At 55.1% G+C, this 130,687-nt stretch overlaps 9 protein-coding genes across 27 annotated transcripts; 6 read left to right on the top strand and 3 right to left on the bottom strand.

The window, feature by feature from the left end:
* The first annotated feature begins 1,479 nt into the window (after positions 1 to 1,479).
* USP49 (ubiquitin specific peptidase 49) lies at positions 1,480 to 33,633 on the top strand. Of its 4 annotated transcripts, none has more exons than XM_052697995.1 (9): positions 1,480 to 1,550; positions 8,970 to 9,053; positions 14,898 to 14,943; positions 15,850 to 15,994; positions 16,911 to 18,321; positions 20,075 to 20,279; positions 22,100 to 22,208; positions 22,918 to 23,123; positions 25,364 to 33,633. In XM_052697995.1, the coding sequence occupies exons 5-9, from the start codon at positions 16,939 to 16,941 to the stop codon at positions 25,552 to 25,554; spliced, it is 2,094 nt and encodes a 697-aa protein (XP_052553955.1). In that variant the 5' UTR covers positions 1,480 to 1,550; positions 8,970 to 9,053; positions 14,898 to 14,943; positions 15,850 to 15,994; positions 16,911 to 16,938; the 3' UTR covers positions 25,555 to 33,633. The 4 variants fall into 4 exon arrangements, with proteins under 4 accessions (XP_052553955.1, XP_052553956.1, XP_052553958.1 ...); XM_052697996.1 differs by having other exon boundaries at positions 8,970 to 9,046; XM_052697998.1 differs by having other exon boundaries at positions 22,918 to 22,972; positions 25,364 to 25,572.
* A 5-nt stretch (positions 33,634 to 33,638) lies between these two features.
* TOMM6 (translocase of outer mitochondrial membrane 6) lies at positions 33,639 to 34,593 on the bottom strand. Of its 2 annotated transcripts, none has more exons than XM_052698014.1 (3): positions 34,426 to 34,589; positions 34,228 to 34,329; positions 33,639 to 33,843 (listed from the first exon to the last, which is right to left on the bottom strand). In XM_052698014.1, exons 1-2 carry the CDS (start codon positions 34,557 to 34,559, stop codon positions 34,233 to 34,235), a joined length of 231 nt encoding a protein of 76 aa, XP_052553974.1. In that variant the 5' UTR covers positions 34,560 to 34,589; the 3' UTR covers positions 33,639 to 33,843; positions 34,228 to 34,232. The 2 variants fall into 2 exon arrangements, with proteins under 2 accessions (XP_052553974.1, XP_052553975.1); XM_052698015.1 differs by having other exon boundaries at positions 33,793 to 33,974; positions 34,426 to 34,593.
* LOC128087960 (serine/arginine repetitive matrix protein 1-like) lies at positions 34,564 to 49,318 on the top strand. The gene is made up of 14 exons (XM_052698000.1): positions 34,564 to 34,983; positions 35,383 to 35,492; positions 35,779 to 35,892; positions 37,240 to 37,377; positions 44,581 to 44,694; positions 44,978 to 45,091; positions 45,564 to 45,643; positions 45,978 to 46,108; positions 46,227 to 46,351; positions 46,459 to 46,581; positions 46,848 to 46,961; positions 47,523 to 47,645; positions 48,254 to 48,355; positions 49,059 to 49,318. The coding sequence occupies exons 2-14, from the start codon at positions 35,454 to 35,456 to the stop codon at positions 49,239 to 49,241; spliced, it is 1,500 nt and encodes a 499-aa protein (XP_052553960.1). The 5' UTR covers positions 34,564 to 34,983; positions 35,383 to 35,453; the 3' UTR covers positions 49,242 to 49,318.
* Positions 49,319 to 49,419: 101 nt separating this feature from the next.
* On the bottom strand, positions 49,420 to 55,859 carry PRICKLE4 (prickle planar cell polarity protein 4). Its single transcript, XM_052697999.1, has 8 exons — positions 55,626 to 55,859; positions 52,668 to 52,820; positions 52,470 to 52,577; positions 52,251 to 52,388; positions 51,976 to 52,176; positions 51,571 to 51,757; positions 51,186 to 51,500; positions 49,420 to 50,913 (listed from the first exon to the last, which is right to left on the bottom strand). The coding sequence occupies exons 1-8, from the start codon at positions 55,818 to 55,820 to the stop codon at positions 50,438 to 50,440; spliced, it is 1,773 nt and encodes a 590-aa protein (XP_052553959.1). The 5' UTR covers positions 55,821 to 55,859; the 3' UTR covers positions 49,420 to 50,437.
* A 1,472-nt stretch (positions 55,860 to 57,331) lies between these two features.
* On the top strand, positions 57,332 to 70,325 carry FRS3 (fibroblast growth factor receptor substrate 3). 12 transcript variants are annotated; one of them, XM_052698002.1, is made up of 7 exons: positions 57,332 to 57,497; positions 58,062 to 59,440; positions 59,659 to 59,747; positions 60,274 to 60,460; positions 62,396 to 62,557; positions 63,100 to 63,257; positions 64,856 to 70,325. In XM_052698002.1, the coding sequence occupies exons 3-7, from the start codon at positions 59,682 to 59,684 to the stop codon at positions 65,771 to 65,773; spliced, it is 1,491 nt and encodes a 496-aa protein (XP_052553962.1). In that variant the 5' UTR covers positions 57,332 to 57,497; positions 58,062 to 59,440; positions 59,659 to 59,681; the 3' UTR covers positions 65,774 to 70,325. The 12 variants fall into 12 exon arrangements, with proteins under 12 accessions (XP_052553962.1, XP_052553972.1, XP_052553963.1 ...); XM_052698012.1 differs by having other exon boundaries at positions 59,304 to 59,440; XM_052698003.1 differs by lacking the exon at positions 57,332 to 57,497 and having other exon boundaries at positions 57,557 to 59,216; positions 59,304 to 59,440.
* A 623-nt stretch (positions 70,326 to 70,948) lies between these two features.
* On the top strand, positions 70,949 to 75,855 carry LOC128087963 (gastricsin-like). The gene is made up of 9 exons (XM_052698013.1): positions 70,949 to 72,134; positions 72,363 to 72,516; positions 72,971 to 73,088; positions 73,317 to 73,435; positions 73,744 to 73,943; positions 74,493 to 74,612; positions 74,861 to 75,008; positions 75,329 to 75,427; positions 75,548 to 75,855. Exons 1-9 carry the CDS (start codon positions 72,079 to 72,081, stop codon positions 75,701 to 75,703), a joined length of 1,170 nt encoding a protein of 389 aa, XP_052553973.1. The 5' UTR covers positions 70,949 to 72,078; the 3' UTR covers positions 75,704 to 75,855.
* A 1,858-nt stretch (positions 75,856 to 77,713) lies between these two features.
* On the top strand, positions 77,714 to 80,770 carry LOC128088146 (pepsin B-like). Of its 2 annotated transcripts, XM_052698385.1 has the most exons (9): positions 77,714 to 77,798; positions 78,127 to 78,280; positions 78,616 to 78,733; positions 78,832 to 78,950; positions 79,334 to 79,533; positions 79,613 to 79,735; positions 79,861 to 80,005; positions 80,219 to 80,317; positions 80,456 to 80,770. In XM_052698385.1, the coding sequence occupies exons 1-9, from the start codon at positions 77,725 to 77,727 to the stop codon at positions 80,606 to 80,608; spliced, it is 1,185 nt and encodes a 394-aa protein (XP_052554345.1). In that variant the 5' UTR covers positions 77,714 to 77,724; the 3' UTR covers positions 80,609 to 80,770. The 2 variants fall into 2 exon arrangements, with proteins under 2 accessions (XP_052554345.1, XP_052554344.1); XM_052698384.1 differs by lacking the exon at positions 77,714 to 77,798 and having other exon boundaries at positions 77,963 to 78,280.
* A 1,349-nt stretch (positions 80,771 to 82,119) lies between these two features.
* TFEB (transcription factor EB) lies at positions 82,120 to 96,136 on the top strand. 3 transcript variants are annotated; one of them, XM_052698382.1, is made up of 9 exons: positions 82,120 to 82,267; positions 91,279 to 91,517; positions 91,591 to 91,845; positions 91,918 to 91,998; positions 92,699 to 92,819; positions 93,024 to 93,080; positions 93,386 to 93,461; positions 93,592 to 93,739; positions 94,078 to 96,136. In XM_052698382.1, the coding sequence occupies exons 2-9, from the start codon at positions 91,323 to 91,325 to the stop codon at positions 94,498 to 94,500; spliced, it is 1,356 nt and encodes a 451-aa protein (XP_052554342.1). In that variant the 5' UTR covers positions 82,120 to 82,267; positions 91,279 to 91,322; the 3' UTR covers positions 94,501 to 96,136. The 3 variants fall into 3 exon arrangements, with proteins under 3 accessions (XP_052554342.1, XP_052554341.1, XP_052554339.1); XM_052698381.1 differs by lacking the exon at positions 82,120 to 82,267 and adding an exon at positions 85,808 to 87,572; XM_052698379.1 differs by lacking the exon at positions 82,120 to 82,267 and having other exon boundaries at positions 89,609 to 91,517.
* Positions 96,137 to 115,260: 19,124 nt separating this feature from the next.
* On the bottom strand, positions 115,261 to 128,200 carry MDFI (MyoD family inhibitor). The gene is made up of 4 exons (XM_052698406.1): positions 127,993 to 128,200; positions 119,304 to 119,444; positions 116,681 to 116,926; positions 115,261 to 116,307 (listed from the first exon to the last, which is right to left on the bottom strand). The coding sequence occupies exons 1-4, from the start codon at positions 128,039 to 128,041 to the stop codon at positions 116,051 to 116,053; spliced, it is 693 nt and encodes a 230-aa protein (XP_052554366.1). The 5' UTR covers positions 128,042 to 128,200; the 3' UTR covers positions 115,261 to 116,050.
* Between the last annotated feature and the right edge of the window lie 2,487 nt (positions 128,201 to 130,687).

Here is a 130,687-nt window from a genome sequence, read left to right on the forward strand (position 1 = left end):
TTTAAATCTTGAGGTTAAAAAAAAAAGAATTTCCTTCTAATGACCAGATTAGTCAGAGTGAACATTGCCGGTGCTTTACTAATTCCTGAAAGATGGTCTTAAAAATATAAAACGTGTGCTGGCATCTCTGGGGACTTCTGTGCTTTTATTAATATGTTGTGCTGTTCCCAGAGTAATAAAACGGGACCCCTTGAGCTACATTCTGCCTTCAATTACACCATTGCAGCCATTGACGCCAGCAGGCTTCCACATGTGTAAGTATGGGTAGGATTTGGCTCTGTATGCCTGAGCAAAAATGTCTGCTGCTGTTGCCCGGCCAGGGTTGGAAGGGACCTCAAAGATCATGAATCTCCCACGCCCCCACCAAATGCAAGGCCACCAACCTCCCCATTTCATACCAGACCAGGCTGCCCAGGGCCCCATCCAACCTGGCCTTGAACACCTCCAGGGATGGACGGGGCATCACAGCCTCTCTGGGCAGCTGTTCCAGCACCTCACCACTCTCATAGCAAAGAATTTCCCCCTGACATCCAACCCCAATCTTCCCTCCCAGTCTTTCACGTTCCCGGTGGACAAAACAACTTCTTTCCTTTCGATCCTCATCAGCTGTACTAAGCCTCGTTCTGCTCCCTGCTCCCAGCATCACTGCGGCAGGTCAGCGCGGCTCCAAACGCCGGTCTGCGTCCTAACAAGTCTTCAGGGGGCTTTCAATGGCGTTACCTTAATGGCTCGTGCCAGGGTAATCGAAAACCACCCTCATCCTCCCTGTCAAGGCACGGTCTGGAAGGTTGTTTTCCCCAGGCCTCGTTAATCATCAATTTTAATCATCAATTTTAATTCTTCTGTCCAGAACGGCGCGGTGGGGTTCCGTAAGATGAGCGGCAGGCTGTCAGAGCCGAGGAGGTGGGGGGGGGAGGGGGTCGGTGTTACCAGCCGGGTGCCCCCGCTGCGGCTCGTGCTCCTCCATGAGCTCAGCGCCCCGCCGCCCCCCGAGGGTCTCCCCGCCCCCATCGCCTCAGAGCCCCGTCAACGCCGCGCTGCCCCTTTAAGAGTCCCTTTGTCTCCGCACCATCCTTATTTACCCTCCTGCTTCTCAACCAAACTTAGCCCGGGATTCACAAAGCCCGCTACGTCACCGCCCGGGGCCGGGCCCAGCCGCTCCCCGCCCCTCAGCGCCGCCGTCCCTCTACTCAATCGTGAGCCACTCAGAAGCACCCCCTAGCGGCTGCGCAAAGCTCGTAAGCTCCGCCAGAGCTTCCTCTACCACGGCGCTAGCTACGCAAACAGCGTCCGCTTGAGCTCCGGCAGCGCCGTCACGCCCGGGACGGCGCCGCGCTCCGCTACACCCGCGCCGCTACGGAATTGGCGTAGGCGGCGGTGGTGAATGGGGAGCGAAGCGAGGGGCGGAGCGAGCACGCTGTGTGGCGCGCTCTCTGGCCAATAGCGAGGCGGGGCGGGGCGCGGCGGGCGGCCAATGGGCGGGGAGAGGGCGTGGCCGGCGGCGTTGGGGTGTCTCACGCTGGTGACAGCTCGCGCGTGCGATGATGGCGGTAAATAAAGGGAGCGGGGGGGGGGGGGGTGACCCCCTGCGGGGCGTGTGGGAGGGGTCCTCAGCCTGCATCCACCTGGGGGGTGGGGGGGATCGCGGCCGAGCGGTCCCACGTTGGGGGGTGCATCTCTGGGGGGGGATACCTGTGAGGACGGGCAGGGCGCGCGGGGGGGTCCGGGGGCTGAGGGGAGGCTCCGGGCCGGGGGGGGCCGCGCCGCCGCCTTTGTGTGCGGGCGGGAGCCGCGAGCGGCCCCAACTTTCCCTTTGTTGCGGTGCGGGGCAGCGCGGCCGTCGTGAAGGGGGGAGCGGGGGGAGCGGCGGCGCTTCTGGCGGGAGGACGAAACCCCGGGAGCACCGGGCGGGCGGCGCTGCGATCCTCTCGGCCCTTCGCGTGACGCCGAGCCGCGGGGTCGCAAGGAGCCCGGGGAGTTCGGCTCCGGCCTGAGGGAGGCACCGCGCGGGGCCGGGCGGGACGCGAGCTCGAGGAGGAGCTGGCGGCGGTCAGACGGGTCGGTGCCGTTAAGGAGCCGGCGCTGCACGGCGGCGGATTCGTCGCTCCGATGAGGGGAGATCGCGGTGTTCGGGGCGCTCAGACACGGCGCTGCCAACGCTTGTTTTCCTCTCGTCCTTTTTCCCGTGGATATCGGAGGCTTCACGTGAGAAAGGGGCTCTGAAAGTGGCGGCGATCCGGGGCTGGCACGGCCTTCGCTGTTGCGCAAGTTCTGTTTGTCCCCATGGATGCGCTTGATTCGGCGACAGCCGCACACGCGGTGCTTTACGGAGCGTTGAAATCAGGGTTGAATTCAGCTGTTGCGCATCCAGAGATCGCTGCTGAAGAGTGAAAGGTCGTTGCGGAGGTGCAGCGGCTCCGTCACGCACTGCGACGGAGAGAGCGGGCTGAGCGCCGCGTGCTGCGGGTCGGAGCGGCGCTGCTGTGAGCCAAAGCACCGCGCTGTGAGCGGCTGCTGTGCGGCTGCACCGCGCTGTCAGTGAAGGAATGCTGCTGGGGAAACCGAGTCCCGCTCGGCTCGGGCCGGCCCTGCGCTGCTCGCGGTGTGGAAGTGCGGAGCGCGGCTTCCTGCTCGCACCTCGGCGTCGTCTCTCATTTGGGGTTCACTTGCTTGTAGTTCTTCCCTGTGCACATCTGAGAGTTCACTGTTTCCTTCCTTGCTAAGATGCACTTAGCTGCTAATTGCTTTCTTTAAATGATTGCTCAGTTCTCGGCATTTAGACGAGCTGCACTTGTACACCAGTACTTTGGTGGTGGCAAAAGCAGTCTGTGTTACAGAATCCATCTTTCAAGATCTTATTTTAATCAGCCTCAGGGTTTCCTTTGGTAGTGTTGTGTCCGACCCCCTCCCTTCACCTCTCTCCTCTTCCCCCACTCTCCCCTTTGATATCCATTTCCACACTGAAATTTCTTAGCACTTCTGCTGGGACTCACAAAGTGAAGCGTAGCTGTGTGCTCACCATCAGAGGAGTTAACTGGTAGATTCAGGTGAGTTGGGAAATGGAGTTGATTGAAAATTCAGCTTCTCTCTTACAAGACACACGTGTGAGTTCTTTCACATGCGTGTTTGGTTTGAGGAAGTATGTGAAGGTTTCTGAAGCTGTCCTCAGTTCTGAGTCAAAGCAGAACTCAAGGCTTCTGCTTTCAAGTTGCTCGTTGGGAAGGAACAGAGATGCTGAGATCGGTGGTTTGAAAACCTCACCTGTTTTGCCATACAGCGATTGAGATGGAATGGGAGAAAAAGGTAATGTATGAGTTCCATAGGAACAGCCAGCTTTGAGCTGCACTGCTTTATGTGCTGTGAAGGACATAGCTGACTGCTGAGAGTTCTGTATGAGAATTCTCACTGTTGGACGAGTGTGAAACTTCTGCTGCAGCATCGCTGTGGTTCTCACCTCGAGCGTTCCATCAAGGCTTTGGGTTGGGGTTCTGTGGACTGTTGGTTTTTTTTTCCCCACTGTGGGGAGTGAAACCTCCAGAGCTGCTGTTGTGTCAGCAGCGTGTTGTTAATTGCTGTGTGTGTGAACTCTCCACCTTCCCTGAGCACTTCAGCACAACGAGCTGAGCTGTGCTGGGCAGCAGGAACCCCCACCTCTCTCTTCAGTGCAAGACCTTCCTCGTTAGCACGAAGCCCTTGATGAACAATTGTTCTGGAGCACATGAGCTGCACTAAGCAATTTCAACGTATATATATTATTTAAATCAGAAATCAGTGTATTCCTAACATTCAGTGCATAAACCAGAACGTGCTGCGTGTTTCTTCCTGCTCGTGCGCCCTGCTGCTGCTGCTCTCCACTTCTGAGATCAAAGATGGCTCTGGTGATGCTGCGGAGCTGCACGCAGCTTTGCCACCACTGAGTTATGGCCCCAGCATGCAGGCAGCAGCACAAACAGCCCCTTCACCAAGGGCTGAGGGAGAGGAGGCAGAAACCCACGCGTAGTTCTGTGAATGTCATCGAGAAGTAATTCCTCCGTGGTCTGAGCAAGTTTGTGGAGCGCCTGCAGCGAGTGATTCCTATCGCAGTACTGGGCACAATGCAGACTGAAGTGCTCTTTATTGCGCTGTTTTCCGCTGCTTTTGAAGGCTCTCCCCCTCCCCCCCCATACTGTTGCAAAGTGATTTAGTACCATAGGTAGAAACAAAGAGAACTTGGCTGCTTTGTGCTAAATGTTGTTAATTAGCTGACAGTAATGAGCTGACGTTAACTATTACACCTCCAGTGCATGACAAAGATGGGTTTGAGATCTCTGAGGAAGTGCCAGCAATCTTGTTACGGAGCACCTTGGGTGGAAGCCGTGCTTCAGAAGGAAGCTCGCAAGGCAAGGTCCAGCAGTCGGGCTGCTCAAATATCACACCGTCCTTTTCAGAACCTCCCCGAGAAAGCAGCACAACGCGGGCAGCTGGTTGTGTCTCAGTCTCTTCCTCCCGCAGCGCACGCCTGCCCTCGTCCCTCTGCTTTGCTCTGTGGTTCAGCCGTGTTCAGGTGAAGAAGAGCACTGAAATGTATGGAAGCGAGGGCTCAAAGCTGGGACGAGTGCATCTGGAATGTATCTCGTGTAACACGTTGGTCGTGACAAATGTGTGGTCACAAGAGGAGATGTGTTTTCAGTGTTTTCTAATTGAAATGCAAAAGGCCGCTTTAAGTAAGGAGAAAAAGCACATTTTCAGACACAGGAATTTCTACAGACCACTGCTAAATAACAGCCCCATCTCGGTCTTCAAAGGTTTTATTTATTACAGTACACCTCAGTGTGGAGCATATATCACAAAACCTTTGACACCCCAGCCTCTAACCAAGTGTACTGGAAAAGAAGCTTTCTTTTTTTTGCTCTGTGTGAGCCCAGTGGTGGATTTGAAAGAATCAATTTAATGGAGAAAAGCTCCAGTTCATTGATGCTCTTTTCAGTCTTTTCAGTCAAACCATAGAAGATCAAGCCAAGAGTTATGGGCCGCAGCTGCATTCTTCCATTGAGACCTTCTATAGGACATCAGCTGAGCTGATGAAGAAATGGTGACCACAGCTATGTGCCCTTATTCACTCTGAAATGCAAATCCGTCCCCTTGATTGAGAAGCATTGCCTTGTAACCATATTTTCCCACTCGCTTTCAGTGGGCGGCTTGGATTTGGTTAAGAAATACTGTCCTGTAATTACATTCTGTCTCTCTCTCATGCTATGAAAAGCCTCTGAAGAGAATTTGAGGATTTGGTGAGGAAGAGGGATCTTTGCAGCCAGTCTTGGTGGGCGTGCAGATGGAGCAGTGCGTGGCTTTTAGCTGGAAATACTGACAGGGTATCTTAAGAAGGGCAGTCAGTGCTGGTTTGTGTTTCTGCACCGCTGCTGCTTTGATCCCCCGTTTCCTGGAAGAGAGCAGTGGCTCTGAGCTGGGCTCCATTCAGATGATGCACGTTAGGTGTGCTTTCCTTTTATTCCAATTGCAAAACTGTACACTGGATGAAATCCTTTCATTCTTGTGGTGGGGCCGGCTCCTCTCCTGGTGCTGAAGCTAACTTCTCCATCTCGCTTCAGAATGTCACCTAATGTTGCACATTCAGTGCATTCCGGCTGAATAACAAGTGCCTTGTATGCAGAGAATCACGCAGATGTGTGGCTGACTTCTAACAGAAGCATTATCTGCAGAAATATTGAACTGTAGGCCATCAGAACAAGTGATTTGTTCATACATTGCACTTCAGCTTTGGTGTGAATGCTTCTTCCCCCCCTCTGTGTGCAGATCTGTGTAACTGTCACGTGAGGGCCTTGTGGCTTTTTTGGCTAATTAGGGGTTTGCTTTTATATTCACTGTGTGGTTTTTGTTGCGTGGCTCTGCAGTTGGCAGTGGGTGGTGGATTTTCTGGGTGGCAGTTCCAAGCACGGATCGGAGCAGCCCATGCGGGTGGATGCACGGCTGTGCAGGTGTGTGCTGGAGATGGGAAGCCGCAGCTCCTGATGAAGGGATGGTGGCTGGCTTGGGACGAGGGGCCTGATGATGAATAGCGAATCTTGGATGGTCTGCTCCTGAAAGAAAAAGAAAAGCTCATCACCTGGTGGGGACAGATTGGTGTCTGGCTTTGGGCAGGGAACGCAGGGCGCTCTGCTGTCTGTAAGCTCAACATCCAAGTGCAGCACTGCACTCTCGCAGGAGTGACGCCTTCAGCTTTTCCTCCCAGTGACCTTCATTAGTACTTACCGGGTCACTTCCCTTTGCTTTCTCAGGGAAACTTTTTCCCTCCTCACTGCCCCTTCCCCCGCTTGTGTCTTGGAAACACAGAAGGCAAAAGCGCCGCATGCACCGATGCGCCGAGCTGTCACCTGTGCCAATTAAATGGAAGTCATCACTAAATATCAGTCCAGGTGCACGGGAAGGCTGCTGCTGGCCTTCCGTGCTGCGTGGGGAGCGGGAGGAGGCCTGGTGGTGTGGCCCTGCACAGGTAGCACGGCTCACCACTGCTGCCCTGCTTTGTTGGTGTGCAGGGAAGCTGCTGGCTCACGGCACAGAGCTCTTGGGTGCTGCATGTGCAACGTTCTGTGTACAGATAAGCCCCACTTAACTACGTGCTCGCTGTGTTCAGCAGAGAGGAGCCGAAGCTCGTTGCTGCATGGAGCGCTTCATTTCCAGGCTCTGTAGCATCGCCGTGCCTTCTGCAGCTTGAGCAGTGTGCTGGGAACAAAAGCGCCGTGCTGAGCACAAAGAGCAGCTCGCTCTGGATAGCTGCTTCTCCCCGAGGAGAACAAAGTTTGGGGATTTTTGTGTTTTTTTTTCTTTCCGTACGCGCTCGCACACAAACATGGAAAAAATGTGTTTTAATTGGGGTGTGGGGGGGTTTATTCTAGGCTTAAAGCAGTATGAATTATTTCAGGGGAAAAAAATCCACACAGAACCCTGCTGTTCTTTTAAAAAAGAAAAACCACCCAAAGAAATCAAACCAGCCAACTGTTTGTGTGCAGGGGTTGGGAGAAAGAGCCCTCAGCCTGGGTTTAATGATGTTTAATCATTCTTTCGAAAATACAAAGGAGGTACTAAAAGCTGTTCAGCTAAGCTTTAGAGAACTAATAGCTATAACTCAGATTCAGAAGTGATTTAGTTCCAGAGGTAAGTCTATAATCCTACCAGCCATGAGTTAATCTGTCATCAGACTAAGGCTGGAAGCAAATCTATTTAACTAAGAATAGTTAATTCACCTGAATGTGCGCCACGATGAGGACCCTTCTCCAGCCACGAATTCGTTGTTGACAGGGATGACGACAGCTGCTGTTTGTCAAAGGCAGACAGAAAAATATCATTTGGATTTTGTGGTGTGGAGTCTCTGAGCATTTCTGGTTCCTTTCGGATGCTGGAGAAATGAGCGAGTCCCCGAATGTGAGGGCTGGTCTCCTGGGTATTGGAAGGTTGGAAGGTTGCAGGAGCAGCTTTTTGAGGTGGTGATGTCCAAACCAAATCCACCTCTCCCTCTTTCCTTTTCTTCTTGTCCTTTCGTTGTTTCACCTCAAAACAAATTGATATGATGACCTCTGACCTCAGAGTAAGATAATTTACAAAGGTAACAGATGCTGGCGAATTGGGCCTCAGCTGATCTTAAATTCTGTGAGAAGGCTGTCAGTCTAAGAGTTTGCAAATCAGGTTCCCTCGTTCTGCCGTGGGAGAACAGCAGTGCTGCTCCTCAGAATTGCCTCCCATAGGCAGCGCCTTCAGCCGGAGCAAGACTCGCAGCACACGGATGAGGCGCAATCCCATTAGGAAGGGGCACGAGAAGCTGGAAACCTTTCGTTATTTTGGTCTTGTTTTAACCTCTGTTCTTCAGATGTCTCCAACTGGAGCCTCGCAAAACGTGGCTGTGGAACGCTGCGCTTCTATTTAATGCTCTTTGCCTATTCATTAGGGCCGTGGAGATAATAAGCACAGCCTGCTGGGGCCGTCTTGTTCTTTATTGCTTCGGTAGATGGCACTGACATGCTCGTTTGAGTGATTGCTTTCTGTGTTGTATCAGCTGCGATGTTGTTTTAGATTAGTTAATAGTCTGTCCAAGATTTTGCCGAGATGAATATGAATTGGAATGGGGGAAGAACAGCAGAGGACTACCCATAACTTACAAGTGTTCACTGCCCGCTCTAATCCGTCTTTGTGTCCATCACAAAGAGATTCTCGCAGACTGTTAGCCTGCTTCTGAATGCCAGGGCCGCTCAGCTGAGCTCTGCTGCAGCTCTTGCTGCGGAGCCAAGAGAATTCTCTGATGTGCTGGGGCTGTGAAACTTCATCTCATACCTCTGACACAGCGCTTGGGTCTGCTTTGCTTTGTTGGAACTGGGTGTATTTTGCTACCAACAGCTGTCAGGTTTTGTGACAGACTGGGGAACGGAGCAAGATGCACAGGTCAGAATGCAGCCTGTTCTGACCTTGTTAATAAAGCTCTTCGCCAGCAGTGGGAAATTGATTTTGCTGATACTGTTGTGAAGGCAGGCAGAATGTGGGGAGAATTTTCCCTATAGAAGGTTGAATGCAGTTCTGAAGTATTTCAAAAGTATGAAGTCTGAACTATTGCTGTCAGCCTCAACTCTGAATGTATTGCTTACATCAGAGCGGGACCAGTGTGATTTACACTGAGTATGACAAACGGTGTAAGAATATGGTATGAAAAACAGTGTATTAGGATTATGGTCCAAAGAAATAATGGCTTCTGCATCCTGAAAGCAAACAAAATGAAAGAGAGCAGCTTTTTTGGCTGCATCATAGCAGGCTGTAATGAAAGGGAGTTCTGAGGTGGGGAAAGCGAGCGCGGGAGAGAATGGCTGTTCATCTGTCTCCGGTGCTCCTGCTTTGTTAGGCCATGCTGAAAGGTATCGGTGCTTGCTTTGCTTACCTTGGACTTTTCAGGCATGCAGTTGTAACATTCCTTGTCCGCCTGTGTGCAGGTCCTGCCCTGTGGATACAGAAGCACGTGCTCTGCCCGTCCGAGCAGCGTCACCGCGCGCCCGTCCTTGCTGAGCTGGTCAGTGGTAAGTGGAAGGCAGCAGGAGGTGCCAGCTCCAGGTTTGGGGTGGTGGGGTGTCAGAACTGAAGTCTGGATGGCCAAATACTGAAAATCGGCGTAGCTTTCACTTGGCATCAGTGCTGCTGATTTTACATCAGTCACAGCTCTGTTTTGTTTCTTTTCCCCAGTTTTGACTTTTACTGCTTTTTACAGGAGTGATGTTCAGGGACAAACATGTACTAAACTTTAGACTGCTCTGCCGTGCTGCTCTGATGTTGTCAGCAATTAAGGCAATGGAATTAACTGTAAATTCATGGATTCCATGGAACTGGTTGCTTGGCTCATAAAGTGAGGTTATTATTCGATGCTGGGCAGCTAGCATCTACCTTCAGAGTGTTCTAATGCAAAGCATTTTTTCACGTTTTATTCTGGAAATTCAACCTATGTGTCTTTGCTGCAGTTGCTTTGGGCTCACACAGATGTAACATGCAGTGGAACTGCTGGGCTGCCTCTTGGCCTTGTTGACTGTTTCACTAAGAGTAGAGGAAATATTGTGAATGGTTTTAATGCGGAACGCCTCTGTTATACGGTACATCCATCTCATGTTTCCCAGCTTATGAACACTTCAAAAAGCCAAACCAGAAGTAAAACCTGTGCAAAGAAAAGGGAAAGGAGGGATTTTATGTGCTTCAGTAAACAAAGAAACATAGACTTCCAGAAAGCCACAAACCAAGAAGTGTATAGCATTTTGAGAATGCTCTTTAACATCCACAGGCATTGTATAGAAAGTTCCCAGACTTTCACAGAGCTGTAGGATGTGTATTTTTTCTTCTTATTTAGTTTAAGGTGACTGTAAAAAATAAATAGCTATCTTAAACCCGAGTTCAAAAGGTGATCCTACCAAGGAAAGCAGTATGGGTGCTGGGGGCATTCCCTGAGATTTTAGTCACTTATTTTTGTTCATCTCTTGCACTTGGACATGAAGCAGTGCAAGTTTAGCTTAATAAGGACGTTTATATTTCATCTTTTCATATATTCTTTTAAATGTTCATCTTTTAAATTTTAAAAGCTTTCACACCAACTTGTCTTAGCTGGGGAATTTCAGTAGCAGTGCAGATTGGCTGGTTCATAAGGAGGACTCTAAAATGCTTTGGGAACTGAAGCAATTAGTCTTCTCTTTGCCTTCTTGTGATAATTTTCGAACTATAAATTGCCAGTTATGTTCCTAGTGAATGCTAAACTGTATTTAGTTGAAGGGAGTCTTCATTAGGAAGGAATGTAGATAGAAGGTGTGCAGCTTTAAACTCTTAGCCTGCATACAGTGTGAATTACTGCTCTTTGAGGACACAGCATGCAGTCTTTTGTTTTAGTTACAAATTTCTTCTAGGAAAAGAGAGGGAGTTTTGCTAGCTGATATTTGTCAGCCAGCCTTCCTGGTGAAGGCAGTTCATACTGCAGCAGTGCTCTGTGTGTTCAGCAGCTCACTGAGCACAGCAGAACGTGGCAGCAAAGGAGTCAGGCTCTTGTGTCTGCGCAGGGCATTGCCTTGGTCAGGAGCAGGGCCTGGGGAGCACTGTTCTTGCTTTCACTCTCGGTCAGCACAGGCGTGTTAACAGAACGCTTCAGTTTACATGAGGCTGTAGGTTGAAGAATGTTGGTCATGCTTAAAATAATCTGGGAGATGTTAAAACTTTTCCTAAATTCCTCAAAATTCCAGAGTTTTTGGGAAAAGAGAATGCTTTCTCACCGCTGCTCCTTTCCTGGGGAAGCTTTCAGTGCTGAATGGAACTCAGCCTTAACGATTTCTGTGACGAGCTTGGTGGTGAGGTGAGCAGACAGCACCTGAAGGAGTTGTGTGTATTGTGCTGCTGTTGGTGCTGGGGTGACAAGGGGCCAGCACAGATGGCTGCTGCTGCTGGGCAGGCGCTGTGTCCGGTGTGCTGTGCTGCTCCTCATGTCTGTGCCTTGGAAGCTTTGAGATATGTGCATCTGCTTGCTGGTGCAAAATGTGAAGCACGTGGGTATCTTCAGGGCCGGTTATCCCCTGTAGTGAGGTGAGGATGACTGATTCCTGCATTACGGGCACACTGGAGCCCCAAGCCTTGGAAACATTAGGAGTGGAGTCGTGCAATGCGTCATGGAGACTGTGCTCCTCGTGCGCTTAACACCAGCTGTGGACCAAGGCCCACCAACCTGGGCTTCCCAAGGCCTGCAGAAATCACATTTACTCTCACTGGGGATGCCAGGGCAGGACATAGGATATCCACACACTCTGTAGTTCTGAGTGCAATGACTGAAGATCTTTGAAAACTGATTCCTGAGATTCTGGGTTGTAGCGTGCAAAAGATGAGACTGCTCGTGTCGCAGCTGGTCTGAGCCTCCCCTTGTCTGTCTGGCTCTAAGCTGTGCTTCATTCATGTATTCTCATTGCTTATCCTTCCTGTTCAAAGAAATGCTGTATACCTGATCCACATGTTCCTCGTGCTCTAGTTTTTTGTGTGTGTTTGTGTTAATTTGCGTGTAACTAACTTTAGTCTGTCATCTCAGCTGGAGGGAAGCACCCATTTTAGGATATGAAGCTGACAACTTTAAATAAAATGTGCTGAGTAATTGGGAAGAAGTTGGTAAAGCACCCTTTATTTTCAGTGGTACAGCTCTGCTCCTGATATCAGGGCCAGCATCATAAAACAGGAAGCATTACTTTTGGAGCAGCCCTCACACATGGGTGGCTGTTGCCAGCAGAGGAATGGGGCTGTCGTGAGCAGGAAATTTTTTCATCATCCGAGCAGCTCAGATTACATGTTTTCATTAGACATCTGGTTGGATAATTGGTTCCTCACAAGTGGGTAGGTTAAAATAATCAGAGCAGTGAAGTTTTGAGTAGTTGTGTGCAATTTTTAGCTACCCATTCTCCCTGCTATCTCCTTCTTTGCATTTGTGAGCTCTTGCAGCAGGCTCCAAGTTCTGCTCTAACGCTGTGTGTAGGAAGCTGTTTGCAGGCAGGGGTGACTGGAAGCTCCTTGCTTTTTGCACCCAAGGTTTTTAAACCAATTTGACAAAGTGCAGTGTATTTGCACAGGATACCGAGGTTTGATGGAAACCAGGAGCACCTCAGGATGCTGTGCCTGAAGTGTTTTAGGACAAAACGAGATTCACATGAAGGCAAACGTGTTGTACTGAATGTGGTACTTACACCCATGGGCTGGTGAGATGCTGCTGTGCTTCACTTTTGCCCTTCCCAGGAGAGGAATGAAGGAATTTAAGAATCACTGAGCCTGAGCTTCTCACCTGTCTTTGAGAGGTGACTTCCAGATTGCAGTGAAGGATTTGGTGTCGGTGTTCCAGACTTGTATTTATTCTGGATCCATTGGACAAATGGATGATGTGTCTGCTTTCCACAGCTGAGCACCTCACACCTTTCCTGACCCAAAACCTTTTTTGTTTCATGAGGGTTGATGTAGAGAAAGAAAGTAGTGAACGTCAACAGATCTGTACAGATGTCTTGAATCAGTTTCCAAATGTGTAACAGTGGTACAAAGGAACGTAATGAAGTCATGTGTTTTATCTTAACACTCCTTCAGTGTTAAAATTGGTTTTGCTGCATTTGATTATTAAAGTTCTGATGGGATCTTGCCTTAAGTTTTCCCAGGATTGAGCCACACAGGTAAAGAAGGCAGAGGCTGACTTTGTGCTTAAGGACTGGAAGTCATTTGCAAAGTGAGAATTTTTCAGGCTATCTCTAGAACATTCCTGGGAGGCTGGGAAGAGCTGCTTGGTTGTATGCAATCAAATTGTTCCTGCTGCCCTTTTTCTCCGTCCCATATTCGGGAAAGAAAAGGTTCAAGAAGGGGAGGAAAGGTCCACTAGATAGCTTTATTTAAAATTAGATAAATTTGATGGAAGAAATTGCAAAACCAAGATATAAACCCAATGTATTGTAACTACCAGGAGAAGATTTTGTGTTTGTTGTATCCAAGACCTTAAAATGCAGGGAGCTGATTCTCCATCACAAACCTGGTTACTCGTGCCTCATGCTAGAGGCTCCCAGCAGCCTCAGGATCATAGAATCCTAAAGTCATAGAATTGCTCAGGTTGGGAAAGACCTTAAAGATCCTTGAGTCCGGCCACGACCCAGCCGTACTGCCCTGTGAAATGTCTTCAGAGCCTCCAATATTCTCAGGCTTTCCCCCCACCTTGTGCAACAGCATGCAGGTTCTAACTCATCTTCCTGCTTTCCTCTAATCATAGCTTTTTAATTTCCCCTGCCAGTGTGTTGTCTTTATTCTCTCTGGTAGGTTGTGGCATGCAGTTTGTTTACCTACATAAAGCAGAGGAACAAATGCAGCCCTTAATTTGCCCTTAATTGACTGCGTGTGCCTTTCGCTGACTTACTCAGCGATCTGTTGGCATGTTGGCAAGGCTCACCCTTCAGACTGCCTGCTGCTAGCACGTGTTGCACAGCACCACAGAGCCAACTTCATTTATTTTTTTGCTTTCGTTGGAGGGGTCAAGAAAAGGGAATCAGGTAACAGGAGGAGGAAATCCTGAGCTGAGGAGCCTGGTGGAGGCTGAGCTCACACAGCAGCCAGGTGCACTCACTGCGAGCCCTGGGTGGATGCTGGGGCAGCTTTGGTGTTAAACCCACACTGACCAGAAACCAGAGATGTTCCCTGGGGGCTGTCCTAGGAGAGGGAGTTGAAAAGACGTGTAATGTAAGTCGTCTGCGCCGAGTCACACCGTGCATTTCCAGCCTGCGGGGAAGCCCTGTGTATGTGTGCTGTTTGCTCACAGGGCCGAGGTTTGCAAGGGAAGCATCCTTAGATGCCTAAAGAGAAGGAGGTGTGGAATATCGTGTGATAGGAGAGGTGTTTTTGTCCTGAGAGAGACTGAATTGAGGCACTGCAAAGCTGCTTTGTTAACTGAACAAAGTTGTTAAAATATCTGTCCTTTTCAAACAGACCTCAGTGGCCCACACAGGAAAAGCAAAAGCTGTTGACAAAAGGCTGTAATTCATACACCACAGCCTCCTTCATTGTTAAACATGGTTCTTTAATGCACTGTATCTGGTGTGTGATTGATTTCCTTGTAGCCTGTTACCCAGCTGAAACCAGCAGCATATCTGCCTTTTTGGTGGCTTTTTTCCCTTGGAAATTGAGAATAAACGCAGCACTCTTTGAAAATACTGAGTGCTGAGACCTTGCGGAGCTGCTGAGTGTCTGTGCTGGGCAGCTGCTTCCTCAGTCTCTAGAAAACAGCATTCAGAAAGCCCATCTTTTCTTTCCTGGTAGAAAAACTGGATATGCTGGTGAGACTCAAGGGTTAAATTCCCAACACTGTCGCATATGGCAGTGAGCAGAATCACAGATGTTGATGATACAACATAATTAGTATTCTTTTATGTAAATGAAGGCTGTCAATGTTACCATAGTGTCTATACTCTTTCAAGCTGGAATCTATGCGATGCCACTTGGTCTCTCCAAGCCTAGACAGGATTATTCCACAATTTTCTATCAGGACTTGAGCGGAAAAATAAAGAAGAGGGAAAGGAGGAAAGAAGGGGAGAGAAAGGTGAGAAGGAACGCCTCCAGTTTGGAAGGAGGAGACCAAAGCTGTGCTTTTGTTTACTGTAGGATTCTCAGAAGTGTCTTTGCAGGTCCTGGAATTTGTGAGAGAATGAACGCAGTCCAAGTGAGAGCTGCAGCCAGTCTTGGAGCTGCTTTGGGGGGACATTGGAGTGGTTCGGGCACTGCAGTCACTGCGTTGGGACTGATTCTGAAGTGGCCGCTTGTGCTTTAATCTGAAGTAGAGGAGAGTTGAAGAATAAAAGGCCTTTGTGGTACATCGTTTTATTTGTCTTTTTCTTTAACAGATTTCGTCTTTAGCAGCAGCATCACTGGAAAAAGACTGCAATTGAGGTAAATGTGCATCATTTTAGGTCCGCTAAAATAAGTTGTCTTAGCCTGGTCAGACAGATTTTCTATATACGTTTGCAGGCAATTGTTAAATATTTATTCCATGGCTTTCAGAAAGTGTGCTCTTTCCTTCGTTATATTAAACCCTGTTCCTCAGAAAGTGTTCTGTTTTTCTTAAACTAAGCATTCTCTCCACCAGATCTGACACCATCTGTGACATCTGTAACCACCTTGTGTTTGTTATTGCTGTCCCTCCTCTCAGTACTGTGCATATTGCAGTTCTGTAGCCACAGGGACATAAGCAAGCTAATTTAGTCTCTCTTGGATTATTACAACACATACTTTATTTTCCCAATCTTTTTTGCAAACTGCAGGTTTTTCCAATCTTTCTTTCCCATCTTATTCTGTTGCAGTTCATTCTTGAAAACCATTCATGACTTCATTTTGGTTTTGTTTGAAAAATCATCCAGAAATGAAATTTAATTCAGGAAAGATTCCCCCCACGCTGCTCTCCTCCCCCCTACTTTCACAAAGTCACCAAAGCAGCCAAAATTGAAGCCATCGCAGGAGATGCACGTTTTTGCTCCATGTTTTTGCTCAGATTTTTCCGCTGCCATATGTTGGGTCACCCACTACAAAAGGCTGACGACGAGGAGGCTACATGTGATCGGCAGATTTGTGGATGATCAGAAACTAAAACAGAAAAACGGAATTCCTGAGGGTCTCTTCCATGTGAAATTTCTTAACGTCTGCATGCTTGGGTTCCTAAGCGCGCTCGTGCTTGGACTTCCAGATAACTCTGTTCTCTGGGATAAACGTGTTCTCTGTAGCTGAGGGGATTAATTCTGTTCAAAGCAACCTTGCTGGCTTTCATAGTTTATGTGCATCACGAGAATATTCTCTCTCTAGGGCTTTGAAGCTGCGCTTCCTTAGGATGAAGACTTAAGTAGTAATTAAATTCTCGAAGAACCGCCAAGACTCCTTTGAATGAAATGGGGATGTTCCAGGCTCTGAGCATTGCGTTGCAGAGGAAGGAATGTTTCAACGGGACTCAGTGAGTACTGCGTGTCAGCGGCTGGGGCTGGGTGCTGCTGTGGTGCTGCGATCTGTCTGGGTTGTGTTGGGACGTCGGGCTGCACAAAGTGCCGTGGTGCTGCCAGCTGTGCTTTGCTGTTCTGCCTGTGCTCCTTGCACAGCCGAATCTCTCCTATAAAACACACGGGACAAGGACTGAAAGCTTTTTCACACTACAGTTATGATTGTAATACCCAGTTTGGAATTCTCTTCTGTTACAATATATTAATTTAGAGAATCAGCTTTTTTGTTTGTGTGTTCATCACACATGTACAGGTGCAGCCATTCCGTTAGGTTTACTGTAACAAGTTGTTACATATTTCATTTCTTCCCTGTGCTTTTTTTTTTTAAACATTAGAACATTTGGGGAAGTGAGAGGAAGTTGGAGACCTCAGGTAGAATGTAGAGCTGTGGGTTGCGTATAGATTTGTTCTGGTTATGGCAATTGTCTGATATTTTCATGGCTTCTGTGGAAAGCTGGAACCCTTGTCTGGTTCCTGATGACATGCATTCAAATTCCAAATTCATTTCATACGTATCAATTTCCAGAGGGCAGCTAAAGATCAAATGTATGTGTGGACTGAATTAATCTTTTTCTCTCTGGAAAAACCCCCACAGTTTGGGTAGGGCATGCTGGCTGTCTGGGCCATCCTTAGCACACAGTTAGACAGTTTGATTCTGTACGGTTTGTCAGTCCAGTATTTTTTGCTGGTAATGAAAACTGCATTTAAAGAAATTGTGCGTGAAAATAATGTAGTTGGCCGAAGGAAAACTGTGAGTGGAATAACACAACACCTGTATTTTTGTAGGTCTTTACATCTAGTACAAAAGAGATCATTTTAGATGTGTACTGGCTCAGAGGTTTTTTTATTTTTTATCTTTTTTTGCCTTACAAGGTCAAAGCAGCGAAGACTTTTGTAAGAGATGGATAGATGCAAACATGTTGGGCGGCTACGACTCGCCCAGGACCATTCTATCCTGAACCCACAGAAGTGGCACTGCGTGGACTGCCAGACAACTGAATCAATCTGGGCTTGTCTGAAATGCTCCCATGTAGCCTGTGGGAGGTACATGGAGGAGCATGCACTAAAACACTTTGAAGAAACCAGACATCCATTGGCAATGGAAGTGAACGATCTGTATGTATTTTGTTACCTTTGTGAAGATTATGTCTTGAATGATAACCCGGAGGGTGACTTGAAATTGCTGAGAAGTTCCCTGTCAGCGATTAAAAGTCAAAAACATGATCCATCAACGAGAAGCGGGAGGACGCTGCGATCCATGACTTTGGGAGAGGACGTGTGCAGCCATCAGAGGAGCCCTCAGGGACAATCTCAGATGCTTACAGCTCTCTGGCACAGGCGCCAGTCTTTGCTTGCCAAGGCACTGCGGACCTGGTTTGGTAAGAGCTCCAGAGGCCAGCTGAAGTTACAGCAAAAGAAGCAGATGGAGGAGTTGGAGAAGAAGAAGGAGGCGGCGAGGCGGCGACGGCAGGAGATGAAGAGACAGCTTCTGGAGGAGCTGGCAAACACTCCTCCGAGGAAGAGTGCGAGGCTGCTGTCGCACGTGCACAGAGAGAACTTGATTCCAAGGAAATTCAGGGAGGTGGCGACCGCTTCCCCTACCTCAAGGCAGATGCAGAGCAGCAGATTGAATCAGTTTTATTCCATCCGGCGTAAGCATCTGATGACTCCCGGGGTGACGGGTCTGAGGAACCTGGGAAACACATGTTACATGAACTCTATTCTGCAAGTGCTGAGTCACCTCCAGAAATTTAGAGAATGTTTTTTGACACTTGATCTCTGTGAAACGGAAGAACTCTTGGCCAAAACTGTGAACGGGAAGTCTAGGTTGCCTGGCAGATTGGCAAATGGATCTGCTGCTAACGAGTCAGGGAGGACTGACAAAGTGGGATCATACGGCACGCAGAGCTTGCCAGCTGGCTTAAATGGCAGCTCCTCAATAAGCAGGAGTTTAGAACTAATCCAACCCAAGGAACCGCGTTCAAAGCACATCTCCCTCTGTCACGAATTGCACACCCTCTTCAGAGTGATGTGGTCTGGCAAGTGGGCCCTTGTGTCCCCGTTTGCCATGCTGCACTCTGTGTGGAGTCTGATCCCGGCGTTCCGAGGTTACGATCAGCAGGACGCTCAGGAATTCCTATGCGAGCTGTTGGATAAAGTGCAGCAGGAGCTGGAGTCGGAAGGAGCAAAGCGCAGGATCCTCATCCCTTTCTCGCAGAGGAAGCTCACCAAGCAGGTCCTCAAGGTGGTGAACACCATTTTTCACGGGCAGTTGCTCAGTCAGGTACGCACCTGGTTTTGCACAGAAATCAGTTGGAGTGGTTAGCACCAAGAAGCAAAGGTTTTGTTTCTTCAGAAACCACCAAATACTGAGAGGAATTGATTGGGAGTGCCTCCTGAGAATGAAAACTGCTTAATTGCTGTGCAGGTTCTCAGGGTTCTGATGCTTTTCACATCTGTTGTTAATTTAGTGCCACTTGGGGATGACATCTGCTCTGGTATGGAAGTTCTGAGCTCTTAGTTTTAAATTTATTGTGTTTTTAAAGTATCTTTGTAATTTTTATCTCTTTGCTTTTGTTTCTGTGGCTACAAAGAATATGATGAAGGACAGAGGGCAGTCATCCTATGCTCTGAAGAAGAAGCTTTTCATGACAGTTTTTCTTTGCAGGCATTTGAATGTCATCTTGAGATACTGAGTGTGCTTAACATACACTTCTGCAGCAGATGATTGCACCCGCGCTGTCAAACTGCTTGATCTCTTATTCTTGTGCCATTGCCCTGTCTGAAACACATTGTGCCCACAAGGCTGACCCTCAAGCACAGTGTGTGTGAACATCCTCAGCTACTTTTGCTTTTCAGGAGAAATGAATGTGTGCATAACTTGATGCTCCAGGGCCTGCAGGGTCGGACCGCGAGGCGCCCTGTGTAGGTGTGATCTCATTAGTATTTGTGCAGTTTTCCTAGTGCCAGTCTTACTAAGCTTACCACTCACAAGAACTCATAAGTGCACATTAAATATTAAATAGAAAAGGTGTATTTTTCAAGTTAAAGCTTTTGGTTTTTTTAGGGAAAGAATGCTTGAAGTCATGCTTCATCTGAGTCATCTTTGCATTGCATGAAATTCTTGTGTGCTTCTTAACCAATCATTCTTTATTCAGCCCTGTCTCTTGGCTGGAGTTGTGTTGTGCCCAAGGTCAGTGTTTCTAGTTAACTGTGGGAAGATGTTCACAAATCATGTAATTTATCTGTTATTACTTACAGCGCTGTAAATAACTGGACAAGCTGTTTATTCAGCGTAACTTGTATACAGAGACTGGGTTTAATTTTAACCCCTCTAAGACTTCCTTCCTTATCCACAGTGGCTTGCAGTCACTGGTGCCTTCAGTGGATGGAGTTGGCCGGAGAGCCCGGGCCAGGCTGGAAGCTGACTTCCTGGTGGATGATTTCCATAAGAATGCAAAGTCTGAATCTGCTTTCTGGTTTCGTTACCTCTTCGTTTTCTCACTTGTTGCCTCTGAGTTTAATTGAGAACGTTTCTCCTGTTCTCACTAACAGTACCCCAGGATGATGTGAGAAAACGAGTGCTTTTGAAGTTTGTCTTTTTGCGCTTCAGTCATGAATAGTTTTTGCATGGTTAGCAGATGAAATGTGCAAGGAAAATAGAGAAACAGTGGGAGGAAGTGGCACGATTAATGCTAACGTTTACTGGTTGCAATTCCAAACTGCTTACTGCCAGCTGTGAGGAAACCTCATGCCTGTGTTACACCTGTAATGTTCTTCCTCTGAACACCATGCAGGTGAATATTGTCTCCATTTTTGGAGATCTGAGGGAAGTAGTTTAACTTACTTGCTCAGGATAGGTTTAGCTTTCAAACTGGAAGCAAGCAGCATTTCTCTTGACCGACTGAGTGTTTGTGTGTCTGTGGAAACACACTGCCTGCTGGGCACGATGGTGCTGTTGAGGTGTGAGTGTTAATGCCTGTCTGCAAGTGTCCGTGTGCATAACTTCATCTGTGTGTAAACGTTTTAATTCCCAGGTCACCTGTATAACATGCAACTACAAATCCAACACCGTTGAGCCCTTTTGGGATCTTTCCCTGGAGTTTCCTGAGCGCTATCACTCCATTGAGAAGGGGATTATCCCTGTTAACCAGGCAGAGTGCATGCTGACGGAAATGTTGGCCAAGTTCACAGAAACTGAAGCTCTGGAAGGGAGGATATATGCATGTGACCAATGCAACAGTAAGTCCAGAGCTGCTGCTGGCTTTGCCAGTTAGAAGCACTGTGTTTTCCAAGTGAGAGATTTCTATTGTGTTCTCAAGACAAATCGTACATGTTGTAACCAGTACATATATTGCTGTTCATGCTGTTTTGTATCTTCCTGCTGGTGGCTTCTGCTGCTCCTTCAGGAATCAGTTTGGAACCAAAAAGTCATTCTTCTGTTGTCTCTGCTACTAAGCAGTGCGATTTACCAAGGATTTAATACAGCTCTGCTTAGAGCTGCTCTCACTCTGTGTGTTGGAAGGAAGGCAACTGCAAGAGTTTGGATGCAGAAGAGTTGGACTTAAGGACAGAAAAGGGGCCATTATACTGTATGTTTTTCACATCTGTGTGGCAGGAAAGCTGTTGTAACAAGTTTTCTGTATGTCATCTGTTCCCTCATGTCCCTTAACCAGAAATCACAACTGTGGATTTCTCACATCTGCCACCAGGTTAGTTTTTCTATCTCTCTATTGGTGTTTGGACAAAAAGCAACGAACTGACATTATTATGGAAGGTTCAGGTTATTATATTGTCTGTTATTTGAATGCATGTATTTTGCTGCGCTCAGCTGGAAGATTATTTCTGCTTTCCTGCATAGGTCTGACTGCAAGATTACGGAATCACAGAATTGTAGGGGTTGGAAGGGACCTCCAGAGCTCATCGAGTCCAACCCCCCGCCAAAGCAGTTCCCTACACCAAGATCATTATATGAAAATAGTTTTACCCCTGTGTTTAATCATGTAGCTCAGCTACTCTGATAAGCTGGATTTGAAATTTTTGTGTGTAGGTATTTATGGCAAATATTCCTCCTCTTGTGTGGAAAATCCCAGTAATTCAACTTACATGGCAACTAAGCAGCTGAAGCAGCAAGCATTCATAGAAATCTTTTTGCTATCAGTGTGTGAATCTGCTCTTGAGCGTATTCCCAAAATGTTAGGACGTAACCATTCTCTTAGCTGTTCTGAAAGCCAAATACAGCTCAGATTCACAAGTAATGTTTGCAGAGTGTCAGCACGGACGAGTGCAGCTTTTACCTTAACTCAGTTTCCTGTGGTTCTTTCTGAACACCAGAGTTAAATGGCTGCAGAAATATTAACCAGCTAAAAAAAAAAGAAAAAAAAAAGGCAGAGGCAGACAGCCTGCATCTGAGTGCCAAAAACTACTGGGGGCACTGCCTGTCAGATGAGATAGAGGAGGAGCAACCATCTGTTCCAACCTGGTGCGGTGAGATGCAGAAGTCTAATTAGCAGGTACATTTCTTATTGGAAGCACTGACAGCCACCTGTCTTCCTCATGGTGCAGTCGTATGTTTGGTGTACTGGAAAAAGTGATCACTGGGAAGAGAAACCTTTCTTCCCTCTTCTGTTTCTGTTTAGCAGTTCCTTTTCCTTTGTGAGCAGTCAGAACTCCTGGAAGTCGAACCTTGCTGGAAGCATTTTTCCTCTGACTTGGATTAATATCTTGGAGCCATCTTGTGATGGCCTGGTAAATGGATCAAAGTAGTACTTTAAAGAATACAGTGTCAAGGGCTGTGATTTGAATGCTGGTAGTTCACCTGTTGAAATTGCTGCAGCCCTGGGTGCCATTGGCCTGGCTTCCCCTAAATGCTTTGGTGCACTTCTTAGAGCAACAAGTCAGCACAAACAGCTCAGGGTTTGATATCTGATTGTGTGATTATCAGCATCACAAGAGGAAAAAAAAAAAAGAAAAAAGCTTTAGATATTTTCAAGCATGGCTTCCATTAAAAATAACAATAATGACACCTTAACAATCTTTGCTGTGATTTTTTTTTCCCATAGGCAAACGACGAAAGTCTTCTCCCAAGCCTCTTGTTCTGAGTGAAGCTAAGAAGCAGTTGATGATCTACAGACTACCTCAGGTCCTCCGGCTGCACCTTAAACGATTCAGGTGAGTGGGGCAGTGCAGGGAGCTGCCAGGCACACAGCTGCTGTCTTGTGGGAGAGAAGAGGTCAGCGTGGCCTCTTAGCTTCCCTCACCTTCTGAGCAGTGTGTGCCTATAAATGTTTTACCCAGCCCAGCTGTGTGATGCACACTGAGTAACACCAGTGTTAAAAACTGATGTTTGTCACACGCTTTCATGCGGTGCAGTGTGTTGTGAATTGTGCTCAGCAAATCTGTCTGGTCTTGCAAACAGCTTGAAGCAGTGGCTGTGAGGCAGGTGAACTGATCTGCTGAGTGAAAGATGGGATGAGTTTTACTGCCTGTATCAGCTCTTTATCTGTTGAATTAAGACTTAAACACAGTTGAAAATACGAAGTTTCTAAAATGTTAGTGTAGGTAATTATGAGATGTGAGAGTTTTATATTTGTATAATTGTGCTTGACCTTTACATTAAGTGTTCTGTTTTCTTGAAATTGGCTGTTATAAATCTAAAGCATGCCTTCAGCTAATAAGCATCAGGGACAGAAGCAGTTTTATGCCAAAGATGACTGCAGTAGATGTTAAAGTGACAGCAGATGAAAAAGTTGTGGTGCCTACTTGAAGGAAAACTCCTCAGACTGTGCTGCAGTGCTCCTGAGTTCGTCTTCCATTCCTGCAGCCCTCTGCCACTGCCAAGAAAGATTCAGAGGCTTTGATGATGCTCTTGTGTTTGCAGGTGGTCTGAACGCAATCACCGTGAGAAGATTGGGGTCCATGTCCTCTTTGACCAGGTACTAAACATGGAACCTTACTGCTGCAGGGACTCTCTCTCCTCTCTTGACAAAGAGACCTTTGTCTATGACCTCTCCGCTGTGGTGATGCATCATGGTAAAGGGTTTGGCTCAGGACACTACACAGCATATTGCTACAACACAGAGGGAGGTGCGTGTGCCTTATTACAGGGAAACAAATGCAAGAAATCTGTGTTTTATTCCATAGATGTAGTGTATTGTAAAGCTTCATATCAAGGTTGTTTAGAAACAAGTTTCCTGACACTCAGTAGTTTTTTCCCAGCATGTATTACTGGTAGCACGTTGTCTTTTTTTTTTTTAATGGTGTGTGTGTAAAGAGCACAGATTGCTGCTCTTTGCTGTGCGGCGCTTTGGGATGCCTTTTATTGCTCACTGTTAACAGCATGAATGCTTCATTTTCTCACGGGATGTAACTCTGTGAAGCTAATCCAGCTGGGTCTTTTCTCAGCATCCTTGGGATGGTGAGATAAACAGAAAGTGTTTTGAAACTGGACAGGAACTATTCATGAATGACATCCTCAGGGTTTTTGTGAATTTCCAGCAGTCTCTTTCTTCAACTGAATCAGCATTGTTTCTGCCTTTTAACTGATGGAGAAAGAGGTACAAATTGGCTTTCTCCAGGGAATTCTTATTTTCCTTATTGAGTTTTGGGGCCATCATTTGAAATTGGTTAGATTATCATTTGATATTTGTCAACCATGTTAACAGCACAGAAATGGTAAAATGTTTTCCATATTAGAAACTCTTTCTGAAAGCTTCATTAGGGGAAAAGGCAGAGGTGCCTTTTCTCCTACATAACCCTTTTTCTCTGGGATGTCTGCTATGAACAATTCCAGAATGCAATTGGAAATGATTGAGTCCTGAAGGAACTGGCTGATGCAGTCACCAAGCCACTCGTAATGATATCCAAAGTCCTGGTGATCAGGCAGAGGTCCCTGGTGACTGGAAAAAAGGCAGAATAGCACTCATTTTTTAAGAAGAGTAGAAAGGACCCAGGGAAAAAGCACCTTGTCTGACTCTCCTCAGTGCCAGAGGAGACCGTGGAGCAAATCCTCCTGGAAGCTATGCTAAGGCCCATAAAAGAGAGGGAGGTGCTATGGGATAACCAACATGGCTTCCCCAAGGGCAGGTCCAGCCTGACCAACCTTGTCGCTTTCTACAGTGGTGTAACTGCAGCAATGGACAGGGGAAGAGCCTCTGATACCCTCTGTCTGGACTTCAGAAAGGCCTTTGACATCGTCCCCCACGACATCCTTCTCTCCAAATTGGGAAGATATGATGGGTGGACCATTTAATGGAAGTGGTTATGGGATTGTACGTAGAGAGTGGTGGTCAGTGGCTCAGTGTCCAGATGGAGATCAGTGATGAGTGGTGTCAGGGGTTGGTACTGGGACCAGTACTCTTTAACATCTTCATCAGTGACATCAACAGTGGGATGGAATGCAGCCTTAGGAAGTTTGCAGATGGCATCAAACTGTGTGTGGTGAGGTCACACACCCGAGGGATGGGATACCATCAAAGAGACCCAGACAGGCTGAGCAGTGGGCCCAAGAGAACCTTACGGGTTCAGCAAAGCCAAGAGTGAGGTCTGCACCTGGATTGTGGCAGCCTGCACTCAGTACAAGCTGGAGGCATGAGGATGGAGCACAGCCCTGCCAGAAAGGACCTGGGGGTGCTGGTGGGTGGCAGCTGGACAGGAGCCAGCACTGTGCCCTCACAGCACAGAAAGCCAACCGTATCCTGGGTGCATCCAAAGCAGTGCTGCCAGCAGGGCCATGGAGGGGATCTGCCCCTCTGCTCTGCATTGAGACCTCACCTGGAGCACTGCATCCAGACGGGGAGTCCTGAGCACAGGAGGGATGTGGAGCTGTTGGAGCACATCAGAGGAGGGCCACAGAAGTGATCCCAGGGATGGGACACTGCCCTGCAAGGACAGGCTGAGAGCTGGGGCTGTGCAGCATGGAGAAAAGAAGGCTGTGGGGAGATCTGAGACCTGAGACCTTCGGTATCTAAAGTGGGGGTTAATAAGAAAGAAGGCTTTGTAGCATGGTCTGTGTGATAGGACAAGGGGAAATAGTTTCAAACTGAAAAAGGGGAGATTTATATTGGGCATAAGGAAGTAGTTTTCTACAGTAAGAGCAGCGAGGCATTGGAACAGGCTGTCCAGAGAAGTGGTGGATGCCCCATCCTTGGAGGCATCTGAAGTTAGGCCTGACCAGGCTCTGGGCGTCCTTACTGAGCAGCAGATGTTCCTGTTCATGGCAAGGCAGTTGGACTGGGTGATCTTTAATGGTCCCTTCCAACTCAGAAGATGCTATGGGTCTCTGATGCCTCCTCTAGTAATGTCTTCTTTCTCACTTTGATTCCTAGGTTTTTGGGTCCACTGCAATGACTCCAAACTGAATGTATGCAGCGTGGAGGAGGTGTGCAAAACCCAGGCCTACATTCTTTTTTACACTCAAAGAACCGTGCAGGACAAAGCAAGAATCTCAGAAAAACAACTCCAAGCTCAGGTGCTGTCCAAAAATACTGATAAAGACAGAAGACTGACATTCCCATGATGGGAAACTATGACTCAATTAATGGTCTCTTGTTTGTTTGTTTTTGTTTTTTAAACCATTAGTGTTCACATCTTTCCTCTCTGTAGGGAAAAGGGCTGGCTGCAGGAAGGGGATCAGGTTGTGGTGCTGTTTGCCCAGGTTTGGAGAAATGTATCAAGTTCTCATATGTAAGACTGTAGTCAGAAACTTGTTTTTTAAACAAGGTTGTTGAATTACTCAAAGCAAAGAGTTTGATGCTTCGTATCGTTAGTCTCATATTAAAATGGAATTGAGTAAGGCATATAAGAAATGAGCACAACCAAGAAATAGCAGCATTCAGCTGGTATCACAAAACCTTCAGATCGTCGTAGTGCTGATAAACCTCCAGAAGGAGCAGGTTTAGTACCTTCCTTTAACTGTCGTTAGGATTTCCACCCGGGTATTTCTTTTATGGCTGTTGAATAGTTGGAGCTGGCTGCCCTAAAAGCTTTTCTTGCTGGAGAAGTGTTTGACGTTCATCAGCAAGAAGAACGGTTGCCCAGCCCTCAGCTATCTGTGCTACCGATTTCTTTGCCCTCAGATAAAGGCAAACAAATGGCAGGCAATTTCTTTCAATAGGTCTTTTTCTCAGTGTTACTGGGACTTTATGCACACTTCATAGTCTGCTCTCTAGGCTGAACTGAACTGGCAGCTAAATTTGCTAGGAATGTAATTCTGGAAACAGTTCTGCTCTGGAGAATGTTTTTTGTTTTATTTTTTAAAACAAATAAAAAAAACAAACACCTTGTAATAAAACAAGAACGTACCTGTGTGATCAGAGTCACATCTGTGTGCACTGGCAGCAAAAATAAAGGCCTGCACTGCACGTTTCTGCTGGCATAACTTTGCTGATCAGGGTTAGAAAGAAGTGAAAACCCTGACTTGCACAGCTGTGACAGCAGAAGCAGTGACTGGGAGGCAACTTACACTGGCAGACGAGCACTTTGTTTTGGTTTGGTTTGTTTTCCAAGGGAGGTGACAGCAGTCGGAGCCGGAGCAAAGTGCTGCTGACTGCACCTGCAGTGGCAATACTGACAAACTGGTTGTCACACGAGGCCCTGAATGACTGAAGGCAGTGGGGTTGTGCAGGTGCAGTGGGCAGCGTTTAACCTGTGAAACTGTTATTCCTGCTGGGTCATAAAGGGAGGCAATTAAGTTAACTGTCGTATTCCTCAGTTCGAAAAGTTACAGAAATGTGTCTGTGAGTATCATGGTTGTAGAACACAGGGCTCTGATTGACTGGTTCTGGTCAGTCCTCAGCCTGCCGTTGGACCTCAGGAATTTTTGTAGTTTGGAGTCTGGCTGCTCATGTTTCTTATTGTCATCAAATCTGAATATGTGACTGCAAAGAGATGTGTTGCATTTCTTGTTGGTTCTTTTTTTCTTCTTTCCTGAAGCAGCTATGGGTTGAAGCATGCAGTTCTTCAAGCACTTGATGCAGTATTCAGGTAGGGGAGCTGGAAGCTTGTTTTTCTTCCCCTTCCTGCTTTCATCCTGGCTGGCATTGGCCATCAGCCACAAATTGACAGCTGTGCATTATTGTTGGAGTGGGCAAAGAGGAAAATCCCCCAAACACAATTGCTCTTTTTTCACTGCTGCTACTTCAACTTTTGATTTCCTGTGGGCACTTCAGCTGCTGTTAATCACTTCAGTCATGCAGAGATGAGCAGAGCAAACAAACTCCTCTTTTGTTGGAGCACAGCGCCGCTCTACGTCTCCTCTGTCCATAAAGAATCCCATTTCCTCTGCGTCTGAGCAGTGTGCCACTTTTTCAGCCTGATTTTTAGCAATTAAGAATAATTTGAGTTTGTATGCTTGCTTTATTTTGTGGAGGTTTTTTTTGTTTGTTTGTTTTTAGACAAATCAGTTTGAAACAGTCTTATGGGAACAAATTAAAAGATTTTAATTCTGTTTCTCTAAATGTTGCATGGTCTGGAAGGATTTCCTGTGAATGTCTGCATATCTACGTGTTTACTAGGTAGCTCTTTTTTTTCCCTACTAGTAATAAAAATAAATAAAAATATTATAGGCCAGACTGAGTACAGAATGACCCAGCTTAGTGCAGGGGAAGCTGGTCTGGCTTCAGCACAGGCAGAAGTTGACATTCATGAAAGAATGAAAATGAAATGCTTGTGGTGTTCAGATCTGTGCTGGAGGCTTCATTAGAGCAGAGTGCAGCTTTGTGGGGACTGCTTGTCTCACAGGGAAAATGAAAGGAAAAAAGGTGTTCGGTGCTGCCTCCTTAATCTCAGAAGTGAAGGGAAAATGGAGCAGTCATGTTTGCAGTGACTGCCACATACTGTGATTGCATCCTGCTTCCCTCGCCTTGTGGGCCGTCTGTGCGCAGATTGATGGTTGTTGCTGTAGTGAGCCAAGACTTTGCTACGAATGCTCATCTTTTGACTGAGAGTTTTGCATTAGTATTTGTATTCAGGTAGAAATAGGGTTGTCATGTGAATGGACTAGATTACAGAGGGGGGTGGGAGCAGCCCATGAGCCGTGGGTGCAGCTGGGTGCCCCGCAGGTTGTGTCGTGTTTGCTGTTGACAGTTTTGACATCAGTGACCTCTCCGCGTAGCCTGGTTGCGCTGGGACGTGGAGATACTGCGGTCAGAAAAATATTGCCCTGATAGGGAAGGAATGAATTATACTTCAAAGTAAACTTGCTTTTTCCAGCACTGTGAGGCTTCTGAGATATTCAGCTTTTATTTGGAAGCGATAGCGTATAGCATTTTTTATGCTGTTTGGTTTCTGTTGGTCTGCTGTAGGCATCTTCATATAAGCATAGCTCAATGTCCCTGCCGTGGTGACACTGTTCTATAGTGTCTTGTTTGCCAGAAATAAAATTGGAAGTTACCTCTTCATATTAATAAGACAAACATCAAGCTTGCAATGACTGAAGCCCACTGAAGTGAATGCCTGCCCGTGGGCTGCCTGTAATGCAAGCTCTGTCCCTCCTTTAATGGTGTGGCTTGAAATCCTGCTCCAATCCAGGTGTGTATTCAGAATCATTCCAAATGTAGGCTCTACTCCTGCAAGCACCTAAGCAACTGATCTAACTTAACTCAGGTGTGGAGGTGACGCTTTTGAGTCCCAAGCTCTGTCTGCAGGATCAGAACCTTTGTTCTGGTTGAACTGGGAGTGGAATTTGTTTCTGTACATGCAGGCACACCTGTGCTGGGGTTTCAGTCATGTAACAAGAAGCCAGCTGCCTTGAGAGATGCTGAGAGCAAGTGTTAGACTCCTGGCACTGTGCAGGTTGCTGTCTGAAGCAAAGCAAACCACAGGACACTTGCAGGCTGTCAGTGTTGTGAGTACGCAGCTCTTGGCACAGAACTGTTCCCAGCACAACCTTCTTCTCTTCTCTTCAACTTGTACGTAAACCAGTGTTAATTTTTTGCTTTTAAGAATGAAGAACCTTAATGTGTTCGTGGCCAGATAGGCTGCAACATTGGCTGTAGTTATTGGGAAATACTTTATTTTAGTTAACATTCTGCCTCTAGCAAGTTAGTTGCATAAATTTGCCTTTGTTACCACTTTACTACCTGCATGCCCAAGTTGAACTATGCATACTGCAAAAACAGTTTCTCTGCAAAGCAATGGGGGAAAAAAAAAAACACAACAAAAAAAAGACACTTTTTTCCCCCGCTGTTTCCAACCAGAACAGTTCTCTGGTCTGGTTTGAAGTTCTCTGTTCAAAGCTGTCAGTTCTCTCACAGCTTTGAAGCTGTCGACATGAAGCAGCAAACAGAATAATGTGCATTAAGTGTGTGACGTCAGACTCTGCTTGGTGGCTGTGTCACCCCCATTTCCTTAGGGGATTCCAGCCATTCTTTTTCAGCACAGGAATGTAATTGGAAACAGTAAAAGCACTGAGTGCATCCTGTGGACTCACTGTCAGAAGTTATTTTTGCTTCTAAAAGGCAAAAGCCATCTTCCTAATGTCCAACTTAAATCTCCTCACTGTTAGCTTGAGACCATTTCCCCTTGTCCTATCACAGCCCCTGCCAGAGTCTGCCCCCTTCTTTCTTACAGCCCCTTCAGATACTGAAATATTGTCCTGGGGGTAATTTAGACACACTTGTGCTGATTGTAACATCCCCAGGCCCGAATGTGCTTAATTGCATCCTGACAAAACTTCTGGCTGCTGCCAGACCCCAGGATAAGCTCCAGTGGAAGTAACAGTACTGCAAAATGAGAAGTATTTATGGAAGATACAATAGACAGGATTAGTTTTACCTGCCAACACAATTTAGTGAGCTAATTTTGTATGATTCCTTAGATTTGGTGCCTTGTATCCAATAACATTTTGCATGGAACAGAAACACTGGGAAATAAGTCCTGACTGAAGCAGCAGATTTGTGTTTTGTAGGTACTCTCAGCATCACTGGCATCTTCACATTTCATGTCCATATGAAGAAGTTGACCAGCAAGCTCAGAGGCTATGATTTTATCCTTACATGTTTGAAATGTCTGTATATGTCATAATTCAAGGAACGGCTTGTTCAGAGGCCAGTTGGATTTAGATTTTCTCGTGTCATCCAGCCCCTTCCAGTCAGTCACTAAGCTGAGCTCTGGCAGAGCGTGTGGTGCAGAGCGAGGAATCGAAGCTCCATGGGGAGTTTTTGGTAGAGGAGCTGTGCCTATGGAAGGGGCCTTCTGTCCCAAACCTGGGTTTGGATATAAAACCTCAATTTAGTGGTATCTCATGTCCGTTACATTAATATTGATGCCTGCTTATTGCAGATGGGAATCTGAAGCATTCCGGCAGGCTTTTGAATTTTGAAACCCACAGCATAGACTGAATGATGAAAAGCAGAATGTGTTTGTCAGCTGTACCTGTTGGTGATGATCTGTCTTAGTTGATTTAAGGGGTGTGCCTTTAGGCCACTCCTGTTGTGCTTGTTTTATTTTAAATTCTGTGATTCTCTGTGTGTGAATGGGTTCCATTTGTGTAAATGATAATTTGCATGGTGGGCCAAAACAGTTCTGAGAGATCCGATGGTCCTACTAATGCAGTTTGGAAAGTACATTTCCAGAAGGGAAGGTGGGGGGTAGAGAGAGGTGGGGGAAAAAAAAGACAAGACCAGCCCAATGGGCCCAGAATTGGCTTTAACCACTGCTATTTATTGTCCCGAAGCATGTGCATGATATGGAGGAATGCACTGCAGTTACAGAGCAGTGCTGTGCTACTGATTTTGTGCAGGCTGGGGGCCAGGAAGGAGAAAGGGAGAAACAAGGGGACAAATAAAGCCAAGCTGAGCACAGCAGCGATTTACTTCCAGGAGAAATGGGAAGCACTGGATTTGGTGACCTTATGTGTCAGAGGACCATGTATTTTGCTGGCAGGGACATTAACAAAATCCAGACGCAGTCTCATCAGCTGCAGTCTGGGTGCAAACATTTCTCCTACTGCTAATCTCGTACTGCCAAATGAATGGTGCTTCTCCATTAAGTATTCCTAAGGAACGGGACCCCAAATTCTCGAGTTTTTAGAGGGAGCTGCCTGCTTAAAGCCCCCCATGTCACTGTAAATGCTTGTGTAGCTGGAAGTGAAACAAGAGATCACGCAGTTGATGATTTGAACGCCATTTGATTTGTACTTCTGTCTCAGTAACGCGCTTTCCGTGGAGGCGGCAGGTGCTGAATGTGATTCTTTCCGTGCTGAACTGCTGGGTCTGGCCCTGACTCCTCAAACTCGGACTTTGCGGGGTAGAAAAGGGCTCCCTCTGTGTCTGCTCCTGTTTTACACTTTCCATGTGAGCACATCTTCATTGGAATGTAGGGCTTTTGAGTGCTTCTCCTCTTGAAGAGGAACAAAGAGGAACAAACGCCCCTCCAGCACGGCAGTGCTAAGTGTCGAGAACTTGGGCTGTAGCCTTCTCTCCTTAGAGAACCATATCCATGCGATGGGGATAATTGTTACACTGAGTCAGTATGAGTGAATCAGTGCAGCGTCTGTGGATTCGCGAGGCTAAAGAATGTATGATAACATGGACAAACCAGAGCTTTGCAGATGAGCAATGCCACTGCCAGCTTGTGGGGCACTGAACGGAATCTGTAGCTGAGGAATTCAGATGGCTTACCCACGTGGCTCCTCCTTTGCACAGGGAGTGCAATGTCTGTTCTGCACAACTCCGTGCCTCTGACTCATGAACGCTTCCTAGCTCATCTTCATTCTCCTCATATTTATTAAATGAAGTTACGAAGCCTGGCCCTTATGGCTGTTGCCTACTGCTATGAGATGAACTCCAAATATCCATGTGAAAACCAAGTGTACAGCTTGTTTGTCAGACGTGCTGAGTACAGGAACATGCCACTGGCAACCTTCAGCCCATTTGGAAGAGGCCCTGTTTCTCGTGTGCTTCAGCTTTGGTTAAGCAGCCACCAGCTATTTAAGGCACAGCCTTCTGTACATTTACCTAAATGAGAGTTTTACAGGAAAGGAACAAGTAGGTATGTTTGTTTCCAGTAAAACTTCAACCAATTTTCTTTTGGGTGAAAACAGCTGCAATGGTCAGGATGGTTAAAACTGTCTTCAAGAAAAGTGCAGCCCAGGCAAACTCCCTTGAGTTGAGACAGGCTTGCAAGGGATGCTGCCAGGGAAGCCCCCCTTTCTGCTGGTGCCCTGGAAGTTCCACTGCTGACCTGAGCAGGGGTAGAAGGAAAGCTAATCCTCAGGGCTTCTGAAGTTAATCCCACTCTAAGATTGCTGGAAGGGTGCTGCTGCAGGCTGGTTAGAACACGAGCATTTCTTTCAGTATGAAATCCCCTTGCAGCCACTATGAAAATGAGTAAAAAGCTACTTTGCTTTCCTGGGTGAGGATCAACACTGGAGTTTGGTGGCTTTTCTGATTTTTTTTTTTCCAGTCACTTCTGTGGGGGCTTTAAGTCAGAACAGCCTCTGGTATCTGCTCTGAGTTTCTGCTCCTTTTGTCACTAATGACTTAAGCTGCTGTGTCCCATGCTGTGCTCCAGACTGAGGCTGCCTCTGCTTCAAGGACGCTTCAAGGCAGCAGCAAGCGACGAGAGAATCCAATTAATTACTGAATGTGTTCAGGCAATCTGGCTGCCTCGCAGCTCGGTGCAAACACTCTTGAAGCACTGCTTCTGATTGCAGGTTGAGCAGCTTTTATTTCAGTTGTTTGTGAAGACAGCAGCCAGTAAGTCACCTATGGCAGCCTTATGTACTTAACTGTGAACTGCCCCCTGCTGAACCCAGGCCTCAGGAGGAGATCAGTGTGTTCTAAATCAAAACCAAGATTAACTACAAAATGACCTACTGTTCTAATTAATCCCCTTTTCCTTCACAAAACCGTTCCTGCAAAATTTGACATCCTTTTGAAGTACAGATAATCCATTTCTTTACAAGATGTTAAAATTTCTGCTTCGAAAACAGCATTTTAAAATATGTTTCAGTAGTGGAATACACTTCTCTTTTGGGGCAGTTCTCAGTCGCAAAACACAGGCAGTACAACTGCAAGAGAATGTTTTCATTTAAAACCCTGTGCATAACTGCCCAAAGAATCCAAAGCCATGTTGCAGTCAGACTGCCACAACGCTCAGGGCTGGGAAGTCATTCTGCTCTTCAGGCAGCGTATTCTGGGAGCTGCAGCGTTCTGTCTCTGATTGAATTCAAGCTACAGCTCCCACGTCAGCCTCATGTCGTGCTTTCAGTGTCCCTTGAACAGCTTCACCACCCATAGCGGGACTTGAAGTCACTAAAGGCAAGTTGTAGTTTGAGTCCAGTGCACAAACATGCTATGCAACACCGAATGGCTTCTTCCCACAGAGCCCTGATTCCTGTACAGTAAGTGCACCAGCTTCATCTCAGCCACACACGATCCATGCACCCTTCTGGTGGTTGCAGTTTACCCACGGCTTCCCACGGTTCTGTTTTCCTTTTGAACAAGGATCCGGCACACAGCCCAGGACTGGATTTGTTTGTTTGTCTTTCGGGTGTGAAATAAAAATCATGTTTTTATGATTTTTGTAAATCTTTACTCTTTTTACACCTTCTTTTTGTAAACTGAAGTTTCTTATTAAAAAAAGAAAAATTTCACTGTGTCATGTAATTATTCTACCTTTATTAAGGAACTAAATGGTGATACAGAAAAGAATTCCATGCACAATGGCTTTACATCCTCCAAGAAACAATTCTCACTGCCTTTTGCAGAATGGGTTGAATAGGAGTTCTCCCTCTGCCACGTGGAAGTTTTCCTGCTCCCTGGCATTGCTTCACATGGGACGGCTTTCAGTGGGAGCAGCAGTTCTGCAAAGGACAAGAATGGAAGGTGCTCTGTGAGCACTTCAGAACTTACAACTGCTGGCGAGCTCCCATTTGGTGCCGGGCTGTGGCAGGAGGGCAACTCTTCCGCCTCGCAGCCGAGTTCTTCCCGGGCTCTGTAAGAGCGGAGTCAAACGGCGCCGTCTCAGTCTGCTTCCCGAGGCAATCCCGCACAACAGCACTTGGGCACAGCGGGCCGCTCCGGGCTGAGGCGCGCTCCAGCCGCAACCCCCCATCCCACCACATCTCCGTCCCACACAACCCGCAGAACGCCCCGAGCTGGAAGGGCCCCACCGGGAGCACCGCGTCCCCGCCGAGGCCGCCCAACCGGATCCCCGCCCGCACGGCGCCGCCCCCGCCGCCGCTCACCGCCGCTACGCCACGGGCTGCGGGGCCATCAGGTCGATGTCCGCCAGGTTGCGGGCGACCCACACTCCGGCAGCGAACAGCCCCACGTTCACCAGCAGGTTCCTGAAAAGCACAGCGGCGGCTGCCTGCGGGCCCCGCGCCCGAGGAGCCGGCCCCGGCCCCGGCCCGGTCCCTCTCCCTCTCCCGCACCGCACCGACCTGCGGAAGTCGTTCCTGTCGGCGGCGAAGCGGTACGCCGCCCGCAGCCACCCGCCCGGGCCCTGCGGAGGAGGGGGACGAGGCTGCGGAGACGATGCAGCAGATCCGCCAGCCTGCGCGCCGCCCGCCGCCATCCCGCCTCGCGCCGCCCGGCGCCGCGCGATGACGTCACCGCCCCCGCCGGCTGCGGCCTCGCGCTCCGCGCCTGCGCGGTAACGCCCCGCCGCGTGCCGAATCCTCTCGTGCGTCGTCGCGCCGGTAACGGCTGTTGCGTCTTGCGCCTCCTAGCGCGGCTGCGGGCGGCGCTGCGCACGGAGCTTCGTCCTCGCTTCGTCCTCGCTTCGCTTCGCCTCGCGGCGGCCCGATCGGCTCTTCACGTCCGGCATCGCGGCGTTGCGGCTCTGCCCTCGTCGCTGGCCCTTCCCTTCGTCGCTCCGCGCTTACAGCCGGCAGGACAGGCTCCGCACCGAGCGGTGGGAATCCCGGCCCCCTCCTCCCGCGCCCTTGGGGCCGTTGCCGCAGCTCGGACCCCTCCGCCCCGTGGGACGAGGGCCACATGTAGGTGCCGCGGCTCCCTCGGGCGGCTGCGGGCGGGACGCCGAGGATGCCGGCCCTCCCCAGCCGGCCCAGGAGTCCGGCGAGCCCGGGCTGGGGGGGCTGGGTCGGATCGGAGCGGGCCCCCTCGCTCCGCCGCCGTCCCACGCGAGAAGGGGCCAACCCCCGAGCCCTGCGGCCCGTTCCCGGCGCCGTTCCCAGGCGTGTGCCGCAAACCTGCGGAGAGCCGTGTGCGGGCGGAGGCCGAGCTGGGCGGGGAGCGTGGGAAGGCTTCGGGGGGCCCGAGAGGTCGGGGCTGAGCGCAGCGGGAACGGCTGTGGATGGCAGCGCTGTGAAGCTGAGCTGGGGGAGATGGGAACGCCCGTGCTGCGGGATGCGCTCACACCGCCTCTTTCCTCGCAGCTGAGCGCTGGTCCGCTAAGGAGCGACTCCGTGCAGGGGAGGGAGCGGGGGTGGAGCAGCGCTTTGGCAAGATGTCCTCGAGGCAGCGGTGCAGGAGGGCGCGCCAGAAGGTAGGTGGGGCTGCGGATGGGGCTGGGAGCACAGGAGCTGTGTGGGACTCGGGAGTGGGGCAGCGAGGATGGGCACCCACTGCTCCGTTGCTTGGGATGCAGAGTAGCTTGGAGAGCATCTCCGTGGTGCAGGAGCGAGTTGGGAAGGCTGGGAATTGTCTGTGACTACAGGTGGGAGGGATTGGGCTCCCCATCCCTGCATGACATCCTTGTTGTAGAGGATGGGGAGGCTGCAGCAGCAGGGAGGCTCTCATGCTGCTTTCGTCTCCCTGTGTCCCCTCTGCAGCCCTATCTGCGTCAGGCTGGGCCGCCGCCTCCACGTGCTCGTGGCCCCCAGGATGACTGGCGCGATCCTCTGTGGGAGCAGCAGCACTGGAGAGCCAGGGGAAGAATGCATCTGGTAAGAGATGAGGGCGAGCAGCAGGGCAGCACGGAGTGGGCAGAGTTGTTGGGGTTCTCCTTCAAATTTGGGTTGTCCAAAGGGTGGGACTCCCCTGGGGAGAGTGGAGAGTTGAGAAGAGCAGAGTGGGCAGGGGAACCCAGAGCACAGCCAAAACCCCCCTGGAAGCCTGCAAGATGTGTGGCTGCTCCATGGGATCAGGCCCAGTCCGCACGGGTTCACGAAAGGCAGGTCGTGCTTTACCGACCTCATGTCCTTCTACCACTGGTTGACCAGTCTGGCAGACGAGGGAAAGGCTGTTGACGTCTGCCTAGACTTGAGCAAAGCCTTTGACACAGCCTGTCACAGTATTCACCTGGGGAAACTGGCTGCCCGTGGCGTGGACAGGTAGACCCTTCTTTGGGTAAGGAACTGGCTGGAGGGCCGTGCGCAGCAGGTCGTGGTGAATGAAGTCCAGCTGGCGACCCGTTTCAAGTGGTGTCCCTTGGGGTTGGGCCCATCTTGTTTAGTATCTTTATTGATGACCTAGATATGAGGGCTTTGAGTGCACCCTCCGTAAGTTTGCAGGTAACACCAAGCTGGGAGATGGTGTCGATCTGCCTGAGGGTAGTGGGGCCCTTCAGAGGATCTGGATAAGCTGGATTGCTGGGCTGAGGTGAATGGGATGAGGTTCAACAAGGCCGAGCGCCGGGTCCTGGACTTTGGCCACAACAAGCCTTGCATTAGAAATAGCATGGCCAGCTGGAGCAGGGAGGTGATCGTCCCCCTGTACTCAGCACTGGTGAGGCTGCACCTCAAGTATTGTGTTCAGTTTTGGGCCCCTCACTACAAGAAAGACATTGAGGCCCTGGAACGTGTCCAGAGAAGGGCAGTGAAATGGTGAGGGATCTGGAGCACAGTTCTTACAAGGGGCAGCAGAGGGAGCTGGGATTGTTCAGTGTGGAGAAGAGGAGGCTCAGGGGAGACCTCACTGCACTCCGTAACTTCCTGAAGAGTAGTTGCGATGAGGAGGGGTTTGGCCTCTTCTCCCAGGCAACAAACAGGACCTGGGGAAGTGGCTGCAAGTTGTTGCAGAGGAGGTTTAGATTAGACACAAGGAACGGCTTTTTTTCTGAGAGTGGTCAGGCAGTGGAATGGCTGCCAGGGAGGTGGTGGAGTCGCCATCCCTGGCAGCGTTCAAGAGGCGCCTGGATGAGGAGCAGCGAGATCTGGTTCAGTGCTTGTGGTAGCAGTGGTGATGGGAGGACGGTTGGACTGGATGATCTTGTAGGTCCTTCCAACCTTGTGATTCTATGACTCTACAATAAATGAGCTGCTGGCCTTACCTGCGGCGGTTTGCTTTGGCAGCCCAGTGCCAGGCAGCCCAGGCCTTTCCATGGCCCTGCTGACATGCGCCGCAACGAGGAGAAATGGAGAAGGGCACCCCGAGACCGTGATGTGCCACCGCCTCCCTCACACCGCAGAGAGGACCAGCAGAGCCGTGAGGTAACGTTAGCCAAGGACTTGCACCAGTGAGGGAGGCGGGCTGGGGAGGGATGGCGGTGTGATGAGGGTGGCAGACAGGGTTACGTTTCTCTGCTGCGCTGTGAGTGGGGGCAGATGATGAGGGCTGCTGTAGTGGATGCGCCACATGCAGGGAGCCAGCCTTGTGTCCGTGCAAGGATCCATGCGTTGGGACGTATCCCAGGGAGAAGTTCTTGTGGGGCATCTCTCTCTGAGGTGCTCTCTCTTGGGTGGATGCTGAGTTGCCTTTCCATCCTTGGGCCCAGCTGGAGAGCAGGACCACGTGGAGAGGCCAGTGTGTGTTGCAGACTTTGGCCATTTGACCCCAACTGAAAACCATGCCGGTTTTCAGTTTCCCAGTCTGACCTGTGCTTTCCCAGGCAGTAGAGCGTTTTTGTAGTTTCTTTGTTCTAGAGAATCTCTCCAGGTGTCTGAGTTTCTCCTTGTACAGCTCAGGGATGCTCCTCAAGGCCGTGCTGTGTTTCCAGGTTGGTGGCTCCTGGGCCAGCAGAGCTGTTCATTCTCTGTATTTCTTTCCGGTTCTAACCTGGAATCCCGTTTCTGGCAGCTTCTGTCACTAAGGGAAAAGCCTTGCTCAAGCTCATGGCCAGCAAACACGTGGTGCACGCTGGCTGGTGAGCAGGCACTTAAAGCCCTGGCCTGGCAAGCTGCCCGTGCAGCGGTTTGGGGCCAGGAAGCAAAAGCCTGCGGTGTCTCTGGCCACGAGCTTCCCCTGTGCGGAAACTGAGCGCCCGGTGAGCGCCGTCAGCTCCTGGCCGAGGCAGCGCTGGAAGGTTTCTGTGCCTGGGAACAGTGTTTCATAGCCGTGATAAGGGCAGCTGTGCTGCTGCCTGAGGCTTGCTGCCTGCAGGACGTGAGATAAGAGAGAAACGCATAGAAAGTGAGGGAATGCCTGAAAGGCTGCGTGGGACGTTGCCTGTGCCTGAGTGAATTTTCCAGGCAGGGCTCACTTCTGCTTTAACCCCTTCAGCCTTTGCTGCTTTTTCTGTGTGGAAGTTTTGTTCCCTGCCAGCTCTGCAGGGCACTTTTGCACCACCGTGGCACTCGCAGAGGTTTGTGCTGTCCCTGCTGCAGGGCACACACGGCCGTGCAGCTGGTGGGTGCTGTTCATCAGGAGATGCTGTGCTGCTCTCCGAGGGACAGCAAAGCTTTCAAATTCCAGTGACAGTCACTTCTGCTTTTCCTGCTGATGTTCTGCAGGGGTTTGTGTGGTTGTCTGCATGCAGGCAGACGTCAGGATGCCCTGCAGAGTCACCTGTTTGCTAAGCTCCGCAAAATGCGGTCCTGGACTTTTACACCACGAATTGTGTAACTGCTGCATCTTAGATCTTTGCTGCACAAGGAGTAAATACTGCAAATAGGTGGCACTGTCCCCACGTCCCTGGCAGCTCCTCATCCTCCTGTCTGTGGATGCCTCGGTGGTGAGGAGGAGGATGTGGGTCTGGTAGGTAACAGCAGGCAAGGAGCTGCTGTAGCTGCTGGTGCTCCCCTCGCAAGGTGACGTGCTGCCACAGTGGCCACCGAGGCTGGGGACGCATTTGTATTGTCCGTGCTGCTGTATTCTTTTCCCAGATCGCAAAGAGCTAATTGATCCGCCCAGTTAGTTAATTGATTTATAGTTGTTGGAGGCTGCAATTAACCGACCAGCTGGAAAGCTGCGTGTTATCTGCCCTGTGGGAGCAGCGCTGGGCAGCAGCCGGCTCCAATGGGCCACGAGCTGCCCTGACGGTGTTAGCACTGCTCAGGTGGCAGCTTTTCAGGTTTGAGCCTGCTCCAGACTTGGAGTTTTTCCTTTTCATCTCCTCCTTTGCTAGTGTTTGGCACCGGGGAGCTCAAGCTTGGTCTCCCTGCTCTCCCTTATCTCCCTCCCACGTTACCACAAGGTCACAAACTCTGCTGTACTCTGTGGAGCAGGGAGGGAGTTTTGCACTGCAGGACAGACCAGTTTGGACCAGCTTGCTATCGCTGCCGGTTGCCAACCACCATCCGTACCCACGTCGGCTTTCAGGCGTGAAAGAAAGCAGATGTTCATTAAGCAGCAGGAAAGTGAGAGGTCTCGTTAGGCGGCTGGGCGAGACGCCTGCCCCGAGCACCGGCACGTCTGGCTGTCGGAGCTGAGGCAACGGGAACGCGGCTCCGATGGAAGCGCGGGCAGAGAGGAGGCGCCGTGTGCGTGGCTGCACCAGCAGGGGGCGCTGGGCCGGCAGCAGCGCCGCGGGCAAAGCTTCCGAGCAGCCCGGCGCTGAGCCGATGGGGTTTGCGGTGCCGCGAGCGGGAGATGGAGCCGGCTGCGGTGTTCGAAGGTGAGCCTGCCCGGACGGCTGTGGCAGCCCGTCGTCCCCGGCAGCTGTTGGCCAGCCCAGCAGCGCTGAACTGCAGCGTCCCGGCGCGGCTGAGCCAGCCCTGCCCGAGGAGCGGAGCTCTCTGTGCTCAGCTTCTGCCGTCTGCGTAGCTGGGGGTGAGGGCAGCATCCCTCGGTGCTGAGTGCTGTCCTGCCGGGGCCACCGCCGCCACCAGACGCTCCTCAGGCTGTGCCGGAGCGGCCGCGCTGCTGGGCGTGCTGCTCCCCAAAATGCCCCTGGCACAAAGCTGGGAGCGTCGTGGGAGAGCGTGGCAGCCACGGATTGAGGCAAAGGCCCGGCCTGGGCTGTGGGTTCAGTTCCCAGGAGATGTGCTTGCTCTCTGCCTGAGCCACCATCCCTGCGGGAGCCTCCAGAGGCGCGAATGAGGCAGCAGTGAGGGCTGTTGTGGGGCTGATGGAGCGACTGGCACGGCGCAGTGAGTTTGCAGGCTCTGCATTAAGCTGCGCCTTAAACAAGGGTTGGTTAAAAAAAAGAGTAACTGGGGAGAAGAAATTGTCTGCTTCTGTTTATTGGAGACCAGTTGGAGCAGAGGAGCCATTTCAGGGGTGTGCAGCCCTTAGGAGATGAGGGGGGGCTGCAGTCATGCTCCGAAGCAACCAGTGGGAAGGCAGTGATTGCAGCACACTTCCCTGACCCCTATCAGCCGCACTCAGACAATGTTCTAAACGTGCTCTGAGCAAGCTGTTACAGTCTGTACCTCATCAGTGTCCCAGGGAAGGTGAGTTAGGTTGGGTGAGGCTGTACAACCTGTCCTGCTGGCACAGCGGTCGCAGGTCTGGATCCGGGGGTTGCGTGCTGGGCAGGTCTCAGGCCGGCTGAGGGGAACCCAGATGTCCTCAGCATCCTGACTGGATCCCCTTTTCTCACATGGCTTCCTGTGATAAGCAAGAAAGTACTGAGTCACAAGTTATGCAAATTAGGAAATAAACATGCATATGGAAAAGGTATGATTTGCCAAGGAAAATGGAAGTGAATCTTTGATTGATTCCTTAAGACCTTGTTTTTGTGATGTGCTTTTGTGCTTCCTGTGTCTTTGCTGTAGGTGTTATTCGCCCTTTTTCTTCACTGATTCCAGGCACAGCTGAGGCTCTTGACAGAAGTGCTGATCTGCGTGTTGTTAAGCCTAGATAGGGCGGGTGGGGTGAGAGAGGCATAGCCATGGCTTATCCAGCCTGCCCAACTCGGGGCAGCTTTCTAAGTTTCGTGCATCAAGACCCCTCATTTTCTGCAGCTTCTGCCGCATGTCCCCTGCCGACTGTCCATACGCAATGATGTGAGTTGCTGGATACCTGTTTCTGATCCTGGATCTAAGGATGTGTGTTTCCTTGTGGTACCTCTAAGCCTATCCAGAAACTCCGGAGGAGTCTCTCTTGCTCCTTGCTCTATAGCATACAGGGCAGACCAACTGACAGTCCGGGGGTGGCTCTCCATTCCTTTTACTGCCCACTCTCGGTTTGCTCTTAGGCCGTCTCGCTCAGGTGCCCTGTCCAGATCCGTGCCCCATCTGGTCCTCCTGCTTCCCTTTGGGAGCTCAGAAAGCACTTTGCTTCACGAATTAGAAAGCAGCAACAGGGGAACCTGGGGGAGCTCCGGGGAGGGAAGAATCCTCTTCTTCCTCCGAATATTCTGTCCGTTCAATACCAAGGCCTCTTAGCCCTGGAGCCTGACAGTGACCAAACAATTCATCAGGGGTTCTAGTTTTTGTTAGTCTGGTGCACTGCTGCCCTGTGCTACGTGCTGAGCAGCAACGCTTCATTTTCCTGTTGCCTGTTGTTCGTTGCTCTTTTTCTAATGCTAACACTGAAGGGTCCTGCAGGGCCCCCATCCCACATCCTTTTTGCCATTCTGGGAGGTTTTGGAGGGTAAAGAACATGTCTGCATATGCGACCTCGTCCCATTTGCCTTCCCTTCTTAGAAACAGCATTAGTTGCAAAATAGTATTGTAGTTTAAGGTCCCATTTAGGGGCCACTTTTCCCCATCTTCTGACTTGTATAGCATCCACCACTGGTTGCAGTATTTTATCAGGGTTTTCTTATTCAAAGTGCCCCCTGGCCCTCCTGCAACATCCTTCCAAGGTGCCAATATACACCCGAGAGGTGTCTTTTTAGGTATTTCTTTCCCTTGTGACCTCCCATAGCGCTGTTCTGTTGTTTGATTAGTTTATTAATGTTTCCACAAATCGCTCCTTCTATCCTAAAGTTTCCCCTAAACAATCCCCAGAACTCGTTCCCCCACTCCTGTCCACACTCTGGGCACGAGTAACACCAATACCCTCGATTTATGTCTTTAGTATAGCATAAACTGGACAGCATACATTTGTTCTGTGAAATATACACCTTTCTTCCTGTCCCTCCCCGTAATTTATGACATATAAGTTCCATATTCATCCCACTCCAACAAGTTCATTTACATTTACACTAAAACCATTCGGATCTGCTTTTTCCCAGTCTATCAAACATAATTCATACAGGGAGTTGTGCAGACAATTAACAGCTTCTGCTTCGTCCGCCTGCGGCCGTTTCCCTGGTGGGAGGACAGGACCAGGGCTCCGCTGCCCCTCCGTAGCTCAGCTGCGTCTCAGTCGCACCACGTTCACTCCGACGCTGAGGTTTGCCGGCTCAGGTGCCGTCTCAGTTTGGATGTTTAGGAGGATATCCCAGACGTGTCGGCAGCCGTTGTTCGAACACACAGCGCTGGATGTTTGCAGCAGATGGTAACAACAGTGCAGATTGCTGTTCCTGGCCGTGGCTCAGTGATGTAGGTTACCATTGGGCAGCTGTCAGCACTGTACCTCGCTAACCTGGGCTGGGACGTAAACCCACAATGCCTGCAGTTAACGTGGGTTCCAGATTTCTACGAACCCGTGACTCCCAGTGCCCAGCGCCAGCCTGGCTTACAAGTGCCAGCCAGATGTGGGGCTCAAACCCACCATCCCTGGAATCAGATACAGTGCTGCAAAATGCCTGTCCCATGTAATCTTCCCGTCCTGTACCTCTGGACCAGTCCACCCTCAGGGTAAACCCTCCTGCTGGGGCGTCCCCCCCCATCTCACAGAGTCCCCTGCTCCTGCATACGCGTAACAGAGCCTTCCTTTAAACGTACCTGCTCCGCTTCCAGACGGTCCTTGTCTGTCCTGCAGTGATCAGAGGAGCAGGGGGAGTCCCTCCAAGAATTCTCAGGGCGCGACAAAGGCGTCCCCCTCCTCAACCGCTCCTGCAGCTGAACAGAGCTCCCCAGTCACCTGCTGCCTGCAGAAACTGATTTGTGGAATCAAACTTTCTAACCCACATGGGGTTATAAGAGCAGATACGCCTTTATTCAGCACTGCGCCACACGCTGGGTTCAAGGGGGAGCGCTCCTCCTAGCTTGCACGCCAGAGAGTGGGATTTGTAAGCCAAGCCATACATGTTCAGCAGTATTTCCTGAGACCTATTGACATATGCATTACTTTTCTGGGAATTCATTTACATACTGTCCCTCCCCCCGGTGCATATGCAGTAACTTCCTCTGGTGGTTGTTGGATGAAGGTTCGACGTCCTCCTCCCCACCTGGTGGTCGTTCCTGGATGAAGTCCATAGTATTCCTGGCCGTGTCCTTCCGACCTTTGTCCCAGTTTTGAGCTCTTCGGCCACCCTGTGTGCCTCTGCAGTTTCTTATCCTGTTTGTTCCTCTTTCCATTGTTATCTCATTGGACCCTTTCTGCTTTGAGAAGGCTTCCTTTTGGGTCTGTGCTTGGGCTAGCAAAAGTAAAACTAAGCAATTCCTTCTGAGTTAGCAAAAGTTAAACTAAGCGATGCTACGTGCGAATTCTTTTTGAGTTAGCAAAACCAAACGGTGTTATGGACCCTTATATCCTGTATTTTTCAGCCTATATCTCAGCGTTGCAGCTTGGCTTTGGCGCCTTGCAGCAAATAAGCGGGCAGGAGGGGTACAAAGGTAGTTGGCCGGGGGGGGGGGGATTAACAGCCAGCTGCTGACAGCCGCTGCTTCCTGTTGGGCTGCATTCAGCAAACAGAGGTGGTGCGATCTGCCCTGTGTGTGGAGGAGGTTCCGTCCTCACTGCATCCCCCACTCGCTGGTGCTGGTCTCTGCCAGCAGGTGAGCCCCCTGCGAGGCCCCCTGGGACTGATGTGCCAGGTAAAACCCCGATCTGGGGATAAAAGTGTTTATTTTCTTGCTACTGTGCTCCTTGCTGCCCAGTAGCTCGGTGCCTGCTGCTCGGCGGGACAAGGGGAGGGTGTCTGTGCTGTGGCTCCTGGCAGGATGCTGAGGATGCCCTGCTGCTCCAAGAGCCCGCTGTCCCCAGTTGGCGATGTCAGGGCAGAGCCAGCCCTGCTTGCCCTGCTGCTGTACTGTGCAATAAGCACTGAGCCCTGCGGCCACTGGGGGGGAAGTCTGTGAAGTGCCCTGGTGCTGTGAGCCAACACAGCAGGAACAATAGTGGGATGGTGCTGCTGGGCGCTGTGACCTGTGCAGGGTGCACTGGGCAGTGGAAGCATCGCTGTGAGCAGGTGGAGATCTGGGATGGGTGGGGAGACCCGGCAGTGGATGTGTGCGGTGTGAGGGAACAGCACCAGCACTGCGGGGAACCTCGTCCCCTCCAGGGCTGGGGAGCAGTTCTGCACTGCCTTCACTGCTGGCAGTACCGCGTTGTGCTTCAGGGGGTCCAAGTGCTCGGAGCTCAGCAGAGCAGGGACAGCTGTGGGTGGCACCACTGGCAAAGCTGACCCCAAAACGGACCCCAAACAGACGTAATGCCCATCCTGCAAGATGTACTCACCCACACCTCTTTCTGTACAGCCCAGTGAGTACTTGCTGAGGACCTCTGTGCAGGGATCAGGGCTGGAGCAACGCTTTGGCAAGATGTCCTCGAGGCAGCGGTGCAGGAGGGGGCCCTGGACCTTTCCCTGGGGGGTAGGTGGAGCTGAGGTTGTGGCTGGGAGCACAGGAGCTGTGTGGGACTCGGGAGTGGGGCAGCGAGGGTGGGCACCCACTGCTCCGTTGCTTGGGATGCAGAGTAGCTTGGAGAGCATCTCCGTGGTGCAGGAGCGAGTTGGGAAGGCTGGGAATTGTCTGTGACTACAGGTGGGAGGGATTGGGCTCCCCATCCCTGCATGACATCCTTGTTGTAGAGGAGGGGGAGGCTGCAGCAGCGGGGAGGCTCTCATGCTGCTTTCCTCTCCCTGTGTCTCTGCAGCCCTATCCGCGTCAGGCTGGGCCGCCGCCTCCACGTGCTCGTGGCCCCCAGGATGACTGGCGCGATCCTCTGTGGGAGCAGCAGCACTGGAGAGCCAGGGGAAGAATGCATCTGGTAAGAGATGGGGTGTGGGCAGAGCTGTTGGGGTTCTCCTTCAAATTTGGGTTGTCCAAAGGGTGGGATTCCATTGGGAAGAGGAGAACTGGAAAGGGGAGCACAGAGCACAGGCAGTATCTCCCTAGAAGCCTGCAGGGTGCATTGCTGCTCCAAATGAGCCTCTGGCCTCACCTGCGGCGGTTTGCTTTGGCAGCCTGGTGCCAGGCAGCCCAGGCCTTTCCCTGGCCCTGCTGATATCCTCCAGAATGAGGAGAATTGGATACGGTCCTCCCAGAACCGTGATGTGCCACCACCTCCCTGGATGTACAGAGAGGACCGGCAGAGCCATAAATTTGTCATGGACTTACAGCCGGTGAGGGAGGCAGGCTGGGGAGGAATGGCGGTGGCCGTGGCACCTGGGATGGGCTGCCCTCATGCCAGCTGGCGTGTCTCCTTACTTGCTCAGCGTGTAAACCACTGCTCTCCTCAGATACCACAGCTGCGTCACCGGGACTTCTTGGCCCAGCCTGAGTTCCCCAGCCAGGAGCAGCGTCCTGCTGGATTCCCATGGTGGGTGCCTGCAGTGAGGCTGGGGCAGTGGCTGGAAAGGGGTTGTCTTATACATCCTGCTGCGGGTCTGGGCTGAGCACAGCTCGCGTGGCTTGGCTGAGGAGTGGTGGTCCCTTCTGGGGTCTCGGGTGGAGGGGGAGCTGTGCTGCATGTGCAAACAGGTCTTGGCTCAGCTGTGGCACACAGCAATTGGCTGCGGGCAGCAGGCTGGTGCAGTGGGTTAAACAGTGCTCCAGGCAGCGCGGCATTGAAGCTGACCCTGCTGAAGGTGGGAGGTTGCGCCAGAGATCCTCGCCAGCCTGAATTTCCCTTGGGGCTGCCTTTGCTCCTGCAGGGAGCAAGAAGCCTCCTGGGACAACTGCTTCCCCCGGCGCCACTATGGCCCACGCCGGAGACGCTACCGACTCCTTCGGCCCATCCAGCAGGAGACAGCAGACTACAGCCGTTCTCCCCGCAGCTCCCAAGGTTGGTGCTGCTGCAGCGCTGGCTGCTGCCCAGGACCCCTCTGTGGTGTGTGCAGCCAGCAGCATCTGCGTGGGGAGGGTTGGCACTTTGCTTATAAAGTGCTGTTGTGTTTCCGCAGGCTACCATCCATCCTGCAAGCCCTCTCGGTCCTGCTCCCCGGAGAGCCAGCCAGGGGTCAGAGAGCAGCTCGCTGCTCCCCAGTCACCTGCTGCCTGCAGAAACAGTCTGCAAAGCCAGCAGCAGGTGGGTGAGGGGGGTTTGTACCCCAAGTACACGGTGCTGACTCCAGTTTCACGGCCACATGGATCCCTTGGTGCTGCCATGGCCTTGACCGGCAGGATTTCCCCCAGGGCCAGCTGGTGGCGAGCAGCGAGGCGCCGCAACAGCCCGGGCATGCAGCGAAGAACCCAGAGAAGAGCCTGGGCACTGACCCCCAAGCAGCAGAGCAGGAGCCAGCGGCAGGAGCAAAGCCAGTACGTGTGCACCTCTTTCCCGAGTGCAGATGGAGAGACTTTCACCCGGGGAGCCGCCCAGCTCGGGGGATCCGTTCCACCTGTGTCACACCTCGCTTCTCTCTCTCACTCTTCACTTTGGTGTCTCTTGGACAGAAGTGGGAGCAGCCTGATGGTTTCCTGACTTTTCTCTTGGGCTGCGCATGCCCCGGTTTCCTTTGGGTTTCAGCACTCTGCCTGTCCTGTCTCCCAGCTCATCCCTGCCTCATGCTATTGCGTGTCTGCAGGTTGAGCCCGAAGGAGGAGAGGGAGCTGCAGACAACGAGCAGCTCTGTGCCCTGGAGTTGGAGCCAGTCTCCTCGGAGACATCCAGCACCAGCGAGGAGGAAGGCTTGGAGCTGGTACGCGCTCATGCATCTGTCTCCTCTTTCTGCCTAAATGTCGTGCCACCAGGGAGGTGGGATTTTGTGGTCCCCTCCATGAACCTCATTCTTCCATTTGCCCAGGCTGTATCCAAATGCCTCTGTGTGGACTCTGAAATGCAGCCGTAGTGCTTTGCACTGATAAAACCACGCAGTCAAAGCGCCCCTGAGGCTAGTGGAAGTGCTGAGCTGTATCCGCACAGTCCATTATCTCTGCAGCCTGCTGAGGCTGTCAGTGCTGGCCCCATTTTGGAGGCACACGCTGAGCTCTGCCTGCCCTCTCAAGCATGGCAGCGTCTGCCACGTGTTGCTGGTGAAGCAAAGGTGGTGGCTGCCCGGGATGGGGTGGGTTTGAGCCTGTGGCTGCACTACTCTGTGCTGTTTCCTCCCGGGAGAAGAGTGCCTGAGGTTTCCCTTCCTGAAGGCAGCAGCATTAGCTTGCAGTGCTGGCTCCCGCTGTTCTCACACAGCCTCTGTTTTCATCCCCTGGGCGCCTTCCCACCGCTTCTTTGCGGCCTTCACCAATCTGAACACTCGCAGATCCCGCTGGAAGTTACTGCAGAGCCCAGCAGCACACAGCCCAGCACGGCCGGCTCCAGTGTCTGCACTGAGGCAGCAGCACCAGCCAGGAGCGGGCAGCCTCCTTGGGCTTGGACAGAGCTGGTACGTGCGCAGCCCTGCCCTGTGCACTGTGCCAGAATGGTGCCCGCGTGTCTCTGGGAAGCACCTGCAGGGAGGCCCAGGAGCATTAATCTAGGCCAGGAGCCTCGGGGGGAGTTCCTCTGTGGCGTCCCCAGTCACAGGGTTTCGTCCTGGGGGTAAAGCCTTGCTTTATTTGGATGCGGAGCCCATAGCAGCCCTGGTGCTGGCTCTTCAGGAGAGGCTGATAAATGGGAGTCCGTGTGGAGAAAGGCCAAAAAAAGAACGTGGAGATTGAGAGCGTGCTGCAGCGTGAGCAAGGCCAGGAGTCGAGCTGCACTGAAGCAAACCAGGGTGCTGCAGGGAGGCCGAATTGTGGCCTGGTGGGGAAGGGAAATCAGCCAGCGGGGCCCTCGGCTCTTGAAGGCAAGGCTCCTGGGCTGCAGTGGAAGTGGGAAGCAAGGGGCCGCCTCGTGCACGTGGGGGAAGGCGGCGGGGTCCCAGCAGGTTCCCCCCAGGCTGACTGGTCCCCAGCCTGCAGTTCCAAGGTGCTGCCGGCCCCAACCCGTTCCCTTGCCCAGGCCTTCTCCCCGTCAGGCGTCCAACCGCACCTCCCTTCTTCCACCGCCCAGGCTGCAGGTTTCCAGGGCTTACCCCGCCCCCCGCGCTCCGCACATTCCGGCACGGACCTGCGCTCCACCGCCATCCTCACCAAGAAGGAGAGCATCGAGCAGGTGAGTCCTGGCACAGGCGAGGGCGAGCGGGACCGGCCGTGGGCAGGAGAGCCGTTGGGAGCTTCAGAACCCACAGGGTTCTCCCTTGGAAAGAATCCAGCGGAGGGCCACAAAGATGGTGGGGGGCCTGGAGCATCTCTTATGAAGAAAGGCTGAGTGAACTGGGTCTGATCAGCCTCAAGAAAAGAAGACTGAGAGGGGACCTGATCCAGGTCTATAAATATCTATGGTGTGGGGGGCAGAATGGCGAGGCCGGACTCTTTTCAGTGGTGAGTGGAGACAGGACAAGGGGAAATGGCTGGAAACTGCAGCATAGGAAGTTCTGCACCAATGTGCACAAGAACTTCTGTACAGTGAGGTGACGGAGCACTGGAACAGGCTGCCAGGGAGGTGGTGGAGTCTCCTTCTCTGGAGATGTTCAAGACCTGCCTGGATGCCGACCTGTGCGACCTGCTGTAGGGAACTGCTTTGGCAGGGGGTTGGACTCGATGAGCTCTGGAGGTCCCTTCCAACCCCTACAATTCTGTGATTCTGTGGGGGAAAGGAGCAGAGCCGGGTGGCAGCGAGCCGTGGGGCAGCTCAGCACAGCGCTGCGGGGAGAGGCTGCCGCCTCTGGGACGCTCTGAGGGAAGAAAGAACCGCTTTGTGCCGCTGGCAGGGAGATTCTGGGCTGCCCTGTGCTGAACCGCGCCGCTCCCCGCAGGGCTACCACGACTTCTGCCTCCAATTTGCCCTGGTGTCCGCGATGCTGCTGCAGAAGGAGCCCTCCATGGAGGCGCTGCTGATGAAGGCGCTGAGAGCCAACCTAAGCGAGCTCCGCAACCAACTCCTCAAGGAGCTGCAGGACTTCATCCAGCACTACGATGCCACGCACCCCAGCTGCTGAGGAGGGAGCTGTGGGGCTGTGCTGGCACAGCCTGCGCTGGGGCTGCAAGGATGTGCTGCCGTGGGCCCTCCTGGGGGGTTGGGGGTTGGCTGGAGGGGGCTGAGTTTGGAGGGAGGTTGGGGCTGATGTTGTAGGCAGTAACTGGGGAGTGTGGGCAAGATAGGATTCATACGTAGGCTTATATTTTAGAGACAGGAGATGGTTTTATTGGAGGGAGGGGGGAGCTCTCTTTATTCTGTTCTTGTTTTTCATGGATGTTCTCTTACAATTTGTGGTTTTGTTCTTGTGTTCATAAATAAAAAGGAGTTATTTTTGCACCGCTGTTGCTCTGTTCCTGTTCTGCTGGGGCAGCGGGCACAGGGAGGGGTCCCACGGTGACACCCCAGCCCGGTCCTTCCCTGGGGCCCCTCAGCTGCCCTCAAAAACGGTTCTCCAGCACCACAGTTAATGCTGCTGCAAACCCAGGCTGGAGAGAAACAGGCCAGGTGTGGCTGGCTTTTATGTATTCAGGCCTTGGCTGAGCTTTGTTGGAGCATCGTCCATCACGGTGGCAGATCTGCCCCGCTGGTCTCCTCCCTGCAGCGGCAGGGGACACAGCCCCATGCGGGGCAGCATCAGCTCTGCTCCTCCAAGCTATCTCTATGAGTGAGGGATCTTCACCTGGCATCTGGATCTGACCCTGGTGGCCAGATCTGTCCTGGCCAGTCTGGGCAGGAATCCCTGCAGCAGGTGCCATGCAGGTGTCTGCCCGTGTCCTAAGTCCTTGGCTGCCCTCCCAGAGCACAGCTGCTCTCTGGGGCCTTGGGTTTGCCTGAGACAGCAGTCAGACCATACCCCAGTGCGGGCTGCTGGTTCTCTGCTCCCTGCTCGCTTTACCTGTTCCTAATTGAGGGAGAGGCCAGCAGGCACTGCAGGCCGTGCTTTGCCAGCAGCTGCTCGTCAAAGATCCCAGCAGCTTCTCCCTCCCCCCCGCCACCTCCGCCTTGGGCTGTGTCTAAAAAGTCTTTGCAATGCATTGAGACCACTGCAAGTGCTGGCAGGATGGCAGCGCCATACAAGGCGCTCTCCCCCTCTCCCCCCCCGCCCGTGCATTTGGCCCCCAGCCGCTGCCCCTCTGCTTCAATACCACGCAAAGTGCCACCTTCCCCACAGCCTCTGCAGCGCCTGGGGCCCCCGGCATACCGAGCGTCCCTGCGCTAGGACACGCTGCAGTGCTTGCTGCTGCCACGCAGCTTCGCCATCCTGCGCCCTGCCCGCTCCAGGCGCTGGGGCTCCCTGCCCACAGAGCTCATCCCGGGCTTGGGAATGGGTTTCCCAAAGAAGAAACCCTCCTCTTCCGAGTCAGAGTCTGAGGATGAAGAGCAGGTGGGACACCAGGAATCGTCCTCTTCCATGATATCCTGTGGGTCAATGTCCTCCAGATGTAGGCCGGGTTGGGCAGGGGGCCGACCCACTTGGAAGTGTGGGTTTCCATCCCCTGGCAGTATTCGGCATTCAGGACCTCCCAGAAGCCTGCAGTGACCCTCTGTGCAGGGCTGAACGTTGGAGGGGTGGCTGGTTGATGCTCCCAGCATCCCTGTGCACACAGAATCCTTGCTCCTCTCCACAGCTGCTCCGTGGTCCTCTGGGCTCCTGAACGCAGGATGTGTAGAGGCCTGATCTGGTAGCACCTCTGGAAGAAAAAAAGCAATTAAGGGTGTGGGAGAAGAAGGCTGAGCCTGCCTTGCTGCAGTTGCCTGTTCGGCAGGGGTTGTCCCAGGATGCAAAACAGGGTTGTCCCAACCAAACCTCAGATGTGGGATGTGGGCTGGGAGCCCACAGCTGCTGCTACTGCCCTGAGTTGGGCTGCACACACGTGCTGTACCCCCAGTGAAGTACCCAGAGCCTGGATTTGCTTGCATTTCCCTCCCAGTCCCTTGCAAGTGGAGCACTCAGGTCCCCTACCAGCCCCTTCCACCCGCTGTCTGCAGCCCCCAGCTGCCGCGGTGCTCCCAGCCCTGGTGGCGTGGCTGGCTCTGGAGACGGGCGTCGAGTCAGGGGACGGTGCCGAGACAAAGGCCGAGTCAGAGGAATCGGAGGTGGTGGAGGCAGCAGAGGACGCATCCCGGCCCAGACTGCAGCTCTCGGAGCAGAAGAGCCGCCCGCAGCGGGCGGTGAGGGGCTGCCCACGCAGCGGCTTTCGGCAGAGACTGCAGCAGAAGCAGGCGGCGCAGGCGTGCCAGTGCAGACCCTGGTGTGTGGCCTCTTCGCTGTCGACACCTATGAGGGGATCACAGGTTAAGGGGGGGCCTCCCACAGCCCACCTGTCCCCCTGGTAGCACGGCCGTACCGATGGGCTCCCCGCAGGCCTGGCACGGCTCGGCAAAGAGGCTGTCGAAGCAGCTGCGGCAGCAGGGCTGGCCGCTCCGCATCACGTAGCGCTGCCCGCACAGCGGTGCGTCGCACTCCAGGCAGCAGAAATGCTCCGGGTGCCAGCGCCGGCCCTCAGCCTCGATGCACTCTTCCAAGAAGATCAGCTGGAAGGGAACAAACAAACCATCCCATAAGCACCCAGCCACAGAATACACCACCCAGAACATGCTTTTCTGTGCTTTGGAGCAGGCATGGGGATCCCTGGGGTGCAGGAAGGGAGCTCCTCTGGCTCGTCCTGCTGCGTTTGCAGCTGCCAGCAGAGCACAGGAGCACCTAATGGCAGCACAACGGAGCCCAAAGCACCTCTTCACCTGGTGCCCACCTGGTCGCAGGAGGCACAGCGAGGCCGAAAGAGCTCGGCGTGGTGCCGACCGCAGTAGATCCTTCCATCCTGCTGGAAGTAGATGAGGTCCACCAGGGGCTGGTGGCAGACGTGGCAGCAGAAGCAGGGCGGGTGCCAGAGCTGCTCTCCCAGCCGCGACGCCACAATCCCGGGGTCTCCTTTGCTCAGCCTCCTGCCGCACTGCAAAGCACGGGGTCGCGGTGAGGCTGCGTTTCGGGGGCGGCTCCGCGCTGTCCGTCGGGGAGCGGCCTTACCTTCCCGCACAGACAGCCGTGGCGGGAGCCCGGCACCGGCACCGCCACCCCCTGGCCCAGCGCGTCCCGTCGGCGGCGGGCGCTGAACGCCCTGAGCTGCTTCCTCTCCTCCTCCTCGAGGTCGGGGCAGTACCGCTCCTGCGCGGGAGGTGGAGGTGAAGGACCCGCGGCAGCGGAGCGGGGGGAGGGCGGCATCAAGCAAACGCGTGCGTTTCTTACATCGCAGTCTTGAGGCGGCAGCTGCTGCAGGAGGGCTCTGACACGGAGCAGGCTCCGGCCGGCAGGACGGGGTTGATCCGTGGGGCGGCTCTCGAAGCAGGCGGGGACCTTGGGGAAACACAGGCGGGTGACAGAGGGGATGAAGCGGCGTCGCTTCAGCTAAAGGCGCGTCTGCCCCTCGGGGTCGGAGCTGCTCACCTCGGGGGCCGCGGGCTCTGCGGGGGGCTCCGGGTATTCTTCCAGGGCACAGCCGGAGTCGCTGTCGGACGAGGCCGGGGGGAGCGCGGTGGCGGTGCCGCACGGGGGGGGTTCGTCTCGCTGCGGCCATGCGGGACTCGGCCGGGACATGAGCTGCGGAGAGAAGAGCGGAGCTGCGGGAGAACCTCGGCACGGCGCGGAGAAGTCTGTCCCCAGGAGGCGTCATCCTGCAGGGTCAGCGCGGCGGGGACATCGAGGCTCTTCGCTGAGTCTCTGCAGCGATCTCCGGGTTTACAAATAAGCCCTGCGACGGGGGCTTTGCCTGCCGGACGTGGAGCGCTGGGAAAGGATGTCGGGAGGCTTGTGGGGAGGGGAGGTTGGACCGCGGGCTTTTGTGCTCACCCTGGGGCAGCTCCGGGAGAGCCGCACTTTGATGTTTGCTCATCCACAGTGGGAGATGTCCCGCAGCTGCCGCCAGCCCTTTCCCAGCACGGCTGAGTCCGGGGTTAGTGGCCTGTCCCTGAGCGGAGCAGTGGGAGGAGACCGAGGTCTCGCCCAATTCGGTGGAAAATAATTTATTCCCCCCGGGCTGCTATTGTTCTGCCCCGAGCCGCCGTTCCTGCTCGCCCGGCGTGCCTGGCTCAGGGCTCTGCGGTGCGAACCCGTCCCGTCCCTTCCCCACGCAGCGTTTGTCACCGCTCGCTTCCTTCCTGCCTCGGCTTTTCAAAACAAAGCGATGCGGCGGCTCCTGGGGCTCCCCGCACAGCAGCCCGGGGCTTTCCCTGTGGGAACCTCTGCACTGTGCTGGCACCGCCCAAGAGCTGCCCGAGGGCTGACACCCCCCGCAAAATGGCTCCCCAGGAAAGGGCGGAGAGCTGTGGGCACGGAGGTCGGTAACTTCAGCCCTCGGAGGCTCCAGGCCGTCCCGCAGCTCTGCCCCAGCAGCAGAGCATCCCGCGGCTCAGGGCACCAGGATGTACGTGCACGGCTCCGAGCTCAGGACTCCTAGCCGTGCACCGGGGTCAATGATTAACGCGCCAGATTGGCAGTCAATGGGATAAAGCAGAAGGGCGGCTTACTCCCTGGGCTCTGCCTGTCCTTGCCAGCGTTCAGGCAGGCCGGCTGCATGCTGAGAATGGCTACAGATTGCTGCTTGGAGGAACACACCTGACCCAGTTCTGTGCATTAGCAGACCACAGAGGTGCCAGCTTGATGAAGGACCACCAGCGGTGTTGGATCAGCAAACAGCCGCAGCTCCACAGCTGGGATGGAGCTGCTGTGACCCTGGGGTGCTGAATTGAAACACCCGTGGGTGCGGGGCGCCAACCCTGCTGCTGCCTTCAATCCCTGTGGGTAATGCATCCCTCCCATGGGACATAGATGGCATTCCCAAGCTTTGCTCTGTTTGCTAAGATCCCAAACTGCACGGCTGATCTGCTGTTGTTGGATCCCCAGGGTGCCCCACGGACGCAGCAAACTGGGCCCTACCCATGCAAGGCTGGCCAGCAGGAGCCCGCTGGGGTAAGGCTGGGGACAGGGCTGTGAATCAATGGGGCAGTGCAAGAGAGCCCAGCCCATCCCAGTTTGATGTGATTACGATGGCTGGCAGCCGTCTGGGCTGCAGACAGGTCCCTGTAATTAGCTGCAGACTGTGACAGCCATACGCGCCTCCCATGCTAAGAAGCCGGGCAGCTCCAACAGGTCCGTCTCCTCTGCTCCCATCCCCTCTGCCCTCCTCTCTGCCTCCAGGCGGTCCCACATCACCCTTCCCTGCGGAGGGATGCGGGATGCTCTCAGCACAGAGCTGGGAAGCTGCTTCTCACACGGAGCTGCTGTCCCTCCAGAAGGAACCGAGTGCCACCACATGGAGTGCCCTCGGGCTTTTGGAGCCCCTCAACCCGGGGCTTTCTCCAAATTGCCACCGTTCAGCCCTGCTCCAAAGGACGGCTGATGTCCCTGCCGTTCAGCCCTGCCTGTTCGGAGCTTTTTGCTGCTCATGGGGCTGCAAACAGCCATCCCAGCAAATACTGGCACCGCCCGCCCCAGTGACCCCACAAGAGGCCCCTGCCTTGGAGAAGGGATCACAGCTCCCTGAAATACACAAGAGTTTTAATCCCCTTCAGTTCCCTGGGATCAGCCTGTCTCCATCCTGTTGTGGGAGCGCATGGGGCTCCAGGACCTCTCCCTGAGGAGATCACACCATTAACACAGCGCAGCTGATCTGTGCCTGCTGCAGCTGTTGGGATCCTGAGGCTGCCTCCCCACGGCGGCAGCCCCACTTCCAGGCACTTCCACCCCATTTTCCCAGAGCACCAAACAGCTCCACGGCTCCAAAGAAACACAAAGCTGGCCACTGCCAAAAGGACCAGATTCCCCTTCCAACACCCCAAACACCGGCAGCTCCCAGGGGCTCTGTATGCACACCTCACCCACAGGATAACCTGTTTGTGCTTCAGCTCCCGTCAACACAGCTGCAGCGAATGTACATGGAAATAAAGATGCAGAGCCATAAAGATGCATCTCTCCGGGGGTGAGATAAGCTGACGTTTGGCAGGGTGAGCCGGAGCAGCTCGTCCTGCAGCACGGCAGGGCCGAGCTGGCAGAGCAGCCCGATGCTCGGAGTCACAGCACAGAAACCACCAGGACCATCGGAGCCCCGCAGAGCTGCAGGTTGGGGGGGGCTCAGCATGCCATTCTGCCACCCAAGGGAGTGGAGGGAACGGCGGGGCACGGCGGCTTGTTTGCCGGCAGGGGGGCAGGCCGGTGCCGTAACGGGGCATTTCGGAGCGGTACCGACCCATTACCCCGCCGTAACGCGGTGCCGAGCGCAGCCCCAGCACCGCTCCGCGCCGTCACGGCCGACCCCGCACCGCCCCGCTCGCAGCGCGCGGAGGAGGAACCCCGCGGCACAACGGCCGTCCGGAGCCGCGTCTCCCGGGGCAGCCCTCCGCCCCGCACCTGCAGCCGGAGAGTGGGCGGGGGGGTCCCGAAGGACGTCGCCGTCCGAGGACGCTTTTCCCGAAGACAAAGGCCCCTGGAGCCGCCCTCCCACCGCCGATTCCTCCCCGCAAAGAACCGGCCGACCTCCCTCTCCCTCGCGCCGCTTTCCACCCTTCCTTTTCCCCCGCAACAACTCCCGGACGTGGAAACCATCCGCTTCCCACCGTTGCTGAGCTCCCGCCCAGCCCCGCGGGACCCCCCCTACCTGCCCGGTGCCGTCCCGTCCCGTCGGGTCGGAGCAATGAGCCGAGCGGACTTCGCAAAACGAAAGGAAAACATCCAATATCCAAACGCAGCGGGGGCAGTGTTCCCTTTGCTTTGTTGTTGTTATTTGTGTTTTTTTCCCCTCCTTTCTTTCCTTTTTCTTTCCTTTTTTTTTCTTTTTTTTTTTTTTGTTGTTGTTGTTTCGATCTGCCTGCCCAGGAAACTGGAGCCGTGTCAGCCGGGGTCCCAATTAGAGGCTCGTTAGCCTAAACCCACAGCGGCAGCCAATGGCAGGGAGCGGGGAGGGGACGGGCAGGGGCTGGCGGAGGGTTAACCCTGCAGGGAACGCGCTCCCATCGCATCGCGTTCTCTTGCCACCTCTCATTTTCCGAGCATCCACGCCCCGCTTCGCCCCAGGTCGGCGTTTGGATGGCTTTTATGATCCGCCGCGATGTATTTTTCCTCCCTACATCAGAAAGAGCTGAAGCTTCATGAAAAGAGAGGAGGTGTCATTACGCCCCAGCGGAGAGGTGGGGAACCTCCGCGGGGATCTCACCGGGCGCTCAGCCGGAGGGCAGCCGGGATGTCCTACTTTACTCCCAAAACCACTGAGCGCGGCTTCGGCGATGGCATCGGGGCAGGAATCCCCGGCGATGGCATCGGGCCCCAGCTGGGCTGGGGCAGCGCTCCGGTTCCTGCAGCGCCCTGTCGTGTTTTATATCCCCGATTTTTGAGATTTCTCAAAAAATCCCCCGGGCTGGGGAAGGAGGAGCGTGCGTGTGGGGTTACAGGGGTCCCCAACCCACACCCCCCGACACCCACCGTGGGGCCGCACAGTGGCGACTCCCAGGGACCCCACAGGGCCCAGCCCCGCTCCGGGGGCCCTCAGTGCCACAGCTCCGCTCCGCTCGGTCGCTGGCGAGGACTTTGCTCCCCAGGGCCCCGCAACCCTCAGCACGGCTGCACGGGGGGGGGGGGGTGATGGGTAAAGTCCACATAAGGAGACGGCGGGCCGCCAGGCGGGGGGTCGCGCAGGAGGCAGCGGCTGGAGAAGCTGTTCTGGGGGCACCGCAGGGCACCCCGAGCGCCGGCTGCGGGTGCTGGGAGGGCAGCGACTTCTCCAGCCCCACCGACACGTCCACGCAGCTCCCGGCCCCTCTGAGCCCCCCCATCCCCTCCGGTTGCCCCGGCAGCCCCCCCCCATCCATCGGTCCTTTTATTTCCCAACCCTTTTTTGCTGCTGACCCCCTCCATAGCGCCCCCCGCTCCCCACCGTACCCCGGCTCTCTCGGCCCCGCCTCTCCACGTGACCCCGCCCTTCACGTGACCCCGCCCCTCCCTTCAGCCCCGCCCACACAGTCTTGGCGCCGCGAACCTCTCGCGCCCCCTGGCGGCCGCGTGCCCGCCCGCCCGGGGTCCTCCCAGCGCGACGCTCTAGGCGGCGGCCGGCGGACTCGCTGCTCCCGGCGGGCCCCGGCCCGGGCTGGGGGACGCGGCGCTGGCGGGTCCCGGTCCCCGACCCGGAGCTCGGAGCTCGCGGGCCGGGCAGGGGCCGGGCCCGGGTCCGGCGCGTAGCTCTGGGCCCGGGCCTCAGCTCCCGGACGGCGGAGCCGGGCAGCGCCTCAGGTACCGACCCACGGCCGGGCCTCGTCCCGCAGCGCAGCGCTCCGCTCCGATGCCGCTGCCCGCCGTGCTGCGTCCCCTCCCCTCCCGCGGCGTCCCCTCGCCCCACCCGCAGGTCCCCGTGTCCTCCCGCTCCATTAAACCCCTTTGTGTCCCCCCTCAATAACCGCTTCGTGCCCCCCGCTGCACCCCTCCCCCGACCCCTTAGCCCTCCCCGAGTTCCCACTTTGTCCTCCGTTTCCCCTCTGCCCCGTTGCCCCCCCCCTTCCGTTCCCCCCATCCCCATGCCGGGTTCCGGTGCTCGCTGTGTTTCTGTGGGGCCCTACGGGGCTTGGAGGGGGGGGGCTGAGTGAAGGGCTGAGCCTGGTGCCCCCACAGCCCCCCTTCAAGGTTCTCCCTCTGCTTTTTCTCCTCGCCTTCATGCTGGCTGCAGTGAGTTTTCAGGATAGGTGATGGCTCTCCATCCCAGAGCCCTCGCAGGGCAGAGGGAGCACTGGAGAGAGAGGGGAACGAAGAAGAAGGAGGGCAAGGATAACGTGTTTTCTGTGGGGTTTTTGTTTCCGTGAGGGAACTGATGGGATGGCAGCTCCCTGAAACTGGCCTGAGGAGTCGGCAGCAGATCGGCGATCGGTGCTGAAGGTCGGTGAGGAATAAAACCACGCAGTGCCGGGATGCAGAGCGGCGGAGATGTGCTGGGTGACAGCAGCTGACAGCTCCAGCCTGCCCCACGCCAAGCCTTCCCCCACTAGAGGACTTTGCGAGATGTGGATGCAGCAGAGAGGTGTTGAAGGGCCGGAGCTCAGGCAGGGTGACGTGGAGCTGCAGGGAAGGTCGGTAGGTTGTGGCTTGATGCGAGAACCAAACAGGGGAGCCTCTGCAGCTGCGCAGGGATGTGGCCCCAGGAGTCACTGTTTGACTCAGAGGGACTGGTGAGGTGAATTCCGGTGCGGCAGAGATTTCCAACAGCCTTTTTGTTGTATGTGCTGCTGTGGTGCCAGGCTGGGTACCTGTCAGGCCTTGGATGCAGAGGCTGTCAGCTGTTCTTGCCAAAGCGTGACGTCTTCCCGTGTTCACCTGCTGCTGAACCCAGTGCTCCGGAATGGGAGTGGGTCTGTTGGGATTGATTCAGAGTCGCCCTGATTTCTCACTGCTGGGTGTGTAACTCCTGCGTGCTCGGTGCTCGCACTCACTGACTGTAAGCAGGTGGCTGAATTTTTGTGTTCCTTGGCATCTGTTAGTTTTCAAAGTCTGAAACAGATCGGTGGTTGTGTTCAGTTGCTGATAGGGCTGTGACTCTCAAGGACCTTAATGAAGACATCTTCCCATCCCTGAGCAGCAGATGTCACATGTCCTGAGTCTTCACTGCTCTCTGCCCTTCCATCCGCTCCTGGGTACGATCCCAAAGCTGAGAAATCAACATCTCTTAGTTTTAGGCTTTGTAGATGTGTTTTTTTCCAAAGCTATGTCTTTAAAAGCACTTGCTGGTCTCTGCCTTTTGGGATGCACGTGCTTCCATCTCCAGTGTCTGCTCTTTCATCTCAGTGCTGTACATTTGCTAGAAAATGGGAACAAATGGCAAAGAGGGACGATTTGCAGAGGCCTTACAAAGCGTGCGTCCGAACCCCTGATGTCTGCTTGAAGTGTGCTGTGCATTTTAGGAGCGGAATTATGATCTATATTCGTTGAGGAGCACAAAGTGTGCCTTCTTCCTTCCCGTGACGTGTGAGGAGACATTCCTAGCGCCATCCCTTCCCCACGTGTTTATTCTTCTTTGTTTTCTTACCTCTTGAACTGTAACTTTCTGGCCAGGTGGAAGATGGGGCCGTTTCCCTCGTGCTCTCGGTGGCTCTGACACCTGGTCACTGTGAAGTCCCAGGGCAGACAGAGGGGCAGTGGCAGTGGGATTTTCTCGCCTTCCGAAAACCCAAACAACCAGTTGCCTAATGGTAAGAAAGCTGTTGTTTTTAATTAGGCTTATATTGCACAGAGTCCATTCACTGGGGAAGGAAGGCGTTGTGAGGCCAAAAACGTCCGAGTTCCAAACATGCTGAGCTGCATGCTGGGCACCCAGGAGGGTATGGGCTGTAAATGCTGCACGCTGGCAGGGACTGGGAGGAGCTGGTCTGAAAATTTGATTGCTCTCTGTTCTGTGTCCTTTCCCCAGGGATTACCTCTCCTGCTGGCGTCATGGGGAGCTGCTGCAGTTGTCTGTGTGGAGACAACATCCCAGACAACCACCCCACCAAATTTAAGGTCAGTACTGGACTTTATCCCCATTATAGAATCTGTGGCAACATTCACTGCTAGCAAAGCCCAGCGTGGATTGGGCTCTAGGCATGAAAGCAAAGAAGAGCTGCTCTTGCAGATAAGTCTTTCACTTGATAAGATTTGCAAATATGTTGCTGTTTTTTTTTGTTGTTTGTTTTGTTTTTAATTAAGTACCCTCTGCTGCAGATATTTTTGTATTTGCAGTAGAAATTTCCTCTATGCTGAGGTTCAGACTGAGCAAGGAAATGGAGAACTGGAGAGAAACCTTGTATTGCTCAGGGCTGTGTTCCAGTGTCTGTGCTGAGACACATCAGCTGAACTGCTGAGCACGAAGCCTCCAGGCCTGCCGGCTCTGCGCTTTCTGCCAGCAGTGAATTCTCAGCTGAGAAAAAGGCATCTCAGGAAATGAAGGGGAAATCCATGGGAATTACCAGATCTTTGTGGGAGGGCTTTGTTTTCCCCTTTCCCAAACGCACCGAGCTTCCTGGTGCGAGCCACGTGGCTTCTGCAGGTAACGAACGTGGACGATGAAGGAAACGAGCTGGGAGCTGGGCTGATGGAGCTGACGCAGACAGAGCTCATCTTGCACACTCACAAGAGAGATGCAGTCAGGTGGCCCTACCTCTGCCTGCGCCGCTACGGCTACGACTCCAACCTCTTCTCCTTCGAGAGCGGCCGTCGCTGCCACACGGGGCAGGGTGAGTGCTGGCTGCTTCCTGGGGGTTCTGCTCCCAGGAGTGAGCTGCTGCTTGTGGCTTCCCACATTTCTGCATCTGATGAACTGATGAACATCTGATGGTTGTTCGTGCAGCTTCTGGTGCCCCCTGAACACCGTGTGCATGCACATGCAGTTGATAATCTCAATTAAAACGCTAATGAGAGTGCTGTTGTGGCTCAGAGCCTAGCGGTCTCATTTTGCTGGTGCCTGGGCACTTGGGAGGTTAATTGATGAGCCATGCTTGAGCTGAAGTTTCCAACAGATGGAACATATTTAATGTCAGAGTGGTTCTTACAGCCCAGCTCCAGGCTTGGTAGCAGGCGCTGAGCAGCCCACAGCTGTGTTTCATGCTAGGAAGCACCTTCTGCAGGACTAGAGCTTTGTTCAGCCTCCCTTAACTCTGGGAATGAATGAAAGGACATCAGCTGCGCCTTTTCCCAGACCCCTCTTCAGATTTGGTTATTCCTCAGAGCTTTCAAACGTACATCAGAAGCAGCAGTGGCTTAAACATGATTTGTTTTTGCAGCACATTCTCTCTGCCTGGTTGGTGTTATTTCTGCTTCACGCGTTCTATTCTGTGCCTGGCAGCACTTTGTAATGCAAAGGAAAAAGAGTTTTGTGTTGTACTGATTTTTATGCACGGGGATGCTGTGCACAGAAGAGGGAAGTGAGTCACCCAGGGGTCTGTGCCAAGTCGTCAGCAGCACTGGGAATGGTTTTACTATGGTGCCTGTTAGCTCCCCTCCCAGTCTGCCTCTCTTTTAGCTGAGCACTTTCTTGGTGTGTGCATCCCAGGAGCAGGAGGAGTTTATTACCTCATTCTGTTGATGTGTTTGTAGACTCCTCCTCATCCACAGGGACTCTTCACGACTGTGTCTGTGTGAAGGGCTGCTCTGTAGTGCCACATGATCCTTCTTAATATCTGGGCTTTTCCTCTTCTGGAATTGTGTTTCAGCAGTGAGAATAGGTTGTCTGCTTTGCCTTATGCAGGGTTAGGGATTAGAATCTGCTGTGAATGCGTTTTGCTTTTTATTTAGGCCCAGGCAGGGGTGATGGATAAAGCTGAGCTGTTTGCTCCTCGTGTGTTAAACACGTTTTGCAGGCACGTGCTGGCCAGTCGTAACGCAGACAAAAGCCAGTGGGGTGACACTGCTGTGAGGGGTTTTCTCCCTTCCTTGTGGGATTTTTTTCTTCTCAGTTAATTTCATTTGGAGGATTCCTTCCTGATGCTTCTTAGACGAGGCAGATCTAGCTGTGTTTTGGTCGGAATGTTTTGAATGTTATTTTTTGGAGTAGCAACTGTTGTTGCCATGCCATCCTCGTTGCTATGGCTGTTGTGCACGTGTGTGTGTGTGTGTGTGTGTGCTGCAGTGTGGGATTGCTCAGCTCTGCACATATCAGCTCTGGTTTGGGCTGCTTGCTTGGAGAGACGCTGCTCAACTCGATGCATTTCTGAAGGAGGAACTCCTGTTCTTCCTTGCCTAGAAACCCCACGGGGCCCAGTTCAGCTCCCACCAGTCCCTGGAAAGCCTTTCCCCTGGCAGTGAGAGCTGGGTGCTGTGCCAGGGGAGCTGAAATAGAAGATTAGAGATGAAACAAAACCGGTTCACTTGTATCTTTCACACCTCTGCTCGTCCGGCGCTGAGTGTCAGAAGATAATTGGGGTGCTCTGTTTTTACAGCAGTGCACTGCTGGGCCAGATGGCAGTCTTGGCACTGCGTGGTGATGTTGATGCAATAATCCACTCAGATGTTAGTTGTTCTCATGTGGCTGTGAGTTTCAGGGGTTGATTATGTTAAACACAATAAAAGAAATCAAAACTGCCAGTTCATTTACAGCCCAGAATTACATATCCCCTTGTTAAAGCCAGAATTGCTTTCTTGCTTTTCTGATCCTCCTCCTCGTTACCCTGCAGGGATTTTTGCCTTCAAATGTTCCAGAGCGGAGGAGCTCTTCAATCTGCTCCAGGACCTGATGCAGTGTAACAGCATCAATGTTGTGGAGGAGCCTGTTGTCATCACCAGGAACAGTCACCCCACAGACAGGGAGCACTCCCGCACCCCCCAGGCCCCCACCAGTAAGTTTCCCTCAGCCCGTTGTGGCACTGCCTGCTGCTGCTCGTGTAAAACTGCCCTTCGCAGGCCACAGATATTTCCCGAATGCTGCCTTGCTGCTGACCTGTGTCTTTATCCTGCGTGAGCCCCGTACAGCGTGTTTATTTTAAGGCCCCACTTGTCTGCAGCGTGGTGTTTTGTTTCCAAGGCAACAGCAACAAAAAAGCCCTTCAGTAGTCAACTGGCTTGTCACCCTTCAGCCGTGTTCACCTGGAGCTCTGCCAAAAGGCCTTTTAAAGCGGCACCTACAGGGGTCAGGTGGTTCCCAAAGGAAACCACGTCTGGAAGAATTCAGGTTTGCTCAATTCCTGCCTCCATTAGGAGTGAAATAAATGTAAACAGGAGGGCCTAGCCCTTGTATTTATATCAGGCACTTTGTGATAGGAATCTTCTCCAGACAAGCTGATTCTGACTTGCAGGGTGCAGTTTGGGGACCAGCTCACTGTGGAAATGCAGTCTGCTGTTTTCTGCACTGGACCAATGCTGTGTTGTAATTCTCCCCCAGGTCTGGGGTACAGCGTCCCAGGATTTGCCAATGGATTCCACAGTTTCCCTGGAGAAAGCCTGTCATACCTGGCAGCCCGCCACCCCTCCATGAGCAGCCTGAGGCATTCCTCTGTGGGTGAAGACTCCACTCATGCCCTCATTGGGCCTGACGATCAGGTAAACACAAATGTCCTCAATTCTCCTGTTTCCAAGCAATGAACAACAAGTTTGATTTGCTAGCAGCTCCGTGCAATTCAAGGTTTCTCTTACTCCAGCAAAGCTCAGGCAATCCTTGTACCTTTGCCACTCTTCTCTTTGCTTCATTTTGGTCTTGGGGATTTCAGCTCTGATGCTTCCCTAAAACAGGCACTCTATTTAGGTGGAGTGATTTGGTTTCCTTGATCCCTGGGTGGTGCAGTTAATGTGACAGGGGGAAGGGGGCCATGAGGAGGGACCTGGACAAGCTTTAGAACTGGGCCCGCATGAACCTAATGAAGTCTAACAAGGCCGAGTGCAAGGTGTTGCACCTGGGTTGGGGCAGTCCCAGATATGAATACAGCCTGGGAGAAGAATGCTTTGAGAGCAGCCTTGTGGAGAAGATCCTGAAGGTCCTGATGGACAAAAAGCTGCACACGAGCCAGCAGTGTGCACTTGCTGCCTGAAGGCCAGCTGCTCTTGGGCTGCATCAAACAGAGGGGTGGCAGCAGGGAGAGGAAGGGGTTTTCCCCCCTCTGCTTTGCCCTCGTGAGGCTCCATCTGGAGTACTGCGTCCAGGCCTGGGGCTCCTGGCACAAGAAAGACATGGGGCTGCTGGGGGAGGGCCGTGGAGATGCTCAGGGTCTGGAGCACCTCTGCTGTGAAGAAAGGTTGAGGGAGCTGTGCTTGTTCAGCCTGGAGAAGAGAAGGTTTTGGGCCTTCCAGTACTTGAGGGGAGATTATGAACAGTAGGGGAACTGACCTTCTATGTGGCAGACAGTGACAGGACAAAGGAGAACAGTTTTAAACTGGAAGAGGTGAAAAACAAATTAGCTGCTGGGGGAAATTCTTTGCTCAGAGAACGCTGAAGCAGTGGCACTGCTGCCCAGAGGGCTGTGGGTGCCCCCTCCATGGAGGCGGGCAGGGCCAGGCTGGGTGGGACTCTGAGCATCCTGATTGATGGGGGCACCCAGCCTACAGCAGGGGGTCTTTAGGGACCCTTCTAACCAACCATCCTGTGATGCTGTGATCCTGTAGTATTCTCTTGAATTTCTTTGACAGTGGCGCTTAGCTGCGAGTCTGTCATATTGCCTTATCAGCTGCTATTGCATCCCCTAATCTGATCTGCAGATGCGTAGCCAAATTCAGACTCCTTTTATTTTTATTTTTGATGTTCAGCTCTTTGTTCTCAGTTGTAGAATTGAGGTTTTCCTGACATAATCCATCTTATCTCACCCATTGTCAGGCAAGCCTGTGCGGGTGTGAGCGCTGCAATGCATCAAGTATAAGGAGCTCAAGAAAATACTTTGCAGGTGGCTTTGGTTTTTGTTCTGTGCCATATGCATCAAATGTGAGATAGATTATCCGTTCCTTCTGCAGTTGGACTCCTTTTTTTTTTTCCTCCTCCATCAGCCCACAAATCCAGAAATGTCTTTTGAGTTTTGCTTCCCAAAACCTTTTCAACTTCTGAAACTCTTTCATCTCCGGCTTCATCAGTCTTTCCTGTTGGTTTCTCAGCTGCTGACAGCTGCTTTGCTCCTGCTTCTCCTTTCACTGTCCCTCTGCTTCTCTCCTTGCAGTCCCACACCTACGTGAACACAACCAGTGGTGATCAGGAGCTGAGGGGCCAACATTGTATGCACTCCTTGCCTGAAGTCCACCCTCCTTTCCCCCATAGGAAACGCAGCTGCTCCCTCGAAGACCGCAATCCCCAGGTCTTCCTGCAGCCCGGGGAGGTGAAGTTTGTGTTGGGTCCCGCGCCCAACTACAGGCGCATCAGTCGGCACCACCGGGAGTGCAGGACGCACTTCTGTGCTCCCAGCAACAACAACGAGCGCGAGGATGAGTGCCCTGCGCCCCAGTGCGTCTACGAGAACCTCAATGGCTTGCTGCCCCCCGGCACCTCGTCCCTCTGCCGGGCCGGGCGCGTGAAGGTCCCCCTCGAGGACAAGGGCTCCTCCGGCTGCTCCCATCGGAGAGCTGCATTGCTGCACTACGAGAACTTGCCGGCGCTGCCCCCGGTGTGGGAGTGCCAGCCGCTCCGCCGGGGCGAGGAGGACGCTGGGGATGCCCTGACGCCTTCTCCCGACGGCTGTCCCGAGGCTGGAGAAGAGGATCCTCTGCAGAACTACGTGAACTCAGAGAGCACCGCGCTGCACGGGGGCAGCAGCCTGCGGCGCGGTGCCTTCCTGCCCAAACCCCAGCGCGGCTGCGTGCCCAGCGTCTTCAGCTTTGACTTCCCCCGGCCCCGGCTGGAGCAGCCGCGGCAGCTCAACTACATCCAGGTGGAGCTGGAGGCTGAGCCTCACAAGGGCCGGCCCAACACCCCGGCCTCCCGCGCCCGCCCGGCCGCCTCCCACGAAGCGCCCCGGACGGATTCCTACGCGGTGATTGACCTCAAAAAGACAGCAGCCATGTCCAATCTGCAGCGGGCCCGGCCCAGGGACGATGGGACCTCACGGAAAACTCGACACAACAGCACCGACCTGCCTCTGTAAGGGCACCCGGTGCGAGCGCTGCGCTGTGCTTTGGTACCCACCCTTCAGCGTGTTGCCCGGTGTGGCTTCCATCCACCATTGCCTTCTGCTTCTCCGTTTGCCCCATTGCCTGGTGTTGTGGGATGGCTCCTACAGCTGGTGTTCACGCTGCTCTATCTGTCTGTCTTGCCCTCTCCATCTCCTTTGCAGTTTGTTTTATAAAGCCTTATGGGGTGTCTAAAGACGCCATCTGGAAGTTCCACTGTCTTTCTGGCAAGGGGGGCAGAGGGTGCCCACGGTAGCGCTGGCACTGCATGGACACCACCTCCAACAGGGCTGACCCTCCTGGATTCCTGCTGCTCCGTGAGCAGTGCCAGCAGCCTGGGATCTTCTCTGGGGAGACCTGACTGCATCTCACTGCCTCAGAGTCAGTTTTTGCCTTGTGATTTCTCTGGTCCCTCATGACATGGAAGCTCATGCTGCAGTCTTTCCCTCCTCAATTTGCTCCTTCTTCTGCACTATTTTTTTGAAGCTCGTAGAAGCTTCCCATACTTCTGTCCCTTTCTTAGATTCGATTTAGATTGGGCAGCTCTAGAAACTAATAGAAGAGGACAGACAGCCATGCACACAAACACTGTGATCACAGAAACCTCATATCCCCAAGATACTTTGCTTATAAAGAGGAGGGGCAGACTGCAAGTGTGAGGGGCTGTAGGTTGGGTATAGAAGCCTTCAATTGTACTGTACCCAGTTTTGATTTCTGGGAGGGGGCTGTTCAGAAACACTGTTGATTTGTTTACTGATTTATTTATTAAATGTTCTTTTTGCATCCCGGTGGAGCTGGCCAAAAGTGGCGCCAGCGCGACACGTGTGCTCATGTGCCCTCTGTCTGAGCAGAGCTGCTGGCGTTGTGGGGCTGCCGTCAGTGAAAAGAGCAGCTGTGATTCAGTGTTTTTTAACTGGGATTCGCTGTTGCAGAGAGGGTGGGTGGGTGTGAGGTGGCCGGGCTTGGAGCGCTATCAAAGTGGTTGCCTGCACCCACGTTCCTGGCCAGGTCCATGAGAAATATTTGATCCTGTTTAGAGCGAATGTGTCATTTGTTTCCTACAGCTACAGACTTGGGAAGGGCTAAATTTCCGTAAATGTGTGGCCTTTGATGTGGAGTTTTCTGTTGACGCTGAAGCTGAGCTGTCAGGCCTCCACGTGAGGCCCTGTGTCGGCTCTCTGCTGGTGCAGGGCATGCCTCCACACCCCTCTGCGTGGTGACGTGCTGCAGCTTCACCCGCATTACTTTTTGCCTCCTTGGGCCGTATCTGTGAGACAGAAGTGCTCCGGAGTCGCTTTGGAGTCCCACCTTTCTGCTTTCTGTTCTTCTCCCTGGGATGTGAGCGGAGAGGCCCAGCACCCAGCAGGTTGTCCCCCTGCCCATCTCGGCTGTGCCCTCCTCCTTCCAGCATGGAGGTCGGTGAGCAGCTGCTGTGAAGGAGGACAGCACGCAGTCATCGCCTGCTTTGGAGCTGCACAGACCCCATTTCCATAGTTTTGATGTTTTTCTAAGTGCTGCCCTGATGTTGTACTGAAAGGTGGCACTTTTGGGAGGAAGGGCAGTGCCACGCGGCTGGAAAAGCAACAGAAGTGCGCACAGAGCCATACCTGTGTCTGCAGATCCTCAACTTGCTGTTTGTTGCACTATGAATCCAAAGTGCCCCATATGCTTAAATTCAGTGACTGTCCCCTTTTTGGGGAAGTTCTTCTTGTCCATTCTTTTCTCTGTGCCAACTTTTACATGATTTGTAACAGAAAGGAAACCCAAGGGATATGTTTTTGTATTATGCCAAATGACTTTCTTTGAAGGAAAATGGGCATCCCCCTAAAATCTCTCTCTTAACTTTCATTTGGAGAAGCGAGAGAAGAAATTGTTTATGTATACATTAAAAAAAAAAAGTGAACTGTATAAAGCTTTAACAAAACTGTGTAAGCACAGAGCTCTTGCTCTGTAAGTTCATCCCCTGCCGTGGCTCCAGCAGCACCAGGAGGAGCCGGGTTCCAGTAGGAACCTGCATTTGCAGCATCACAGCCCAGTGAGAAATGCTGTGCCAAGTGCTCCTACCAGACAAGTGACAAAGGATGAACATTTTAGACTTCTGTGGAGCAAGGTGACAGGGCCAGGGCTGTGGATTGGTGCAATAAGGGGTGTCTGCTGGGCTCTGAGACACGTGTGCTCCAAAATACGGCTCACGGCCGCTCTGGGCCTTTCTTTCCTCCCCCAGCAACTTTGGAGCCCCCAAACCTCGCTGGGATATCAAAAGCAGGAGAGGTGAGGAGGGCACGCACACAGGGGCTGCATTACAGCACTCCCTGCATTGCTGTGCCTGTCCAAAGGAGAAAAATAACTCCCTTGTCTTGTTTTTAAGCAAGAGCTGACATCTGCTGCTGCTGCACTTGCTGCTCTGAGAGCATCCAGCCTTGCTGCTCTGTGCCCCTCAGCATGCAGCCCTGACCAGGAGCTGGGAGCTGCAGGCTCACAAATGATTTTCTCTGTTTTTCTTGCTTTTGTGAGAAACTTCACAACGTCCTCTTTAAATAACCGGGACTCTCTCTTACCTTCTTAACCCCTTGTTTTGCAAAGTGCAGGAACAGACCCGAGCAGTTTGAACACGGCTCTGGCAATGTCCCTGTCTGGGCTCTGGCCCCAACGTTTCCACCGGCTCTCCAGTGTCGCAGCTTCCTCTAGTGGTCAGAGCTGCAGCAGCTGCAGGAGGAGAAACCAGCGGGAGGTTGAGGTGCGGGTTGGTTCTGTCTCGTTCCTTCCGTCCTGGGAGGTGCGTGGTGGGCGGCACAGAGCCCTCCTCAGAACCCTGCGGGCTCCTTCCTTCTCACTCGTTTCTTTCGGTTAAAAATCACCTGTATGAATTATGTTGTACCTGTGCAGCACTTTGCAGTGGTGGGTCTGGCAGATCTTGCTTTGAGCCTTATATGCAAGTTTGCTGGGCTTTCTCAATGAGTGCACACTGATAGGTGTGTGAGTGCCTGCTGGATGGGAAACTTCACCCAGGGCAGCTGATGAGCATCCCGTGGTCCAGCCGTGCTGCAAGGACGGCCTCCCCAGGGCAGCATGCCTAGAATCTGTGCTTGCGTCCATAAACACTTCTGTGGTTTAGAGATTGAGGGATTCACCCAGGGCTGAGTGGTTCCCGTTTGAGTTTTGCGTGAACCGAGCAGATTTCTCCCCTGATATTTCTTCCCTGGGGACTGCGTACCCCAGATCTTCTGCCCATCCCTCTCCCCAGACTCAGTCAGTAGGAACAGCTTCTCATGGCTCTCAGCTGTCTTTTATCATGGGAGGGTTTATATATATATATATTTTTTAATTCTAACCTGTTTAACGTGCCTGCTTTTCCCCCTAGGGAAGGCGCTTGGTTATTTGTGAGCTGTTTTTGCCTTACAGAGAGAGTGTGGCAAAGGAGAGGCTGAGGATTAAAAGACCAATATTTTTGCAAAGAGCTTTGAATGTCCCAGATGTTACCGAAGCACTATGTGTTGTTTTTCTTACCCAAGCCATGCTGGTTGCTGTGAGGAAGCCCAAACCCAGCTTCAGCTCCTGCTGTCCGTGTTTCTGGTTGCATCCCTCCGAACCCCAGAGCCCCATCCCAGCAGTGTTCCCAGCTCTGGTTCTGCTCCGTGCCTATGGGCGCTGGGTGTCCTTTCTCTGTGCCTCAGTGTCACTGTGGCAAAATGGGGGAAGCGGCACCAAAGCGTTGGTGCGATGCTCTTGAGATACGAGTGGGAGCTCTCTGTCAGGGCTCAGCACCACTTCTGTATGTTCTCAGCTGTTTGCTCTCAAAGTCGTTCTTCTGTCCCTCCGTGTTGTGCTGCTTAGCCCTTCTCGGGTTGTATCTCGACTGTGAAGCGTCATTAACGAGCGGTTGTTAATGAATGCATTGCCTCATATAGAATCGTAAAATGGCTTGGGCTGGAAGGGACCCCGTGGGTCATCAGGTTCCAACCCTGAGGCCCAAACTCAGCTTGGGGGGCTGAAGCTTGACTTCCCCCGCAGCCCGGCTCCTCCTGAAGCGCCGTGCTCAGGCAGCAGAACAGGTTTAGGTTCCCGTTCCCAAACAGGACCAGAGGTGAATACGTTAGGGGAAGTCTGGAGAGCTTTGAAGTTGGCAGCCACAGGCCGAGGCGTAGAGAAAAGCAAATTCTCAAGAAGGAACTCATTTGTTTTTCTTCCATCGCTGGATGTGATGATGAAGTCGGGAGGCCCAGGTGCATCTGCGTTCTCTCGAGCTCTCCTCTGCGCTTCCCCTCTCTGCGACTCGTCCTGCTGCCTCTGAGCATTTCTGACACGGCAGAAAAGCCGCGGTGCTTCGGGACGGGGCTGCTGTGCCCAGGGGGCCGCCCTCCCTGCATCGCGCTTCTGCAGGCTGCCTCGTGGTGTCAGTCAGCCTCTGTGTTTCACCCAGGTGTAACCTCGCAGGTGAAGAACAACAGCGCTGTGTGACTGAGGAGCTCGTGTCTTGTTAACGCGCACTACGAGTGTATACTGAATAAATGGAATATGGTGACCATACAGGGCTTGTGTCTTCCTTTGTGTGTTGCGGGGAGGAGAAGTGACGCAGTTCCAAGTAGGCTTTGCTTTTTATCTAAAATTAAAGGCTCAGGGGAGGGGCGTGGGATGGTGTGAAGCTGGACTTCCCTGTGGGCCTCGTGCGCCACTGGAGCAGTGCTTGCTGCCTTCCCCCAAGCAGTGTCCTTGTGCTGGGCACATTGCATCAGGCTGCTTTGACCTTGAGGAACTTCAGCTTTCTCCTGAATTTGGGCGGTTTGGACATCTTACCAGCTGTGCATAACTCCTAAGTAACCTCTGCTACTGCTGCCAAACCTGCTGTTCTGAGTTGTACCCTTGCTCCTTTCTCTTACTGCAAACAAACAAGGACCCACAAGCATTAGGTATTAGAAACTCTAATTTGAAGATGCTCTGAGTTGCTGTTTTTTAAATCCAGATGACCTTGAGCCTTCAGGAAAGAAGAAAGAGACAAAGTGGCAATTATTGAACATGGTCACGGTTGAAAGGGGGGAATTACCTCTGAGCTGTCCCTGGAGATGGCGCCACCAGCAGCCAGCCTCTTTTCTAGAGCACAGTTGGGTTTTTTTGCAGGTGGCAGTAAATTGTGCACCTCCACCATGAGCAGACACTGGGTCCGTTGTCTCGTCCTTACAGACTCTGAAGGTGAGATATAGGCTCCATAAAAAGCCAATCCAGTCCATATGGAAATGTTGTCCCTTGGTGTCCCCGGTCAATCCCATTGTTTCTGTTCCTCTTGTTTTGGCCAAGGGGTGAAGCCAGACCTCGATGATAAGATTACATTTGAGCTGAAAGATATTTTGTACTTCTGATAGTAAGGCAGAACACGCAATGTTTGCCATGGAGTGTGTTCCTAAATTGTGCAGCTGAGGAGGAGAGAACCAATGGTGCCAACAGCTCTGCGTGGCTGTGTTCCTTCTCCTTGAGCCCCTGCACCTCTGAAGGAGGGAGAGGTAAACGTGGCAGCTGAGTTTCTGAACCACTGGCCCTTCTATGAGATCTCTTAGGGTACAAACCCTGTTGGCCCATCCCATGGATTCTGCCATCGCTCTGTATGGAGTGGATCTGCCTGCTTTTCCAGCTGCTATGATCTCACTGTGCACAGGGGCAGTTTAATGCTTTGCCTTTTGAAAGTGCCTCCTGACAGCCCTTCCCAGCAGCAGTGCATCTCAGAGCAGCCAATGGAGCCATCTGCACCTCCCAAAGGAAGCGTGCCTTGGCTTGCAGTGTCTTTCCAACCCAAGCCCTTGTGTTTCCTTCCCCCAGGGTCATTCTGGGACTTTCAAAAATGCAAGAGGTAAGAACTGGAATGGAAACGGGAGATAACAGAGCTCTTGATAACCCGTGTTATTCTTTCCATCGTATTCCTGGGAAACACAATGAAATCTTTTCCCCTTCTTTCAAGGGAGTCTTTGATAACCCTATCAAGTCAAAAAGAAGTTGGGCAGCAGCGAACTCGACTCTTAGGACTTTTGCTTAATTTTACAGGGTCGCTCTTATCGGCTGTTTCTTTTTCTTTCAAGGAATAGCTTGCAAACAGATGGGTGTTTGCTGCTGATATTTGACGTTAGAGTTTCCAAGATATTCCTTAGCACCGCGGGGGAATTTTTGGGCTGCAGTGATAACCCTTGGCCGCGTGCATGGCACTGGTGGAGGCAGTAGGGGCCATGGTGGGGTATATAAGGGTGCAGGTAGACTTCTGGAGGTCTACTGGAACAGCTTGCGAGAGCAGCTCACCATGAAGTGGCTGATCCTCACCGTGCTGTGCCTGCACCTCTGCGAGGGGCTGCTGCGGTGAGCGGGGAGGGTTTGGCTGCCGCTGGGATAGTGGCAAGTCGGGAGGGCGGCAATGTGAAACGTGCACTGGGAGCACTGGGTTTTAACTGGGGCCTGCATGCAGGTGAGCATCAAGCAGGGCAGGGAGGGAGGGAGAAAAGACCAACAGAGAGCAAAAACGAGGGATTGTGATGGAAACTTGCTTCCTGTCACACTGAGCTGATGGCTGCTGCTCGTTGCCTGCAGGGTTCCCCTGAAGAAGGGCAAGTCCATCAGGGAGGCGATGAAGGAGAGCGGCGTGCTCCAGGACTACCTGGCCAATCACCGCTACTATGACCCTGCCTACAAGTTCTTCAGCAACTTTGCCACTGCCTATGAGCCCCTGGCGAACAGCATGGATGTGAGTATCCATCCCTTGGGAACAACGGGGGGAAAAGGAGACGTGAATAGAGAAGTCTGGGAAGTTCAGTGTAAGACCTTGAACCAGTGGTTCATTTCAGGAGCTGTTCTTGTGGTTGTGCAGGAAAAGAGGGGTATTTGTGTGAGTGCTGATGGAGCTGCTCAGCTGTGTACTCTGTTTTGGAAATATGCTGACAGTGGCACTGCAGGAAGGGTCCGCGTGCCTCTGTGCTGCTTGTAAACACAGCTGCTGTGCCGTGCCTGCACTGGTGGGAGAAGCAGCAGAGAGCAATGCTGTGTTCAGGGCACAGTGCACAGCGCTGTTGGGAAGGACAGCAGGAATCTGGCAAACCCTGCAGCCCCAGGAAACCTGCGGTCCTGTGGATGCATGGGCTGAGATTTAGCATGCACGCCTGAGGAGTTGCATGGGGTAAAAATTATTCCCTTTCCTCCAGATGTCCTATTATGGGGAGATCAGCATCGGGACCCCCCCGCAGAACTTCCTGGTGCTCTTCGACACCGGCTCCTCCAACCTGTGGGTGCCCTCCACGCTCTGCCAGAGCCAGGCCTGCGGTGAGCACCTGAGCAGGAAGGGGGGTCCTGGGCAGCAGGGGGACTTCTGGCTGCCACTGTTGTATTTACCACAAGCAATGATTACCACCTGTTTTATCAAAAGCAGCCCACATGTGTGCTTTGATTGCAGGTCCCTGTTGCTTGCCCTGAACCTCTCTTGCCACTCAGCCTCTGGTTGAGTGCTCCTCGATGGAACAATCACTCTTCTGCTTTGTTTTTCCAATCTAGCCAACCACAACGAGTTCAACCCCAATGAGTCCTCCACATTTTCAACTCAGAATGAGTTCTTCTCCCTGCAGTATGGATCCGGCAGCCTCACCGGCATCTTTGGCTTTGACACAGTGACAGTGAGTGACATTGCAGATGGGGGGAGTGAGGGGTGCCCCAGCTGTGCCCTGCAGCCTTGAGCCAAGGATACGCAGTTAGAAAAACATGGGCTGATCACTTCTGGAGGCTGGGGGTGTTCCCTTAGGAGCAAATCAGGGGAACTTTGTTCTTGGCTCTAACTTAGTCCCCTGTTCTGATGTACACTTACAGCTGCAGGATGGAGCCCCGTGTTGGCTTGGTGCCCCACTGCATGGCCTACTGTGCCTGTGGGTCACAGTGCTCCATGCTGTGCTCTCAGAGCAGCTCTGCCTCTTTTCCTCATCCCTAGATCCAGGGCATCTCCATCACAAACCAGGAGTTCGGCCTGAGCGAGACGGAGCCTGGCACCAACTTTCTGTACTCTCCCTTCGATGGCATCCTGGGGTTGGCCTTCCCTGCCATCTCTGCTGGTGGAGCCACCACTGTGATGCAGAAAATGCTGCAGGAAAACCTGCTGGACTCCCCCATCTTCAGCTTCTACCTGAGCGGGTAGGGATGCTCCTGTTCTTCCTTCCACCTTGTGCTGCCTTTGTGCTTCCCAAGGATATTCTGTTATTTTTCTTGTTTAAACCTTCGTAAGGGCCCGTCAGCTGATGCTTCCTTCCTCCTTTCCTGTTTGCCCCACCCCTTCTACTTACTGGCATGCTGGCTGGTACTGGTAGCTGTTGATCTCTACTGATACCCATGAGTGTGACCTTCAGTATCTAAAGGGGCTGTAAGAAGGAGAGGTCAGACTCTATAGCAGGGTCTGTGTGATAGGACGAGGGGAAATGGTTTCAAACTGAAAGAGGGGAGGTTTAGGTTGGATATAAGAGCAAAGTCTTCTGCAGTCAGGGCGGTGAGGCGCTGCACGGGCTGCCCATGGTGATGTCCCATCCCCAGAGACCCCCAAGAGCAGGGATGGGGCTGTGAGCACTGATGGAGCTGTGGGTGTCCCTGTGCACTGCAGGCCGTGGGACCGAATGGCCTTTAGAGGTCCGTTCCAACTGCGACACTCCATGATTCTATGATTCTATCACTTGTGCCTTCCTCCCGCAGGCAGGAGGGCAGCCAAGGTGGTGAGCTCATCCTCGGCGGCGTCAACCCCAACCTGTACACGGGGCAGATCTTCTGGACTCCTGTCGTCCAGACCACCTACTGGCAGATCGGGATCGAAGAGTAAAGTGTTGCTTTCTCCAGCTTCCTCCACACCAGCTCTGGTTGTTCTTAGATCTGCGGCCACAGGAGGAATCTTTCTGTCACCTCTGGTGGCTTCAGGGATCCCAAATCTCAGGCTTTCTGGGCTCTGAGGGCTATTCTTGACAATGCTGATATATAACTGTAGAGAACATTCCTCATACCGTGTCCCTGTGTTCCTCCTGCAGCAGCAGGGAGTTTCACGAGCTGCCTGTTTTCTCTATCCGTAGCTTCACTGTTGGTGGGCAGAACGGTGGCTGGTGCAGCCAGGGCTGCCAGGGGATCGTCGATACGGGGACCTCCCTCCTCACCGTTCCCAACCAGGTCTTCAGTAATCTGATGCAGTACATTGGAGCTCAAGCTGATAGCAACGGCCAGGTAGGGAGAGTGGGCTGGGAAAATGAGGGGGAAGAGGCGGGAGATGCATCTATCGTGGGTGAGCAGTTGCTGTCAAGCACTTGGGTTGGAGGAGCACTGGAAATCCAGTTTCAGAGAATGACTGAGGTTGGAAAAATCCTCCAAGATGATCCAGTCCAGCTGCCTGCCTACCACCAGTGCCCCACTAAACCACATCCTTGAGGCTCTGCTCTAATCCCCACAGAGGAAATGATGGATCTAGTAAAGTGTGCATGTCTGGGTCCATGGATCACTGACAGAACTCACCAGGCACAAACCTGTGGTGGTTTCTCTTTCCCCAGTACGTGGCAAGCTGCAGCAACATCGAGTACATGCCCACCCTCACCTTCGTCATCAGCGGCAACAGCTTCCCCCTGCCTCCCTCTGCCTACATGCTCCAGGTACAGCATGAGAACCTGAGGGAGAGCAGCCGGGGGCACTTTGGGCTGGGGGACAGCTGGAGGGCGCCGGCTGGAGTTGTGCAGCCAGAGCTTTCCTACACAGTAATTCCTTCTTGACAGAGCAACAGCGGCTACTGCACTGTTGGGATTGAATCCACCTACCTGCCCTCCGAGACTGGGCAGCCCCTCTGGATTCTTGGAGATGTCTTCCTGAGGGTCTACTACTCCATCTATGACATGGGCAACAACCGCGTGGGCTTTGCCACTGCTGTGTAGGCAGCCTCAGTGCCGTGGCCACAGCTCTGTGCATTGGGGCATCTCCATCCCCGCAGAGCCCAGATCCCTTCTCTTGAAAAATCTTTGCATTGAAGATGGGTTTCTTTCCAGACTATACTGTGGAGAAATAAAAGCATTGAAAATAAGATTAAGCATATGTAGTCTGTTTTTTTATTTCACAGTCTGTATGTTCCTTTTTTTTTCTTTTTTTAGTACAAACGAAACCGAATGAAGCTGAAAATATTACCTCTTCATAATACCTACATAATAAAAGTGAGGGGGTAAGAGCAGAGGACACAGCCAGGCTTGCTGCAGGTAGTCCATTTATGGCAGGAGCAAACTCAACATCCAACCACACACAAGGGTGTTGTGCAGCTAAAATAATGCTTGGAAGCAGCCAAGTGCTAGGCAAACATCTCAGGCTCCAAATGCTCCATCATTCCTCATTCCACAGGTCTGATATCCCTGCCCTCTCTGGCTACACGTTTCCCAGCACAAGCCCATGGGATGTGGAAGGCGGGCTTTGCCCAGATCTCCGCTCGGTGTCTGGGAGGTGGAGGTCTGCGCCTTCGGGAGAGGTTCCAGCTGGCACAGTGCTTGTTTGAGCAGCCCTGTGCTCACGCTCCCTTTGTTCCGTGCTCCCATTTGCTGAGGTTATATCGCAGTATCTTGTGTCCAACAGGTCCAGGAGAGGGGGTGGCTGGTTGCCCTGGTACTGGGACCAGTCACCTCTCCGTGCTTTTTGCCACAGGTGGGAAAAGCCTAGAGCAGACCAAGAAATCAGAGGTGACTGCGATGTCTTTGGGAATGCAGAGGCTGGACTCCAGAGCCGTTTGCAGCCTGGTGCAGTGCTCTCCTGAGAGCTGCTCAGTCTGTTGGTGCAACAGGAGCAGCAGGACGTGCCCAGAGCCCAGCTCCAACACGTGCCCATGCCCAGCAGTGCAGGTGAGCTCTGCCCCTACAAGGATGCGCCATCTCTGATGGCAGAGAGTGGAATTCCCCATTTCCTGTTGGACTAAGACTTAGCAAACAGATGCTGTTTAACTTTTGGGGGGTCAAAAGGAAACAAAAGTAGCATGTTTGCATGTGCTGTAGAGGGCATCTTATTCCTTTGTCTTTTGGCAAGCCTGAGTCCCCTAGGGACCTGCAGATAACACGCGGTATGTTGACGTTTTGATAACTGTTCTTTGCTTTCAGCCAGAATTTGCCTTTTATCCAATCTTAATAAGTTGATCTTTCTATCAATCCTGCTAGCAAACAAGATAATTGCTTTATTATACTCAGTATCCAGCAAAGGACACACATTACCTGGCGCTCCCAAGGGAGCACAAGATGTACAAAGCTGCAGTGTGGGATGAGTGCAGTGACAGCGGTGCTGGGTAGGCAGCAGCTACTGGGGGCAGCAATGAGCCCCCATGGTGTGCAGGGTGCTGTGGGGTGGGCAGGGGGTTGGAACTCAGGGATCTTCCCTTCTGACCCCAGGCCTTCTATGAATGGCTGCTGGGCAGGCGCTGCGGGCACGTCTGCAGCAATGGCACCGAGCAAAGTATGGAAGGGTTTTTTAGTCTCAGCCTCAGCGCCCATTTCTCCTTCAGGCCTCAACGTCCTCACGGCGCTGGGTCTTCCTGCAAGCCAGTTTCCATCCTGCACCGTGAGCTGTGAGAGCCTTTGTTTTGGGAAAGGTTGAAGCGATTTGGAAGGATCCAGGTAGCCGTGCAGCGTGCTGGCAGTGCGATAACTCGTCTCCCCGCTGTGATAAGGGCGGCCCTTATCGAGTGGCCGCACTTTGATTTGGCTGTGGAAGGTGCGAGGTGCTCTGTTCCCATCCGGGTGCCCCACTAATGACAAAAACTTCTCAAGTTCCTCGTGGTCCAAAATACAAAGAAACCCTTCAAGCCAGGGTTACACTCGGCGGTAATGGAAAACAGAGGCACGCAGATAAGGCGGTCAGTGCGTGCCAGTATAAAGGCAGCCAGGCCAGGCGGCTCAGCCTGCTGCTGCGCTCTCCAGACGGGTGCACCATGGCCACCGGCCGCACCATGAAGTGCCTCGTGCTGGCCGTGCTGTGCCTGCAGCTCACAGAGGGGCTGGTGAGGTGGGTGTGCTGGAGCAGCACAGGGCTGGGGGGAGCTCGGGGAGCAGAGGCCGGCTGCGTTCATCACATGTGTGTGCTGCACCTGAGCGCTGCTCGGGGATGTGGTTCTCGGTGCACCTGGCCACGTGCATCTCCAGAACCCATCGTAGCCATGCCAGCGGCAGCCCGGGCTTTGCCCTCGGCCCAGAGATGCTGTGCAGATGGCTCGCAGCAAGGCAGGATGCAAGGAAACCCAAAGGAGAGGACATCTGAAAATTCCCAAATCACCTCATTTCCTGCTTTCTTTGGTTTGCTTTTTGTTTTTCTCCCCTCCACCCCCTCTGCGCAGGATCAAGTTGAAGAAAGGCAAGTCCATACGGGAGAAAATGAGGGAGGCAGGAGTGCTGGAGGAATACCTGAAGAAAATTAAGCACGATCCAGTTAAGAAATATAACTTCAGCAAGAACAACGTTGTGTACGAGCCGATGGCCTCCCACCTGGATGTGAGTTCTCTCACTGCTCCCCCTGCCCCCCTCCTGCTGTCAGAACGATCTGTTTGCCCTGGGCCTCCGAGAGTGGAACAGACTTTTTTTAAGCTCTTGGGTCAGAGTTTAGCAAAGCTTTCCCCCAGCTGCCTGAAAGGCTGTGGTTTTCTATATGGAACACAAGAAATGCCTAATAGCACTTCATCTGGGAGGAGGTCGCTCAGCCCCTTTCCCATCTTATCGCTGCAAGAGTGAGCGGATCCGCAGCACTGCCGCACGGCGCCGGGACGTGGCGCACGGTGGGGAGGCGGAGCTGAGCCCCGTCCCATGACGTAACCCACCTCTGTCCGCAGTCCTCCTACTTCGGGGAGATCAGCATCGGGACCCCCCCGCAGAACTTCCTGGTGCTCTTCGACACCGGCTCCTCCAACCTGTGGGTGCCCTCCACGCTCTGCAACAAGCCGGCATGCAGTGGGTGTCCCGCAGCCCCTCGCCATCTGACCCCGAGCGGCGGTGAGCCCCACAGCAACAGCACCCCCAGCAGCTCTGTTGCTTCGTCTCTCCCGCAGGAAACCACGCCAAGTTCAAACCCAGCGCATCCTCCACTTTCATCAACAACGGGCAGAAAGTTACGCTGTCCTACGGCAGTGGGACGCTGACAGTGGTGCTGGGCTACGACACACTGCGGGTGGGTGCGCCGCCGGGGGGACGGGCTGGGGGCAGCGATCTGCATATCTCTTATGCAGATAGCATGGCACAAACCAGGTCCTGAGATGGGCAGAAGCTATGCAAAGTGATTATAGCTCCCTTCAGTTACCCAGCTGGATTTTTTGCTTTGTTTGCATGACTGCCGATAGTTTTTCCAGGCATTCAGGGATGTTTTCACCTGCTACAACCTTGTAGGGTGCTCTTTGGCTTTGCACTCTGGTTTTGCAGTCTTTGGCTTTGCACTCTCTGTTTGCAATCTTTGGGTTTGCACCGTTCTATTGAGCGCTCTTCGATTTTACCTTCCTGGGCTTTGCACTCTTTGCGTAAGCGCACAGGCTGACGCAGCGCTCCCTCCCCCTCCAGATCCAGACCATCTCAGTCAGAAACCAGGAGTTTGGGCTAAGCCGGGATGAGCCCACCCAGCCGTTCTACTACGCCCAATTTGATGGGATCATGGGGATGGCTTACCCTGCGCTCGCGGTTGGAGGGACGCCCACCCCCCTGCAGGGCATGCTGCAGCAGCACCAGCTCAAGCAGCCCATCTTCAGCTTCTACTTCTCTCGGTAAAGCCCACCTGCATTTCTGTCCCTCTGGCTGTCCCCACGCAGGTTCCTTGCTGCTCTAACTGCGTTGTTCTTGCAGCAATCCCACCTACAACTATGGAGGAGAGCTCGTGCTGGGAGGAGTGGACTCTCAGCTGTTCACTGGGGACATCGTGTGGGCGCCGGTGACCGAGGAGCTTTACTGGCAGGTGGCGATCGATGAGTGAGTTGCATCCATCCCTGACGGAGCTGTGTGCAGCCTCAGGTTCTGGCCTCCAAGACCTGGACAAGGTGGGTTCTGTGCCTGGTGGGGGCTCAGAGTGACGTCCACCACCTTTCTGTACTCAGGTTTTCTATCGGACAGTCGGCGATGGGCTGGTGCAGCCAGGGCTGCCAGGCCATCGTGGACACAGGGACGTTCCTGCTCACTGTGCCCGCGCAGTACCTGAGCAGATTCCTGCAGGCTGTGGGCGCCCAGGAGACCAGCTATGGGGTAAGGAATGTGTTTGGGTCAGGGTGGGGTTTGTAATTGAGCCACGAGCCCCGTGTTTGGACAAATCCTGCAAAACCCAGATGGTGTCTGCAGGGCGCAGTGCTGTGTGTGAAGCGGGGGCACAGCTGGGCCTTGAGAAGTGTTGTGCCTCACAGCCAGTGCTGCTCCCTGTGCTGCTCCAGCCATAATCTCTCCATCACACTCTTTCCACAGTACGCAGTTGACTGCAATATGATCCAGAGCTTGCCTACCATCTCCTTCATCATCAATGGGGTGCAGCTCCCGCTGACCCCCTCTGCCTACGTCCTCAATGTACGTATTGTCCTCCCAGGTCCCAGGGGTCCAGCAGAGACCTGGAGCTCCTGGTGAACAGCGATGCTCCCCTCCCTGCACACCTGCGGGGTCCGGGTGCTTCCCCAGGCTCTGACTCCCCATTATTTCCCCATACAGAACGATGGCTACTGCACCGTTGGGATCGAAGTCACCTACCTGCCATCCCAGAACGGGCAGCCGCTCTGGATTCTGGGCGACGTCTTCCTCAAGGAGTATTACACCATCTTCGACATGGCGTACAACCGCATCGGCTTCGCCAAGTCGGTGTAGAAGAGTGGGGCAGCAAAATGCAGCCCCCTCCTGCTCTGAGCGAGCCTTGCTGTGGGTTTCCTATGGGCCTTTACATTCCTCTACGTGCTCTCTGTCTCTCCGAGGTTTCTGTGTAAGGCTGTGCTCTCAGTCTCCTGTTGCAAATAAACTGCAGAGCCTCAACGCTCTCTGACCTGAATTTGTTCGGTGGTGGCAGAGCACAGGCTGACGGCTTGCGTGCCTCAGCCCCTCCTGCTGCAAGGGGTCCCACCATCCAGCCCCTGCTTGAGGGGCCTCAGATACCCGTGGTGTTGCTGTTACACCCCAAGCACAGCTCTGGGGAGAGGAATTCCCTGAGGGGTTCCCCAAAAGCCATCTCTGCTCCTGGGGAGCAGGCAGATCCCACAGCACAGGAGCCCTAAGCGTGGTTTGTTAGAAGCTCTTTATGACTGGGGCTCCTTCTCAGGTCTCTCAGTAGCTCTGTCATCTCACCTGAGAAAGGACACCAACTCCTCCATGCCTTGTGCAAAAATATTGGTGCAGCCCAAGCGCAGCAATGCGGGGATCAGGCAGAGCAGGAGGGGGCCGGGCATTGCTCCCTGCAACACAGCACAGAGCTCTGGGGGAGCAGCACAGCCCCTCCTGCCTCATCCCCAAAAGAAGGAATAATTGTGCACCACTATTCCAGGCTGGGGACGTGGGGACCATCACCACAGGAACGCATCTCTAATGCACCAAATGCACGACCTGAGCATCCCGGGTGTGATTTGGAGCTGCAGTGAATCAAAGGGCCTTTTTTTCTTTTAGAGATGGTCGAGTGGTTGCAATTGGGCAGCTAAAAACTGGTTCATGCCAGCAGTGCAGCGGGAATTGGATGCAATATTTTGTGTGCTGTGGGCTGGGAGAGGTCAGAACCTTCATGCAAGGGATGCACAGGGGATGCAGCACCAAAGGGTCTCATCACCTTTGGTCCAACACCTATGTCCTGGTCGGATGGTGACCAGCTGCTGTAGCGTGTCACCTTCCCTTCAATCTGCTCCTTGCAAACCAGTCTATGCCCAGGGAACTCCTGGCTGTGTGTTGGGAGGTGCTGGCAGCCCTGGGAGGTCCCTGCTCCCTGCTGCAGAGCACTGCACAGCTCATCTCACACTGAAGCTCTGCAGTGTAAGGGCATCTCCTCCCCGAGGGTCCCAAACGGCCCCGAGCCTCAGGCAGGGACACACTGCTGTTCCTCTGAGCTGAGCAATCCCTGTGCAGGGAACTGCACGGTACTGTGCAAAGAGCTGCACAACCCTGATGGAAAGAGCTGGCGTAAGGAAACGCACGGCACCTTGCAAGGAGCTGCACCACCCTGGTGCAAGAGCGTCTGGAAACCCGACGCTCGGCAGGAAATCACGCACAGAACGCCGCCGCTGTGGCCGAGGCGGGGACTCCAAGTCCCGGCAGGCAGCGCTGCCCCGCTCCGGACTACAGATCCCGGCGTGCTGCGGTGCGGGCCGTGCTGAGCCGGGCCGGGCCGGGCGGGCAGTGCTGCCCTCCTTTGGCACGGGAGCAGCGGAGGCCGCGGCCGGCAGTGGAACCGGGCCGGGCCGGGCAGAGCCGAGCAGAGCCGAGCAGAGCCGGGCCGCCCCGCGCTGCCGCCCCGCGGGGTTCCGCGTTCCCTCCGCCCGCAGCCGCGGGGTGAGTTGCGGGGCTGGGGAGCGGGAGGGGGGCGATGGGGGGCGGGCTGTGCTTCCCGGCACCGGAGCGAACTTGTGTTGGTTTGTTTCCTCTCGGTTTGCTTATATATGTATATATATATGTATATACATAGAGAGAGAGAGTGTTTATTTTTTATGCTTATTTTTCACCTCCCCCCCCTTCCCTCCCCCCTCCTTTTTCCTCCTTCTCTTTAAATAACAACGGGGAGCAGCGCCGTTTCCATAACGCTCTCGCGGGGCCGCACCACCGCTTTATTTTTAATGGGGGGTGAAGGGGGAAGCGGTTGCGCTCCGTGCACGGCGGTGTCCCTTGCCCACCCCCCCAATACGCACACATAGGGAAACTGAGGCACAGATGCTCGGCCCGCGGTGCCCCCTCGCACGGGACCGCTCGCAGTTTTGGGGGTCGAACCCCTCCCGGGATGATGGGGGGGAGGGGGGGGGCAGAGGGCGGCCCCCCCGGGGTCACAGCGCTTTATGGGGGGGTGGGGGGGTACGCACACACAGGGGGCTGCGGTCCCCTCCGCTGTATTCGCGGGTGAATTGCGGAGTGGGAAGGATTGCGACAGCCCCGCTGAGTCAGGAGGGGGGGGGGGGGGAGGGGGGGAATTTTCTCTGTTTAAAAACAAAAAAATGAAGAAAAAAGGAGAAAGTGTGGCGGTTATTGTCGCGCTGTGCCGACATGCTTAAATAACGCCGTGCGGGGCCGGACGGGCGGGGCTGCGGGAAGCGCTGCGGGGCGCCGTTCCTGCCCTGGGAAACGGGCTGTTTGCACGGAGGATTTTTTTGGGAGGGTTCCCCCCCACGCCCCCCTTTCGCCCCCCTCGTTTCGCTCTCCCCTGCCACGGCTGCTCCGCTGCAGGGCCGCGCTGTTTGGGGGGGGGGAGGGGGGAGCACGAACTGAACTGGGAAACACTGTGCTCAGCTCCGGGACGGGCAATGAGCTGAGTTGTGAGGAATGGGACGCGCTGTGCTGAGCTCCCGGGGGGGACGCATGCTGTATTGAGTTCTGGGGGGGGACCCAGTGCAGAGCTTTGGGGTTGATGGGACCCTATGCTGAGCCTTGGGAGGGGGGGGCTCACAGTGCTGAGTCCTGGGGGGTCACCTTGTGCTGAACTGTAATGTGGGGATGGACCCTGTGCTGAGATATTGGGGGGTGGCACACTGTGCTGAGCCATGGAGGGGGCACACTATGTGGAGTTCTGGGAGTGGGACCCTATGCTGAGCTATGGGGGGGACACGCATTGTGCTGAGCTTGGGGATGGGGGAGGAGACCCGATGTGCTGATCTCTGGGGGGGGGGCTGCGCTGAGCTCTGTGGGGTGGGACTCTGCATAGATCTCGGGGGGCACCCTGCAGGGTGTGGGCTGTGCAGTGGGGCTCAGAGCACCGTGTGGCAGTGAGCAGCACGTGCTGACCCCACTGTTTTCGGAGGGATGCTGCCATTACCTCCCGCCCTTATCAGGAGGAAACTGCTTGGGGTGGGGTCGGGGTGGGGTGACCCCATATCCGGGTGTTTTGGGGCACGGTTGCACTGCCACTGTGTTCTTTCCTTTCTGTGCTGTGAGCTGCTGGCCTGTGTCCTCTGCTGTGCTGAGGTTTCCGCGATGCTCTCAGCGCAGAGGGGGGATCTCAGGCATGCGGAGCAGTGACACATCACAGCAGGGCACCTCCGGGGCTGGGGAGGGCACAGTGGGGATGCACCCCCCAAAAATACAGGTGCACTGCAGGCAGCAGCGCCCGCCCCACAGCTCTCGGTGGTCTTGGTGTGTGCATCTCTGTCCTCATGTGGGTATTGTCCCCTGGGGAGCCCTATGGTTGTGGTGCTGTGATGCTGACCTGTAGTGGCTGCATTGTCCCCTGCTCTGTTTGCTCTGGGGGCTGGCAGTGTGCATCCTGGCACGGGGCATCCAGCAGCAGCTGTAGGAGACACGTCTGCATCCCCTCACTGGTCCAACAGCCTTCGCTGTGCCACCTGGGCCCGAGCCCCACTCACTGGGGTGTTGTCCCTCCCCCCGTCCCACAGCCTGAGATCTCTTGTAGTTAAATCAGTGCAACTTTCTCACTGGATAAACCTGAAAGGCCCCGACGTCGCCCTTTTTTCCCTTCCTTACTGCATGCATGACATTAATGAAAGTGATTTACCTCTTGAATGAACAGCTGTGGAGCTGAAGGCAGTGAAGAAGCGCTTCCTGCTGGCTGTGCCCTCTCTCTTGCCCTGCTCCTCTCCCCATCCTTTCGCAGCGCTGTGCTGGGGACACCTTGGTTGTAAATTCCCCTCTTGGCACAGGGCTGAGCCTCAGGTGCAGTTTGTGCAGCTGCTGTGCTGCCTCTCGGGTGCCAGAATGCATGGCCGGGTGGTGGGAGCAGGATGGGAGCGGGGGCCCTGGGAGCAGGAGCTGTTCCTGATGTCGGATGCTCCGGGATGGGCTGTCTACAGGGGATGGTGGCTTTGACACAGACCGAGGAGGAATGGCACAGGGTGAGGAGAGTGCATTGGGCTGCGTGCCCTGCTTATGGCTCACAGCGTGGGGTCAGGTTGGTCCTGGCAGCACCCAACACAGCTGGCACTGCTCTGCTCCCCGCTCCAGGCCGCAGGCTGCAGCTCCCCGCTCCCGCTGCAGGCGAAGATTTCACTTGGATAAACCCAGCCTGCTGGGGCAGCGCCTCTCAGCTGCTCCGTGCCCAAACCGGTGTGACCGTGGTGTGGGGCTGAGAAACTGCTGCAGGACGGGGCTGCCTTCACAGCGGGGCTCCGCGCGTGACCTTCGCAGAGCACGTGGGACCCACATCCCTGCTGCGGTGAGCGGCTGTGAGTGGGGCTGGTGTCAGGGAGAGCCCCGGGCCCTGGGCAGGACATGGCACAGCCTGTCCCTGTCGTGTTTATTGCTGGGGCTGGAGAACAGCTGCAGCTCTGGGCTGGGGCGGCCGCGGCGTGGGGCGGCCGGTTTGGTTACATGAGGCTCCGGGACGCGGCTCCAGGCGGGACGTGGCGTATTTATAAATGTTCCTCCTGGGAGCCGGGAGGGGGGTGGGAAGGGCTGGGGTTGGGGGTGGGCTGGCAGTGCCCCGGGGGGCACTGGAGTGTGGTCACCCCTTTCTCAGCACTGCGGTGGTTCGGGGCAGCCCTGCAATGTGGGGTTTGGGGAGGTGGCGCGTTGTGTCTGCTCTGCGTGCACCCCAAGGTGTGGAGCTGGGGACAGCGCTGTGCTGCCAGGTTCCCCTATTGCTTATTGATGCACTTTGCCAAGTAACCCCAAGGCAGCAGCACCCTGCGGTTGTTTGGGGTCCCCCAGGATGGGCTCCGCTCTGCTTTTTGGAGCCCAGTTCCTCCTTGTCCTCCCCCCACCCCAGGGCCTCCCCAAGGTCACGCCATTCTCCTCTCTCCGCTGCGGATGGATCACTCAGCCCAGGTGGTGCCAGGCACTGCTGTTGGCTCGTCTTCACCCTAGGAACGTCCTTCTGCCTGTTAATGCTTTTATTTTTAATTGCCTCCCTGCTCGGATGGGATGGGATGGGAGGGGAGGGCAGGAACTTGTCGGCTCGGGCTGTGCGCGGGCGGGCTGTGAATTCCCGCGGCGGTCAGTCGGACAGTGATGTTTCAATCAGTGCTGCACTCTTGCAGCTTTGGCTCTGCTCTGGAGGCAGCGGCGAGGTTCCAGCAGTGCCCGCAGGGTTGGTTCACAGAACCACCGTCCTGTTGTGCCAGCCACTGTCTGGTGCCGCCTCGCACCTTTTGGGGTGAAGGAGCGGGGCGTTATGAACCCCATAGAAGTTAACTGCACGTACCGGTGGGAACGCAGCTCCTGTGGGTGCCCTTGGTGCCACCTCAGCCTTGCTGTGATGAGGAATGCGCAGCCCTGGCTCAAACATTGATGCTTTTTGGTCCCCAACAGCTCCTCGCTGGGGTGAGGGCTCCTGGAGTGCCGCTGTCACCCACAGCTCCGTTAATGTTTTTACTGCACTAAATATCTGGGCTGCTTCCAAGAGCAGCATTTAACGCATGGAAGGGAAAACATTTGGCCTCTGACCCACGCGCCTGTTAACAGCGCCGTGGTCCACATTGCTGAAATGCCGGGGCTAAAAACAGTGCTGGTGACTCAGTTGCTCACTGGTGTTGTCAACTGACTCCGGGTGCGATGTGCCAAGTTCCCCCCTTCGCCTTCTCCCTTTCAGGGCTGCATGCTGGGGCTGGGGCTCCGCCATCCACCTGCTGCTCCATCTCCGAGGGCACTGCTGTGCTCTGGGAACGGCGCTGCTCCCCCTTCTTACCTCCCACCCTCAACCTCGAGGGCTGGGTGGGCACGGGACCTTTGGTTCAGCCTCGAGCAGAGCTGTGTTGGTGCTGGATCAGTGTGCTTAGGGCTGAGGGTGGTTTGAGCACAGGGTGTTTCTAAGGATGGAGAGTGCCACGCTCACCTCCAGACCCCATCCCAGGACATGCAGTGCACAGAGCAGAGCCGTGCTCCTCCATGTGCTGATGAAGACGAAGGGCCCTGACCTTCCTCCCACCAGGTGCCAGTGTCACCCGACCCAACAGCAGCCACACAGCCAAGCTGGGATGAGGGGAGGCAGTGGGCCAGTCCCAGCTGTATGGCAGCTGCCAGGTGCCAGCCTGCATTGCTGGCAGCATGGCATGGAGGTGGCACAGTCTCCCTGGGGGCTCGCCCGTGGGGCTGCAGGGAGGTGTGTGTGCAGCATCCCACGGGGTTGATGGGGATGCTGGAGCTGCAGCTGGTCTCATGGTGGAATGCAGCCCTATGGGTGCTGTGAGCACAAAGGGGAGGTGGTACCAGGAGGCTTTGTAGAAGGAGGGGATGTGGGGCATCACCCACGCGTCCTTGTCGACCTCCAGCTTTGTCAGGGCCGCGTTGGCTGGAGGCAGCATGGCTGTCCTGGTGCAGTGCTCAGTGGGAGGGGGACCCCCAGTGCCAATCCCTCAGAGGGCAGCGGCAGCATCTGTCCCTGCGCCCGTGCTTGCAGGAGGAGATGTCACCCGAGGGGCTGCGTGGGGCAGAGCCAAAAGCGGGCGGCAGTGGCGGCGTCTATTTTTGTCCCTCTCTGCCCTGCTGGTGTTGCTGACTGCAGCACGGCACTGAGCACAGCGAGTGGCTCCGGGGCCTTTTTTGCAACTTCCTCCGCCCGCGCTGCTGTCACGTTAAAAGCAGGGTCCTAAAAATGAGGAACCACGGAGCCGGGCAGGGCAGGGAGGAGTGCGGAGCAGCTGTGACCGGCCAGTCCTGGTGTCCGGAGACCCCCTAAACCCCCCCATCGCCCCCTACCCAGGTAATGCTTTCCCCTTCCCGCCTGGCCCTGGCGGCTGTGCGGGTGTGGGGTCGGCTGGGTGCCATCGTTGCCACTCTGCACCCAGAACAAGGCTGCAGCAAAGCCATGGGGTGGGAGCAGGGAGCGCCTGGTGCTGCAGGAGCGCATCCCAGTGGGGGCCGAGCGGCGCTGTGCCCCCCCACATCACCCGCAGTGCTGCCATGGGGCCAGGCTGGGGCATGTAGGGGGGTTTCTTGCCCTCTGCCCCCCACATCTGCCCCACACCAACACGTTGAAAAATCAGAACCAGGAAGGAAGGCTCGGCAGGCACCCGCAGCAAGGAGCAGAGCTGCTTTCACTTCTTCCTTCTCCATTTCCTTTTCTCAGCACTCGTGCTTGTCAGTGGAGCAGCACTGGGGCTGGGGGCTGCTCACTTCCCTGACTTGCCTGGGGTCGGGGCTGCCTGCGTGCCGGGCTCTGCGCTGAGGCAGAGGGGTGCAGCAGTGCGGCGTTGCTCCCTCTGCTCCTCCACGTTTCTGCTGAGGAGGAGATGCCGTGCTTGCTGCGTGCACTGCTGGCAGTGTGGGTGCTGCTTTGCTGCAGAGGGCAGCCTGATCCTTCCAGGGGCTGCATCTGAAAGCTGCCCTGTGGCACATTTTATTTTTAATCCCCGCTTCTTAAGCTGCTTCACTTTGCCATCCAGGCTCTCCTGAGCCCAGAGGCGCACTTGGGGATGGGGCAGCGGTGGCACTGGGAGCAGGGTGATCCTGGCTGCCTGTCCCCTGCGTGTGTTGTAGAGCAGCACCGCGGTGGCACGGCCGAGCACACAGCAGTTGCTGAGCAGCCGATGCCGGCTCCTTTATCAGCTGTTGTCTGCGGCCGCTGAGGGGCCAAAGGGCAGCGCTGGGGCCGCGCACAGTGCCGCAGGGTCGGTGTCGCCGGGGCAGCTCCGGCCGCAGTGATTGCTGAGTGCTGCCGGGGTGAGGGAGGGGCAGGCTGCTGAAATAACACCCCCGGAGGAGAAGCGAGGAAGGGCCAGAAATAACCGTGTTGCTGCAGCGTGCTGGAGGTGCTGGGAAGGGAGAGAAATCCCCGTGCTCTGGCCCTGCTGCTTCTGGGGCCGGGAGCCGAGGCACGCTGCCCCTTCTCGGGCGTTGGGGTGCAGTGCTGTTGTTGTGGGGCTCTGCTTGTCCCTCGAGGAGACCCCTGGGGTGGCTCTGCAGGGTTTGCTGCCCAGGTTGTGTCTCCTGTGGTGCATCTCTACTGTGCACCTGGCAGGGCAGTGTGTTCCCCCCAGCCCTCCCTATATTTCCCCCCAGCCGTCTCTCCGTCCCTCCCGCTCTCTGTGCCCCCCACCACCCCTTTCCATCTCCAGCTCTGCCCTCCACTTGGTGAGCGACGCACTCTGCCCATCCCTACAGTAACAGGAATCCCAGACACGGTCCAGTTGAGGCAGGATGCGTCCCCAGGGTGGGAGGTGTCCCTGGGGTGGGTGCTGGGCAGTGCCAGTCCTGCAGTGCTGCCCTGGTCCCCGTCCCACCCCAAGGTCTCCCTCCTGCTCTGGGCTCCCACTGGGGCTGATTCAGAGTGAAAGCAGAAGCTGCCGGCTGCCCTGGGGGGGTGAAGCCAAGCAGAACCCAATGGGTTATTTTAAACCTGACCTAATTTCCCACCCTTCTCCTTATTGCTTGCCGGGGCAGAGCCCCACTCTGACCACCTTCCCCATCCCTTCTCTACAGATACAGGGCTTTCCACAGGTGGACAAGGAGCACTTTTTGCTCCCACTGCCCCCACTGTCTGCAAAGGGGCAACTGGGGGGGTCCTACAGCCCGGCAGGTTGGGGGGAGCGGTGCCATGGGGTGAGCAGTGCTATGGGATGGGTGGTGCTGTGGGGTGGGCAGTGCTATGGGATGGATGATGCTGTGGGGAGGGCAGTGCTATGGGTTGGGTGGTGCTGTGGGGTGGGCAGTGCTATGGGATGGGTGGTGCTGTGGGGTGGCAGTGCTATGGGTTGGGTGGTGCTGTGGGGTGGGCAGTGCTATGGGATGGGTGGTGCTGTGGGGTGGCAGTGCTGTGCCATGGATGGCAGCCTCCTGCCTCCCATTTTCTGAGAGGCGCCCTGGGAGCCTCAGAGTGCTCTGAGCAAGGCAGATCTGCTCTCCCTGCACACTTTGGGGGACGAGGTGCCCGAGATGCTGGCTACTTGTTGGTCACCTTCCTGCTGCTGCTCTCCCTGTGCTGTCACTCCACTCCTAGCCAAGGAAGCAGCTTACTGGGGCATGAGGCCATGTGGAGCTGCTTGCTTGGAAAAGGGTGGATGATCCCAAAGGTTCCCCTTGAAATCCTATCCGTCCGTCCCCTGGTGCTAACACATCCCAGAAAACACCATTGTCTGGGGCCAGTGCTTTTACCCCTCTAGCTCTGGCTGTTTGGATGGTTTACCCAAAGTCCTGGCTGTCCTCTGAGGCCTTCCTTCTTGCCTTGCAGTCAGCATTTGGGGTTATGGTGTCCCTCGTGTGCATGAGCTGTGTTGTGTCCCCTCTGCCTCGTGTTGCTTACTGCAGGCCGTCGTGGCCCCTCTGGCTCCCACCAGCCCCTAGGGATGCTGCTCATCCCACATCCCCCCGCTCCGAAGCTCCATCTGATGCCTGTCCCAGGCTCCTCCCATCCCCCTTCGGATGGGCCACCATGTCTAATTAATTACCTTCCTCTTGCCGTTCAATAGCTGGCTCTTGATCCATGTAATCGTATTTCTGTCCATGCTGGCTTGATTTAATTTCCCCCTTAGGATATTGTGTGGCACTGTGTATCAGATGCCTCTCCGAAGCCCTGGTGTGTTGTCCCCACCGTGCCCCCTTTGTCTGCAATTACGCATTGTATTTAAACAGCAGAGCCCTCCAGATCTGACTGGCTGTAAACCAGAGCCTGGATGCCCGGCTGTGCTCCGTATGCTGCGAGAGGGGATGGGGACTCTGCACAGCCCCAGTCCCACACAGCAGCTCCGTGCCCCCATCTGAGCCCCACGTGGCAACTTGGCACCGTGGTTTGCAGCGCTTCACACCCCTGACAGGTCGCCCCACAGCTGTCCCCTCACCCCATGGCTGTTCCCTTTCCCAGCAGCCCTGTCCCCTGCTCTCCCCGGGCCGCCATCCCCTTTGTGCAGGGGAACAAGGGCTGTGCTGTGTGTCCCTGCACCCCGCTCGCGTGCCGGCCCTGCACAAAGCCGCGTTGTTTGCCCGTGCTGCTGGGTGCAGTGCCTGGCACCACGCTGCCTTCTCTGCCCAGCCCTCCTTCGCTTTCTTGTTCTGATTTGGGCTGCTCCTGGCATCTGGCTTGTTGCTCTTGCTTTGTGCTGTGTTTCAGTGTTGGTGGCTCAGAGAGCTCCTGCAGATGCCCATCTGAGCTTCTTGGGCTCAAAGACCCGCCGTGCTCCATCTCCTCCAGGCTGTCCCCACGTGCCCTGTCCCCTCCTCCCTCGCTGTGCCCCGGGGAGCTGCAGGCAGAGCTGTCTGTCATTGGAGTCTGACTCACCCGCATTCAGGCGGTGCTCAGTGCCCGGATGGCGGCACGCAGACTGGAGGCTCTGTTGCCCCAACATAGTGAAGTCGGATGCGGGGCCGCTCCTGCAGCTCAGGCAGAGCACACAAGGCATGCCTGCTCCCTCCCTGCGCCTCAGTTTCCCTACCATTGTTCCTGATGCACAGCATTTCCCCCTCCCTCCTTGCAGGGTCACCTCTGTGCCTGGCCTGCATCCCACCGCCCCGCTGCACCATGGCGTCCCGCATCGGGCTGCGGATGGAGCTGATGAAGCAGCAAGCACAGCAGGAGGCCGAGCGGGAGCGCGCTCAGCAGCAGCTGATGATGAACTACATGCAGCAGCAGCGCATGCCGGTGGCCTCCACCCCCGCCATCAACACCCCCATCCACTACCAGTCCCCACCGCCCGTGCCTGGAGAGGTCCTCAAGGTATGGTGCTGGGGGGGTGGGATGCGGGGACCCCCCGGCGGTGCAGGGCTGCTGATGGGTTTTGCCCACGCAGGTGCAGTCCTACCTGGAGAACCCCACCACCTACCACCTGCAGAAGTCACGGGACAAGAAGGTTCAGGCGTATCTCTCTGAGACCTATGGGAACAAGTTTGCTGCCCACGTCAGCCCTGCCAGCCACTCGCCAAAGCCGCCCCCGGCTGCGTCCCCCAGCGTCCGGCCCGGCCACGTCTTGTCCTCCTCGGCGGGCAACAGTGCGCCCAACAGCCCCATGGCCATGCTCAACATCGGCTCCAACCCTGAGCGGGAGGTGAGGAGGGGCCGCTGGGGGCACAGCCGCCCCAGAGGAGCCCGCTGACAACCTGATGCCTTTCCTTTTCAGTTTGATGAGGTCATTGATGACATCATGCGCCTGGACGATGTTCTGGGCTATATGAACCCTGAGGTCCACATGCCCAACACGGTGAGTCCGGGGAGGTGGCTGTCCTCCAGCCCTGACCCTGCAGCAGTGCTGGAGCTCGTGGCTGCTCTCATCCCGGCAGGAAATCGCCCACACAGAGCAGCCCACGTCCCTCGGCTCTGCTGCCCCATGTGTCATCGTGCCAGTGGGCAGCAGGCACCAGAGCAGCCCCAGGGGAGAGATGGGACAAGTGGGATGGCCCCATTGACATGGGGCTGGGAAGGAAATCTCCCTTCTGCAGCTGCCAGAGCCAGTTCTTCAGCTTCTGCTCCTCTTCAATGACAGTTTGCAGCGCTTATAAAATACTAGAGAGGCAGGAGGAGAACATGGCGGGGGAGGTCTGGAGTCAGGAGGGCTTTGCTGCTCGCTGTGTCTCAACCCTGGCCAGGTCTGTCCAGCAGCGGTGCTGTGATGTGGGGCTCATCCTGCTGGGCCCTCCTTGTCTGCTGGGCCCTCCTCAGCTGTGATTCATCTGTCGCATTTGTGATGCTGGCTGTGGGAGGGCACCAGCTGTGCCCTTTGAAGTCCTGTTTTTCTTTGCTGCTCTGATTATAGCTATTTTAAGTGCCGAGGAAGGCAATTAGAGCTGCCTTGTCTGCGCACTTGCGTCCAAGAGGCCGAGGAGCTGGGCTTGAACCCCGATCCCACAGCTGGGTCTGTCTCCTGGCCCCGGAGCTTACCTGCCTGTCCCTTTGGTTTTCAGCTGCCAATGTCCAGCAGTCACATGAATGTCTATAGTGGGGACCCCCAGGTGACCGCCTCTCTCGTTGGTGTCACCAGCAGCTCCTGCCCCGCCGAGCTCACCCAGAAGAGAGAGCTGACAGGTACGTCCCCAGACCTGGGTATGTCCCCAGCACCGGGTTTAGTTCCTGGCCCCAGAGCACGGTGGGGAACTGCAGTGGCAGCAAGGACTGGGGTTGGCCAGGGCGACCCTGTCCATGTGGGCATAGAGGATGGTTCTGGGGGATGCTGATGGGGCAAGGTGCAGCCTCATCCCCTCTGGATGACACTGTGGGCCTCCATTTCAGATGCTGAAAGCCGAGCCCTGGCAAAGGAGCGCCAGAAGAAAGACAATCACAACCTGAGTGAGTTGGGTGCTGGCCGCCCATGGGTGGCATGGTGTTACCTCTCTGACCTCAGCACTCTTTTTCCTCCTTCCTCCTCTCTCCAAGCTGAGTCCTCTTCCCATCTCATCTCACTCTTAGGGAGATACCCCCATAGCCACTTCTTTCCCAGCTCTGCAAAGCACTCATGGTGCAGAGGGCACCCTGTTGTTGTTCCCTTTAGCATGGGGGGAAGGTTGGATGGGTGCTGACTGGGGTGGGAGCTGGACTGGAGGGCATCGAGGTGCTCCCCCTCCTCACTGCTCTCCTCTCTTCTCGCCCCGCAGTTGAGAGGCGGCGAAGGTTTAACATCAATGACCGCATCAAGGAGCTGGGGATGCTGATCCCCAAGGCCAATGACCTGTATGTATCCCTGGTTTCTGTGGGGCTGGGATAGCAGTGGGCATTGTGTTCCTCGCCCTGTGGCAAGAGGTGCTATTTTGGGGAGCAAACAGTTGCAGGTGCCAAGCTCTTTTTCCATCCTGCTCCACAGGGACGTGCGCTGGAACAAAGGGACGATCCTGAAAGCTTCTGTGGACTACATCAAGAGGATGCAGAAGGACCTGCAGAGATCGCGGGACCTGGAGAACCACTCTCGGCGGCTGGAGATGACAAACAAGCAGCTGCTACTCCGCATCCAGGTGAGTTTCCTTCTGCTCTTCCCTCCTGCTTTCTCCAGCCTCTGAAACATTTCAGTCCAGCGTGCCAGGCTCTCTCTTCTAGGCTGACAGGTCACCAGGCAGCTGGGGTGCGCATTGTCCTGATCTGCAGGGGTGTTCCAGACTTTTCCTTAGTCTCCTTCCCAATGAGCTTCACGGTCCCTCTGTCCTCTTTTGCCTTCAGTTTCTGTGCCTTCCTCCTTCCCTGCTGCCTCCATGGATGCCCACCTACCGTGTCCCTGCGTGCTGTGTCCCTAAGCACCACATCCCCATATGCTCTGTCCCCGTGTGCCGTGTCCCACCCAAGTCCTCTGTTGCAGGAGCTGGAGATGCAGGCGCGCGTGCACGGGCTGCCCACCTCCTCGCCCTCAGGTGTCAACGTGGCTGAGCTGGCTCAGCAGGTGGTCAAGCAAGAGGCCGGTGCAGATGAGGGGATGCTGCCCCCCCCGGACCCTGAGTCACAGCCGGTGCTGCCTCCACCGCCGCAGTCTCCTTACCACCAGCTGGACTTTACCCACAGCCTGAGCTTTGACGACGGCTCCCAGGGCTTCCCGGACAGCCTGGAACCCGGCCACAGCGCTTCCTTCCCTTCCCTATCCAAGAAGGAGCTGGACTTGATGCTGCTGCAGGACACCATGCTGCCCCTGGCCTCCGACCCCCTGTTCTCGGCCGTGTCCCCTGAGGCCTCCAAGGCCAGCAGTCGCCGGAGCAGCTTCAGCATGGAGGACGCAGACATGCTGTGACGAGGAGCTGCGCCCGCGCTGGGGGCGAGGACTGGGCCTTCGAGTTTGGTTAGTGAAGTCACGGGGCACTCTTCCTCCTGGGGGAGGAGCCCGTCCTGCTGAGCACTTGAATCTACATAGGAGTACATTTTCTCTATGCAACGGGGGTCTCGCTTCAAGGCTCACCGGGTACCACCATGTCTTTTGCAAGCTTTTTTGTTGCCCAGAGCTGGAGCCAACCTTCTTGGCTTGCCGTGGCGTTGGCCTGGCTGCAGCTTTTCCAGCCAGGCAGCATGATCTCGGCTGCTTCGCCTCCCACCGTGTCCCTGCTGTGCTCCCTGTGTGGGCTCGGAGCTCCACGTCCTGGGTGTGATGCTCACAGCTCTCCGCCTCGCTGCCCCCTCCCAGTGTTCCCCTGCAGTGCCACTGATGGCTTTGTCACAGTGTCACCTCCCTGCTGGGGCTCCTCCTGACAGTGCCTCCCCAGGGCAGTGAGGAGAAGCGGTGCTCCAGTGGAGCAAGCAAATTCCCAGGGCATGGGAGGGGATGTCCTATGGAATTTTGTCGCTTCGATGTCGTGGAGGTCCAGCAGCACTGTGTCCATCAGCCTCCACCCCACAGAAGTGCCTCTGCCCTGAAACACCACACTATGCTCTCAGCTCGGGAGCAGCATGTGGTTTTGATGCTGATTCTTTGCATGCATACTTAGAGCCAACGTCCTGCCCTGCATCAGCGTGGCAGCCATGCTAGGGGGGGATCTGTGCCCATTGCTAAACCTGAGCATCACTTCTCGTTCCACTGTTGGCAGCATGCTCCCAGCCTCACCGGTGGGGCTGTGAGGTGTTGGTCATTGCTTCCCTGGCAGCAGGGGGGGGGAGCTGGGGGTACGAGGGGGAAAAGTGAAAAATACTGCACTGATCTGTGAAGCGCAAAGGGGAGCAGCAGGGAAGGCTGCATGGAGCCCTCTGCAGCGCCCCATCACAGCGCAGCGCTGTGGGGCTGGGGGGAGGTTGGGTGTTGGAGAGCAGGAACCTGTGTGGGGGTCAGCGTGTGCCCTGTTCCACCATGAGGATGGGGAGCAGTGGGGTGAGGCGGGGAAGGGATGTGTGAGCCAGCTCCCGAGGGAGAGGTGCCTGTGTGGTGTGGAGGGTGGGGGGAAGTGTGGAGGGTGGGGGGAGAGGAGGGAAGGGGCAGAGATGGCAGCAGGGCTGGCAGGGGCCAGTGGAGTTGGGGCTGTTTCAACCTGTGTGTTCACCGGAGGCCTTTGGGCATCACTGCCATTAGTGCCTGCAAAGACAGAGCTCCTCCAGGATGGGACAGCGGCCCTCCAGGGTGAGACAACGTCCTCCAGGATGGATCAGGGGTCCTCCAGGGCGGGATGATGTCCTCCAGGATGGTTGTGCCAGGCCCTCCTGCTGCTGGGGGCATCTCCCAGTGCGTGAGCAAGCAGCTGTGGATTATTGTTATTTTTTAAATCTTTTTTGGAGGTTTTGTTTGTTGTTTTTTTTTGTTTTGTTTTGTTTTATTTTTTAATGCACTGTGCTCTGATTAAAAAAAAAAAAAAAAAAGAAATTTTACTACTGTTTTATAAAGAAATGTATAAAAGAATGAACTGGAATGGAAGAAGAATCATTAAAATATATTTATTTACGACATACTGGAGCACCGTGGCGTGGGCTGTTTCTCCTGGGGGCACTCGGAGCTGTGCTCCTGCAGTCGTGTCGGGGCTGCATCCCCATTTCTCCTAGGGTTGGATTTTGGGGTGCTGGACCTCCAATTAGCATTCTGCTGGTTAATTAGAGCCTTGGGAAGGGCAGGTATGTGTGGTGGTGGGCGGCGTTGGGTGGGGGTACCCCTGGGTGCGATGTGCTGCCCCCTCTGCTCCCAGCGCTGCTGGGTTAAGCACACACACGCACAGGGAAAGAGAAATATAAAGAAATCCTGCCTTAAAATAGGCTTCCCTGGGTGGAAAATCGCAGGGGCTGATCTTGGAAACTTCATTAAAGGGAAAAGGGGAAAAGCGAGAGAGGAGTTGGAGGGGGGGGAAGGAGGGGCTCAGAGACTGGGAAAAAAGAACCCACCCTGATTTATCTGGGGAGCGTGAGCACTAAATAGAGAACAGTGCCTGAAGTGTGAATGATTTCCTATATTAACACAGAGAAAAACTGATAGCCTTTTCATGTCAGGAGAACAGCATGGGGGGGGGGGGGTGACATTGTTCCATCTCTGGGTTTGCTCACTCTTTATCAGGCAGAGATCAAAATTTATTCCCAGGATGAGGCCCGCGGCCCGGCTGAGGCCCTAGAGATTTTTAAGGGCCTAATTAAGAAAACAGGATGAAAATGGCGAAATAAGAGGGCAATTTACTTCTTGCAGAATAGGGAGATCAAATCAACTTATGAGCAATTAATGTGCACAAGGAGAGAATAAAGGGATGCTGGGATATGGTAGAGGGCCTCATTTTAATGACATGCTCTGGTGTTGGCATAGAGGATTACTCTGAAGGTCAGATGTAGATTGAAACGACCTTGCAGATTCTTAACCCTCCTTCCAATTAACAGAACCAACTCAGAAATGCAAAAGACCCCGGCTTGGAGCACTGTCATCCCTTTATGTTCAGAAGGGAGAAAAAAAAAACATCATAAAGGAGAGAGAGGACGAAAGGGGGTTTCCTTCGCTGAAACAACAGCTGCTGGAGACGGAGCTGGGGCGGGCGGGAGAGAAGGGCTCTTAATTACAGCATGTGAGCCACCCACTGAACAGAGCAGTGCCAGCACTGCCAGTGGGTGCAGGGGAGGAGGGGCTGCAGGGCTGTGATGAGCTGCGACCGGGCTCTGCTGTGGGGCCAGGGTGGGAGGGAGGATGGATGGATGGGTGGGTGGATGGATGGATGGATGGGTGAGTGAGTGGATGGACAGACGGATGGATAGCTGGGTGGCTGGATGGGTGGATGGGTGGATCGATGAATGGACAGACAGGTGGAGAGATGGGTGGGTGGATGGGTTGGTGAGTGGATGGATGGATGGACAGATGGATGGATAGATAGTGGGTGGGTGGATGGGTGGATGGATGGATGGATGGATGGACAGACAGATGGGTGGGTGGATTGGTGGACGGGTGGGTGGATGGATGAACAGACAGACAGACGGATAGATGGGTGGCTGGACAGGTGGATAGGTGGGTGGCTGGATAGATGGACAGACAAATGGGTAGGTGGGTGGCTGGATGGGTGGCTGGATGGGTTGGTGAGTGAGTGGATGGATGGACAGACAGGTGGATCGATGGGTGGGAGGATGAGTAGGTGCATGGTTGGACAGATGGATGGATGGATGGACAGATGAATGGATGGAGGGATGGATGGATGGATGGATGGATGGATGGATGGATGGATGGATGGATGGATGAGTGGATGGACGGACACATGGATAAACAGATGGTTAAATGGACAGGTGGATGGATGGATGGATGGGTGGGTGGGTGGATGGACAGAGAGATGGACAGACAGAAGGATAGTTGGGTAGATGCATGGATGGATAGGTAAATGGGTGGATGGATGGGGGGGGTGGGTGGACAGCAATAGTGCTGGGTTGCAGGCTCACAGGTGCTCCTCATTCAGGTCATCATCAAAGCATCTTCAGCACACACTGGGGTCTTGGAGGATGTCCTCAATCACACTCTGCCCCTCCTGCACCAACCGAGCTGCAAGTGTCCCATCGGAGTGGGACCAGATGGGCCTTAAAGGTCCCTTCCAACCCAAACCATTCTATGAGTCCTCAGTGGTTCCACTTGCACTCTTTGGCACATTTTTCCATTACCCCATGCAGTGTGAAGTTGTTGTTTTTCGGGTGGATCCTAAGCAGCACTGGGGGTGGCTGCACCCTCCGGATGAGGGACTGCGCGCTGGACCTTCGGGGGCAGCCACGTCCCGACGTCTCTCACCCGGGGAGGTCTGGCTGTGTCCGCGCCATCCGAGCGCACCGCGGGGTCCCGCAGGGCTGGGATGGGGTTGCGGTGGGGGACGCGGCGCCGAGTGCTGGGCAGGAGCAGAGAGGCTGCACAGGGCCCGAGCAGCCACCAGAGAGAGCCAGACTGTTGCTGGAGAAAGCCGCTCCGTGCCGAGCCCGGCCGTGCCGCCGGGTCCCCGCTCGCGGTCAGCTGCCTCTGGTCCGTAGGGTTCAGAAGGGTTTGCTGTGCTACCGAGCAGAGGGAATGCAGATATCTCTTGAGGGGCTGCTGCTGCTTTCGGCTCGAGATTTGGGAACTGCCAGGAACTGCGTCCCAGTTGCTGGGACTTGATGGCCCCAGAGATCAGCGCCGATGTGCTGCCTGCAAGCAGGGTCATCTCCTGCTTGAGCTCAGCCTGTGCCTGGTGTGCTGCTCTCTGCCCTCCTGGGGTGGGTTTTGGTGAGCCCACGAGGGAACCAGCTGGAGCAGCTCTCTTCTGATGCCCTCAGTGCTGCCAGCAAGTCAGCTCACCCAGCACTTCCAGTCTCTTAAAACTGCAAATACAACTTTCTGAGAGCTCTGAATGCCCTTCCTCTGGGCTGAGCTACAAAACAGTGCAGCAGATCTGTGGGCTCCAGGATGGGATAAAGCCCTCTGCCATGCATGGCTGGGGGTGGGATGTGGCCGTGTGCCCTGCTGTGCCGGGCCTGGTTTGGGGTCTGCCCAGTGCTGGTCAAACTGCATTTGTCTGAGGATGGGTTTCCTTCTAAAGAGCTTCCTGACTCCCTCGGTGCCATCCTTCACATGCAGACAGACAGACTTATGCTGTTGGCATTCCAGACAATGTTCTGCAAGAAGATCCTTTGGAAGGAGTGAAATACTTTAATGAAACCTTAATGAAACAGAAGATGGGCTTTATCCTGACGCCAGCCCAGCACCCCAGGAGCGCGCTGCTCAGCAAGCAGGGCAGCCCTGCCCCATGAAGGGAGCAGAGGAGCAGTGTGAAGCCTACAGGAGGAACTGATCTGGGGGCTTCCCCTGCCCCACCCCACACCTTGGGATGGGTGTGGGGCTCTGCAGCATTGCTGGCCCACAACCAGCCGGGCCTGCAGTCTGGAAGCCATCCCCTGTCTTGCTGCCGGGCTGTTGCTGAGTTTTCCTTCCCCCATCTCCCCTCATTTCCTTTCTGGCTCTCACTGAGCTCCTTCTGTGGTTTCAGCTCTGCTCCTTCCCCACCTGAAGCCCCAACACTGCGCCGGTGACGTCAGCTGGGGTTGTTGTGGCAACGGTTGGGATGAGGTCAGAGGGAAGGGATGGTTTTTTCAGGTGGGGAGCAGGCTCTGTGGCTGCCTTGGCTTCGAGAACCCAATGCAGCTTTGTGCAAGCAAATCCTAGCGTGCAAAAAAGAGGGAGAGACTGGAAAACCTGTGATGTCTGTCCAAATATCGCTTCCAGTGAGAAAGGGGTCCCTGACTTTGAAGGGTAACTCCCTGGGTGCCTTTGGCTGCTGTTTTTCTGCCAGCAGCTTGTTAAAGCTATGGGGATGGTTTAATCTCCATTGGGATGTTTGGTGCCGCAGCAGGAGTGGCTGTGTGCCCTGAGCCAAGGGGCAGAGAGTGGGGACAGAGGGATGGGGAATGCTGGGAGGGGCTGTGCTGGGAAACAGACCTGGGAAGAGGAAAAGGCAGTGCAGGCAGAATGCAGCTCCCTCCTGGAGAAGGACGCTGAGAGTCCGTGCCTCGGTTCCTCTGCAGCCTGGATGACGATGCCCAAGAGACACAGCGGTGCTCACTTCAACGCAGGGCAGCTGGTGGGGGGCAAATTCCCTGGGTCTGAGCCCTGCAGAGCCAAAGCGCAGCTCCTGGCTGTGCTCCTGGGCCCCAGTGAGGGGCAGAGCAGCAGAACTTGTGCCTTTGGCCTCAGCTGGAGCCGAGCAGCCCTCCCTGCCCTTCTCCATGGCCCTACCAAGGCCGGCAGCTCTGTCCCACGGTCCCAGGAGGGCTGGGGAGCAGCAGCAGCAGGATGTTCCATGCCGGCTGCTGAACACAGCGTGGACCAGTTGAGGAGCACATGGGGGTGCTGGGATCTCAGGATCCAGGCTGAGATTGACAGCACTCAATTTGTGCCAACGTTTAGAACCCTGTTGGAAGGAAACCCAGTCCAGTTTGTTCAGGGACCTCAGGGAGGTGGGATTCCTCATCCCAAGCCCCCGTTTTGGGCTCATGTATCTCTCAGGCCGCAGTGCAGCCCTTCTGCCTCTTCCCCTGCGCTTCTGAGCTGCTTTAATCAGCTCATAGTTTTCATTTCATGCCTTTCTCGCTCTCCTTTTTGAGGGGGCAGTGAAATTTATACAATATTTAAGCAGCATAGTGGAGTCCTGGAAGATATTATTAATGTAAAAGGGACAGGCTGGAAATGCACTTGAACCTGGTTACAATTAGAGGGTGATTTTTCTAAAGGTCAATGAATTCAGATAATATCCACAGGGGGGAAAAGAAATTTAATACCTTTTTAGTGAATTAATTAATTATAATATTATATCGGCTTGGGGTTCTTTTCCAGAGTGATTAAGGGAACGATCTGTCTTCGGAGAGGCTGGGGGGTGTCAGTGAGCTGAAGACTGACAGAGGGGCAGGGAGAGGGGGAGAGTTTAATGTGAGGATAATGGAGCCTTTTCTTCCCTTTAAAAACTTGCTGCATTTCCAAGGCCGCGTGATTCCGCCTGCTGGCCCGGACCTTTCTTTGCTGTCTCTCTGTTGGAGGGATTATTTTGTATTTTTGTCTTTCCAGAGCTGTTTTGGGTGCTTGGATGATGGGCATGGAGAGGGGCAGTCAGACTTGCTGCTGTCCCATTGCTGTGTCACTGGGAGGCACTGGGAGGCACTGGGAGTTGCGGTGCTGCTCCTGCAGCACTGGGTTATCTGCAGCCCGAGTGAGGCTGGAATTTACACTCTCAGCTAATCCAGCCAGCCCCAGAAATTAATTACGGCCTTGTACATTAAAAATTAACATAACCTTTCTGGATATATGTTCTTACAGCACAGGAGTGGGCTGGAGTCCCTCAGCCGCCTGCGATAGGAGCTGCTTTTCTTCTAATTGTTCTCCCCCCTCGCCCCACTTTTTAAAGATGTGGGCTTCTGAAGCCGTTAATCACAGTAAAGTTTAGGAGGTTTTAATTGTGTTCTGTCCCAGCTGCAGGGAAGGGCTGGGAGGGAAGGGGTGCACAGTGTGCGCTCAGGTGGGCACACGCAGGTACCAAAATCCAGCAGGGTTTGGGCATTACCCACAGCTCAGCCCTGGGGAGATGGGTTGGAAGAAGCACCGCTGCCTAATTGCTCTGCAATCCCTATCATCCCCTGTGCAGACGTGGTTCCAGCAGAGGGTGGTGAAGAGGAAAGTCAAGGTGGCTCGAACCAACACTTCATGGGCATCCAACAAGACGTGCGCTGTGTGCTGGGGGGGATTTGGTCTCTTGTGCCCCAGCAACACATCCCTGTGCTTCTGTCCACTCTGTGTGTGGGGCTCTGTGTTCCACCCCACCTCCCTGCTCCAAAGCCCTCCCATGGAGCAACACCTCCCAGGAAGCCCATCCAACCCAAGCGCCATACGGATCCTGCCCAGTTCCCTCCTTCTCCATTGTCTCCAATGGGACAAAGCCCTTCCAGGCCGCGGTCACATCTTCTCTTTCCCTCCTCTCCTTCCCATCTCTTCTCCTTCACCCCCCTTTCCATCACACCAGCCCTTCCTTTCCTCCTTCCCCCCTCAACCCCACCACCTCCCTCAGCCCGCGCCTGTCGAGAGCCGCCTTGCTCCCATTGTGCTATCTTTGGGTCCTAAATTAAAATTTATGACATCTTGAAATGAGCAGTGAGGGTAATTTTGCTTCTGAGCGAAGATGCTAATGAGTCCCCTTAATGGCGTGAATAAGGAGTTGACGGGTCGTGTGTCACTTTGCGCAGCCCGTGCTGGTGGTGTAATGGCCGCAGTAAGTGTCTGTAATTATACCCTGTCTCACTGTATTTTGGCAGCCGTTGTGGGAGAGCAGGCGGCTCTGCGTGTACAAGGCAGGGGGGAGAGAAGGGAAAAATCCCAGCCCCTCCCGTGCTTCCTGGGCTCGGCCCCCACCCGGAGCTTTGATGGAGCTCTCCTGCCTCTTCGTCTCCCCTTTGGAACAAGGTCACAAACCCATGAGACCCAATCCCCGAGTATCTCAGTCCCCGTGTATCCCCATCTGCATTCATCTCCACTCCCACCTGTTCACATCCCCACAAATCCACGTCCTTGCACATCCCCATCCTCGTGTGTCCCCATCCCTGCACATCCCCAACCACCCCATCAGGGCTGCAGCACCACGTGGGGATGGCGCTGAGCTGTTGGACCCGAGCGGGGACAGCCCTGCATGGCACCATGGGCGACACGTGGTCTGTCCCCACCAGCCCCCAAAACAATGTCCTGGCTCTGCTCAGGAGTTGAACTTTGCTTCCAAAAGCACAGACATTCTGAAAGCTTTGGTCTGACAAAGCAGCCCGTTCCATGGGTCACCTCACCTCAAGGCTCCCTGCGGTCACAGAGCTCCATGTCCACAGTGCAGCCCACCTCTCCTCGGCAATCCCCAAGAAAAGGGCTGTGGGCTGCTGGTGGATCCATCAGGCACACTTCCCCTGGGCTGTGCTTTTGTTTGGGTGCTTTTTGAGATACGCAGGTGCTGCTGCAACACCTTGATTCACAACCAGGCCACGCACTGCCAACTGTATGTGAAAGCAGTGGGTGAAACCCAAACAGCAGCAGCAAGATCCTCAGCCAGGCTCAATACAGCAGCACTGGGGAGCATGCAGCCCCATGGTTTGTGTGCTTGGGGGTAACAGCAGATGGGAGAAAGTGCTGCAGCAAGGATGGGGTGATGGCACAGCTGAGCTCGTGAGCCTTTGGCACACTGTGGGTTGCAGAGTAGAGTGAGGCTGGCTCTTCTTGCATTTTGGGACTCGTGAGCCTTTGAGCTGCTGCAGAAGGATGATTTATGCACTGCTGAGCACGTTCTTGGAGGATTTTTTTCTGTAGGTGGGATTATTGTATGAGCTCCTCCTGAAATCCTGAGAGCCCTGTGTGTATTTCTGCCTTTCCTCCCCCTGCCTTGTCCCAGGGTGAGGAATTTTGTGCAATCCCAGCCCTGTCCCAGAGCTGCAGGACTCCTTACCAGGGGTGCTGCAGGTGTTGGGAATGGGAGTTATTTGCCCCAAGTCTCCACTCTGCTCTGCCACCAGCGTCAGATCTTTGTTGGAACCCCATAGCAATGACAGGAGGCTCTGCAGCTCTGCTGAGATACAAGTCAGGCTCTGGGCATGGGCGCATCGCTGTCATCTTCAGAGAGGAGGAGGGCTGAGGATAAAAGTGCTGAGTGCCCCAAACGCCGCAGCTGCAGGGCTGTGGGCTTCACAAGGAGCTGGGGGGGCTGGGGAGCTGTGCAGGGCTGTCCCCAGGTCCCCAGCTGCTGGGTGATGCTGGCAGAGGGCTGCCTGCCCCATAGAGCCCGGGGCGGGGGGGGGTTCCAGCACAGCTGAATGCTGCCATGTCATCAGAGCATCGATAGGAGCAGGGATCTGAGTGGCAGCGTGGAAGGACAACATCAATAAAGTGCAGAGAGCTGTGAGCAGTGAGGGGAGGGCTGGCAGCAGGCTGCTGCCTCACACCACCGAGATCAGGGCCATTGAAATATTGAAGTACTTGCATATAAACTGCGCTTTCAAGTATTTTTGACAAGGGTACTAATTAAATCTTAATTGACATTGCACTAATTAGCTTCTTAATTACATGGAACCACGTAATTAGCAGCACACTCTCTGCTAATTGTTAATTAGGAAAACCAGGCTTCCCCTTATGCCCACCCCCCCTCGCAGTCCCTCCCCTCTTGTTGTCACTTTTAACTAAAGAGCCTCTGGTGGGATGAGGAGGAGGAAGGGGTGGCTGTGCTCCCAGCACACTGAGATTGGAACAGGGATGCGTGGCTCCAGGTGAGCTTGGGCAGAGATGGGGACACGCATCTGTGTGCACACCTTGGATTGAAGTGCTGTGGGCACGGAGTGCTTGTTAGGGATTGTTAATGGCAAGGATGGGTGAGTGGCATCCCTGCACTTGGGGACAGCCACACGCTGGTGCTCTCCTGCGCTTTGGTCTCAGCACTGCAGCATCGCTGGGTCAACCTGCTATGGCCTCAGGGAGGTGGTGATGGTGGTGGTGAGCCCCCATACCAAAATACTGCCCTAACTTTTGCTGCTTCCTCAGGATGCTGCCTGCACGTAGCATCCTGCCTGGGCTCCAGGCCCTGCTGTGCTGCTGTTCCACCCAAGGATCCCATCAGGCTGCTGGTGCTGCTTTGTGACCCCTTGTCCCACAGCAATGTGGTCAATGGAGAAAACTTCTCTCTTTTGGCAAATCCATCTGCTTGCTCCCTTTATTGGCTTGGATTTTCTCACTCCCCCTCCTTGCTCCACCTCTCTTCCAGTAGCAGAATTTGGGAGCCTGTTACTGGGGGGCTTTGACATCCCTTCCAACCCAACCATCTCAGGGTTCTATGGTCTTTAGGATCTCATACAGCTCAACTATTCTATGGCTCTATGATATTAAGGTCCCTTCCAACCCAACCATGCTGTGGTTCTGTGATCTCCCAGCCCCAGAAGCTGCTCTGCTAGCAGCTTTGCCTTCCAGCACCCATCCTTAAGGTAAAAGAGTGACACCAAAACTCACAAGGCTGCAATTTTGCATGTCTTTCTCTCTCTCTCTTTTCATTTTTTCAAATTATTTAATTTTTTTTCTTTTCAATAGCTCAGTTTTCCAGGAAACACAAAAACATCTTCACACCTGCTGTCCAGTTCATCTTTCATGAGAGCCTGGAGGAGCGCAGTGCAGCTGGGAGAGCTCAGCCCCCGGTTATGGGAGAGGTGGAAGGAACAGAAAATATCTGTGTTTGCACGGAGCGAAAAGAGAGGAAAAGGGAAAGAAAAGAAAATGAAGAGGTGAGAAAATTGTTCACATTTGACAAATCTTTCTAATTAGGGGCCAATTATGTCCTCAGATTCCTAATTGGGATTCCGGCAGGTTTTCAGGCTTGTAGGGTAATTACAGGCTCGTAATTCTATTAAGATGGAAATTTGGGAGAAATACCTTATCATAACATTTAGATTTTGCCATCTGTGTTGATGGGTTGAAGGAGGGTGCTTGGCACTCCGTGTTCAGGGCTCGATCATCTGCCGCTGCCAGGCAGCATCGCAGGGAACCCAGGGGCTCAGCATCACCCCAGTGCCATGGGGGATCTCTGGGGTTGCACTGGGACAGGTGGGATGAGAGCCATCGCTGTCCCATCCACTGCCACCAGCTCAAACAACCCAGGTGCCCCCTTTGCACTCGCTGTAATCTAGAGGAGAAAAGAGCTGAGTAGTTTTCCAGCAGCCCCTGTTTCCATTGGCACCAATTCCATGTGGGTGTGGGTTTGCAGCTCAGATTCCCCCCCCCCCCCTCAAAGGGCAGGGATGCAGCCGGAGTGCAGTGTGATGGGTTTGGGATCTGGCAACCAAAATTGGCAGGGAGGAAGAGAGCAGGAGCTGGGCTGGAGGGAGAGCACTGTGCCCAAGTGCTTTGCCCAAAATTCAGCTGGAGGGTTTTGTGCTGATCGCATTGGCTATCAGAAAGCAGGGTGAGTTATGCAGCCTGTTCTCCTTCCAAAGAACGAAGGAATTTTAATATTTCTTATTCTTTCTTAAAAAAAAAAAACAAAACCAAAAGCACTGACCATTTTTGCTTGAACAGCTGCAATATTCCCTCTCCCCCCCATTCCCCTTGCCTGCTGTTCAGCCTGGCTCAGCCATCAGCAGCCATCAGTGTGCTGAGATCTCCCCATCTCTGCAGGCAGTTTGGGGCTGGGTGCAGGGTGTCCCCTGGGGCTGAGCCAGGCGTGGTGCTCCTGCAGCGGTCAGTGCCCCGCAGATCCTGTGCACAGCCTCAGATCCCATAGAAACCCAGAAGATCCTGCTTGGACCAAGCTTCCCAATGGGAAATCCCTTCTTCTCTCCTGACTGGGAGCATTTTGTGGCTGAGCAGCGTCCCCTGCTCTGTAGGGGAGGTTTGGTGCTGGCTGGGGATGCTGGGCAGCACAGTCCCCATGAGGGCGGCTGCAATTCGGGGCTCTTGGCATTGCTTTCCTCTTGGCAGCTGAAAGCAGCTGCTGGTAATTATTTTAATCTGCGTTACTGGGCGGGAATGCAGCTTCTTCTGGATCTGCAAATTTATAATAACACTAAAAAGAGGGGGAAAAAGAGAGAGAGAGAGAAAGAAAAGAAGAAAACCCTCCTCTCTGTAAGAGCCTTGCTCACTTTGATCTTTTGTGTGAGGCCTCTTATCGGGACCAGAGTAGGTTTACATGCTGGCAGATAGGGGAATAATACTCAGCGGAGATAAGCTGCAGCCCCGGCTCTCCTTTGTGTGGCAAATTTGATAGTACTGGGAAAATGTTTACTGGGAGACCTGGGGAGAGAATCAGTCCCAGCACAGCTGAGAAAAATAATTGCCCTGTGTTATAATTAAAGGGTTTGGGCTCTGCTCACTGCCCTGGGCTGCAGGAAGGCGTTGAGTGCGGGGTTCCGGTGCAGCCCATGGGGGGAACAGTGGGCACACGCAGCTGCCATCGCTTATGGGGACACAGAGGAAATCCTTCAGGATGGCTCGAGGGGAGTTGAGCGCAGGGAAGCAGCAGAGGGGAGGAAAAACCCGATGGATTTCTGCATCCTGCAGCTCTTACAGGTGCCAAAGGCTCCCAGCGGCTCCATCAGCATCTCTGGGCGTCCCCCAGGGCTGTGCAAGGACGTGGACTTGTGGGAATGGGGCTGGGGGGGACCTCGGGGGTCACAGAGGGTCACAGAGGGTCACCCCCCCACCCCCCTCCACCCCGCGTAATCGGTTTCCTATTAATCTGGCGTTTTATTATTATTATTATTGTTATTATTATTAAACATCTCTCTTCTCCCAAATCATCTCAGAGCTGCGGCGAGGTCCCCGGTAATGGCTCCATAAATTTCAGCCATAAAAAGTAATGGAGGGAGACAAATGAGATAATTAGGAATAAATCTTGGCGAGGTCTCTATTCATCAACATCCCCCAGAACCGGCCAATATTCCAAATCATTAGCAAAGCCCGTAATTAACAAAGAGCCAAGGCTTCCAACGTTAATAAAGCTCTCTCAACTCTATATTATCAGGTAGCGGCTGACGAATCGGCACCGTTAATATTACGGCCTTTGTTCAGGATCTTCTCTTTCTCTCTCTCTCTCTCTTTCCCTCTCTCTCTCTCTTTTTTTAAAAGCTAAAAACTCCATGCATTTTTTTTTTTTTTTTAATTCTTCTGCTAAATTTTAATTAGATTTTGCATATGCATCTGCAGAGGGCGAGTTAGGGGACAAAGGGACGGGGCTTTTCTTCTTTATTTTCTCACTGCTCGTCCCAAAAGGCCGGGGTCAGGGATGCTCCCAGCCAACACAGAGCAGCGTTTACCCCACAGCTGTCCCTGGGGGTCTGTGCAGGGATGCGCCCTGCTGGGCAGCTCAGGCTGCTCAGAACTTGAAGTAGGAAATAATCAAAGGGCCATTTATGTGCTGTGGTCACAACAGCTTCCCATACGCAGCCAAGAAATACTGCCTGAGATGTAAATGTGCGCCTCCTGCTTGCTTCCTTCCTCCCTGAGGTGAGTGTTGGCTCTCTGTTAGGAAGCTCTGAAGGGAGCAGAGCTGGGCTGGCAGATAGATGCAGGACCGGGGTGTGCAGTGCCAGCAGGCACAGCTTGGGGCATCGCTGCACCCCTGTGTGCTGTGCTGGGGCTCTGCGGTGCCAGCACAGGTATCTGCACACAGAGCAGGGCAGGTGGGAAGGCAGGAGGGTTTTCATTCTGCTCTCCTTTCTGCCGTTAAGGGCTGTGCCCATGAGAACAGCTTGCTCTGCGCTCCCCAAAACGGGGATGGTGGTGGCTGAGGCTGCGCTGTGCTGCTCACGCTGCAGGCGTGGAAAGCACAGCATAAAGGCAAATCCTCCAAAGCGCAGTCACTGCCGAGCTGTTTGCTCCTCCTGTGTGAGATGCGGGGATGGAGGATGCTGAGACCTGGTGCAGTCCTTCATCCCAGCCAGGGGAGCAGAGCCTCTTGCCTTGGGAACAGCCCTGGGATCCATCTGGTTTGGCAAAGCAGCCCATGAGCCAATCTGCACCTCCAGGAGCCTTCCTGAGACTGAAGCTTTCCAGGAAGAGCAAGGGCAACAGGCGCTGCAGAAACTGAGCTGCAGAAAGCCCCAGCACAGCCACCAACAAACACTTCATCTCATACGCTATAGAGAAACCCTAGGGCTTGGAGGAGAGAAAAACCCAGCTAGGAAGGGAAAATCTTGATGCAGAAAGCTCTGGGTCTTTGGACAGAGAGCTCTAAGGAAGGAACAGGAGGATGCAGCCCCAAAGTCACAGAAGACTTCAGCACAGCACAAGGGGAGGTGGAGCCGGCTGTGTGGGCTTCCCCTGTCCTCTCTCCCATCACCAGCCTGGGTTACACCAGCTGCTTTATGGGGGAAGCAGAGCACACGTGTATCTCATCCTTTCACTGCACAGCTGGTCCTGCTGACTCTAGAATAGGGAACCCCAGTGCAGGGATCCCTGCCTTGCTGAGGGCCCTTGGCACCCCGGCCCACATACAGCCCCATCACAGCTGAGATCTGCTGCTGGCACAGTTCTGCATCCATCTCCATCACAGCTGCAACACCCCATGGCTGGCAGGGCCAAGAGCTCTGCAGCAAAGCCCCCCACAGCAGCCCCAGAGCCCCTCGGGGTGTCATTGCCACAAGGTAGGCAGAGCTGAGCAGCCCTGGCACTGTCAAGGCAGCTTCCAACATCTCTCCTAGTGTGCCTTTTCCTTTTTTTCTTTCTTCCTTTTTTTTTTTTCCTTTCCCTCCCTTCCTTTTTCTTTTCCTCCCATCCTTTTCTTCCCTTTTCCTTTCTTTTTCCTTTCCTTTTCCTCTGCTTTTTCCCTTTTCCTCTCTCTCCTCTTTCCTCCCTTTCTTTTCCCCTTTTCTTTCTTTTTCCTCTCTTCTTTTCCTTCTTTCCTTCCCCCAGAGGAATCATCACAGAGCTTTCAAACCAGAATCTGCTTCGAGCAAAATTCTATACCCTCTTTGCTGGCCGGATGGATGTCACGAAGAGACGCGGTTGCTGAGCGCTTCTGCAACAAAACCCACCTCCATTCCCTCCCCCGGCGCTGGGCGGCTCGGGGCCGGGACGCCCCGCGGTAGGGGGCAGCCGCACGCCGGTGAGATCAGCTCGGAACTGCGCGGAGCGGGATGGAGCGGGTGGGAGCATCCGAAGCGCTTCACACCTCGGGCGGTCTGGTGTGTCTGGTCGGCATGGAGAAGGCCGGGTTTGTGCTGTCAGCATCTATGGAGCTAAGGGTAACCCGTGCTATGGGGCCGCGGCCCGGAGCGATGCAGCTCGCGGCATCTGGAAGCCATCTCGGAGCTGGGGTGCAGACAGGGCCGTGGTGGGGGCCGAGCACAAAGAGAGGAGGTGTGGAGACAGCTGGGATGTCTCTATTGCAAAGAGAGAAAAGGCGGCTTGGAGGTGTGAGGTCAGCCGGTAATCACCAGCACGGCCCGCGGTGCTGCCGAAATCTTGAGTAAAACAGCCGAGGCAAACACAGGCGAGCTGCTTACCTGCCTTTGCAGCAGGCAGAGGATACCAGCAGTGCTGGGTGTGCAGGCACGCTTTGAAACTCAGAGCCTAGAACGCAAAATTCTTTGTTGCCCATAGCCAGGAACAGGCTTAGGTGCTAACGAGCTTGGAAATGAACGGGGCTGGTGCAGAAACAGGAGCCATCAGCCCCGCCTCTCTCCAAATAATTAACACCAAATGGCAGCGCAAGGGGTGGCTCCCAAATTGCTGGCAATTGCATGGGAAGGAGAACGAAGGGGGTATTTTGTAGCATGGAGAGCAAACGCGGGGCATCCCAGTGCTGGCGGAGCCACCCAGAGCCCAAGGGAGCAGTGCCTGCTGCTGGGATGAAGCCTGGCACCGTGGGATGGTGGGGGGAGGAGTGCTGGGGGGTGAGCAGATGGGTGCACAGCGCGTGTCTGTATGCATCTGTGTGCCTGCATGCATCTCTGTGTGCCTGTGTCGATGCAAGCAGGCAGCCATACGTGCGGATCAGTGTGCATGAAGGGTTTCATATTCATATGTATGTTCATACACACACAGCCAGGTGCTGTGGCACACAGAGGGGCCCCTCTCACACACACGTGGATGGAGGGAACCGGAGGCTCGGGTCACCCCCAAGTGTCACCCCCACGTTTGGGAGCGGCCGTGTGAGGAGCCCATATGAGGCTGAGCTCATAAATAGGAGTGAATTAATGCTCGGGAAGGGGCGGCTGCTGGCCCTGTCCCACACGTGTGTGAAGCACGTGCCAACTTTCCCTGCTTGGGAGGGACGGGCGCTTTGGTCTTAAAACAAAAACGGTGCCACTTCTTTCACCCTATAACTCACCGCGGCCGCTCGGTGCGTTTCTGTGTGGGGTTAAAGGTAGGGCTGAATTCCCCTCCGCAAATATTCCCCTTAATGGCTTGCAAATGCTGGCACCCCCGGCGGGTGCTGCCTGTCTGTGTGCGTTGGCTGCCGGCGCTGTCTCACGGCACCGCGGCTCCCAGATATTTCAGCTCTCTCCATCCCCTCTCCGGTTTCAGCCGCGTTTGTAAAGAAAACAACTCCCACCGCCTGCAGCAGGAAATCACTATTTGGCTTTATGAGGCACCTCTTCCTGACGAGCTGCACACTGTGGTCTCCGCTCGCTCTGCAGGGTGGGTATCACCCAGAACCGGGCAGCAGGGTGGACTGGGGGCTCTGGGATGGCCCTCGTGCAATGGCTGTGGTGTCTGTGAATGGGGGAATGAGGGCTGCTGGAGCTGCTGGCAGTGCTGGTGGCAGCTGAGATGAAAGAAGGGAGGCAGAGGCCAAGCGGCGCCTATGGGCTCACAGCACTCTGTGTGCATTGAGGTGCTGAGTGTGCAAGGAGTGTCAGTGAAACGGAAATAAACTCGCTCTGAATTTTATTGGCCACGTTTCCCAGCTCAGGCCCATGGCAGAGGATGCGACCAGCCCAGGTAATGTGAGGTGTAAGGAGGCCAGGCAGGATCTGGCCCCCCAGAGGCCCCACACACGTAACCTGCCCCATGCCTGGTGGAGCTGAGACCCTTGTGTCCATCAGGCTGTCCCATGGGTGGGCTTCTTGGAACCACAGCTCAGTTGAAGCCCTTATAACCCCCCAGACCCCTCCTGCTGTGGGCTAGGTGTCCCCCCCTCCCCCCAGCTCAGGCTGCCCAGAGATCCCATCCAAGGCCTTCGGAACCTCCAGGGATGGGGCACCTACAGTTCTGGGCAGCAGTGCCAACACTGCTCCTGGGTAAAGCATTTCCCCTTTGCATCTGACCTAAATCTTCCCTGTTTTAGTTTAAAACTGGTCTTCTACCGTGGTGCTGTGCTTCAGGCAGGAGCTGAAGGGATTGCACTGAACACAGGTCCCCAGGTGTGTGTGTCCATGGGTGCACATATGTGTATGACCCCCTGGGAACCATAGGTCCAGCTGGGACACGCTTCCTGGCTTTATTCCTTTCTGTATCTCCAAGATCTCGGTGTTTTGGGGGGACAAGCCCTGCTCTGCCCAACCCCACCTCCCCCATTGGGTCCCAGTAAGGGCAAGAGGCTGCTCTGCAGCACCCAGGAGAGGGTTAACACCAACTGCTCTGTGTTTTCCTTCTCCAACTTGGTAGCAAGGCAGAACGTGGAGATATACGGTCTCCGCTTGGGTCCCAGCCCCGGGGCCGGCTGGAGGAGCGGTGCTTTCAGGCAAATTGCCGCTTGGCAGCGAAACCCGACGGCTTTGGCCAACGCTGCGCTGCTCCAGCGATCAGACGGCTTCTGCACCCCGGAGACATCGCACGGCTCTGGGTAATCGCAGCCCTGATCCCACGGCCGGCGGCACCCTGTGAGATGTGAGGACGCAGCGCCGCGTCCCCCAGCGCAGCGCGCAGCACGAGGTCGCCAGGCAGCGGCAGCAGACGCGGCTTTGGCTGCCCGGTGAACGCTTGCCAGCGCTTTGCACGCGTGCGGGACGCCGGCAGCCAGCAGCTTTCCCCTCATCGGTCGCTCACGTTTATCGCAGATCGGGGATCAAAGACATCGGCCCCACTCGGCTCCTGCCCAGCTCCAGGGCTCTCGGAGAGCCGAGAAAACGCAATGCTGCCGGGGCTGCGGCCCCAGGCTGTGTTTTGGGGAAGGGTGAAAGCGAGGAGCCGAGCTGGTGGACCTGAGCGGCTAATTCCTTCCAGCTGCTGTCAGGCTGGCAGGTTCTCAAAGGAAGTTTAATAGACTGCAGTCATCTCCCCTCGGCCCGTCCCCCCTCACACGGCAGAACTGGGATTACATGAGCTGCACGGCTTGCAGAGACTGAGCTCTAATATTATATATTTTTTTGGCTTTTGGCTCTGAAAGTGTTTTCATGTGTATGTGTGTCAGTGTGTGCACGCACGCACGCACATGTGGGATGCCGTTCTCTCAATGCTGGCCAAACTTGCCCCGACAGTGCATCAAATGGGGATCTCACAGGGCTGGGATGGGGAGTGGGAGCAGTGGGGAGGAGGAAGGAGCCGATTCCGTGGGCCCCCTGGCTGGAGCACACCCTGTGAGCAGGGAGGAAATGGGATGAAGAAAGTATTTGGAGTGGAAAATAAAAAAAATCTTCTCTCTTGCTTTATTGATTGCCATTGTGGACAGAAATAGCCATGGCTGCTGAAAGCAATCAGTGCCGAGCTGCCCAGCACCCCCCAGCTGTGGGGCAGGAGGGGCTCAGCTGCATGCATGGCGTGTCAGGGCCCTGCTGCACGCTGCTGCCTTGCCAAGCGTTGTGCATCTCGGTGAGCAGCCCCAGGAACACGCAGGCTGGCAGCAATTTGAGGATCAGCTTCTATTATTAATACATCAAACGTCTCGCCTGTAACAAATCGCCAGCAGAGTGATGCCAGAGAAAGCCCTGAAGGCAACGAGTGGTGCAGCTCCCCTGCCCATGGCGAGGCTGTGTGCCCACTACACCCCCATCCTGGCAGGCAGAGCCGCATCACCTGGTCACCAAGCTTTAAAAGCAGCAGGAACAGAGCAATGGACCATTTCATGAACTTTAGCCCATTTAACTCAATTCCCTCCCAGCTGGGCTGGGAGGGGGGGGGGGGAGGATGGGACACCGATGAGCCCAGGCATTGGTGCAGCGTAGCCTCAGGGCTGGCATCTGCACGGGCACATTGCAACAGCTCCCAGCTCTGAGGCTTCTGCACCAGGAGCAAAAACCAAGTGCTAGCAGGAGAGCAATTAGTTAAAAAACGGTGCACATCTGCTGTTAATTAATTCCCAGGCAGGAGGGTTAACCCCTGCCTTCCCCAGTGCTTCGCAAGGTGCATGGCCAGCAGCAGCTTGCAGCCAGAGGCAGGCGTGTACTTGGCTCTTCCAGGCCTTTCCAGGCACTCGTGCTGCTCTGCACCACCATTCCCACACCAGCACACTGCGGGTAGCGAATGCACTCCAGGCCTGGGAAAGGGACTTGAAAAACCCTGGCCTTGCTGTGCCAATGCCCGGCCCGTGGAGCTGGTGGAGGAGGTTGGCCCTCTTTGAGGACGGAGCATCGCTTTGCAAGGCAGAGCCGTGCTTATGGGTAGCTGCACTGGGTGCTATTTTATTTGCATTCTTTTCTCTGGGTGCGTGCCATCCTTCCCACACTGGGACACCAGCACGGCCCGGCCAACCCCAGGGCGCTCCTGCACCGCGGGAATCTGTTCCCCATTAAGCGTCTCCAGCAGCGCTCGTTACCACAGGGAGAGCAGCCTGCCAGCTCCAACCTCCCTAATTAGCACCACGAGTGAGGCCGGGCTGGGGAAGGCCGGCGCCTCTATCCCTCCTTGCCAAGGATGTGAACGGCGTGGAGCCGAGCTGCAGCCAGAACCGTGGCAATGCTCCCATCTGCTCCGTGCTGGGGCCCCGCTGCCGCCTGTCCGGGAGCAGATACCAAAACGCAGCCCCCGCCCCTCGCTCTGGGGCTCAGCTGCATTTGAGGATGGGTTGAAGCCCCACTCTGCCGCCCTGCCACGCTTAGGATAGAGGAAGGCTGCTCGCATCTCCTCCTCCCTGCTGTGCACTTGCCCAGGGCTGCGACTGCCTTCCGCTCACCACTAAAAATAGGTTGAAGGGCTGAGCGGCAGCCTTGGAGGGCAGGCAGCCCAGATCCCGACCCAGCTCGTGTCACTGCGACCAACTGACCCATTTGGCCTTGGTTTTTAAGTGTTTTTCCCTCCTTGCTCAACTTCAGCCCAGCCTGCAGCCTTGCTGGGGTGGTTGGGACCTCAAGCCAATCTCCTGGGGGGTCACGGTCCCTTACTGGCACAGCATGGCACAGCATGGCATGGCATGTTTGGCAGTTGCTCAGTTGGGCTGAGAGGTGGCACGGCAGAACCCAAGCCACCAAACTCGGCCGCCTGTCTCCTTTTAGGGACATTATGCTCTCGCGACAGAGGTGAAGTGAGGGGCAGAGGACAGGAGAGCTCCAGGGCTGCTGCTGAGCCACCTCATGGCCCCAGTGCCAAGAGAAAGCCCTGCAGCCCTTGCAGGTCCTCTCGTGCCCTGAGCTGCAGAAGGATGTGGGGACAGGAGATGCAGTGTGGCTGTGAGCTGCCATTCCTTGGGCACGTGAGGTGACACAGCAGCCTTTATTCAGAAATGAAGACAGACCTTTATTTACAGTAACAAAAGGGACCAAAGATAAAATAATAATAATAATACCATGACACTTCTTCTTCCTCCCCTTCTCCCCAGCCCTCCAACAGGGTGTTCTCTGCCTCCCTCCAGCCACCAGCCCCGTTCCTGCGGTGATGGGATGGGGGCCAGCAGCTGCTGGGAGTCATTTTGCACCAAGCTGCCCAGTGAGGGATGCACTTGGGGTTGGTCACAGCTTGCATGGCTGCTCCAGTCCTGCAGGAAGAGTGGGTGGGGATGAAGGCACTTGGCTGTGGGGGAATCCCCCTGCAGGCTGGTTATTGCACTTGGCTGCCAATGTCAGCACCGAGGAGGGGCTGGGGGCTGCGCCCACCCACACAGCCTGGCTCCAGAGGCCATCTCTGTGGGGTGGAAGGTTCTGCTGCACCCAGCCTTGGAGGATCCAAGAAGTGAGGATGCCCTGGGCCACCCCAAAGCAAGGCACAGCACCTGGAGCAGCGTCCTGGGACGGTGTGGGGTGGGAGCTCCTGCGCTCGGCTCAGGTGGCAGGATGCTCCCATGAACCCCGGGCGTGGGGAAGAGGTAGAGTGCTATGGCCGCCCCCAGCCCTGCCGATTCACCCTTCCCCAGGCAGGATCCAGCAGGCTCACCAGCTCTGAGGATGAGGTTTGCAGCGGGGTGGGGGGGCAGCACTCTCCTTCCTCACCGGGCTCCGTCTTTTGGCATTTCACGCCTGGGTTTCCACAATTTCTGCTGGGGAGCCTGCAGGAGGGGATGGGAACGGTCCCCTCTCCCCAGATCTGGCCCTCAGGAGGAGAAGCAGAGCCCGCAGCACTCCATGCAGATCTCCAGGCAGTCGGCCGACTCGCAGCAGGCGTCGATGATGCCGCAGTCCATGTCGCAGGGCAGGTCGCAGTCCGCGCACTCGCCCGAGTTGCAGCAGCAGCAGCAGATGCAGGAATCCTCGGAGGTGCAGGAGCCGCAGGTGGCACAGTCCAGCACGATGTTGCAGAGGGTCAGGAACTCGCAGAAGAGGCAGGATAGGATGCAGTGGACGCAGCAGTCTGCAGGGAAACAGCCAGAGAGAGTGGGCAGGGAGGAGTGGTACCGGTGCTGGGCTGGTGAATGGATGCTCGGCCCCCAAAGGATGAAAACTGGGAACGAGGGGAGGGGGTGGGATGGGGCTGGGAGCCAGGCGCTGCTCCCTCAATGCCTGAGACATGCCCAGACCCCAAAATAAACCAATTTTGGAGGAGGTGAAATGACACCCAATCAGTACCCGCCCTGGGGAAGGGTGAGTGGTGCAGATGCAGGAGGTGAGGGGAGCGTGGCTGCTGCCCAACTTCAGGGTCCTGGTGAGCTGGGAGGATGCTACATAAGATACCCCATGGGATATGGGGCCACAGCAAAGAAAATCCCCCTTGCAGAGAGTGGTACCTTCCTGCGCCTCAATAGGGATGTGGGATGAAGCTGACTTGGAGCTGCCCTTGCTCTTCTTGCTGCTCTGGCTGTTGATGGAGTGGTGGGACTGCAGCTTACGGTGAGGCTTCTGGGAGCTGGGCAGAGGGCGAAAGACCCCGTTCCCCGTGTTCCCACCTGGATCCGGGCCTTGTCCAGCCCCATTCTGCAGCAGGTGGGTGCAGGGGCTGGTGGCCTGTGTGGCTGCTCGCATCTGGGGCTGGCCTGGGGAGAGAGCAGGAGGTCACTGCTGGTCCCTGCAGTGCTGTGCTGAGGGACAAATGAGGTCCTGGCCCCTGTTCCCTGCCAGCATGTGGGAACCTGGCATGGTATTGCAGGAGGGATGCTGACAAAAGCACTGTCCAGGAGAATGGGGAGGAGGAATGAGATGCAAGAGACAGCTGGAAGGAAGGAGGCAGTCAGAGAAAGAGAGGGAGGGATGAGAAAAGAGCAAGAAACAACGTCTTGGCGTGCGGGATGTGGTGTGACTGCCAAACCTCAGCAGAGGATCTGGGTAGGGGGGCTCAGCACTGCCAGCACAGACAGGAGGGGTGGAGGTGAGTGGGGGCACGGAGGGCATGGGGAGAAACCTCCACCTCTGCCACCCCCAAAAGAAACCCAATGGCACAGCCACCATTCCGCAGAGCAGCCATGAGCTGCACAGCCGTCCCCCTCTGCTGAGCCAGATAAGGCGAAACTGGAGCGCTGCTCATCACCCCGGCTGCGTAATGAAAGGGCTCCCCAGCCTCTGGCTGAACTCCTCGGCCTGAGGAGGGAATGCAGATCTGCTCTATCAGCCTCCAGCTGTGTGCTCCTGCTCGGCGCCGTGTCCCCATGTGTGGCGAAGGCGGCGTGGTCAGGAGAGGGCTGGAAACACAGCTCGAAACGCAGCTCAAGGGAGGGGGCTGCAATGTCTGACTCCCGCTGCAGCGATGCCAATCGAAGCCACAGACCCAGCCTGGACTGGAGGAGCTTTTGCCAAGCTTTGATTTCCCTCTCCCGCGCCAGTAAACAAGGGATGATTCAGCCTGGAGGCTCGAGGGCAAAGGCACCTCCGGCCGCCGGGAACAGTAGCTGCTTTCTGCACAGCGTGGCTGTGGGGGGACCCATGGGAGGAGGGGGCACGGCTCAGTCCCCCCCCCACGGCAATGACTGCCTGTCTTGCAGCGGCAAAAATAGACAGAGGCACGAAACCCGCAAATGTGTGCCTGTGGTGCTTCCAAAATGGGAGCTGCAGAAAGAAGTCTGCACGGGCATTTGGTGAGACGCGCTTACAACAACCAGTGCTGAGCTGAAAGCATTGGGTTGAAAGCAAGAGGGGTGAGAGAAGGGCAAAAAAGGTAAAGGGGAAATGGATCATGGATAAAATGGGACACTTTGCCCCCACCACTCCCTGAAGTCCCAGGGTTTGGTATCCCAAGGGAACAGGAGCACACACTGAGGTTCCACCACCATGCATGGAGCCCACGGGAACAGAGGCAGCGGGGCTGGTTGGAGCCATGGGGGAATGGGCAACAGAGCCCAGCACGGCCGCCTCTGCCACTGCTCTCCCTGCACCCCAAGCTTTGCCCGCTGTTTTGTTCTGAAGCAGCACAACTTACAGCAGCCTGCAGTGTGCTGGGTTTGGCATTCTCCATTTCACTGCATTCCTCAGATTAAACTGTTTGTAAATCAAAATCATGCTCCAGCTCCAGTGAGCAGCAGGGAGGACCAGCCAGCAATCCCCCCCTCTCGTTAAGAAAAATAGCTTCCATCTTTCGGGATTGCTTTCAGGAGCTCTTTGGAGAGACAGCCCTTCAACCTGCAGCCCCGGAGCGGTGTGTGATGCTCTGCGGGGCGCTGGCAGCGCAGGGAGGAGCAACCCATTGCACCGACTGCATGCAATGCAAAGCTCTGGGATGGGCACACTGTGCCTCACACTGGGGTGATGCTTCATGGAGCAGCTCAGGCTCCCCGGCACCCCCAGATGAGTGCCAGACTGTCAGACCCACAGCGCTCCTTCCTGTGCCCAAGGTGGGGTCACCAGCAGGACTGAGCTGCACTGTGACCCTGCACTGAAAGCGGCAGTAGAGGGCTGCAAACAGGGCTGCTGGCGGTAATGCCGAGGGACCAGAGGGGAAGGAGGGAGCTGCCCCACTCCCTGCCCCCCCACCAGCCTGGCCGTGCTCCCCTTGTCCCTACAGGGTGGGGAAGGGGCTGCGTGGGGCCGCGGCGTGCGGGGTGCAGTGGCTGTGGTGTGACTCAGAGGTGCAGAATGTCTGTGGGCAGCCGGCCCAGCTCCCAGATGCTCGCAGGGCTCGTGCTGGGGCTGGGGAAACGTGCGCTCTCCTTGCTCCAGGCAGCAGCGCCTGCGTTTCACTGTTCACAACCTCATCCCCACCCTGCTCCCCTCGGGGGGAAGCGCCAACCCACCCCCATCCAACCAACGGGGGTGGCTGTGTGCTAAGGGGTGGCCTGGGAGCAGAACCACCCACCCCATAAAGGGGCACAGAGCGAGGGCACATCGACAGAGCAGGGAGATGATGGCTTCTCACCACCGCCTGCCTCGTTAACGAGCACTATCACTTATTAATTGGCAGCAGCCGTGCCCAGGAGCACTCACATGTCACAGCTTCAGGAGTGCCCACGAGCTCCGTCCTGGCTGCTGTGGTGCCGTTGGGCAGCGCTGTGCAGGACTCAGCGTCATCCGAGGGCTTCTCAATCCTGGGGGCTGCAGGTGAAGGGTGTGAGGTCTCACCCACCTCTGCAAGAGAAAGAGGACGGGGTGAATGCCTCGGGAGGGGGGGTCACAGCCACCAACACAGTCCCTGGGCAATCACACCCCTGGATCATGCTTTGGGGTTCAGCTTCAGGGTGCAAGCCGTGTCCGCTGGCTGCTGTTGTTTTTTGACCCAGAGTGCACAGCTGGGGGAACAGCTGGAGGGCTGCAATGGATTTAGGGTTGCACGGCACTGCTTCCCCTCCTGCAATGCCAGAGGTTTGATACCTCCCTCCTGTGGCTTCAGGTTCCCTCTCCAAAAAGAGAGGGGATGCAGTAACACCCAGCCAAGCACCTCCAGCCAAGCTTTCCCCCCATTCTCATGAAAGAGCTCTGCCAGCCACCCCCCATCAGGTCCCATTTGCCCTGGCACAGGAGCTGCCCCTGTGGAACTGCCTCGATTGTGGCAAGCCAAATCCCAAATGAGCAACTCCCCACCTGCCTTGTGGGGACAAGCCTCAGTGCCACACATCTCCCTGCAGCATCCCAGCCAGCAGTGGGGACCACTCCCCAGTGTGTGACTGGGGGCTGCAGAGCCCCCTCCTCTTCCCCGGCACAGGAATAGCAGCTGCTTGCACAACAGGGGCCGGACTGCACTTTATATAACCCTAAATTATAGCTTGGGCAAAGGGAGGGAGACCAAACAGCTGTAATTTCCCTGGCTATAACAAGAGATCCTACATGCAGGCAGGCAGGGCTGGGGTGGGGGGGGGTGCAGAGTGAGCTCACGGCCACCGCGTTGCACTCAGTGTAACAAGAGGTCCTACAAGCTGGAGCTGGGCAGACCTCAGCTGCGTAATTACAGGGACTACAGCAAGAGGCCCTACAAGGGAGGTGGGGGCACACCCACAGCCTGGGGTGGGCAGGAGGGGATGCATGCAGCCGGCAGTGATGCTGCCTCAGCCCCATGCATTCACCCCCTGCCTCGGTTTCCCCATAAGACTGCTGTGCCCTGGAGCCTGAGCCCTCCCCAGCGTGGCTGAGATTGGTTTGCACTTTGCACCCTGGGTTCCTTCACGGAATCGACTGGGATGGGAAGAAACAACCTGCCTGCGGTCGCTGTTTTAAGCGCTACCCTACAGAGCACAGATTTGCCCCCTGCTCTGAAGGGCTCCTGCTGGAGGACCCACCACCTCTGCTGAGAAAACCTGCAGAGCCTGGCACCAAGCTCTCCGCATCCAGTCCAGTGGTGATTTTGGTGCTCACTCAAGGGGAAATGCAGCAGCTCCAGCTGAGTTCTGCAGTTTGGCTCCAAAAACGGAGCGGGAGGAAGCACAACCCAAAAAGGAGCACGGAAAACTGGTTCTCACGTTCCTGTGAGAGTCCAGGGTGAAAAAGAGAGAAGAGAGCAGGCTGTCCCACGCCTCTGGGTGTTTGTGCACAGGCGTGGTGTAAAGGTGAGTAACGCCCCACGGGGCTGCAGCCACGTCCTCTGTCGTGTCCAGACCTGGGCCAGCCTGACTCAGAGCCGTGGGATTTGGCCAACGCCTGTGGGAAGCAAACGCTGACACCTCGATGGATGGGCAGCCCCACGTGGAGCTGTGAGCCAGAGCTGAGCAATCAGAGCTGCGGCTGGAGGGCACGGGAAGGGGTTCGAGGTGCTGAGCATCACTTTGCAAAGTGAAGCTTTCTGCTGCACCCGTAATTGTTACCCAGTGCAACATGAGCTCTCACACACAGCCACAGCAGTGGAGGGAGGAAGATGGCAATTAAATCAACGCCCACTGGGACAAGCTGGCTAGGAGAGAGACAGAAATAGGCGGGAGAGAGATTTGGGTAAGCTGCTCCTGTCCTGCCCTGCACGCAGCCCTGCTGCTCCACCAGGAGCACGAGGACACCGGCGTTACCACGGCATCTGCACAGCCGTGCCAAACACAAGGAGAAACAAAAGGCAACGCGGCACGGGGTGATGCTGAGGATGGAGACAATGAAGTGTCTGAAGAACAGTAAGTCAGGCTTTGGTGAATCGCAGCGCTGCTGTACGGTGCAAGAGATCAGGAGAGCAGAGATGTGGAGCTCCTCATCTTTGCCTCCTGGCTGCCAAGGCTGAGCGACGCACGCTCCCAACTTTCCTGACTCTTCTTCCCTTTTGCAAAGTCAAAACCAGCCTCTGTAACAGCCCCAGGAAAGCACGGAGCTCCAAACATGGCAGGGATTGAGAAGAATGGAGGGAAAAGGGGAAAGAGCTGAAAGAAGCAAGAAAGCTGGACGGTCTCATGGCCTTCCACTGCATGTCTTGCAACACTGCTGCAAAGCAAAACGTGCCAACGGAGCTGGGATCACAGGGAAAGGAGCAGCAGGAGGGGCCCTGCACTGCACCACCAGCTTTGTGCTGATGAGGGGCAGAAGCCTGCATGCTCAGGGCAGGAGGCATGCTGCGCTTCCTGCTGCCTTCAGGACCGAGCTGACCCGTCCACAAAGCCCTGCACAAACAAGAGGAAATAGCGGTGCGTCAGCAGCACAAACAGGAGCACTGCTGCCATCAGCACGCCTTGCTGCACCCAGTGGGGCTCTGGCTGACTGCAGGGACCCACACATTGTCCCCTCCGTGCGGCCCTCAGCTGGAAGGCGCGGAGGATGTGGGAAGATGCAATGCTGGAGGCCTTTGGGGTCAAATCCTCCCAGGTTTTCCCATGGCTCCCGCTTTGGACTCCTCAGCTGGAGCTGGATGTGAGGGATGAGCTGATTCTCCTCCCCTCCAGCGGTGCTCTGGCCACAGAGAGAGGAATATGGGGGCAGGAGAGAAGCTCAACACATCTGGATCCACATCTGGATCCACACATCTGGATCCACGTCCAGGGCTATGGGTCACGTCTCCATTGGCACAGGAGTCCCACGTCTCTTCCTCCTTGATCCTCCCAGGAGCGGTCGGTCAGGGAAGGACTGCTTTGGATGGAGACACAAACAGAGGCAGCCCAGCGACGCGTTCGCCACCACCAACAGCTGCCTTGCGGCGGTATTTAGTTGGGGAGCTTCCTAATCTTTTTTATGCGGATAAAACCAGTGTGTAATCTCACTTGGTTTTCCCATATAGGCTGCCTGGCCCAATCAGGTGCCTGTCTGACCTATTCAAGGGATATCGTAGAGCTTGATTAAGTGGTTTCAAGTGCAGGAGAGACAGCACTGAAGCAAATCCTTCCAATCCCATGAGCCTGGCTGGAGGAGAGGAAAGCAGAATTCTGGTCTGAAAGTTTGCTCAACTGGGAGGAATCCAAATGGCTTATTTACATTCAGTCTGAAATTAATGCACTAAAGGATTTCAATGATATTCAGAGAAAGGAAGAGGAGGGTGTGAGGGAAGGGACGAGCGATGCCCAGGAGCTGCCTTGCTTCCAGGCAAGTCCCAGCTGCTCTGGTCCCAGTTCGGCCCTGGCAAGTATTTCCTCCCTGCTCACCTGGGCTCTGTGAAAACACTTTGCTGCTGGGACAATGAGGAATCTGGTCAAAAAAAAAAACAACCCCAAACCAAACAAGAAGTTTTGGTTTCTATGAAAAGTTACTTCCTAAATGCAAAAAGCAAAACAAAGCAAAAAAACCCACAAAACCCCAAATGGTTTGCCAGCCTGGGAGTTGTTATTATTTGTTATTTATAGCCATTGGGTGGGTAGGGAGAGAGGAATTTTGGCTAGGCTGGAGCTGCATCCATCCTGATGCAGGGCAGGGGCTGAAACCACAACTCCGCAGAGCTCCTCCAGCCACCAAATCCCTCTCCAGGTTTGGGGCACAGACCCTGTGCTGGGTGTCCCTACAAACCCCAGCACCCAGAGGTCCTCACTGAGCCGACGGCTCCTGCAAAGGACGCGCTGACCTCCCCAGGCCCTCACGGAAGGCTCAGACCTCTCAGTGGAGATGATGAGGATGGTGTGGGTGACCCATCACCTCCACAGGAGAGGAAAAGCAGCAGGCAGCACGGCTCGCTGCGACCCGTGGCAAGGGAGCTCAGGGAAAACCCCTGCAAGAAGTGTGCACACCCATCACTGCAAGCAGCTATGGGAGCTGTGCCTTACACAGTAAGAATATACCAAATAAATACACATCCAGGTGGCAGTCAGGGCTCCTCGGGTGCTGCATGTTGCATGGCAGAAGCAATCTCCAAGCCTCAAAGAACCCAGCTCCTGCCCTACGCTGCTCCAGGCTCTGCCTATGGAAAGCAAAGAGCGACGTGTAGCATCCCAAGCATCCCTTGGGGTGTAGGAGTGTAGAAAAATGATGGAGAACAACAAAGGATCAAAGATGCAGTCTGGGGCTGAACCAGCATCTGCTGACACTGAGGAGCAGCACATCAAGGAGCTGCCAGCACCCAACCTTGCTGGCCAAAGGGACTTTGCAGTGTTATAGGGTGGGAAGGATGTGGGAGGAGGCCCTGCAACATGCCAGGTGCTCCTAAGGACAAGAAGCCTGGAAAGTGGATAAAGCCATAAAGCCTGTCAGATCCAAGATTCTGGGAATTACAGAGCAATGAGCCACACCACCATGCTGGAGAAAATTATGGAGAGTCTAATTAAGGACCATGCCAGTACAGTAATTGTGCAACCTTACGGGGTCAAACCAGCACAGGTTCTGCCAGGGAAAATTTGTATCTTTCTAACCTGCTAAGAGTCCTTAAAAAAAAGTTAATTGAAGAGCAGATAAATGTGAGCTGGTGGACATCGTTATTAACAAGAGTAATAATTTGCAGTCATACAGCACCTTTCATCCTGAGATCTACCAGTGCGCAGTTCGAAGCCAGTGCCCATCACACGTCCCCAGTCTGGATGTATTTTGTGTCAGCACAGCCACGGTGCTCAGCCACCGTGAAGCAGAGCTCTGTCACCAGGTGGTTCGTTGGGGAAGCAACAATGCCCAAAGCAACAACGTATGGTGATGGAGCCCAAACCTTGCAGTCCTGCTGCTCTGCCTTCCTTTTCAGCTCCTCCTGCCGGGCTGCATGCTGGCAAGGTTGGGATTTCTCCTATGCACCAACACCAAAGCAGCTTTGGAGGAGCTGCAGCGAGGTGAAGGCAAGCAACAAACCCTTCTGTAAAGATCAGGGCATGGCACAGCATGGCCAACGATGAGCCACTGGGGTGGAGGCATCATCGCTCCTGGAGGCAGCGAAGCCACTGCTGGTGGGGAGCCTTTTGGGAGAGCACACTGCTCCCGCAGCCCTGGCAGCAAAAGCGGCCAAACCGGGTGAGCACTGTCCCATCCCACCCCGTTCTGTGCCATCCTGCACCACGTCCCCCACCAGGGAAGGAGCCGGCATGGAGCTGGGAGCCTCTTCCACCCAGGGGAGAGACCCAAAGAGCACAGGGTGGGCTGAAAGCGTGACCCCAAGGCACCACATCGCAGAGCAGGACAGACGGCCCCGCAGGACAGACAGCAGGACAACACTGGAGTGAGGGACGACTGCCCTCAAAGTCAACCATGCACCGTTTGAGCTGGGAAGAGGCTGCCAAAGCCTGTCTGAGGAGATGGCCACGGGCACAATGCCTGCAACGTGTGGCAAAGCAAAGCCTGAAGATGGGGATTTGGGGCAAAAAATGCACGTTAGCTCATCTGCTGCATGCACCAGCTCATTTCCACCAGCACAACTGCAGTGGGGGCACAGGGAAAGGATGGCACAGAGCCTCCCCCGGCCCCAACCCAGCGCCCCGGTGCTGCCAACCCAACCTCCTGCTCTGGATGGGGAATGGCACGAGGGAGGAGTGCTGGAAAAAAAAAATCAGCAAAAGTACAGAAAATGCCCTGAGGACAGTTTGGGTTTGTGCAGCTCACAGAGCTTCCCGAGGAAATTCAACTGGGAGCTGGAGGAGCGATGGGGACCCCCGGGAGGCCATGGGGTGGGAGCTTTGTTTTGCTCAGAACGAAGAACGGCTGAAAAAAGCCAGAAAGCTGCGACCTCCTGGTGTGAGGAAGGGAAAGGAACAGAGCGATGTGTTTTCATGAGCAGATGACGAACTACGAAAGAAAACTAAAGTGGATCTTCTGGAGCAAAGAGGCTTAAACTGGGGAAAAAAAAAGATGTATTTCTTTGGGGGGTTTCAGTTTTTCTTCTTTGCACTTACTGGGCAGTTCCACTTAAAGCTAAGTTGAGCAAAGAGCCCCCTTGCATTGCCCCCATTCAGGGCTTTGCTCTCCCAGCTCTCTGTGCAGGACGCAGCCCCGCTCCTGCCTGGCTGCCGGGGGGCTGCGGGGCCCCACCTGCCCCCTAAGGAAGCCCTTTTCACACGATCACTGTGCCCTGCAGTGGGAAGCAAGGACAAAGTCAGTCCCCATTGCCAAATGGAGGGCTGTTTTTCTCCCCTTTTTTTTTTAGTTTTTGGCTAATTCCTCCAGAAAACAGTTACACCCCACATGCTTCACATGAACAATCGCCTTTTCTCTCCGAGGCTCCTCTGCAAACCACCTGTGGCTGTTTTGGGGCTGGGCAGCCCTGGACAGGAGGAGGCTGTGGGCACCAGACATGGCAGGGAATGAACTCAGAGCACAGAAATGAGGCCGAGCACGGCAGTGTCATCCCAGCTCTGCCCGCAGCTCTGCCACAACACTCTGTTTCCCATTTATTCTGCAGGCTCGGTGCTACCAAACGATCTGCTCAGTGCTGGAAAAGGAGATGAGCAAAAATTCCCAGGCTCTGTGCAGCAGGACAGGGCCCTGGAAAGTGCCCAGGAGATAACGCCTCTGCACTGCAACGTCACACAGCCAGCAGCGCTGAGCGCCGGCCGGCCGCGTCCATTCATTGCTCACCAAAAGCAAACCGTGCGCACAAGAAGCCGACGCTCGTGCCGTGCAGTGGGAGGCTGCCCTTCAGAGCCCTTCTGAGCCCCTTCGTGTTGGGTGAGCAAAGGATTCACAGCTCCTGCTGGTGTGGAAAGTGCGGTCTCTGCTGCCTGGGGAGGTGGGCATGGGGATGTCCTGGAGCTGCTCTGCGTGCACCCAGCGCTGTGCCCACGCTCAGACTGAGAGCACCCACACAGACCCCCACTCCAGCGGCCCCGACCACCACGTGCCCCCATCTCAGGGACACCCACTTTGTGCAGCAGTGCTGAGCAAAGCCCCGCGCTCTGCTGGTTAGGAGCGCAGTGAAGCTGCAGAGCTGTTTTTCTAACACAGAGTGGATTTGTAAGAGCCTTTTGCTCTGACAGCACACAGAGCTCCACTGAATCCAGGCTGCCGGCTGACTCCGATGCAAGAACTTTTGGCACGAGGTCCAGGCACGGTTCCCCATCTCCCACCTGGAGCAGGGGAGTCCTGGAAGCGCTGCACCATGCATCAACCTGGGTCTGACGGCACAAAGCAGCACCAAGAGCTCAGCCAGGAAGCGCAGCACGCAGCAGGAGAAGCAGGGGGAGGAAACAAGAGGATGCATTCTGCAGCGCTCGGGCCCAGCCATGCTTGGGGGCCAAAGGCAACACGCAGTGATCCAGCTGCACGCAGCCTGGGCTCCGCATCCCTGTGCCCGCATGGCAGCAAGTGGCTCCCAGCGCCCACAGCAGCACAGCAACTTCTGGAGCTCACACAGAGGTGGACGTGGCCCCTTCTGTGTGCGCAGTGGGGCTGTTCCAGCTCCCCACCAAGCCCCCTCCCTGTCCTGCCCCGGCAGTTTTCTGTCACTGCAGGGACTTTCAGTGCATGGATCTCTGCAGGATCAGCAACCCGAGGGCCCAGCTTTGTCCCATGGGAAAAGTGAGGATCTCCCAAACTTTTCCATCCTCTCCTTCATAGCCCAATCCTGTCCCGCTGGTGTCTGCAGGACCCCAGGGAGCTGCTGCGGGTGGGGAAGGGGCCGCTGCACCCCACTCCTCTCGAGGTCTGGCGCAGACCTCCGGGCTGCAGGACAGCCCCAGCCCTCCCCCCCCACTTCCAGCCACCCCTTCCCCACCCCCCCGGGACGTTTTTAACCCCTTCGGCTCCCGCTGGCCCCGGCCCAGCCCGGCCCCGTCCCGTGCGCTTGGCAAAGTTACAGGAATCGCTGCGAAGTTCGTGCTGCGCTCCCCAGAGGCCCACGGCATCAGCTGCGCTCACACCGCGCCAGGCGCGCACACACGCACGCAGGCACCGCAACACGCGGCCGTGCACGCACACACTGCGGCCTTCCTGGAAAAAGCCTCACCGCCCCCCCCCCGCCCCCCACAGCCACGCACACAGCGCTCGTGCACGCACAGAGAGCCGCGCGCACAGCCGGGCACGCACCCCCCGCTGCCCCGCACACACGCACCCCTTCCTGCCAAGCACCCCCCGCCACCTCTCCCCATCCCCAACCTCTTTCACACCCCTCCAAAACCAGGCAGCCCCCAGGGTGTCGCCCCTCCCTGAGCCACGCAGCTCCTGCACCCCCCGAGCAACCCCCCCCCCCCGACTCCCCGCCATTCTCACACACTCAGCTCCACGCACAAACACGCCGACACCCCCAGCCGTGCACCCACACCCACAGCCACGCACACACGACCCCCCCACCAGACCCCCAAGACCCGTACCCACCCCCAGCACCACGCACATGCATTGCCCCCCTCGGATCATTTCTCCCCCCTTCTCCCCCATACTTCGGTACCTGGCGGCGGATCGGGGCGGCGCGGCTCCGGGCGGCTCTGTCGGGACATCGGCGCTGCGGTGGGACAGACGGCTCAGTGCGGACACACGGACACAGGCAGACACACGGACAGACAGAGCCCACCGCGGGGCAGACAGCCGACGGGCAGACGGACGGACACCGCCGGACAGTCAGACGGAGACCGGTGGACAGACAGACGGACACCGTCCCCCCCTTCCCCCCCCCTCGGGGCTCACCTGGGCCCCGCAGCTCCGCGCAGCGCTCAGCCCCGCGCCCGCCCCCTCCGCCCCGCGCGGTCCCCCCCGCGCATCGCCCCGCGCACAGCGCTGCCGGCCCGACTGCCGCCCGGGGCTGTGGTTGCTTTTTTTTTTGTTTCTTTCTTTCTTTTTGTTAAACTTTTTTCTTTGTTTTTTTCCCCAATTCCTTAAAAAAAAAAAAAAAAAAAAAAAAAAAAAAAAAGAAGAAGCCGCGAGAACAAACAAACAACCGCCCGCGTCCGCCGAAGCGCTGCGCCGAGGAGGAGGGAGGAAAGTTTCTTTTGGGGGATGGAGCGGAGCGGGGAGGAAGGGGGCGGGGGGGGGAGGCGGAGGGTTCCCGGCTCCCGGGGGTCTCTCGGGCTGCGCTGCGCCTCCGGCTCCGCGTTGGGCCGAGGGGAGGGCAGAACGGAGGAGGGGCCCCAGAGCCCCCGCCCCCCAGCGCCGTGCCTCAGTTTCCCCACTTGGGAAGAGCGGTCAGAGTTTCCCCCCCTCCCACCGCCCACCGGGGCGCGTTCCCCGTGGGGGGCGGGGAGCAGCCCTTTCCCTGCCGGGTTTGCTGCTGCGACCCCGCGGGAGCCGTCCTCACGCACAACACGGGGAATAATTCTGCTGTAATCCCTCCGGAGCTCGGCTGCTGCTGTGGGTGTCAGCCAAGATCCCTCCTTGCCCTGGGGGGCAGGGGGTCACAAAACTCGATCACTCCATTCTGTTTGCAGCGCTCCATTTTTGCAGTACGGAGCTGTGGCCCCCATGGTCTGAACCCAGTGCTGGAGCCGGTGACCCCCCTGTGCCCCTCCTCCACTGCCATCACCAAGGTCACCAGGGCGCAGCAGCCAGAGCCTTTCCATCACCTGAAGCTTGCCAAAATGAACTTTAGGTCAGCACCCAGCATGGTTCCGGCCGCGCTCATGGCGTTGTGGGGCATTGGGGTGTCAGTGAATCACGGCCACGCCAGCCCCACATTGCCACGCACGTTCCTCCCTGCTCACCTGGCACCTGCTCAAGGCAGGCCGCTGGGTGGAGGTGTTTGATGCCGGGGGCGGCAGCCCTGGGCAGGAGGAGCTCAGCGGTGATGCTGTGCTGTGTGCTGGGCTCAGCCACGGGGCTGCAGAGAGGCACTCCCCTCCCGCCCTGTGCTGACAGCTCAGCCTAATAATGCATGGAAATAAATGGGTGCTGGTAAGGCTGAGCTGTGGCCCGAGATCTCCCCACTGCACTCCTATGGCTCAGGAGGAAAGGGACGAGCAGCACTGGGGCCCACCATGCAAGGATCTGCAGCAGAATGGGAGCAGCACTGCTTCAAAAGTCCTCTGAGGATGCAGAACCGTGGCCCTGACTGCAGCTCGTGTGCCCAGTGCTCAGCGCTGTGCCATCAGCAGGGCAGGGGTCGGTATGAGAAGGCACAGGGGACGAGGTTTTACCCATCACAGCACCGCGGCCGTGCTGCTGCCCAATGGGAATCCCACAGAGCCTTTCCCCCTGGTCACCCCACAACCAAAGGTAGGATCCAGCCCTGGAAAACAGCTCTGTGCTCTCCCCTCTTCCACCACCCAGGTCCCTTTGCCACAAATACCTGCTCCTGGTGCCCCAGAGCCCCCTGTGAGCTTTGGCAGGGCGCATCCCATCTCCACGCTGCCCCAGTGATGGTGAGCGCCGAGCTGCTGTGCTCTCTGCTGCCCCAGTACCTCCGCACTTCCTCCTCCCAATGGGATGTTGAAGCTGCAGCCCACGTTCATTCAGGGGGGATTTTGGCAAGCACGAGCCCACAGCAGCCCAGCGCCAGCCTTCCTTCCTGCAGGCTTCGTGTCGCAGAGATGGCTCCGGAACGTCACCACCAGCATCTGTCAGCTCACACTCCACGAAGGGCCCTGCACAGATTGCCCCCAAAGCCCTCCCTTGCTGTGGGGCTGTGGGGCAGTGTGACCCTGGGTATGGCTCCCCACAGAGAGAGGGATGGGGCCGTCCTCGTCGCAGCAGATGCAGCGGAGCAGGAGGGCGTGCAAACAAGTCTGGGCAGTTCTGTGCTGTGTGTTACCAATTACTCAGCAACGCGGAGCGCCCAGCACACTGATGGGAAGGTTCTCCATAAAACCAAGCGGTGTCCTATAAAGAAAGCGTCCCCTGAGCAGTTCTGGCATTGTGCTGCAGCAACAGGAGGAGGCGTGTGGGTACTGTGCTGTGCAAAGAGGGTCCTACAGTGAGCAAAACCCTCTCTAGCACTGTGAGAGTGCGATGTGTTTTGGGAAATGGGGCTGTTGGTGTGGGTGTGGGATTTCACTGACCCACATTCACAGGAGCTCGAGGCAGCGGCTGTGCTCATATTGCATCACCAAAGCCAACCCCCCGTATCCTGCAGCGCCCACCTGGCCCCACTGCTCTGTGGCCCCGAACCCAGACCTGGGGCAGGACGGGCAGTGAGGTTGGGGTGGTCAATAGAG

This window comes from Tympanuchus pallidicinctus, unplaced genomic scaffold (assembly GCF_026119805.1).
Source record: "Tympanuchus pallidicinctus isolate F22 unplaced genomic scaffold, pur_lepc_1.0 scaffold32, whole genome shotgun sequence".
Lineage (NCBI taxonomy): Eukaryota > Metazoa > Chordata > Aves > Galliformes > Phasianidae > Tympanuchus > Tympanuchus pallidicinctus.

Bases quoted from the DNA above. Each gene is read 5' to 3' on its own strand.
- USP49 (XM_052697995.1), top strand. From the start codon at position 16,939: ATGGATAGATGCAAACATGTTGGGCGGCTACGACTCGCCCAGGACCAT. The intron at 18,322-20,074 runs GTACGCACCTGG...TTTAATTCCCAG, and splicing joins ACGGGCAGTTGCTCAGTCAG to GTCACCTGTATAACATGCAA. The intron at 23,124-25,363 runs GTGCGTGTGCCT...TTTGATTCCTAG, and splicing joins TTGCTACAACACAGAGGGAG to GTTTTTGGGTCCACTGCAAT.
- TOMM6 (XM_052698014.1), bottom strand. From the start codon at position 34,559: ATGGCGGCGGGCGGCGCGCAGGCTGGCGGATCTGCTGCATCGTCTCCG. The intron at 34,330-34,425 runs GTCGGTGCGGTG...TGTGCTTTTCAG, and splicing joins GACAGGAACGACTTCCGCAG to GAACCTGCTGGTGAACGTGG.
- LOC128087960 (XM_052698000.1), top strand. From the start codon at position 35,454: ATGTCCTCGAGGCAGCGGTGCAGGAGGGCGCGCCAGAAG. The intron at 35,893-37,239 runs GTAAGAGATGAG...TTGCTTTGGCAG, and splicing joins CCAGGGGAAGAATGCATCTG to CCCAGTGCCAGGCAGCCCAG. The intron at 46,352-46,458 runs GTGGGTGAGGGG...GATTTCCCCCAG, and splicing joins GTCTGCAAAGCCAGCAGCAG to GGCCAGCTGGTGGCGAGCAG.
- PRICKLE4 (XM_052697999.1), bottom strand. From the start codon at position 55,820: ATGGTTTCCACGTCCGGGAGTTGTTGCGGGGGAAAAGGAAGGGTGGAA. The intron at 52,821-55,625 runs GTGCGGGGCGGA...TTCTCTCCGCAG, and splicing joins CGCCCACTCTCCGGCTGCAG to CTCATGTCCCGGCCGAGTCC. The intron at 51,758-51,975 runs GTGGGCACCAGG...GTTCCCTTCCAG, and splicing joins GCTGTGCCTCCTGCGACCAG to CTGATCTTCTTGGAAGAGTG.
- FRS3 (XM_052698002.1), top strand. From the start codon at position 59,682: ATGGGGAGCTGCTGCAGTTGTCTGTGTGGAGACAACATCCCAGACAAC. The intron at 60,461-62,395 runs GTGAGTGCTGGC...GTTACCCTGCAG, and splicing joins TCGCTGCCACACGGGGCAGG to GGATTTTTGCCTTCAAATGT. The intron at 62,558-63,099 runs GTAAGTTTCCCT...ATTCTCCCCCAG, and splicing joins CACCCCCCAGGCCCCCACCA to GTCTGGGGTACAGCGTCCCA.
- LOC128087963 (XM_052698013.1), top strand. From the start codon at position 72,079: ATGAAGTGGCTGATCCTCACCGTGCTGTGCCTGCACCTCTGCGAGGGG. The intron at 72,517-72,970 runs GTGAGTATCCAT...CCTTTCCTCCAG, and splicing joins CCCTGGCGAACAGCATGGAT to ATGTCCTATTATGGGGAGAT. The intron at 74,613-74,860 runs GTAAAGTGTTGC...CTCTATCCGTAG, and splicing joins TGGCAGATCGGGATCGAAGA to CTTCACTGTTGGTGGGCAGA.
- LOC128088146 (XM_052698384.1), top strand. From the start codon at position 77,999: ATGGCTCGCAGCAAGGCAGGATGCAAGGAAACCCAAAGGAGAGGACAT. The intron at 79,534-79,612 runs GTAAAGCCCACC...TTGTTCTTGCAG, and splicing joins TTCAGCTTCTACTTCTCTCG to CAATCCCACCTACAACTATG. The intron at 79,736-79,860 runs GTGAGTTGCATC...TTCTGTACTCAG, and splicing joins TGGCAGGTGGCGATCGATGA to GTTTTCTATCGGACAGTCGG.
- TFEB (XM_052698379.1), top strand. From the start codon at position 91,161: ATGCGGGGCCGCTCCTGCAGCTCAGGCAGAGCACACAAGGCATGCCTG. The intron at 92,820-93,023 runs GTACGTCCCCAG...CCTCCATTTCAG, and splicing joins CCAGAAGAGAGAGCTGACAG to ATGCTGAAAGCCGAGCCCTG. The intron at 93,740-94,077 runs GTGAGTTTCCTT...CCTCTGTTGCAG, and splicing joins AGCTGCTACTCCGCATCCAG to GAGCTGGAGATGCAGGCGCG.
- MDFI (XM_052698406.1), bottom strand. From the start codon at position 128,041: ATGTCCCGACAGAGCCGCCCGGAGCCGCGCCGCCCCGATCCGCCGCCA. The intron at 119,445-127,992 runs GTACCGAAGTAT...TTTCTCTTGCAG, and splicing joins CCGCCCCGATCCGCCGCCAG to AGGTGGGTGAGACCTCACAC. The intron at 116,927-119,303 runs GTGAGTGCTCCT...CTCTCTCCCCAG, and splicing joins CACTCCTGAAGCTGTGACAT to GCCAGCCCCAGATGCGAGCA.